The 144,179-nt window shown below is 45.3% G+C and overlaps 1 long non-coding RNA gene across 2 annotated transcripts; it reads right to left on the bottom strand.

The window, feature by feature from the left end:
• Window positions 1-41,024: 41,024 nt before the first annotated feature.
• Window positions 41,025-102,421, bottom strand: LOC142785112 (uncharacterized). 2 transcript variants are annotated; one of them, XR_012888855.1, is made up of 4 exons: window positions 101,870-102,421; window positions 94,457-94,658; window positions 62,129-62,169; window positions 41,025-46,839 (listed from the first exon to the last, which is right to left on the bottom strand). It is a non-coding gene; the product is annotated as an uncharacterized LOC142785112 (long non-coding RNA). The 2 variants fall into 2 exon arrangements; XR_012888854.1 differs by lacking the exons at window positions 41,025-46,839; window positions 62,129-62,169 and adding an exon at window positions 83,738-93,663.
• Between the last annotated feature and the right edge of the window lie 41,758 nt (window positions 102,422-144,179).

Here is a 144,179-nt window from a genome sequence, read left to right as displayed (position 1 = left end):
AAGGCAGAGGCTGAAGTGTACCGGCAGGGCGTTGAGGTGGTGCTTTACGTCGCTAACATGCAGTACAAGCACGTACGTACTTGCGAACAAATGTGTACATGCCGCGCCAGTAGTACCGCTGACGTAGACGGTTGTACGTTTTGAGAGCGCCGGCGTGAGCGCTTTGCGGGTCGTTGTGGAAAGCTGTACAGATTTCCGAGCGCATGTTGTTGGGTATCACTAACAGCCACCTCCGACCTTCAGACGTGTAATGCCGCCGATAGAGGAGGTCGTCTCGAATAGCGAAATGTGTGGCTTGACGGCGGATAGTTCTTGAGACCAAATTAGCTGACGGATCAGTCAGAAAGGCAAGGAGTTGGGAAATCCACACATATTTACGTTGTCCCGATGCCATGTCTGTGAAGTCGATTGGTGTTATGACAGCTGAAGAAGGTGACGAGGAGGTTGGGACGACCGGTAGCGGCAAGCGGGATAGCGCATAAGCGTCGGAGTGCTTGCGGCCGGATCGGTATACAACACGAATGTCTTATTCCTGTAGGCGAAGCGCCCAACGACCAAGGCGCCTCGGTGGGTCTTCGAGCTATGATAGCCAGCATAGAGCGTGGTGGTCCGTAACGACTTCGAAAGGGCGGCCATAAAGGTATGAGCGGAACTTCACCAAAGCCCAGACAATTGCGAGGAACTCTTTCTCCGTGACGGAATAATTACACTCGGCTTTCTTGAGGGTCCGACTCGCGTAAGCGACCACATATTTTTGGTATCCTGGTTTTTGTTGAGCCAATACCGCACCAAGACCGACAACACTGGCGTCGGTGTGAACCTCCGTAGGCGCATCGGGGTCAAAACGACGTAGTATTGAAGGTGATAATATTAACCGCCGAAGCGCGGTGAAGGATTCGTCGCACACTTTTGACCAAGCAGAATTGCCTTTGGAAGTTGTCAACAGGTTGGTAAGAGGCGCGATGATGGAAGAGAAGTTCGACGAAAGTATGAGCACAGGCCGATAAAACTTCGAAGTGTCTTGATGGAATTGGGCTTCGGATAGTCGGCCACGGCGCGGAGTTTCGCCGGATCAGGGAGAACACCCTCTTTGCAGACGACATGCCCCAGTATAGTGAGCTGACGTGCGGCAAAATGGCACTTCTTGATGTTAAGTTGAAGGCCAGCAGAGGTGAGACACGTCAGAATAGCACGAAGATGAACAAGGAAAGTCGAAAAGTGGCGAGAAAAAACGACGATGTCGTCTAGGTAGCAGATGCACGTGTTCCACTTGTAGCCGCGAAGGATGGTGTTCATCATCCGTTCGAAGGTAGCTGGGGCGTTGCAGAGTCCAAACGGCATGACGTTGAACTCATACAGCCCATCAAGTGTTACAAATGCAGTCGTTGATCGGTCAGGATCAGCCATTGGAACTTGCCAATATCCTGAGCGTAAGTCTAAAGAGGAGAAATATTCTGCTCCTTGCAAGCTATCGAGAGCATCGTCGATGCGTGGTTATGGGTACACATCCTTCCGAGTTATCGTAATGAGCCGGCGGCAGTCGACACAGAATCGGATAGACCCATCCTTTTTGCGCACAAGTACAACAGGGGATGACTAAGGGCTCTGCGATGGCGGGATGACACCACGCTTGAGCATATCGTCGACTTGTTCGTTGATAATACGGCGCTCTTCCGCTGCAACTCGATATGATCGTTGGCGTAAGGGAGCATGAGTACCGGTGTCAATGTGGTGCGTGATGTTCGCTGTGCAACCCAAAGATGGTTGAGCGCAATCGAACGCAGAACGGAACTCTCGAAGAAGGGACAAGAGCTCGCGTCTTTGTGTCGGCGATAGCTCAACGGCAACAGAGGGCTGGAATGAGTCTGGCGCGGGCAGTGTGGCCACAGGTGGCGTCATAGCATTGAGCTGGAGGTGAGGTGGGTGTTCGGCAAACTCCAGAGGGCGCAAGAGGTCAACGTCTTGTATGTTACCCAAACATTCTCCGCGAAGTAAGGTAACTGGCGACGATAGCGAGTTCATAACGAGCATGGCGGTAGCACCGGATTCCACGGTGAGTATGGCGAAGGGCAGGTGTAGTCTACGGCGGTGGGTAAATACGTCAGGCGGAGTGAACAAAACAGTTCCGGCAGGAGTGGCCGTACAGTTCAGGGCTACAAGGCTGGATGTTCTCGGTGCTATTTCTGTGTCTGCAACAACGACAAGTTTGTAAGCTTCAGAAAGAGAATCTACCAAACAAGAGGTTGGCAGCGGTATAAGGGCAACTTCTGCACGTGAGCAATCTATGATGGCCCGATGACGTGAAAGAAAGTCCCATCCAAGAATGACTTCGTGGGAGCATGATGCCAGCACAAAAAATTCAGTGGCATAAAGTTCACCTTGGATAATGACACGTGCAGTGCACACAGCTGTAGGTTCTATGCACTGCGAGTTGGCCGTGCGGAGCATCAGGCCCGAAAGAGGCGTCGTCACCTTTTTCAACTTGCGGCATAAGGTCTCACAGATTATGGAAACGGCGGTCCCCGCGCTTGTGCGGCGGTCCCCTCAACATTGACGTCAATAACGTTTTGCGGCGAGAAAGATGGAGGCCTCAAGCAGTTCTAATGGTATGCAGCTGTTGCCTCTGGAGCAGCAGCGATCAGTTTCCCTCTTCCGTAGCAGGTCGGCGACGCATAGGTGACAGGGAGCGTCGTCGGGGCGATGGTGACCGATGGTTTGCGTAAGGTCGATGACCGTCAGGGGTGTACCTTGATGGCGTCTTAGACGACGACGCGATTGACCTGCCCATCGTGTCAACTGGAGGGGGATCTCAGCGACAGTGGCGGGCGACGTGTCCAGCGATACCACAGGCGAAACAGATGGGCCTATTATCCGGCGTCCTCCAAGCGTCTGCGCGACTGTAAAATGGAACTGAAGACCTCGCGTAGGGATACGGCGCAGCGATTGGGGTTGTAGGCACGACATAGGGCGGCGTGGCAGGTTGAGCATACTGCATACGCTGTTGCGTAGGCCGAGCAGCGACGGCGGCGTACGTGAGAGGCGTAGTGACAGGTGGTTGCTGATGCATCGGTGGAAGGGCCTCAGCGACTTGGGTTCGAATGGCGTGTTGGAGGTCCGGTGCCAAAGCTTGCGCGGGCTCATGTGTCAGTGGCAGCAGTGACAGCTGGCGCGCTATCTCTTCGCGGATGAAGTCCTTGATTGTCGAAAGCAGCGGCTACTGATCGGTAGGATGGGCAGCTAGGTGCAAGCTTGCGAGCGTGTCTGGCGTCATGAGGGCTTGACGAGCAATTGCGCGCTGCCTAAGCAACTCATCGAAGCTCTGACCGAGAGAAACGAGCGCAGAAATTGTGGGGGGATTTCTCGCAAGCAACATCTGAAAGGCGCCGTCGTCAATGCCTTTCAAAATGTGCCTGATTTTTTTCTTCCTCAGGCATGGTAGAGTTGACGCGGTTGCATAGATGCAACACATCTTCAATATAGCCCATGTAGGTCTCGCCTGGTTGCTGCACACGGTGACGTAAACGGTGCTCGGCTTGAAGCTTGCGTGCCGCAGGTCGTCCAAAGACGTCCGTAATAGCAGTCTTGAATGCAGACCACGTAGCAATGTCAGCTGCGTGGTTGTTAAACCACAGTTGCGCTGTGTCCGCAAGGTAGAACGTGACGTAGCCCAGCTTACTTGGGTCGTCCCATTTGTTACTTGCGCCGACTTTGTCGTACCTTGCCAACCAATCTTCGACGTCCGACTCAGTGGAGCCCGCGAAGATAGGAGGGTCTCGTTGAGGATACACAGCGCCGCAAGTGACGTGGACGGTCGAAGGTCCCACCTGGAGAGGCGTCTTGGTGGCCATGTTCATGTCACGTAGAGGGGGAAGCTTACGGGAGCGAAGTTCCATGTTTGTACGGGAGTCCACAAACCTCCACCAGATGTGACGTAGTTTATTTACGTATAAACCTACTGGAAGGCCAAGGAACGCCAGAAGAGCGAGGAACGTCAACAGGCCGAAAATACAAAACAAGCGCAAGCTCGGGTCGCGCGTGTGCACCAACGCTGTGGCTTGCCATTTCTCGCTGCTTCGTCGTCGTTCGCATAGTTCCCTACAATCTATCTATCTATCTATCTATCTATCTGTCTATCTATCCATCTGTCTGTCTGTCTGTCTGTCTGTCTGTCTGTCTGTCTGTCTGTCTGTCTGTCTGTCTGTCTATTCGTCTACCTATCGGTCTGTCTGTCTCTGTGTGTGTGTTTCATGTTTCTGTGTCTGCCTGTCTCTCCCCCCCCCCTATCTCTCTCTCTCCGTGTGTGTGTGTGTGTGTGTGTGTCACGCGACCGCATAGAACGAGAGCCAACTTCCTCGTCCCTGCTGTTGCCTCGCACAACTTCGCGATTTATCGGAGTGCCTTGAGTGCCATTATGGGAAATTGCGCTGTGGTTCTCTAATGCATTGCTGGCATGTCCCCTTGTTCCCACTTCACGAAGGGCCCTAATGGTCATGCTACCTCTGCGTGGATAACTCGCCAGAAGAAGTCTCCGATGCTGACTTTCTCGGCGTGTTGTTCTCTAGAGAGCGAATTACGTCGGCTATCGAGCAGAAAAAGTAAATCGCCGTGCAGGGCTCGACAAATCCACCTTCACAGCTTTGGTAAGCCCGTCACGCCCCAGTGCTGCCTGTAGTATTCTTCGGGGAAACAAGAGCACAGAAAGAAGAAATAATCAACTGGCATACTTTCGTGTGTACTTAGCGGTCGTCTGTTGGTAAAGTTGCTAGGTAGCTCGATGATGTGGAATATGGCCACTACGCGCTTAGAAGATGGGATGGGGACGACGCCTAAGAGCTTAGTGTAGATAAAATAGATCACAGAATATCCATGAAGTTTATGATGTTGAGTCAGCGTAGCTCCAGAGGTACATGGGTGAACCGTGAGTTCTTCGTAAATGTTTTTCTCACATTTCTTTCTCATTGAACTCGCCAAAGTTTACCAGTGACCGCCAGGTTGAGCCTATACGCAGACAATATCTGCATATCGGCTTCTGGTGTTTCACGGCCACAGCTTCGTGCAAGACAACAACTTGCCGTGTCAGTCGCCTCCAAATAATTGCGTTCGCGAGCTGTACAGTTGGTGACTGCGAAGTGTCCGGCGCTTGCATTTACGTGTAAATCGATGCAACGTTACCTGATTACAAATGATGGCATTTTGATACCATATGTAACGCATCACTGATTCTTACGAGTCCTGATCGACCGAAACTTGTCCTGGTCGAATCATGTGCCGATGCTTAGATTCAAACTAAGGAACTTTGTACATCATCCTAATCAGCCTGACTACGTCCACTGCAGGACAAAGGCCTCTCCCATGTTCCGCCAGTCAACTCGGTCGTGTGCTTGCTGCGGCCAATTTATACCTGCAAACTTCTTAATCTCATCTGCCCTCCTAACCTTCTGCCTCCCCCTAACCTGCTTGCCTTCTCTGGCAATCTAGTTAGTCACCCTTAATGACCAGCGATTATCCTGTCTACGCGCAACATGCTCGGACCATGCCCATTTCCTCTTCTTGAATTCAACTATGATATCCTTAACCCCCGTTTGTTCCCTAATCCACTGTGCTCTCTTCTTGTCTCTTAAGGTTACACCTACCATTTTTCTTTGCAGTGCTCTCTGCGTCGTCCTCAATTTAAGCTGAACTCTTATTGTTAGTCTCCAGGTTTCTGCTCTATAGCTAAGTACCGGCAAGACGCCGCTGTTATATATTTTCGTCGCTTTGTACATATGCTTAGATATATAGTAGGCACGAAATGGGGACCATCAGAAAGGTTATTGCTCCAAGTGTATGATGCACTTTTCGTAAGCTACCTGCAATATAGCTTGCTCGTTGTGACCAGTATTCACCTACCCTGCCTGCGTACGTTGAAAAGCGTGCAAGCTCATGCAGGCATTGAGAACCTGTCTTGGACTGCCACGCAGTACTTCAACTATGGAAGTTAGTGTGGAAGCACGGATAACTGCAATAGGCAGCTATATTTCATGCGAACCTTCAAAGGTATATATATCCGACTGTTAACCCGTAACGGTCGTCACCTTTTATCGACGATCGATACCCATCGACCGGAAAGCACTTTTGCAGAAGCAATGTCGCGCCATGAGAACTTTACTCCCTCAGGCTTTGCTTCGGTGAAAGTTAGAGGCACCAGCATGAACGTTATCAATACCTGATGTGCGCTTATCTATTCCAGTAATGGAGAGGAAATCTCGTTTGCCCTTATGTGGCCTGAAACAACTTACGTTATCGTTTATATCTACAAAAAATGCCTCTTCCACACATGTCTTTACTGACGGGTCTGTGCGACCCACTGTTTCAACAGCGGCGTTCGTCATACTAAGTCTAAAGACCAGCGAATCCTTTCGTCTAGACCATCGAATAACATTAACGGCGGCAAAAATTGTGGCCATCCGTGATATAATTCGTTATAGATCGACGGAGCCTCCTTGCAGCTTGACTATTCTTTGTCATTCTAAACCAGCATAAGGCCATAAATTTGGTGGCCGAATGAAGGCCATATTATCTCCCCGCTGAGGAAGTGCTGAATTACACGATGTAGCCCTGGAAAGTGGCCATCGTATAAGCTATCAGTAGATTCCAAGACACTGTGGCCAACGAAGAAACAAGCAAGCCGATGCGGAGGCAAAAATGGCTCACGAAAACGCCGCTATGGTGACTATTCCGTGTTCACGACCGGATAATAACTCTGTTGTGTATACGTTCCTCTAAAAAACCTCCAGCAGCATATTGATTCTTACGAAGTTACCACCGGCGCCATCTTGACAAACTTGACCCAGAAATGCATGTTAGATTACCGCTGGTCCCCAAAAGGTGCAGTACAAGCTTATTGCACCGGTTGCCATTAGGTGTGGCGTTTACTCGTCGTTACCTGTACGTTATCGGCCGTGTACACAGCCCCAATCGTAAGGCCTGCAGCACCTCCAAGACAATTGAACAACTCTTGTGCGTTTACCCACAATATATTCCGCAAAGGAATTTGATGGCCACCATCTCTTTGAAATGTACCAAGCACCAAGTTTCAGGAAAATATCTGTTGGGACCACTATGTTTGATCAGGGCGATATTCTAAAAACGCTGACTAAGTTTTTGAGAGGTACAGAATTCGACAAAATATACTATAAATTTATCCAAAGTCTTGCTTCACTGCCATCCTCCTCATCATCGTCTTCTCTATCTACTTTCTTTTCCACCCCCACCCCTCTCTTAATGCTGAGTAGCAGGCCATGATTCAGGCTGACCTCTCTGCTTCTCTGTATCATTAAGCATTTCTTTCTCTTTCTATCTCTCTCACCGTAAATTTTCCCCAGTTGATCGTTATGTAAAGAGGGCGAGGAAGCACTGCAGCCATTTTCTTAGTCCTCCGCTCCACCGCCTTGTCTTCGTCGCTCATACTCGAAGCACACAGACTGTCGGTAAAACAGGAAGCGTGCGAAGAGCGAATGCAACACGAGAGCATGAATGGAAGTGGATGAATGGATGGATGAATGTATCAGGCTATGCCTTTTAGATCGGGTGGTTGCTCACGCCACCTAGCCATAAGGTTAACTACTATCACTGTGTGTTTAAAGATAGAATTTCACTCGCGCCTCAGCTGTAGCCACTAATCAGTTAGCCTCCTCCCGGTTATTTCTACTCATTGAAAGCCTATTTTGCCTTCATTATGCCTAAACCCTAATGCTCTGAAAAACTCCGTGCCATTATCTTCGACTATAGGGCGGAGCCCTTCACAGAACATTATCAAATGTGCAGCCGTTTCCTCCTCTTCTCCACACATACTACATACCTTGTCTGTGCCTTCGTATTTTCCTCGGCACGTCTTGGTCCGCAATACTCCAGTTCTAGTCTCGAATAGCAGACGAATACCCCGAGAATCATCGTAGATCTTTTCTATTCAAATTTCCTGCTTAAAAGTTTGGTAGGTCTCCAGTGATAATTTCGTAAGAATTTCCATTCACCACATATCTCTCTCGGTTTCCTTCACCTTCTTCGTAACCGATGTTTCCTTTTGGCTTGGTATTCTGCTGTTGTCTAAATACTTGCTTGACATTTTTTGAGTTCGTTTCTTTCATTTAGTATCGACATTCTTCATGTACGAGGAACTGAAAAATTTCCTAGCCCAATGCTCGTCTCCCGTTTTTCTCAATCGCTCCTCAAATTTCATCTTGCTCCTAGCTTCCGTGCACTCGAGCGATGTCCATCCCATGTCTCCTTATACCCCCTGATTCGGGGTATTCCCGTGTGCGCCTAAAGCAAGTCTACCTACGCCACGTTGTTTAATTTCCAATCTTGCTTGAACTTCTAATTTCATGCACGAGACCACATTGCCGAACGTCAAAGCCGGGACCATGACACCTTTTCAAATCCCTCTCACAACGTCATACCTATTGTAGTTCCACAGTGCCCTTTTTTTCATTACAGCTGCAATCCTGGTGCCCTTAGTCATTACGTATTTTTCGTGCTCTCTTAGATACTCAGCCCCATTATTTATCCATACGCCCGAGCATTTGCATTTATCCACTATTTCTAGCGTGGCTTTCTGTATCCTATGCTCACTGCCTTTGTTATCATTAAAAATCATGACTGCCAATTTTTACCTCCTGAATTTCAAACTTGACCTATCTCACTCATTACCACAGATGTTTATCAATACTGCAGATCTTCCTTGTTGTCGGCTAATAATACTATATCATCTGCATACATCAATGCTGGTAATGCCTGTTCAATATGTTTTCCTTTCTTGGCAAAATAAAGGCTTAAGCAGAGTTGACTCCCCTCTATTTGGCTTCCAGTCCCTGGAGATACAGCATGAATAACAAAGGTGACAAGGGACATCTCTTTCGAAGACTACGTTGTATCTCTATAGGTTCAGGTGTTCTGGTTTGGTCAGTGCATCTGCACTCTCTTCCTGCTCAGCCGGAGGTACCGCATCTGTCCCAAGCCGAGAAACGCCTTCCTTTACGACCGAGTCATCTTGACATTCTCTGATGCTTGGAAAACCTGTCATCTCCGACTGGCAACGGACGCCTCACTCAGCAGCTAGCTCAACCACGCCTTCCAAGTTTATCGTGCCTGGTTTCTCTTGAATCTTTTTTTTACTGTGACCTGACCACCAGCACGTTTCGCCAGGACACTGCAAATCTCAAGCCTCAATCGTTCCTTTTCCATTTCATCAGCTGCAGCTTCCTCTTTACGCCTGGCGCGCTCTCCCTCTGGCCTTCGCTAGCCCTCTTGCGTCTCTCACAATCATATTGGTGGTTTTGGGACGTTAAAGTCCACATATCAATCAATCGCTGGCCCTCTCATGTGCCATAAAAAGGCGAGTGTAATCGCCTGGTTTGCAAAGTATTGTATATATGTAAATAAATTATGTATTTGTGTCGTCAAGAAGCCTCGCAAGGGTTCTTCTTCCCCGGCGCCTGTGTCACGGCCTGTGCCCCGCTCCTTCATCACATCAGCCCCCCTTTCTCGGAGGGGCATTACATAAGGGAGGAGGTTTGTTTAGGTTAACAATAAGCAGGGAACGTAGTTTTTGACGTTGAAGACGATAATATTAGTCTTGAAAAACAGATGATGAAGCAATGCGAATAAAATCCTGGGGAAGGCCGTTCTGCTTTGTGGCTGCTCAAAAAATAAAAACGCAGTTCATAGAAAACATTGTAGTTTTCGATAACATAAAATATGACTCTGTAAGTACCAGCAACCTATACCATTTAATGCTGGACGTCACCTGCATACCTCGCTTTCTGTACCGTGTAGAAACGAAAAGAACGCCTATCTGAACTTACTGCGACACCATAGACGATTCTGTCTAGTACTTAAATCAATCACTCAATCAATTGACTAACCAATCAATCATTCAACCACTAGACCAATCAAAAATCAATTAATCAGGCGATCAATCAATTTTGCTAGTGGACTGCAGGAAACATAAGTAAAAGTATTTTACCAATTAAACTGAGCTAATTTAAACAGTCATAATGCTTTGATCAAAGTGATTGCGACATTCGCTAAATGAACATTAACCATGCCAACGTTACGGGATTCACTGAGAGACAGTAATTCAAAGGGATTCGCTTTGAGCATTATATGAACTGTACACATACGTTGTGTGATGAAAGAACCACATGAAAAGGTATATTCGTGCGCGTCACGAATTGTAGGCTATTATTCAATATCGCCGGAACTCAAATGCGTGGGAATAATTATCGCAGTGTGTTAGGTTTCTTATATTCATAATCTCCAGATCTCTATAACCTGGACCTCAGGTACTTGTTCGTAAGTTTTGCACATACGTTGAGGAATATGGGGGCAATAAAAACCCTTCAACGATCAATACACGGTGGCGAAGTAGCCTACTTTTACACATGTATGCAAGTACAAAGAAAAACAACAGATGTTGCATGAACATAGACAGAGCTAATCAAATGAATGCTGGCTCAGAAAGAAGTTTGGATAAATTTAGGGCAGTAGTAAGTATCGCGTACGTTCGTTGAATACCACACATGTCGATTCTGTCAAGTTTATAGCTTGTATAGTTGTATTCGTGCGACGTCATTGCGCTCAAACCATATGAATTGATTTGTAAACTACGTCATGCTGTTAGTTATTTTACTCTGCAGATGCTAAACACTGGTAGAAAGGGCTAATGAGAATGTTGCAAAATATAAGGTGGGCTCAGAACCCGACACTTAGTGGTGGCACACTAATACCGCTCAAGTGAAATAAATATTTAGCTTGAATGCATTATTGTTATGTTCAGTCATTGATGCTTGCCAAACATGGCCGTCATGGCATGCATATTTGGAAGCCTACTACAGTATATTAAAACGGCCTGCATGTCATCACCAGGAGACCTTGTAAGTTTTGTCAAGGCATATGTCGTTTATCTGCGGGATACATATGTCATGTCTGCACAATCTTACATATACCATTTTACACATTTTATATAAAACGACTAGCGCAGCACCAATATATATATATATATATATATATATATATATATATATATATATATATATATATATATATATATATATATATATATATATATATATATATATATATATATATATATATATATATATATATGTACGGTGAAAGGTCGTGTAGCTCACCGAGATAACTTGCATTAAAAAATGACACAATGTACTATGTTTCCGCTGGTGCCTACACAGATAGTTTATTTGGTAATGATGCTCCTAGTAATGATGCCTTGAAGTCGTAATCTGCTTGATTTACTAGCTTTAGCTAAAATCACTGAAGCTGCCGCGTACGTCCGAACCCAAATGAACTGAATATGTGAAAAGTATCACAATGCACTGTGGCTCTGGCGAGTACATCTTGCTGAAGCGACAATTAAAAGTATACTATAGCAATCCTCTTCAGAAAGAGCTTTTATTTTTTTTCGTGCTTTATATCGCTCTTCAAAACATCCACCGCTTGAAAACACGCACGATAAAGAATATTTCAAAGCAAAATAGAATCTCGCTTACCTAAAGAGACGACGCAGTGCCACTGGACGTGACATGTTTTATTCAGGCCCATGCGCAGAGTGCTGGAGAGTTGCGAGCAGACAGACCCTATTGCTTGAGCCGTTGTCTTGCAGTGGCCCTCCGTTAGAGCACGAAGCACTGAGAGCCATGGTGTTGCTCCTTCTAATAAAATATTAAACAACTCGGATGTTAAGCGTGGCAGCTTCATACAGAGAAACTCTACAGGTAGGGTAGCCTTTGGGACTCTAAATGGGTAGGTATACCGCGCGGAAAAACTCGAATTACGGAGAAACTGGAACTTCTAAACAAAGAAAGATACTGCGAGAATTTTTAGGGAACACGCGCACGGCGACTAATTCAGAGCTCTACAGTCAAACTTTCCTGCATGGATACGATAAAAAACAAAGTACCGAATGCAGGAGAGGAAACACGTATTTTGTAACTGGTTTGTTTGTTGAAAACAGAAGCAGTTTTTTTCGTTTGCGCTATTGCGTTTATTTTCTATTGCGTATGTGGTGGCGCGTGTATCTGTAAGGAGGAACTCCGCTTTTCAGTTCTCCTTTTCATTTTGAGCCATCAAGAAAACATAATGCTCTCGAATGAGATTTCCCGGAAGTATAGTGTAAGGACTGTACTTTCAAGTGTTCTTGTATGCAAGGGTGGCTATTGTATTGAAATACAAAAACTCTTGCATGAGGCCTCTTGTAATTGCTTGGTACAGCGTTTGCGAAGTGGTGAAGCGTCTGTCGGCTGTAGCGGTGTGAACGCTGGCAAATGTCTGCACTGTACAAAGGCTTTTTGGGAGGAAGACTGACTCTTGATGTGCACCAGGGCGTCCCGATGAAGTAGGCCTACGAGCCAAAAAATTCGCGCGAACAACTTGCAAATATTTCACGAAACGTCTACGTTGGCCAGAATTTTCTTTCGTGAGCCGATAGCCAGTGAATACGTAACTCATGCACATATAAATGAAGTTCAAAAGTGGTATAGTCATCAATAGTTTAAACCCGATTCACAATGTATAGTCCAGACTGAAAATTTTCAGCACAAATGACTGTTCCGGTGAACAGTCGTTCACCCCTCTCCTCACTCAAAAATACCACGCGTGAAAAATTGCTCAACGCGGCTTTCAGAGTGGCCACCCGACACGCCACAACCACCACGGAAGGGGGAGCAGTGTGGTGGAGGTGGCGAGGATGAATCAGCAATACAACACAACATAGACAGCCTGCTCGCACGCCACGACGTCGTAGCACATCTATAAAAAAACAACAAGCAGCGTGCCCGCCACAGCTCAAACAGCTGGACAGATACCAAGAAGCAGATTAGACCCGATTACAAATAAGAACCTTCCGAAGTTTAGTACACCTAAACAGAGTCAATTTCCGACAATACCTGAAATGAAGCTTTGGAAGCACGAGCCTGCAGATATGGTGCATATCTTACGAAAATGCAGACAGATAAGAGTAATGAACCCTGAGGACAACATAGGACCGATCTTCATCAATAAGTGATTACTAAACGTTCTGATTATCTTAAATTTACACCACAGACTGCGGGACATATATAGGAGAAACCATATATACGTCACCACACATTCCGCTCCGTGGTCTGAGCCCGGGCTGGCATCCTTGCTGGTGCTTCTTTCCAGATTTGTGTTCATCCATCCATCCGTCGATCGGGCTAATCTTATTCTGCCGTGACAATTTTATGAAGACGTGTAAATATGAAGCATATGAAGAGAAAGAACACTGTGAACAAGACAAGCGCCAACTGGCATGTGGTTTTATAGGAGCATGCATACACAATCGCATGATGGAGACACGCCCATCACGACGATCAGCTGTATAGTAAATGCTTTGGCATATTTCGTAGTTATGCTTCACGCGCAAGCCTATTCAGAAGTGCGAACAGGCACAACGTCCAGGTTGGATTGTAAATAACTCGCCCATTTCACCTTCCTAGGTGGCAGGTTGCTGAAATTATACATGATTGCACGCCCATTTAGCTTCCTCGTTTTTGCCATCGCACATGCACGCACATGTCACACTTCTCGGCATAGTTTCATACTTGGTTTGTGCGTGCGTGTCAGTAGTGTGGCACTGCGACACCGATAGTGAAAACGCGAATCAGCCTGGAGTGTAGGGGTATTTTTCATTGTGATAAAAGGCTGATGACTCGCAATGGAGAAGTTTATTTACTATCTTCTCTTTTATATCGACTTCGTTGGTCTCAGTTTAACGTTTTTGTCGCTGACATTACCGCTGGCGACAGCAGTACCTATGATATTTGAGCAGATGAACAGTGGCCGAACAAATCACGCAAGATGAGATTTCTGCTGGCATATTGGCTCCACCCTGCGTCTTTTAATCTAGACCCCCTGCTGACCGACTTTCAAGTATCCACCTTTCTACAAGTGCTCTGAATCTTCTGAATTGTACAGTCTTGTTCCTTTTGCTGTGGCTTCGGTCTTGGTCCGCGTGCGTCCATTTACTTCCATGCTGCCGGCATCCCCGGCTAGGCTGTGCCAACCAGTCCACTACAGTTATTAATTCGCCTGGAGCAATGTGACTCTGTGACGCACATACTAATGAAAATATCAAAAGGAAATAAGAGTGCTTGAGTGTATGCAAAGGTTGCGTCTGCTCTGCATGATCGGCTGCGAACTTCGGCCGAAAGCGCCGGTTTTCTATTTCTGGCGGGCACAAGGTGAGCAGTGCGCATAACGTCTTGCCACAGAAAAAAAGAAACACTAGCAGTAATAACGATGACGTCTGTCGAGTACAGAATCACCTGTAAGCAATAACTGCCCACGCACTCCCATGACGTTGGAGGTTGAGGGCGGAGTTCAGCTACCCTTTACTCTACGGCAAGGCCACCATATCATTTTCTATTTGGTTGTGCATTTGATGTGTATAGCTCGCACGGCTGTTTCATATACCTGTCAATAAATTTGTGCCTAGCACCGAGAACTCCGCTTGCGAGAAGAAAACCAAGTGGGGTCAAAGCAAAGTCACAATCTGTAAAGACGTGCGAAAAAATAAAGAGGGGAGGGGGCTTGTCCTGCATGGCGTTGCTGTTGCATGGATAAAGAAGGCCTTGCGCAGCTGCATTTTTTGTTTTATTGTTCTACTAAAGTTTTACAACATCAAGTTCTGCAAAGGTCGGCTAGTCATATGAATATTTACAGTTAAAAATTAAATGGCTTTGCTGCACGAAAAATACAAGAGATATTTTAAGCATTCGTTTTTTTCGTTTATTCAACAAAATAATAACGAGAACATATAGCAAGGAAAGCATAACAGACAGTGAGAGAAGTATTATAAGAAAGGTGGTGAGGTTAACTAGATCACGTTCATTTTCTACCATACACGTGAGAAGAGGGAATTTAGAGGGTAAAGAAAAGAAAGACAGCAGTAGAGAAAAAAAGTATAAAATTACGTTTTAAACGTGTATGAAGTAAATGGGACGAAAAGATAATTTGCCCTTGGCAGCGACCAAACCTGCGACCTTCGAATAATGCGTCCGATATTATATCATCGAAGCTACAGTGGTTAAAAAATGTACCAGGAAAGTAAATGCTCGCTTGTTCCACCTGCATTCCCATTGCAGTTCTCCTCTTTTGATATATTGTCCGCCCCAGTGGAACCGTGCTTACTGTGATCGACTGTAATTGTTAAGCTAGCGCGCTCGATACCGGCTGCAGTGTTCGCATTTTGCGAGGAGAATCACTAGAGACCCATGGAATCTGTGATATCAGTGTGCTTTGAAAAACACCGTATGATTAAAATTTACGAAGCCCTACGGCGTCTCTTATAATCATATAGTGGTTTTGAGACGTAAAACCTAACATATTCTTTCAAAGGTTGAGGTAATTTTCCGCTCGTCGATGTCATTTTTTTTCTCATTATCTCAATGACCTGTATTCGCTTTCCATTTCGCATTGCTCCCGACATGACTTCAAAGTGCATGCGTACTTTCCTGCGACTACCCATGGTGACTCCAAGCTTGAATCCGCTGCAGGGAGGTAGAGCGTCGGCAATTACATCATAGCGGTAACGTCACGTTCTTCGATGCATACTGGACGCACATTCCGGGAGCAGCCAATGGCGTCGACCCGTGATCCTGCGTTTTTTCTGGCGCGGCATGATAAGTAGCTATTGCAGAAGTAAATCACGCGGTGCAGGGACGTCCTGGGGGAGAGCGAGTACGAGTGTGCTCGGTGGTTGCTGTACTTGACGTAACGCTAGCTGCTGCACTCAGTGGCTGGCGGTGCGCAGTAGTGTGATTACTCGGCGAAAAGGTTTTCGGATTCTGTTTACACATTACACCCTTCTTATAGAGTTCGATCCACTGTTAAAATTATTCGAGGACGATCACTGATAAGCGTCGACTCGGACAATGTGGTTGTCTTCTTGGCTGATGACATACCCGCAGACACGGGAATTCTGACATCAATCGGATAGCAAGAGCTCTACGCTTACTGCAGCGACGAACTCAAGTGACTCCACTTGCCAAATGCTCCTCAACAGTTACATGCCGTCACAGCTTCACAAGTGAAAAATTGCTTGATTAGCTGCAAACGCCTAAAATGGGGCAATTTATAGGTGGTGTCTGTGAAAAGCAGCCTCCGGAAAAACATAGTGATGCAACTCACGTCAACGCGGACGATGTCGTAATAAGGGCAGACGACGACGATCCCCACAAACGGTTAAGGGACGTAGACGAGACTTATCCAATCAGTTCGGCCACGGGTGTGACATAAGAAGGAGGCATGAATTTGAAAACTACTTCGAATGAGCCCCTGCGATCTGTAGTGGTTCACACGTTTATACTCTTGTAATAAATTTCAACGTTGAAGTGGGGAGCCTTAATGGGTCTACAAATTATCCTAAGGACCTTTATTGCCAGTTAAAAGCGTGAACACATATCCTGCCATGTCATCCTATAGGGTCCCTTCAATAACCGTATATATTTCCTGCGCGCTGCATGACCTGCCTCTTTTCGATGGAGGTGGGAATGTTGTAGGCCTGGGTGCTCAGATTTGGGTGCACGTTAAAGAAACCCAGGTGGTCGAAATTTCCGGAGCCCTTCATGACGGTGTCTCTGATAATCATATGGTGGTTTTGGGACGTTAAACCCCCATATCAATAAATAAATAAATAAATAAATAAATGACCTGCCTCTTCCGGATCAGAATCACACGTATGCCAATGATCCTCTTTCGCTCCGCGACCACAATTCTGGTGGCGTAAATTAATGTATGAGTGACAATTCGGGTGCACACGGGGTTCAAACACACTTTCCATCGCAATATAGTTAGAACAGAGTCAGTTTTCTTGATTTGATTCCGCGAGATGCAAAATACAGCGGATAGTTGTTAGGCAATTCAATCGTGATGGCGGTTTCATAGTAATCTGAAGTGCCTGTGTTACAATCGTAGTATTCATGCGTATTATCAACCGAACGATTTCAACATAAACCAGTAATGTTTTTCGTTTTGTCTCCCGATGCACGCTTTTTTCAATATATAATTTTTTGTCACCATTGCAGTTTCTCCCTTTGTTTCATTTTTATTGAAGCCTTTGTTTTTCTATTAAAAGCAGATAGCCCGCTGATGTCATTTCCTTTCTACTATCCTTTTTTAGAGCCTTTCTCATGGCATTCCGGCAGAGAAGCATGCAGGGAATGATTACTATGGCGGCTACGTTACTTGAATAAAAACAATGGATTCAGTTGCATTGATCCTAAAATCTTTATGAAGTACGAAGCAGCAACTCATTTACCCTTCAGCATTACTCGCGTTCATGGGACAGCAAGCACTGTTGATCTGAGCCTGGAGCCTGCTAGCGGGAAATGAAAACTTCCTTTGTGATGCCGTGGCACCCTCACCACATTTTTTTTTCACCCTCGCTAATTTTCTCCTTTTACCGGCTATGCTATACTTTAGGCGGCTACGCTATGCTTTACCTCACCCTCCTTTCTTGCAACACAATTCTATTTTCTACCCTGTCCCTCCTTGCCTTCCTCGTCACCTTCACATATTACCACCTCACCCTCTCTACACTTTCTCTCGCCTTGGTGTATTCTATTATGACTGTGCTATGTTTTTACTCTCCCCTCGTCTTTCCCCACATCTTTATTCTGGCGTCATTTTCCCGCCCCTTCCTTCAAGGGCCGAATTCTGGTCTGCAGTATGTTATAAAATAAAATAAAATAAAATCAAATAAATAAATACAACGCGTGACTATGCTGGCTAGACTAAGCTTCACCTCCTCTCTTCATCATTTTTGTTTTCCTAACCAAAACACCCTTTTTCTTTGTCCTCAATTTGCTTTCCGGGCCCCTTGCGGTGCATATTATACATGCTACATCCTTGAGGCATCATAGTTATACATGGCTACAACATATCTAGTTTATTAAGTAATACCTATACATGGACCTTTAGGGAAAATGAATTATGATGAGGATGATGCTAGTGATGGTGATAGTTTTGCCTGCGTGATGCGATATATGCTATGCTGAAATTTACCCTCTCCCTTTCTCATTTTAGTCCTCTTCACCCTCACATCTACCGCACGATGACTGCATAGGACACGACGACAGCACACGATGACAGCATAGGACAGCGAATGCCTCTAAAGTGGTCCGCCATGAAAAGTTCAAGGTGAAATTCAAGGTGAAAGTCTGCTGCACACTTCGAGGAACACGTTCTACTATTGTACACAAGGATTATTGCCGCTCATAGCAAGCCATACTGTGAGAGCATCACATTAAATTACCTTCACGTTCTTAGCGTAATCAAATGTTTCTTTCTTCATAATAAAGTCGAAGGAGCGATTGTTTCCTCCCCGAATGCTTTCCAGAAGGTCAAGCTAACGGGGGTTTCTGCAGGGCTTTATAAGCCTCCCACGTTTTTCTAAATGTTAACCTTGAAAGTAGAACCTCGAAGTCCAAGTATACATTCTCGCTTGCTGTATACAGGAAAGCGCACCAAGCTGAGATCATAGATTGCCAGCCAAACAGAATCTCTTTTTCTTTAACTTTGTTCATAATGAAGACACCACTTTTCTTCTTTTCACAGGCCTGGTGAGCTGACGATGATAAGATTAGCTCATTGTCTTGTTGTCTCCAAGTAGATTCATGATCATTATAGCATCATCTCTCCTAGTGTTTGTTGTGCAAGAAAATGTTTTCTTTATAAGCACGAACAAAACAAGAGCTATTATGTTTTTATTGCGCTTGAGTAAAAGAAACAGCTGTTTGTCCTAAAAGTGCTGAAAGATCCCCGACCGCTCCACTCGACGTGAGAGCGGCATCAAACAAACCCTTCTTTTGTTTGGTCTCCAGAGACTGCTTCCTCAATTCTTTTCGTATTTCGGTGCTCAAACCTAGCCGGCACGAGGCTGCCACTCCGACAAGTCGAGTGCTAGCCTTCCTAATGCCATTCTGCTGTTTCTGGCGGCTATCCCCGAGGGCATCAAAACAGGATATCCTGCTTTTTTACTCTTACGTAAAAGAAACAATTCTACAGCTTCCCTTACAGGAAAACATGCAGCTTTATCTATACAGCTTTCGACAGCTTTCAATCTACCGCCACAGAAATATGAATGCTTTGCAAGATGAGAGCGAAGAAATCGCTTTTTCTGAATATCTATCTATCTATCTATCTATCTATCTATCTATCTATCTATCTATCTATCTATCTATCTATCTATCTATCTATCTATCTATCTATCTATCTATCTATCTATCTATCTATCTATCTATCTATCTATCCGCCTGCCTGCCTGCCTGCCTGCCTCACAATCTCACATCTTTTCATAATATATTCATAATATGCAAGTTCCGCCATACAGCGGACATTCTAAGGAGAGGTAGCTACTACATACAGGAGATGCTTGACCCACGCCTTAAGCAGCTTCGCCCCTAATAAACAGGCCCATTACCTAATGAGTGTTTAGGCTGAAGCTTTAAAATAAATATAGCATGACAGACATGGTAGAAGGTGCTGTAGGATTCTAGGAAGACTATGAATATTTTGTGTCTGGTCAATAATTTACTTAGTGAAATCCTGCAGGATATAAACAAGTCGTGTAACGGTGGACAGATCAGCCCTGAAGCAGTGTTGATAGGGGTGGCGTGTCCTATTTGTCTCGATGAATCCAGTAACAAACTTTCATACGATACGCTAGAAATTTTTGAAAGTAAATATGAGAAATATAGGCCTGTAATTCGACTGGAAAGAAGCATCACCAGATTTGTAAACTGGCGGTATTTATGCTATTTTTTATTCAGCTGGCAATGTATGGGGCAGTATCCATGGCCGTTTTTAATGGCTAGGAGACGAAAGAGGCTGCTCCACTTCCCTTGCGCACATGCCTGGGCAAGATGGATAGAGAAATGAGTGTACGCTTAAAATTGTATGAATCATGTCATGAGCTCTTCTTCGTATCAAGAGAGCTAGGGCCTCCTAGAGCTGCAGTACTGAACAGCAATTCCAAATATGTTTGCTTAAGGAAAGAGAAAATACTCGCACGAAGCCGAGCGTATACGGGAGATGTGGTACGACTAGTGAGCGTCGCGCATCTCATATAAGAGAAATTCTTGTAGAGGAGTTTTGCAGATGTCATTCGTTTTCGAAACGTGGGAAACGAATTACGAAAAAAAAAAGAGTGTATTCGTTCTGAGAGTGTTGCGCGAGGTAAAAGGTGCGCAAGATGGCCGTGGGCAAATGGTCTGGAATAGAGCGCTGAAGTTCCTGACTTGTGTTTCCAGGAATTGCATAGCTATCCAGCGTGGGATGCGCAAGTAGCACTGCCTGTCCTCGAATAGTTTTGCTCTTGATAAAAGGCGAAAGCAAACGTATTTCGCTTTCGCGAGTTATTTTAATTCTTCAACAAGGTAATATTGCCTTCAACGAACTGGGATACTGAAAAGAGGGTTTCCTACGATCTCTGTTGCAGTTTCGGGTCATGTTTATATAAGTGAGGGACGCGTAATAACCAATAATAAAATCACATTTTCGCTCTGAGCAATCACAGACACTCAAATTTAAAAAAAACAAAATAAAAGAAACCGTTGGAAACTCACTGTTAGTTTTGTGTTGAACGGTTTGTGCTTTAAGAAACAGTTCAAAATAAGATTTCATCGTCTTATTAAGGGGTGTCAGCATGTTTACTTCTGAAAACATTTTTTGCCAACTTTAGCCCTAAACATTCCAGGAAGCTATTACAACTAATCCTGCTTCGTCTATGTCATGATCTAGTGAGTTCGTTCGAGTGTACATGCAATTAGAAGCCGAAACTCTTAGCAATAGAGAAATGTAGAGGTCAGTATATTCGTATACATAGCGTCCTATTTTCCTAATTAACCCGATTTTCTTCCGCAGAGAACTTGATCACTCATTGTTGTTTATTTTCAGAGGCGAAGCTTCCTATGTCGTGGTTCGTTCCCCCTTCCATATGCATGTGTGTAGCCACCTTTAGTTTGACTTGTTCAATATATGGTGTTGGGAATATCACGACTAGATGGCGTTAGTGGTTTTCACCGCATATCTACGGAGTGAATGACGATGAGTGGGTCGAAGCGTTCGTTCGTCCGTCCATTCGTGCTTCAGTCCATCTATCTGTCCGTCCCTCCGGGCGTCCGTGCGTCTGTGTGTCTCTCCGTGCTTCCATCCGTCTGTTCGTGCGTCCGTACTTCTGTGCGTCCGTCCGTCTGACCTCTATCCTTACTTCTGTCCGTCCCTGTTTCCGTCTGTTCGTCCGTTTGGACGCACGGACGCATGGACACACAGACGAATGGATCGATGGATGGACGCTTCACCCCACTCATCATTTTTAACTCCGTGGATATGCTGTGATTTTTCGTGGCTTCCACTCGAAGCACCACTATGCAAATTAAAGTAATGTTAAAATGTAGCATTCATGCTTGCATTTTTTGGAGCTCTGTGTGTAAGGTGCAACTCATGCAAAGCGAAAAATAATAGCTATAGAGAGAAAGGGGGGTTAAATGCAAGGATGTTACGAACAAAGTGACTAAACTATATGTGCTTGGTGGAACGAGGAATTAGCCATAAACGGCTGCTTTGACGATCAACATGGCTAAAAAAGAAACGCTTCTTTTCTTAATTTCATTGCGCACGTTTATCCATCCGGACAGTGGTGCGTCACACCGTAATTTTTGTCAACATGGCCTCATCAAGTGCGAGGCCCACGGAATGACATTATGCTTTCCCATAGAAGAGTACAAATTACTTTTATTCATTAACCACTGTTTCTACAAATTAGAAAAATTTCACGAAGCAAATGGCACGTACAAATTGTCTAAACATCGCCGTTCAAGCACTGTCATTGATTAAATCTCGAGTGTCCTGAAGGATTTTCTTTTGATCAGGGTTGCATGATCTGGTGAATCACCCCAAAGTGATTTGCGTTAAGCTATGCTATTTGCGAACAAATAAACATGTTGAACTGGCAACCAAGTGGCGTTTTATGCAAATAATGATTGTGGGTCAGAAGGGTGACGTTGAAAAAGCAATACTTCTAGTAATACGAAACACAAACAAAAATACGGTGCAGTCAGACACCTCTTACTCGCCCCACGATTGCGCAAAACTTCCGACTGCCGTCCGCGTTCGTGGAACTCGTTTTATTATTTCGCCGTGGCCTCGATGTATGTTATTTAGTGGAGTCCCTGTCGTACACGAGTGAACTCCAGCCCTGCAAACTAATTTTGCGTGCACGCCTGGGGAGGGAGCTGGGCACTTTCGACGCCCAATTCTCGTTTTGCGTTCACAGTGGAAGCGACATGAAGGCAGACAGTCACCCGGCACGACCACGTCTCCCCCATTTTACGCAACGGCGATTAATAAGTGAGCCTGACTTTCTCCACGTAAAAGCGCTTCGTGTGTTTCCGACGTCGCCCCATGCAGGCTTGCCACCACTCCCCCTCGTGGGTTCTCGCGAAGCTCAGAGTAGGTTCCAGTGAGGCGGATGGAAAACGGCTCGCCGGACGATTTTTGAAAAATGCGACTGTCTGCATCCCGTTTCGTGTGAAGGGATGGAAATTGAAAGGGCGGGGACACAGTGGCGGCGAGGCACCAGCCACTCACTGACGAACAACTAACGCGCACTGCAATTGCACTGAAGCAGATGCCAGTGTATGTACTAGATCGGGGACGCGTTTGCAGGAAGCATTTACGGCACAGTCCCTAGTGCGTGTACATTGGTTCGCCGAGCGAAATGTGCAGCACTGAGAAATAGTTGCTGGGAAAGTTTTCGCAGAGTTTCCCGTCACAGTGAGGGAAAGGGCGCTCACACTCCGGAAAGATGTTTGGTTGCTCGCGCTGCGACAAACGTTCCACCTTTGACGAAGTTCGTTGCTTCTGTAATTGGAGTGGCTCCGTTCTTGATTGATATAGCGGCATCGACCAGTTTGTTACCGGCAGACGCTGAGCGCTGCAATGTTTGCCAGTGGGTGAAGTTTTTGCGTTGTTAGTCGATTGTACACGAACTAAACACTTCGAACAATGCTATGCTTACTAGGAAGTACGTTTAGGATTCGGTGAGTTTCTGCAAAGACTCCTTCATGTGGAGCCTAAAGTCACTCTCTTTTTCATTTTCGGTGTTTGTCATCAAAGTTTTTGGTGACACCTATACAAAATCTAAAGTGCCAAAAAAAAAAAAAAACTTCGCTAGAAAATCTTGATATACTTGTCAGAACTTGTACCTCTTGGAGCGGTAGAATGGATGATGTATTTGTAAAAAAGAAGGCCCTTATTTTCTCCGATTTTCTGGTGGTGTACACAGGTTCTTGTGAGTCTCATCTCTTACCCGACTGCATTTAATTTTCACTTTCTTAAGATCCTTTGTGACAAAGGCGTAACTCGTTTCTTGATGGAAAGAAAGCAATTTGTGTGCAGTGCAATAGATTACACCCGCGTGACCATCTGCATGCGGAAACGCCGACAACGCAACATGTTTAATAATGAATGATATCGCATAGGTTGCGCGACGTGCCTGGAGGTATCGTTAACTGTGGCGAAAGCTTGCTTGAGTGTGACAAAAAAAGAGAACTTGACGGAGTTTGATATAAAAAAAGTGGTCTGTTTCATTAACGTGCCGATTTAAAGCCTCAAAAGGACCAATTCAAACTCACAACGCCGCGAATCTATGCACGCATTATCACAGGATCTATTTTTAGCAACCGGAAATCACCTAAGTACGCGTTCTCCAAACGGCCTACTTCAAATCGTCTGTGTAGTCGTGCTGAGCGTTTCGTAATCGAAGTGATCGATTTGCCGGCAAACGAATGAGGGTCACTGGCATGTTCACGAGTGAAACGGAAAGAGAAATGTGAGAAATGTACTTGAAGGTTATACATTTTCTTGATGATTTTAATCTAGTAACGGGACCGAATAGTTGCGAAGCACGCGAGGCCATTGTTGTTTCAACGTCTGAGCGCTTTCGGAAAGACAAGGAAAGATGAATTATGAGTTGTCGCGAACAGACAAGTACGCAGAAAAGAACTGAGACGGACTAAGCGGTACTATTCATGAATGCAAAGCAACCAGCCAACCTACGTGATTTATCAAAAAGCACGAGTTACAAGCGCATTGCGAAAAGCTATCTTAATCCGCGTAAAATAAATGTTTTCGACAATTTTAACAACTAGTGTGTTCATGAGCTCATCGAAGCGGCTATAATTCGCTGACATAGTGAGTTTGATTACATTATAATTTAAAACGTTTATGCAAAGAGTCACAAGACAATCATAGGCAACAGGAAAGGCTCGTTAGTGCAGATTTCTCGGGAATAGGAATACTGATGAAATTAACCCGATGTCGAACGATCGAAAGTATCCAGAACACAACGAGGAAGTGTCTATTGTATGAATGAACTTTCATTTTCTTTAGAAATACGTAAATTGAGCAATAGTTTTGCATAAGAGCAGTGCAAATCAATTCCTAACTTTGTTCACATTGTGAACGCGGCTCAATATCCTGATGTTTTAGTTCGGAATGTGCTCAGAAGCCACGCCTTATTACGCACCAACAATGTGATGGTGGATGGCTGCCTCGCCTTTCTGAATGTGTGTGGCCCTTATGGCTTGCCGCGATTGCGGTTTCCGTTGTTGTTTTTTTTTGTCACCTATTTGTGGGGCTTCGCACTCGGCGCATCGAGGATTGTCCAAAATAACTGGATTGCAGCCGAAAATGGCCATATTGCCCGGTGTTTACTGCTATCGAACAATATACATATTGGCAGGATCTTGAGAGCAAGTACGAATTATCTATTTTTCTGACGTGAGTCTCGAATTACTGAGCTTTGATTGTATACGAGAACAAATCAATATTCTGCGGTCATAGCACGAGTTTTTTCTGGAACAATAGATGCCAAAGTTACATTTTATTTTTTATATGAGAAATTATTTGAACAAATTGCCAATCATGATGAGGACTGCAATGACAATTACATTACCGACGACAATGACAAGGAAGCCAAAGACAATAACAACAGCAGATATAGTGTCTTGAGAACTTCGCATTCGAACACGTGGCAAAAAATTAAAGCGACCTCCACGCCTGTTCAGTCTGAGTAAACGGCCGAGCTAGCAAGCAAGCACCACCACCTAGCGAACGCCCATTCCGTTCTATTGTCCTCTTTTTTCATCATCTTCTTCTATTTTATGATCTGTCTTTCATGTTGTTTTTTCATCCATGTCGTCCCCTCTCCTCCTCACATGACCCCTCCTCTTCCTCAGATACTCTTCCGACCACTTGCTATGCTACACTGTATATGACTATGATATGGTGTACCTTTTCTCTTCGTCTTTTTTCTTCTAACCATTGCATCAGTCTCCTCACTACCACTTTCATTTCCCACCCCTTGATATACTCTACCACGCATGAATAGCTATGCTATGAGCTAACTTGGCGCATAACTACTGCGTGTGTGGCGCAAAAATTATAATATACTGGATGTGAAGAGTATAGAGCTGAAGCTTGGTGGTACATAACACGAGTGGAACAGCGCACACGCAGATAGCAACGCAGTGTAAGCAACACCACACAAGCACTTGTGTGATGCTACTTACTCTCTTCTCGTCGAAGTGTGCGTTTGACCACCCACATATGTTATCCAATGTCATGCCATGCTTTACCATCTGTTCTCTTTTCTTTTCCCTTAATCCTCGCAGCGCTCCTCGGTACCATCACTTTCATTTCCCTACCCTTGCTGTTCTCTATTGTAGAATGCAATGCTATATGCTATTAGCTGCTTGGCCCATACCCACCAAGTTTTCCGTCTATGACCACGGTCTTTATGTGAGCGTAAGCCGCACTGCTGGTAAGAGCAAATGCCAGCTGCCGCATGGCAATATAATTCAAGTATGAGAGAAAAATATTTACAGTAGCACCATCTGCTACTTTCCATGCGCTATTCGTGAGTTTTCTGTAGAAGAACCTGAAGATTTTTCAGCATGACCAAATCGTTTTTCGGGAATACTCATTCCCAATTTCGAGAATAAACCTATTACAACCATGAAATAACAGACGTATGAAAAGTAAACTGTACTAAAAGAATCAGTTTGCAGGTGATTAGGTGTGTAAAAACATGTCTAAGGGTGCGAAAGCCTCTGTCTAGATTTAGTGGCTTTTTGCTTTCTCCCCACAGCATTATTCTTGTGCCTCTTGAAATGTCGCCATTATAGTAGAAATCAAATTGAATTGAAATTGAGAGGACTTTGTTACATGGTTTCTCAAAAATTTCCACGGAAAGATATATAAATGTATCAGCGAACTGAAAACTTTCTGAAGTGCCACTTTTTTAGCTATGACGACCCTGTCACAAGTCTCGTCTAACCCTTTTGAAATGCCTTCCTCTTCCGGTGGATATTCGAGCTACCCTTACTTATGCGACAGGTAATATTTCATGCCTTAAGGAAAAGACAAATAATTGCAGTTCAGTCTATGAAGAACGGGATAGCTGTATCAGGCTTTCCACACGGGCAGCTACCGATTCTCGCTCTCGTCGGCATGGAAACACTTGTTTATGACACAAGAGATCTAGACACTAGTGCGTGCATTGAAAATAAATTGCTGGGATGATTATTGGAGCATTATTTAAGATAAACACCTCTGATTGGAGGGATCTTGCATAGATGTCTCTTACTTCTGTCATCATTTTAGAACGTAAATCAAGGCTAGTTAGAAGTGCACATGCGCTAGCTTTGTTTTATGGTTCCAGCTTGTTAGAAGTCCTCTTTCGAGCTTAAATTCTACACTTCATAAAGCGCCAATGAAAATACTCGGGATCCCTGATCTGCATAGCTGATAATTGGGGTCTCTGCCCCAACACAATCTTTATTTCCTTGGTTCTTGTTGCTCTGAGACAAAGAAGAGGAAGGCAGGACAGCCGACCACATTGTACAATCCGGCATGTGATTCTGTACGGGGGGGGGGGGGGGGGAAGGGGGGATGAGATCGGAAAGTGGGCTGGGGGAACATTAGATTGGAAAATGACAAGGAGATAAAAAACACGACTTATCACTCCGTCTGAGAATTGGTAAAACACGAAAGGAAAACGTGTCTTCATAGATGATGTTGAATTTTTATTGTGTGTTGTTTCGCCAAAATGGCAAAGGAATGAATGCTAGCAACAAATTTTGCTGTAATGGGATGAGCAGTGAGCAACAGGAAACTTGCAGCTCACTCGTCAAGCAGAAAGGTCCCACGAAAAGGCAATGCAGAACACACCTTAGAGCTAATCATTTTTTTTTTCAATTGCTTGATGTGTAGTTCCGTCCCTGCTTTCGCTGTAGTTTATTATGTTCATTTGGTGTTTAAAACGTAGTTGATTAGGAACATAATTTACTTTCCCTACTTTTTTTTCTACTTAGGGCAGGTAATAACCGCAGAGCCGAACCACGAGACTGAAGTAACTAGAAGAATAAGAATGGGGTGGAGCACATTTGGCAAGCACTCTCAAATTATGACAGGTAGTTTGCCACTATCCCTCAAGAGGAAGGTATATAACAGCTGTATCTTGCCGGTACTTAGCTACGGAGCAGAAACCTGGAGACTTACAAAGAGGGTTCAGCTTAAATTGAGGACGACGCAGCGAGCAATGGAAAGAAAAATGGTAGGTGTAACCTTAAGAGACAAGAAGAGAGCAGAGTGGATTAGGGAACAAACGGGGGTTAAGGATATCATAGCTGAAATCAAGAAGAAGAAATGGACATGGGCAGGGCATGTAGCACGTAGACAGGATAACCGCTGGTCATTAAGGGTAACTGACTGGATTCCCAGAGAAGGGAAGCGGGTTAGGGGGAGACAGAAGGTTAGGTGGGCAGATGAGATTAAGAAGTTTGCGGGTATAAATTGGCAGCAGCAAGCACAGGACCGGGTTAACTGGCGGAACATGGGAGAGGCCTTTGTCCTGCAGTGGACGTAGTCAGGCTGATGATGATGATGATGATGACTTTTTTTTGGGCTGAGTTTCCTTCGAAATAAAATATCATGCTGATAGCTGATAGCGGTTGTTGACAGGCTGGTGATGTAGAATACCGACTGTGCACGCATCACTGCGTAACTTGCCTTCATTTGTTGGCGTTATGCGCGCGGATAAGAAGGCCACTGCTTCCGAATATGAAAGCCATGAACGCCGAAGCAAACTTAGACAGGCAGATACTTGCTTTCCACTCTGCGTTGTTGTGTTAAAATGGCGCCTGTAGCACACATTTGAGGAAAAACTTTGCACGAAGTTGCTGCTGCGCCGAGCTAGAAGCCGAAACAGTGCGAGAATGTTTCTTGAAGAACCACAAAAATTGCATGCATAATTTTTACTATCCTTGCTGAGCCCACGGACTTAGTCTGCGGAATATGATAGCGCTATCTGCAATCATGTACTCGTCTTGCCTGGCAAAGAGGTAAAGCACTCCGTCTCCAAACCACGGTGTCGAATATCATGCAGGTGCCTTGCGGTATGACTTCCAGGAAGCGTCAAGGCTATTGTTTTCGGTTGGCTTCTTCCAAGACATTCACTGAAGCTTACTTATGGTTAAGGAAAAGCATGTTAGCGTAGCGTTGTGATAACTTCTACTACAATAATGGGAGTCATCAAGGTGGTATGGCAGTTACGGCCAGTGTTGTACCGGTTAGCGAAATAAAGTAGCTATAGTACGATATTTGTTCCTAAACAAAAAAAGAACGCTTTAGCACCCTACGTTACCTGCAAAAAAAGGTATGCCACGTTACGGTTCCCTAAAAAATGTAACAGACGTTACCTCTGTCGTTATGACCCAATCATAAACTTTACTCAATTTGTCTTTGTTACAGGAACACAAGATTTGAATTTTTTATATCGCGAATTTATGTATCACATAAAACGTATAGCCCCTCCTGCCCAAAAAAGTATATGCAATCTGCTCCTTTAACGAGTATTACTTGCACATTTCTATTGTACCATGGCAGTGTTAAAGTGTCTTATAGAGACCAACATTCAATTTTTATGGTGGCATTCTTTTTAGCGAGACGGAAAGCTTTCCGGTCAGTCTGTCTAATCACGGAATTTCAAAGCGGAAAATGTCGCGAAACATTTGTAATCAGATGTTTTCCATCTGCAGTGAATATGGTGTCGTATATTCGAATGCTTCAGAGAGTGAGCACGTGGTGGTTCTCTGAGCATGTGTGCACTTCGCACGTATGCGCTATGGCTAGATTTGTTACACTGGAAGCCACGATGGCAGTGCTCATTTTCACCGTGCTACACCTTTATGCCGTAAGCAACATATAATTGAAAGGCAATGTGTAATAATATACATTCTTTTATTTTGAGGACTGCCCCGCCCCGGTAGTCTAGTGGCTAAGGTTCTCGGCTTCTGAACCGCCGGTCACGTGATCGAATCCCGGCTGCGGCGGCTGCATTTTCGATGGAGACGGAAATGCTGTAGGCCTGTGTGCTCAGATTTGGGTGCGCGTTAAAAACCGCAGGTGGTCGAAATTTCCGGAGCTCTCCACTACGGCGTCTCTCATAATCATATCGTGGAATTGGGACGTTAAACCCCACAAATCAATCAATAATATTGAGGACTGGCGCACATGACATCAGTCAACGTGACTACGTACAGCAAAGTGGTAGACTCGATATTTCATATTCCAGCTTCAATTCTTTTAGGCTGCGCCACGTAACGGTTTGTGTAACTTTTAAGCACGATTTTAAAAAATACAAATCCTACTCGTAATGCCAAAAGAAGGCTGAAATTTGTAACTATATTTTGTGGTCTTTTCATTTCTTCCAGCATCTAATCCCACTTTCAGACCAGTTGTTGGTCCCTTTAAAGCTGTTTATGTGGTATGACTTGGGACTGTGGCAAATCGTGAAGCCATTTTTCTCAATGTTACATCATATGCAATATCAGAATCAATCATCCGCGCTAGGTACATACAAAGCACCTCTGTACTCTCAATAAATTCACAGTGATGGGATTTTTTTCGGGTCCGAACAGGCCCTTCAGTGGAGATCATCGAAGTCGAAAGCAGTTGTCCTTTGCCTCTTAAGAAACTGCGCACCAGTAGGCAATCGCCGAGGCCTGCATTGGTAGCATTGGCGCTTTTTTTCGGGGGGGAGGGTGTCATTTTTCTGTTTGTGACACCAGATGTTCCTAGTGTAGAAAGGAAGAAGATTATGTGCCGCAGTGGGTCACGCCTTTAGCGAGAGGAGCCAGCTACGCGATCTGTGAGCGGTAACCGCGCAACGTGCAGCTCGCACTCGTGGTGAGTGAGGCGTGCGGAGCACGGTAGTGAGTTTTTGTACGCGCTGTAGAACACCGGTCTCTCGAGTTTGCTTTGTAAACAGCAGCGACTGAGCGCGGCACGTTTTAGTGATTTAACTGAGCGACTTTTTACTCATCAGCTTTTCCTCCCTTTGCAGGGAGGAAGTTGCTCACATGTTTTGACGGGATTTGAATGGCGTAGGCTGCCTTTCGCAGACGCTTCACCCCTGAAGAAGCCGAGTGTCAGGCCGGGGGACGCCTGTACCCATTTGGAAAACCGGTGGGGGACCGGCGGTAACGCGGGTTTGGACCCACGACCTCCCGTAGCCGAAGCGGACACTCAACCACGAGGCCACGGCTGCCGTAGGTCATGGGTTCGAACCCGCGTTACCGCCGGTCACCCACTGTTTTTTTTTTACTGTCATTGTTCGCCATTAGCAGCCGTCACAATACACTGTTCCGACCTGGCTCGCGGTGACTTTGTACGCTTTGTACGCTGAAGCTTTGTACATTGAAGAAACGCTTTGTACGCTTTCCCTAGTGTGAAAAACAACTTTCTCTGTGTTTGTAATGACGCACGGATAAGACCTGGTGAACTCTTAGTTTTAACCGACCCAAAGGTCATCCACGTGGAGACCACGTCAAGAACCACCTTTGCAGGCTAGGTTTGCGTTCGAAACTAGGTTTTTGCCCCGAAGGGCCGAAGGGCACATAATCTTCTTCCTCTCTACACAAGGTCTATTTCTGTCCTTTCATTTGGGCGACCAAAACTTAGGGCGCGTGCCTTATCGATGCCGGCGCGCATGTGCCGACCACCTACATAGAAAAGGTCCATTCTTACGGTGCGGTAAGAAAATGCTTTATGGCTTAGTCACAGGCAAAAATATTTATGCATAAACATTTCTCGTTCGCTTGAACCTGTATATTGACCGCAAGGTTTGTGAACGTTCATGTCAGCGTGTTCAAGAACAGCCTTGCTGTCTCAGGAGTTGAACAATTAAGAACGTAGCTGCCATTGCAGAGAGAAAGAAGCAAAACTTGTTTTAAAAATAAGTTAATAGGTCTTATGAACATTCTGGTGGCTATTTGGTAGCAACCATAATAACAACTTCCATATTAAGACATTTGTCGATAACAGTTTTTTTTTGCTCTACAAATTTCAACCGTGTTCCTTTATTCTTTGTTGTGCATATATTTCGCACAATAGATGTGTTCTGCGTAACGGTAAATATTTGCGTGTTACATCAATATGAACTTTCGAGAACGACTGGTGAGGAAATTAGTCCTTCCGTGTTGAATTCATTCCATATTTTTGCCTCATAACCTGTGCAGTTGAAAAAGGAAACTTCGTTACTTTTCGGGTTTCTGGGTGCTATATGCACAAAATATGACATTTTAATTAAATCTAAAGTATTATTTTTCGAACTCTAGTCTATCTTTCCTGGAATCACCCGTTTGTGAGAGTGATATATCCAGGGGGTGGCACATCGGGTCTGTTTTCCTCTCCAATGTCCCCCCCCCCAAAAAAAAAATTCTGCCTAAGCCTCTGCTTTATGATAACCGTGGTTGGGAGACTCACTGTGGTTATGTCAGTCGTGTAGCTGCCTGTAACTGTTGTCAGCTGTAGTGTTCGTGTGACAGCGCTATTAATGGACTTAGGTTGAAACAGGGGGTAGCGAGAAGCCAAGCCAATGGAAGTAGCAAAAAAATAGTAAAAACGTTTTGCGCCTCACTCACAATAATAATTTTAAAATTTTTATTTATTATATTGTCCACAATTTGCATGATTCCATTTATAGGCATGTTTCATTGGTAGTGCCCCTGTAGACCTGGTAAGTTTTCGGCTGTCTCTTGGATGAGCCAGCATTCCACAAAAAGCCGCTTATAAATTGGGCTCTAAGTCTACGGCGTCGAACTTGTCCAACTTTATGCGGTTGTCGTTCAGCACGCTGCGCTCAGCGAGTGTATTCCTTTGTCACTCGAACTTGCAAGCGTCGGTTTTATGTTGCCACAAGCTCACGAAAAGTGATTTGCATTCCCCACGTACGAAATGTGACGATCGGCGCGTGGTATGGAGTAAACCAGTTCATGCGCTTTTCTCTCGAGAAGCCTGTTTTTCAGCCACGGAGAGGCGCAGGAGCCAGCAATCCACCTGCTATAATGCATTTCTATGAGGAGCACATTTCTTCAGTTTGTCATGATGCATTCCGCGGCTTTCTTCAAGCTATGTGTGGCGATGGCCAAAAACTCCCCACACGATGTCGGGGCCTTTCAGGAATTTCCATCAGCAATTTATACTACAAAAGAAAATCCCACTTTCGCCTTCTTCGCCTGCAGGTAGATGGCTGCGTCAAAAGAATTCATCAGGTTGAGCTCTGGTAAAATGGCACCTACAATTAAGATGCAAAAGTAACGAGTAACGTGACAACACACGTTACCGAAAAATTGTAACGTCAGTGCGTTACAGTCCTAAAATTCTAACGGGTACTTCACTAAGTTGCCAAAAAAAGTAACACGTTACTGGTAACGGCGTTACTTGTAACACGTTACCGCCAACACTGGAACTTACTGCGCTTTGCTGTGTGATTAAAAAAGTGGTTAACAATTTTAAGTACTCAGTACTTTGTTATGAGAGAGCACAAAGCCGTCCCATGTGCCCCACACTTGATGAGGCTGCCCAGCGCTTTGCTGCTAACTCGATGATTGTGGATTAAGTCCCGGTCGTGGCGGATGCATTTAAATTGAGGCGAAATGCTTGCAGACCGCGAACGCTTACTTGAACGCACGTTAAACAAACCCAGGAGTGTGAAGCTTTTGGACCCTGCAGCATACCTCGTAGTCATGAGATCGTTTTTGCACGTGAAATTCCTCCACTCAAAATCATTACTAAATTAGTCTTGGAAATGATATTGTTCTAACATACCATTTTATGTTACGTATTGTTTATAGCAAAGAATAAACATAAAAAGTTATGTAAGTCCAGCAAACACATAACAGATGACTCAGCATTACTCATATACTGGGAAGCGGAGATAATTAATCGTAAATGCCGCTGCTATTCTTTACACCAAAAACTGAACTCATTTCGTGTGTTTTTGTTCTTAAGAATTCTTGATTAGGACACTGAATAAAAGATGGAAATGTTGCAAACCTTTTTATGGTTTTTAGGCTGTGTTTTCACGCCTGGTATATACTTCAGACAGTGTGTATCGTAATCCTCACCAGTGTTTTGTAATTAAGTAGAAGTCTTAGTTTGTTAAACAAGCACGTAAATAAAAGCTAAGAAGTAGCTAAGTGTGTATGTAAAAGTGTTTCAGATCCAGTAACGCGAAGCCGTGGGAGGGGAAAGGATGCATGCAGTGACTTGAGCGAGATTTCGTTGAGGAGGCAGTAGTGGTGGCAAGCCTCAAAACAAGCTTATAGGGAGGGGTGCTTCCTCTTCACTAATATCCTCGGAAAGAGAGAAAAAAAAATTTAGATGCAGGTAAAGGCGGGCTGGTTAACCAGACGCACGTCCTGTTTTCTACCCTGTACTGGGGAAACGCAGAAAGCGGGGAAAGAGATTGAAGAGAGAAAAGAAAGATACACACAAACACTAGCTCACTTGTGAGACCACATGCAGTCTCCAGACAGCAGCTCATATTTGAGGTCAGGTGCTTCAGTAACTGTTTAGGTAATTTCTACGCTATCGAAGCACACGTCTAAGAATGAAGAGGTGGTAAGAAATGAGTGCTAAGACAGGGAAATTAGCCGGTTGCTAGACCGGCTGGCTACCCTGTGCTTGAGCAAGGGGAATAAAAGGTTATAGAAAAGAGGTGTTACGAGGTGCTGAGAGTCGTTTGTGCAAGGAATGTTCTGGTGTTCAGTTCGTTCAAAATCAACAGGAGCGAGCAACGCTGGCCTCGTAGCGAGCGCACCTGCACAGGACGTGTTCGATGGTCTATTAGGCTTCTCTAGATTCGCATGCACAGGTGTCTGCCATACCGATGCGAAGCCAGTACGCCTTTGTGAATAAAACTCCCAACCAAAGGTAACACAGCAGTGCAGCATCAGCGCGGGAAAGTTGCGATTGTAGCTGTAGCATGAGCAAAAAATCAGTTATATGAACGTCCTCGAAGAACTGCGTATAATGCAGCTTACCCTTACGTGGTGCTTCGTTTTCCTGAAATGCCCGGTTTCATCTTCCCATGGTATGTAGAGAAAGATGTTTCTACTCCACTAACTTCGTCGGCTATTTACTAGGCTAACTTCTGCCTCCTTCATTTTTAGTGGACAGGTATTGAGCAGAGGTATATACGCATTGTGACGCGTACAACTTCTTAGGATGGACCGTGAATACATAACACACCATGACGACAGGAGACATCAAGAAGCCTACCTAAGGTGCTTCGCACCAAATAGCGACACTAAATACGGCTGTGTGAGAACTAGGAGGCTTTAATTAGGCGATTATTCATTGTCACGGGTAGAAAATACTTATTACGCGTGATGAAATTGAAACAGTGGGTAAAACAAACATGTAGCACACCGTGACATCATACTTGGTACTGCAGAGTCGCGATCTTTAGGCTACCGTATGTTCTCTCCACGTTATTTATTTTTGACACTGTCATCAGTCATCTGGGTCACCGCAGCACATGTGAATCCTTCTTCCGCTTCTCGCTGAAATTGAACGCTATATAGTAAATAAATGGTTACTGTCATATAAAAATCTCGTAAATCTACGACCTTTCCTATCCCACGGATAGTTAAGTCCTTAGCTTTTCTAGAGCATCTGAATGCATGAAGAAGACGTTATTTAGCAAGAAACTTGTGGGGGGCAACTACATGTTAAATGTCCGTTAACCAAAGGTTGACTGTGACGTGATGGCCCACTTCATGATCTTTTTCAGGGTTACTGGGCCTGAAATGGCAAACACGCCCTCCCCTTCTCGAAATAGTAATCGCTCATAATAGGTGCCTGCACCGGGTTACACTCCAACATCATATGATCATAGTTTGGCAGTGTTTGACACTACTTAGATTCTGGCTTAATCTCGTCTGAATATATCTTAGTGTATCTTACTCAACCTGACGCCTCCAGGAAAGAAGAAAGCTTCACGCTTGCCGCCTAGGCTACTAGCGGTGCTCACCAACACTACAAGGTTTAAATGTAGATATTTAATTCACAAATTTGATGAGAGAAAGACCGCATCAGATGTGTTATTCCAAGGTCGAAGGCCTAAGGTTTCGCCCAGGCGGACCGGAAATTATCTTTTGTCTCTTTCCTTTCGTCATATTTACCTTACAAATGATATTGATAACATCCCGTATAGTTGTCTTGGCGACATATCTGTTTTCTGATGAATATTGTATTTACCAAAGAAATAACGATCATTTAAGCTTCCACTACTTTTCTTCAACAAGTGCGGTTTAAAACTATTCAACCGAGAGCGTCCATATAATTGCTATCGTAATACAAGATTTAGCCTGAACAATTTGCCGCGTACAACCTTGACACAAAAACGAAAATTGTGTTTGTTGTATTTTTACGCAGTGGGCTTCTAATTACTCTTGTCGCTCTAAAACAGCTAAGGTTGTCGCTGTTCAAAAGCTTTTTTATAAACAAAAATATTAAAATGCAATTGAAAAAACAGTTTTGCCCTATGGAGGCATTGTAGACGTCCATATAATTCGGACCAGTTTAGCTAAGAGGAGGAGGAGGAGGAGTGAGAATTTATTAGAAGGCAGAGAGGTCGGCCTGAGCTAGTTCGCTCTAGCCTGCTACTCTACACAGGAGATAAGGGAAAGGGAAAAGAAAGAGGGATGAAGGGTGATGATGGGGAAAAGAAGAGGTGGTGCGTATGTACAGTAGTCACTTAGTATAGTACCCTACAGTCTAGTTTTTAGTCCAGTGCTTTTTATAAAGTCTAGAACAGCCTTTGTAGCAGTTTTTGACACTGTTTGGTCGTTCATTGCTGACAATAAGCGGCTTTCACTTAATGGTGTTCGTCCAATGCTTGCCAGCGTTGCAGTTAGCATTTCTCTTTGTGTCACGTATAATGCACAGTCACGAAATATGTGAGCTATCGTTTCGCGCACTTGGCAGCGTTCACAATTTGGGCTGTCCGCACGGCCGATTAGGTGGGTGTAGTGACGAGTGAAGGTGACGCCCAGGCGAATTCGGTGCAGTATGTTAGCATGTCTTCGGCTGATTTCATCTGGAAGACGAAAAGTCATACTGGGGTCTGTTTCCCGCAGGCGCTTGTTCCGGTGATCTGGCAGCAACCAGTAAGTGGCAGCGCATTCGCGCATGAGTGATCTCAACAATGTGTTGACGTCACCTCGCGAGTAGGGTACTTTGACGTACATAGGAGCGTTGTATATTGCCGCTCTTGCTTCGCTATCGGCTGTTTCGTTGCCAACCAAGCCGCAGTGTCCAGGAACCATACACACTAGCAGCTACAGTGGCCAATGAGTATATCTAGGATAGGGGGTGTTGAAGTGTGAAATAATTACGGTGGGCTCATAACTTCGACTTCAAATGAAAAGATCGTACACATACTGGCATCACAAAATATTTTACCACAAAGCCATACGCCTCGTATGACATTTATTTTAACAGTAACAAAGGTAAGCACAGGTTGACAGGTAAAATAGGCAATATATCAATTTAACAGTTGAAAATCAGGTACTCATTTTCTGTTCCACTAAAAAAATGCAAAAAGTAGCAACATGGATGCGAAAGAAAGATGATGCAAGTGCAATTCACCAAAAGAAATAAAGATTTGGAACTAAAAGATCTTTTTGTCGCTTTGTGATTCTCCCTGTTTTTCTACGTATTTCACGTGTACACGCATTGATGTCTTTTACACAATTATTGAGTACTCGGTTTCTAAGTATTTCTGCACAGAGCTCCACAGCATGTTACGTTTCTAACAGCATGCTCCATTCACTCTTAGCGTCATTTCATTCATAAATGTTCAGTCTGGCAGGAAACTTCCACGTTTTCTTTCCCCCATCGTTATCAGGCCGGATTTGATTTTACACATCCTGTCGACTGAAATCAAAGCACCAGTAAAAGCAACACGAAGGAGCCTTGCTATGTAAAGAAAAGAGAGAAGAAAAAGTAGAAAAAATATGAAAAATACAGAAACTAAGGTATAAACGGAGCTGTGCAAAAGCCGTCCTGTTCAATCCAATCCAACTCAAGTTCATGGGTCATACTAAGGACCGACGTTATCTATCCTTAGCTATTATGCGGGACATTCTGAAATCTCTGCGGGCAAAATGAAAGCATTTTTTTGTGTCACAGGAAATGAAGGTGTTCTTTTTTCTTAAAGCTCGAAAATCTAAACCTCTCAGCAGAAAGGTAGTTATTAAGCATTGCTCTTGCGATACATTATGGCAAGGCCACTTTTTTTCTTTTTTGTTGTATTCCGTCATGTGGCGCAGCATAATATTTTGACTTCCTTTGACCCATCTCCCTCACTGTATTCTCGGCTCCTGTTTATGTTATTGCCATTGGCCTTTCGAGTATTATTGCCATGCCTTTCGAGTATATATAGTGCACTCCTTATCTGGGCCCGATTTCGGGAGCTGAATTCATGAACTGTCCTTAAGGGGTAACTTAAAAAAACAAAAAGGAAGGGGTTTTGCGATGGTGGATTATAGATAATTACAAAGTGATAATCCAACAGCATTCACAATGGATGATGACCTGCTTTGAGTATCTTATTTCTTCTTTAATAAATGTTGTGAAATCAAAGAGAACAGGAAGGACAGGTGTATCCAGCAGCACGTAAATTGCAAAAAAAAATGATGTTATAAGAAACAAGTTGGGAACGTGAACTTTCTTCCAATAAGTATAATGCTCCCTTCGCTATCGAAACAACTTCTTTTTGATGTTTTCGGGCGTATCAGCGTCCCATATGGTATATTTGCAAGATTGCTTTTTTTCTGAATGCTTATAGGAAGCTAGGTGGAGTGATCTGTGGTACGTTTTTCAAGAAAAGTAATTTCATTGATGAAAAATTTTCTTGTCAGGGCGTCTTCTCTCTTTGTGCAGTTCCTTTCACTGAGGATCATGGAGAGAGAACATATGGCCGCATTCATCAAGATAACCTTATAATATTGCAACTTCTGTATTTGAAACGTATCAATATTTAAATGATTAACACAACTTCTGTATTTGGAAAGTATCGAAGTAATAAATGATTAACGTACCATTCACGAACTCTTCAGTAACTTTATTAAGTTTACTTTCATGAGACGGTGCTTACTGCTACTATATACAGCGTGGTAAAAATAAAGAAGTGGGGCATGGGCTTTATTCGTAAGTCACTTTATGATTATCCACTCTTATATTTCATAGATGACTCAATATTTACTTTTTCTTCTTCAAAATTTAACAATTTGTTTTCCCCATTACAATAACCGCCGGTTTAATGGCCAGTCCCCCATAGTAGGCACGAGCCAAGCGATGGGAACACGCAAGCAAGCAAGCAAGCCCTGATGGTGTAAACATCGTGTTCTTGGCCTACGACCACGGGTCCTCGTTCTAACATTTGGTGCCGTGAAACCTGGCAGTGGTCGTTCTGGGACTACGATGTCGTCAGCCCAGCGTATCGGATGGTGCGTGAGACTGTCAGGACCAGCGTCTGACAATATAATACGCTCCTGGCAGGCCTGCTGCGACACTCTGACACCTAGGCACGCGAGGTGAACAGGAAAGTCATCGTTTTGATGACTAGAGAAGCTGAGATCCGCCAGTTGGGCAAGCAGGTCCTCGACGTCACTGAATACAAGGTAGCTGACCAGGAACTCAATGATTCGCATTCTACCGTGAGAAGATCGTGTACGCAATCGCTGAGAGCACTATTTCCTGGCCGAGCGCGGACAGTCTCTCCACCTACGTGGCACGTGCTATCCACCTCTTGATTACGTCAGAAATACCAGCGACAACTACGAGCGACCTGGTATCTATAAAAAAAAAAAGTCAGGCCTGCGCGGAAGGTGCAGCACAGTCACAGCGATAGCTATAAGAGCAGCCTTTCAAAGCCTGTTCTGAACACTCATGGGGTAACTGCTGCAAGCACACTTGCTGGGTACCCACTACGACAACAATAATAATTATTTCTGGGTAGTAGACAAGCATTACCTGCGACATTTTTGTCATTCTTCTGAGAAGCGTTGTATTCGGTAAACACTTGCAAGGAATTTTGTGCCAATTGTTCATGTAGTGGCTAACAATAATAAAAAGTTATGCCTCAAGTGAGTATGCGCCATAGTTAATAGGTGATCAATAACAAGCTTTTGTAATGGGTTGGGGCATTGGACGACCAATTCGTTACGCTATTTGCATTGTGTGATGCCTTATTGTGCTTTTGCTGTTCTCAAACGTTTTATAGCTCATATTAACACGAATGCTTTGCCGACATCAAGCCTACCTAAAGTAAGTTTCCGAACAAGTCCCAAGGGCTGGCGTGGCCAGTGGTAGAATACTGAGGCTGGCACGCAGTGGACCCGAGTTCCAACCCCACTGTGGCCTTGTTACTAGGTTTTTCCGCCGTATTCTGTGATAGTGGTTACGCACACCAGCAGCGGTGGCGGCAGCGGACAACTACAGCGCTGCGCGTGGCCGGAGTTTTGATCTCACAACTGCTTTTGCTGCAAAACGCAGTTGCCTGGAACAACATTTTCAAAAGCAGCCGAAAAGACACGAGATAATCTGAAGGCTCATGTTGGACCATCAAAACTGTCTTTCTGTAGGTCAAGAAATATGTGAAAGCAGTTTGATTGAAGTTAAAGGAAATACCAGAGCGTTGGACGTGACGGCATGCGAGAGTGGGGTATCACCACCGCAAAATTCGATGCTTCTGACCACGTTTGTCAAAGGATCAAGCGACAGTGCTGTGCGCGCAAGATTCCCTGGAGCAACAGTGTTACACTGGTAGTTCTACTAGAGAAGAACAGCCAATTAAGCATTGAGGAGACATTCCCAACTGGGAGGAAGAACCGAGAGAACAGTATGAAGAAGAGATAGCCAATCCCGGAGGTCGAAATAGAAGCTGTGACATGAATGATAAGATTGAAGATGATGAGCGCATCGCTGTCAGGGAACCACTGAGGAAGCGGGCAAATGAAGAACCCGCTTACAGTTTGTCCACCAGCAACGATGGCTTGTTCGATCTCCTCCGTGGTGAAGCCGGCAGTCCTGCGTTTCCTGTGGTGCCCTCGTCATTGTTTGCCAAGGGTGAACGTCAAAACTTTGTTTTGCTCAGCTTCGAGGAATTGGACAATGTCGTGACAAAACAAGGAGATGATCGCCTAGAAACGCAAGTGAGAATCTTGCTTCTGCCTCTGAAAGTGAATCGGAGGGTCCTGGAAAAGGAGCAGCCGCAAAGCCACCACGCAAACCAACCGCATAAGCATATTCCTCCGGGGCAGTGGTAAACAAACTACCGGGTTTGGGCCACAGCAAGAAACATCGCTGCAGGAATCAAGGCACCTCATAGAGAATACTCCAAAATGCGGCAGTAAACGTACTACGGGAGCCCCGGAGTGTGCAGTACACCCACTACGCCAAACGGAGATGGAAACAACGGAGATGGGAGCGCTTTCTTACAGCGCAACACCAGAAAAAATACAGGACAGGGAAGGAGTAGAACAGAAAAAAAAGAAACTCCTTCCCTGTTTTGTATTTTTTCTGGTGTTGCGCTGTAAGAAAGTTCATGATGGGCCCTAACCAACTGGCCCAACTTACCGTCTTACTACATTATTTACGTGTTGGATCAGCAGGCTTTATCTCAGATTGGTGTCACAGACTGTGCAAGAACACCTGTCCGAATGATGCAACTGTATTAAGGACGAGATGAAATGGTTAGAGCCTGCTCCATGCATTTGGCAACTGATTACGAGGTGAACCACCCAGGACATAAGCTGTACACGTTGGGAGCGACAGCATGGATTGTGCCACACGTACCCTTCCCGTAGGAGGATGCTGAAGAACTGGGGCGTGGGCTTGGGGGGAGGCCCGACCGACTCAGAGAAAGAGAAGAGCGAAGTAGGAATGTGGTGCTATCGGCCTGATGGAGTAAACATCGTGCTCTTGAATTACGACCACGGGTCCTCGTTCTTAACACAGTGTATATGTATGAAATATAAATGTGAAGATACATGAAAATTATGTCTGTCTCCATTTCAATGCTGAAATGTGAACATGAAATTTAAATTTTTAGGAAAAATAATATTCATAGTGATGTGGAATGCCGTAATTCACAAGTGCGCAACCTGAGGTCCGATGAGCGTCCCTAACAGGCCGGTAATCAGTCCGGCAAATGATGTTAGGGTTGACAGACAAGTCCACTCAACGAAAAGTTATTTCTTCTATGCAATAACTCAATGATAGCACACGCTTGCACATATATTCAAGCACACGCACACACACATACGCGCCTATAATCAAGTGGCCAGGCGCACACACGCTCACTCACTCACTCACTCACTCACTCACTCATTCACTCACAACCCGAGCGTCTCGATTAGGCTGTGCAACACATACGATGGGTAAAAAAATATGAGCTTTAGCTTACACAGAAGGCTATTCATTCTTTATATAACGAATGATCTATCTCAAAAAAACAGACCAGACATGTGCGTGACCACGATCACCAGAAGTGCAATCCCCCGTGAAACCGTGTTTTCGAGAGCTCATCACTCTCTTACATTCTTTATACACATAAAAATTGCAGCAGGCAGGCTTTTGCTTTCACAACACGACCGGGCGCTGGTTTCACTGCGTCTGTCTAAACCGTAGGACAGTGAGGTTTCCAGCGATAAGCTTTCTGAGACTTGAAACGAAGACGTCTTTGCACTGCAGGTCACGTTGACAGGGTCGACGATTTCTCCGACGACCATTCGCGACAGGCACCGCAGATTCAGTGCGATTGTTGCGTAACGGGTTAAGAGCAATCTCGTCGTAGGCAAAGAAACAAAGTGCACCGCAGCTTGGTGCTGGGCTGCGGACAACAATACATTGCCCTGTGACTCAATTTGTATCTCCTTACATTTCCCGACACGGGCGCCCTCTCCTGTGTGTTTTACTGCTAATGTTCATCAAAGGCCATCGCACGGTGTTTGTGCTACAGATTATTCTTGTGTGAGCCTTATCATGCATGATATCGACAGGTGAGGAAGAAAGACCTCCCTGATTGATGTTCGCTTTCTGCGGAAACGTATTCCTCAAACACATAATGTCGTAACACAAAATGCAGCTTTGGTTTGTTTGAAAATTACGGATCATGAATATATAGCGCTTGAGAGTGCTTCAAACAAATAAATGGTATACATGAAGTGTTTTGTTTGGTAATTAGATGCTGAACAAAGTTTCTGCTTGTCGCACTCTGCTTTCCAGCTTCTGCAGCATTTTGAAGAACGTACACTACTTCACAGTGAATTCCTGCTTCTATGCTATCAGACATCTTGTTATTCTTGACTGCGGCCACCAACACTTATATTCCGCAGGTCAGTTTACAGATATTTATGCTGAAACTTTTTTTAAATTCAAGCACTAGCGTGCTGTCAGTATATATGTATAGCAGCACACATAGTTTGTTTCTCGTAGCAGCAACAGCATAAGCACACGCAGCTTGATTTTTACAAGTTTTGCGAGTAAGTGTAATGGCCCCTGGAACGCACAGGCCTATATACAGTTACACGGACAAGGTCTCACCAGCCCAGCACACACTAAAGAAATGTTATCGTATGCAAGCTACTCGCCTTTCGTTACCCCTCTTATCTAGAAATTGCTAGCATCCTAACGTTTTCTTTAATAGGTGAGTGAAGATGGTGATGTTTACTTGCTGGCATTCAATTTACAGCCTTGCTAAACAGAACTTCTGACATGTTGAAGTTTTTTCTACGCAAGAAGATGCAGCTTTGATTATTTTTTTTCGATGAAATGCCATAACCGTTTACAGAGGACATGGTAATAACGCTTTTTTCGTTGCTCGCCGCCTGTCGATACGATAACCGTGAAACTCAGGCTGGGAACTTGCAGTGTTTTAATGTTAGGAGCCATGTTCTTGTTTGTTTAGTGTGTAAAGCAGATAGTGGCTCTGTTGTCGGCATTTCAAGAGGCTCCTGAGAGTAAAGGCGCCTCATAACCGAAGGGTAACGTCTGGAGACGACGTTAACGTGTGGGAATTGCGAGCATGGTGCGCTAGTGATAACAGAGAAAGACAGAAGGCGTGAAGGGCAGTACGATGTTAAATACACAAATTCCGTGAGTTGAGAAAGCAATATGTTTAAACTTTATCTCTCCAGGCAAGTCATTGCTTTCCAACCTTCCACCCACTGGTTTTTCTTTTTCCTTGTAGCAGAAGCGACTAAAACTGTGTCGACTTCTATGTGTTACCCTTCCCCCTCCCCCCTGAAAAAAAGCCAAATGTGCAAAGAACGACATAGAAACAAGAATTCGCCATATGGATTGTGGATGAATGACGGCTGTGCAAATCGTAAAGAATACAAGATAAAAATTTGAAGGCTTTAAGGGTAAGGAAATTTAAAAACTCGTCAAACCTGAAAATGCCCTAGTGTTATCAAGCTCAATATTGCATGTGCCGCGTATGTGTTGCACTGTGAAATGGTTGGCAATGTATGTTTTGTGTTCACACTTCTAGGAGATGAGTGTTTAGTTCAATATGTTCAATTTGTGCCCTGAGTTCATCGAGATCACTGAGTGTTCACTGTGCTCTATACACCGTGCTATTGCACCAGCGCATCTTTATTTCATGTGCGAGCAAAAAGTAAAAAAAATGGCTCTGAATGTTGGAAGTGATAGGAGTGATGCCCAATGGGATCACCACGTACTGTTGTGACGACTTCAGAAATCGTGAAAATTTGTGATGTGTCATTGTGACTTCATCACACGACATTCATGCTTGAGCAAGAATAGGCCGATCACGGAGGCAGTGCAAAGCAAGATTAGGTGGAGAAAGCTTGCAATGTCTGTGATCTTAGAGGAAGTGTATCGCCACGTTAGGTTTCGAAAGCTGCCGGAGGGGCGATTTTGCATAAACAAATGAACTGAAAAAAAAAGAAAAAAGATTACTTGCGTGTTTGAGTCACCTTTGGTGAAATCGTATAAGAAATTAAGTAAAAATCTAGAAGTTGCTCTGGTCCCAAGCTGTTGCCATCAAGCTGTCCTAATGGTCAATTCTTAATCTAACCGTGGAGATATAAGCTTAAAAAGTTTTACGAAATACTTGACAGAATCAGTAATGCCACTCTTGCGTTCACTTATAGATAAAAGAGTATTATGGCCCTTGAAACGTACAGACCTGTATACAGTTACACGGGTGAGGCCTCGCTAGCACAGCTGTCACTAAAAAAAATCACTGAAAGCTAGCAGCTTACTCTCCGTTCCTTTTCTGATCTAGAATATTCGAGCACTCTGACGTTTCCTTTAATATATGGGTCGAGTCAAGTCAAGCATAAATACAAACACAGACATGTATAAGCACTCACGCGAAAAAGCAAGCTCCTCTACCTCATTTGAGGTATTTGAAAGCTCAACCATCTCACGCTGTTGAATGCGCGCCAGTATTCCAACAACTATACTGCAGGCATCTTGCACAACGCGTTCTCTACCGCACCAAGTGCTCAAGGGCACCAACCTGTAAGCCTATTCGAAATTTATCGCCAACGCCCGAGTAAGCCCCTCATTGACGGTACGGAAACACTTCGAAATGTTCCTAGCACGGAAAGAAAAGCATCAGGGTTACCGAATGGCTGACTTTAGTAAAATCAAAAGCTATGAAATAATGCGCCTTGCGTTATTCTTCAGAATACGCACTCCGACACTATTCTTCGTGGAGGCGAACGGACGTGGGCAAAGGCTGAGGCCTGCGCAATTGTACAGAGGGCATTGCTCGTAGCTAGTATGGAGCAAAGAAACACAAACGGGACATATGACGCGAGGCAAATGCGTTCTGGAACAGGCTGTAGATCAGTTGGGATGGGGCGGCATAAGCTAAAATAGCGGCGATTATAAAAATACACGAGTGACGCCGATGACGGCAATTACGATGGATTATGGTAACAAAGAGTCATTAAAATTAATGTATTCGATGTTTCTGCTTCGTTTTTATGCCTCCTATCGAATGTGTTGCGTTGTGTTTGTTTTTAAGATGACACGGTAGTGTCCCCGCAGAATTTTTGTTTTATTTCACTGACCGCAGCGAGATTGTTGAGGTAAAGATAAAAGCAATGGACATGCCACCGCAGTGAGCCATTATTGAGTGAGCCGGAACAATTATAAGTTCTGAACAATTATCGAGTTGCTCGTTGTAAGCTTTCCTGGCGTATTTAGAGCGGTTCAAATAATTCGTTCGCTACTTACACGAGAAAGTTCTCGCACTGAAGCCGATCGTTACGGTTACCACTTTATTACTTTGCCGGAAGTACTTACAGAGGCAACAGAAGGCCAAAAGCAAAAAGCCCTTATGAATGTAAATTTTCCAGAGCTGTATCCGCGGAATTTTCTGACACAATAAAATATTTCCCAAGGCGCGTTGTAGAAAGAGTTGTAGTAAAGACTTTGCGTTGTCTGGCTGCATTAGAATGTTTACTATAGGCACTAATACAACATCGGTGATAAAGGTGACCGTGTTGATAGTGTGAATATGAAAGTGGCGGTGATAGTGACTGTTGATTAAGCCTGTGTAAACGGAATGACGAAATATTATGATACCCCGCAGATTTTAGCGCATGCGTATACTCAAATAAAAAAAATTGCAGATCTCACGTGTCTTGGGAATCACCAACAAGCGAATCATGCGGACGGTATATCGCGATGTTGAAATTTTTATTGAGTAAAACATTACGAATGGACGCTACACAAATGTACAAATTCAGCATATGTCGCTCACCTGGGGAACCGATGTCATGTGAAGCACGGAGATGCAAGGTGGCCATGTTAAAATTTTTTATTGAGTGCAACATTACGAAGTGGCGTTAAAGGCTTGTACAAATGCACAAAGAGACATACTTTAAACAGCCGTATTTGTTTTATATGAACAGTTGTTTACAGTTGCGTAACGATGCCAACAGCAACAAAAATATTAGCAACATCAGAAGCTGTAAGCTTATATAAAGGGTGGGTGCTCGTGATGGTGGTAGCTCTTGACACAGCCACATCAATCGACTTCAGCAGCTGGCGCCTAACTGCCACTGACCTTAGCCTGACATGACAGCTGTATCACAGGAGTACATATTTAATGTTTATTCAATTATAGAAACATCACTGCAACCACAACTGACGTTTAAGCCACATTCGAGTCTATTAAAAGTCGTTCGGAGGCCCGGCGTGGCTCTGTGGTATAGAATGCTTAATTGCCCCGCGGACTGCTGGGTTGTGGTGCCTGCTGGGGCCTTGATATCAATTCTTTGCATTTGTCGGGTCAACGCTATCGATGTCAGCTTTTTCCGAATGTTCACGCGTTGAAATTTCCCATGTCTGTGTTGGCCGTTCCTGGGTAGATATAACCTGTCACTCACCTGTGGAACATACCGCATACCTGTGGCGCGTACCCACGCACGGTTATGTGTCACACGGCTGCCGGAAAGGGTTTGTCAATGTAAGGAGCAGCATTGCGACATTGATCACGTCATGACCAGCGAGTCTTGTTTGTCAAACCGTTTTACGCTCCTCACCTAAGGTGGTGATGACGAGAGTACGCTTACGTAGGCAGCTAGATGATAGATAGATAGATAGATAGATAGATAGATAGATAGATAGATAGATAGATAGATAGATAGATAGATAGATAGATAGATAGATAGATAGATAGATAGATAGATAGATAGATAGATAGATACTATATAATCAGTTGTTTACAGTTGTGTAAAATATCAACAGAAACATGGGTTTCAACAACACCACAATCGGTAAAATAATATGTAACGCATGCGCTCACAACGACGGTGGCCCCGGATAGTGATACGTAGGCCAACTTGAGCAGTTAACTGTACAATTGCGTTAACCTAACGTTACACCTGTATTCCTATGTTTGTAAAATCAGATAGCCATCGCTGCAACCACAATAGACGTTTAAGCGACATTGGGTCTATTTGAAAAGCAATTCCGAGATCTGGCCTTGTTCTGAGTAGAGAGACAGAGAGAAAACGTAAGGAGTAAAATACTTCAATGCCATGCAGGATGCTGGGGCTCAATTTCTGCTGTGACCGTGGCATGGTCAACGTTGTCAATGTCAGCTTTTTCCTGATGATTTTGCATTGAGAATACCAATGGTGGTTCTGTTCTGTTCTGTTTTAACTGTATTGCTGTGGAGAGGTTGAGGTGCCTATTGCCTCGGCTACTCCATATTACAAAGTTCTGCAGCGAAAAATGAAGTAATAATACAGAACGGTACCCAAAAATTAACAATACGGAAAAGAAAAAAAATATAATAGCACACTGAAACTAGTTCAAATATCATGCCAATACACAGTTTTCTTGGCGCAGTTCACACAGTCATAAACTATTTACACACACACCTTACTATTCTACTGTCAGTATATACATGACCACATTTTGTGTATACCCATCTCTGGCTGTCTGTCATAGGCGCTTGTCCAATCCGGTCTCCACTAAAAAGTCTGTCAGGAAAATTTGCCTTTTACTGGAGATGCATCTCAGGCCATGGTCCAAGTAGTTTCTTTATTGTGAGGGGCCGTCTGTCCAAACTTGCTAATTTGTTCTTTATTTTTTCTCTTTCATTCGCATATTTAACGCACTCCAAAATAATATGGCGAACATTTTCTTCTGCATGACCACAATGGCATTCCGGTGAGTTGGATCAATGTATCTTGTGCAGGAAGCTGTTTGTGTAAGCTACTTCCAATCGAAGTTGGTAGATTAATGTCTCTAGGTGTCGTAGGAGGTCTGTAGCTATGGAAAAATTTCTGTGTGTATCAACTTCATAAAGTACCGTTTCCTTTGATTTAGAGCTCTCAAACCACTTCATCATCGAACAATGGTTAGCTCCTTGTGTTATAAAATGTCTAATATGCGCCCCAGACATAGGGATTGCGCACTCCCGTCCTTCCTTCAATGCTTTCTTTGCGAAGCTATCAAACTTTTTTGGCACATACCTGCGGGCGGGTAATACCCACCCGCAGGTTTTGGCTAAAAAAGCTTTAAAAGTTAGCTAGACGAGACTCTGGTGCAGCTATCATTCAGCGAACATGGGAGTGATGGGTAATACAATATTTGCCTAGTCTTCATACTCGCTGATGGCGAATGGCACTTGTCGCTTCGTTTTTTGCTGTGTTTTCGTTTTGTTTCAAAGGTAAGAACGAATACTTTTAAACTTCACGACCCGATTTGAAACGGTAAGCCTAAAAGATCAAAGTGGTGAAGTGCAACCGCCAAGCATTTGCCGATTGTTGTTTTTTGACAAAACAGCTTGAAGCCACGCGAAGCCAAAAGGAATGTCAGGTACGAATACTACACAAATCCGTGTAGTATCCATTATTCCCATGCTCGATGAAGCAAGCTTGCGTAGACACTAGCACCAGAGTTTCGTCCAGTGTATACATGTATATAGGAAACTCTATATGGTATGTGCCCCACGTCTGGCGGAAAGGGTATGATGACGGAGTGACGGGACTGTTGCATTATTTATGTCATAACCAGCAAGTCATATCTGTTAAACTATCTTACCCTCCAATACTAATTTTATTTTATACCAAATTAGGGGGGGGGGGGTGATCACAACATCACTCAGACCTACGTAGATGGCTGAATAGATATATGGGTAGATACGTATACACACAGTAAAAATTTTTGCACCCAAAAGGGTGTAAATTGGGTGCTTTTACGAGAAAGCACTTTTTGCAACACCCTTTACCTCCCATAAATGGTCGATTTTAAAAAAAAGCACCCCTTTGTTTGGGTGCTTGCCTCGATAACACCCTAAAAGAGGCTCTAAGGGTGCTTTTGTGTCTGAGAAAGGTGTAGGTGCCGATTCATCCGATGGAATATGCAGCATAAGAAGAACACATAATTATAATATTTGGGATTTTACGTCTCAAAAACCTCGATATGATTATGAGGGTCGTCGTAGTGGAAAGCTGCAGAGATTTTCACCATTTGGTGTCCTTTAATGAGCGCTCATATCGCACAGTGCAAAGGCTTCTACCTTTTCGCCTCCGCCTTAATTCGACTGCCACGGCCGGCATCGAACCCGCGACCTTGAAATTGGCGGCCAAGCAGCGCAGCTACTGCACGAATATGTGGACCTTGCGTTAAATGACGGCCTAATTGACTTAGAATGTGTGAAGGTGCTCTCCGAATACAGCAGAATGTCAGCAGAAGCAAATCGCGTTTCATCTATAATGGCAATTATTTGCAATCCATGTTACGAAAGCTTCCCTTAGCGTTGGTTATAAGCTGCATGTTTGCTATGGATTATATACACACAAAAAATGTTCGCCCGAGTATGGGTGTGTGTGCGTGTAAGCGCGATTGTGTGTACACCCGTGCATGTGTGCGTGCGCGTGTATGTGCGAGTCCGTGCTTGTGTTAAGCGTGCCTGTGCACATGTGTACGCCCATGCATGCGTGCGTTTACGGTCGCGTGTGTGTGTGGCCGTATGTGTGTATACGTGTATGTGTGTGCGCCTGTGAATAAGTATGCGTGTGTATCAGCCCGTGCGCCCTCGAATTTCGTGTGTGTGTGTGTGTGTGTGTGTGTGTGTGTGTGCGGGGGGGGGGAGGCACTGCTTCTTATTGTTTAATGTCCCACACCTGTTCAGACTGGGAGTCTATATGGGAGGTGGCTTAAGGAATGGCGGTGGTCAACGCACTGTACCCGGACTATTCAGTACATGGAAAACAGCTGCACATTTTCGTACCTGATCGTTGCTTACGAACTTGTTGTGGTAGCTGATTAGGTCCGCTGGGGTGCTTCTACGCCCGAAAACGTGGGTTATGACCAATTTCCACGGAAAGCTCTCACTGCACTTATGCAAAACCATCGTTTATATTAACAACGTTTAACAAGAACGTGCCCTGCCTTTGCTACAGGTGCTTAGCTAGCTCATTGGGTAACCATATGAAAGTATGTGCTGATCATGTGGTCAGCAAAAAGTTTGTTATAAAAACCTCGGCACGTTTCGTGGTGTGTGACAAGCCTTCTAAACATCCGCGACTGTGGATTAATTTGTTCCAGCTTCGACTACGCATTCAGTGTTTACGACACCATACGCGGAAGTACCAGACACAGACAATGCAAAAAGAAATTCCTCTGGAAAAAGGTGTAGCGATGCTCTCCCGCTAATGCCACCGAGGACGAAATAATTATTGTTTCTGCGGCGCCGCTGCCAGTGCCTCCTCTTTCTCTCTTTCAACGTCGCTCTCTCTGTCTCATCGTCTTTCAAATGCGTTGCGTTGGTCTGGGGTCTTGGTCGCTGTGTGAGTTCTAGCGAACAGGCGCATATTCAATGGTGGTCATGCATGACACCGTGTTCGAAGTGACGCTCGGATTAAGGAATATTCATGGAGGGGCGGACACGGACAACGTGGGCCTGTTAATGGTTAGTGTACTGTTTTCGTAGGTAGTAATCTTACAGCGCTAGCTGGGCGCCTGCAGCAGCTCTGCCAAAGTAGGCTGCCAGCCATTTACAACAGCATGCGTTCGCGGGCCTGTTGCAGATGCCCGATTAAACGTGTGACTTAACGAGTTCACACTGCTATGCGCGATGTTGTGTAAGTGCCTGCATCGCTCATACAGTGAGTGATGTGATCACTTAACAAGGGCGGGATTAGTTGCTGATCGCACATTGTCTCTACACTGCACAAAGTGATTGATATTGTTTTAAGATGTGCTTTGGGCTACATCGTAATAACATTTCTATTATTACTCAAATGTGCAACGTGCTTCTGTAGGTGTAAGCGTAAAAAAAGAAAGAAAAATTAAAAATTATGTACAGAGGCGCACTGTACGAAATGGCTTTTTGTTTTGCTTAAAGACGGTATAGTTAGAGGTGCTGATATGCCGCGATGCTCCCAGCACGTGCGCCTCGGTCTTTTAAGCTATTTAGGACAAGTGCCACCAGCAACAGGGAAAGATCTAGCAGACTTCCAAAGGCGCGTTGTTGTGGCCATCGTCGTGCGTTGTTTTCCCTCGTTTCTGTTTGCTGTTTTCGTGCTTCGCTTTCATCTTCGATAATGTTCGGCGTTATAACAGAATCGAGAGAGTATACGTGATTGTCGGAGCTATGTGCGGTTGCTCTAGCATAAGCCATGGCTGCTGCAACGTAGTCGGCGTCCGCGCGCGTTGGTGTCGTTCGAGCGCTCTTACTTGCGTGATTGCGTTTAACTGAGTATTTAGGCACGGGTTACGTTTGTAAATCCCGTAGTCAATAATCCCTAATAGCGTGCCCCTGATTGCCATCAGAGGATGGGCTTGGTTGTCGAAATATGCCAGACGCTTTTTCTGAAAGCAAGCTTTGAAATTTTTTTTTTAAAGAAGTACTTTCATACGTGCAAGGCAGTGCCTATTGCGGGCCCGCAACTCTTTAAAAACTGGACGAGCTACCACATCTTTTATCAAATTACAAAGAATTAAGATGATTGAAATATAGATGACGAATTTCTGTGCTGGATTAGGTGCACAAAACACATGTTCGCAGCCCTACGTCTAGAAAGCAGGCAAATAGGAAGCACAGCGTCAAATTTGGATTAGATTCCATTGACGGAGCGTCTTGTGAGGGTAGAAAGAACGAGAAAATTGTTCATTTTTGATGCCCCTATAGAGGCAGTCAGAATTGCACTGATTGGTGACTTGTAACGATTCCTAAGATTGTTAGAGGCGTGAATAAAGTCAGTAAATCTTTTACTTTTTTTTTGCAGACCTCTTCGCTAGTGTCACGCCCAAGATCATTTGTTCTCATGTAAAAGAGAAAGCAGAGGTTGTTTCACTGTTTGTACATGAACAGGTAAGTTTCTTGTGCATTTTGATTAATGTTACATGTTCTGAACGTTGTACATTAGGAATTGTTTTTCACACTGGCTCACTACCCTAGGAGAAATTTGATTCTTAGGTGAGTTCAGGCTTTAGAAAGTGCCATATTTGAGCTGTAGTTTTACACTTCACCTCATTTCGGGAATTCGCTGTATGCTGGAAAACTCTTATCTTTATCATACGAAATTATTGGAATGTATGGGTGTCACACCTGTCCCGTTAATTAGGGAGGCGATCGCCGGGCTAATTCCAAGGGCCGAAGTATCGGCCCCCCGAACCGCACCACGAAAGCGTGGACAATTTAGAAGTGGTCCTTTTTGGCGCGCCAGCGGACGCCGGCTGTGGCCCAAAGAACAAGTCAGAGCCGAGAGTTGATAAACAAACAAATTATATTCTCAATAATGGCAGATCGAAAACAATACACAAAAATGCACACTCCACAATAGTTGCATACAATATGTCACCAATCAAACCAATCAATCAACGTACTACACAATACAATCAGCCACACTTGAAACAACGGACAAGGACAACAATACGCACTACAATGCAGTCGCATGCATTGAACAACCAAGACACTTAAAGACTAAAGAGATAGAAAACCTATTCAGTCCAAAGTTCTTGGAACCAAAGTCGAGATGATACTCTTCCGAGAATCACTCACTTAAAGTCCAGCGTTGTTGTCGTTCCGCGCCCTCGAAGTTTCTCTTCCAGGAAACCTCGCGTCTTCAATTGGCCACTCTCCAAGCTTCAACTTCTTCGCCGGAACACGTCGGCTTCACACCCGCAGCTGTTGCCTCGCGTCTTCGCTCGATAGCGGTAAACACACGCTCTTGCCTGTAGCTCGAGCCTTCACCAGCAGGTGGAAATCCTCTTCATCTCCGGCTTCGTCCCTACAGACCAAAACCTTCGCCGACTACACGGCGGAATCTCTACGCGCTCTGGCGCTCACTTCCGTCTCCTCCTGATTTCTCGTCTCGGCTGCTCGGTTAAATACCTTGCGCGCGACTTTCCAGATGTTTCTCGTCATTTCGTCGGCGCGATACGCAGCGAAGGCTGGGAAGAGGGCGAGACGGTTGGAAGTCCCTCCGCGTCGCATGACTCAACTCGGTGTGGCCCCGCCCCCTTCGTTCTAGAAAAATTGCGGGCTTGCTGGGCCGCCGATGTGGGGTGAGGAGGTTCGTCTGCGAAGCCATGCTTCTGCGGGGAGAGCGCGTGCCCGGGAGCCTTGGATGTTTGTTTTCTTTTTTTTTCTTTTTTGACCTCGCGGCGCCTCTTTCGCGCGTTATCGCAAGAATTTGACGTCGCGCCCTTTTTTAGCGCTCGTTCTGTGACACTGCCCCCCACTTTAAGAATATTATCTCATAATATTCAAAACCCCACAGACGAGCGCGAACAGTCACCACACACTCTCACAGACTGTAACACCATCAGTCGCTCATGACACTTCACATTCAAAATAGATCACTTAATACAATTGTACATTGTAATTCAATTACACAACACGTGAAAACACAACCACGAGCACATGAGTAAAACACTCCACCACACATTCCCAATAATGCAAATGTACAAAGATCTCTCATTACAACAATGGTACAATACTATACATCACATCACGGCACAACACTTCGACACTTGTGACACAGGATAACACAACATTAACACATCATATGTCACTCAGCACTGCCCAACACATTCTTATTCGACTTCAGCACTTATCCTGTGTATTTCGAGCTGCGCTTGCGTCCTTTCTTGCGGTGCTCGCTCGATTTTTTCTTGTTTTTCCTTGTTCCTTTTCGGCGAGCCTTTTCCAACGACGATATCTGAGGCGTCGTCTCAGCCATCGTTGTCTCTTCCGACACCGTTAACGCGTCATTACATTCGACGGGTCCTGTCTGTTTATTTACCCGCTTGATCATGCCTCTACATTTTGCCCGGCTGGCCAACTCCGACTCCTTTACACTGTCGGTCGGTTGAGGTCGTGCCGACGTAAGCCCGGTTGCTCGGCCCGTGAACTTATTCGACACGATCGTCTTCTCCTTCGCTGTCTCTTGCGCCGCGGCTTCGCCTCGGGCTCTAGTGAGATCCGTCACGGGGTGTTCCTTCACTGTATCTCGCGGCCGCTGTGTTGGCGAGGGCTCTTTCTTCGGGTCTTCTCCCAAACATTCTGGATCACTTGGCCCTGGCGCCCCGTCGATGTTTCCGATGACAATGTCATACAGGGGGGTCGTCATGCATAAAGCAGTAACCTTCCCGCTGAAGTACGGGGTTTCAACCTCAATTTCTGCTTCGGGAAGCATCCGGACCGTACGGTCAATTAGGCAAACCGGTTTCGTTCTGCCTGTCAACTCTCTTTCCCGTACCAAATTTCTCCTCACGATAACAGTGGAACTGCCGCTATCTCTTAACACCGTAATCTTTTTGCCCGCAACTTTTCCAGGCAGTGTTGGCATTCCTTTCGTAACACCGGTTGGCTGTTTTGACATTACAGCACCCACAATAGGAATTTTCTCCCCATTCTTCAACTCTACGAATCCATCAGTGACGGCATTATTATCAGATTTCGGTGCTGCTTGCACACAGGATACTTGGTGAGTTTGACTCACTCCGTTCCGACATGCATCTGCTTTGTGCCCAGTCTGACCACACTTGAAACATTTTACTGCCGTAGGGCTCGTAAAGATCGTTCGACAGTTTTTCGCACGATGACCCACTCGGTTGCACAGAAAACATCGCGGAATGCTCTCTGGTGCACGCTTCTTTTCTTCGGGAGCCAATTTCTTCGACTCATCGGGACAATCTTTCTTGACCTTGGCCAAATTAGTGCCACCTTGCGCTTCCAAGAATTGATCAGCCAATTCAAGCATTCCTTCAAGTGACTCAGCCTTCCTCTCTTTCAAGTACAGCGACAGGCTTGGGTGGCAACTAGTAAGAAATTGTTCTCTAATTAGGAGCTCCCTAAGTTCATCGTACTCCTGCGCTGTCCCTGAAAGTTCAATCCATCTGTCGAAATAATGGCAAAGTCGGGCGGCATACTGCGTAGCCGTCTCACCATCAGCTGGCTTTCCTGTCCTAAATCTGTCACGGAATCCTTCCACCGTAAATCTAAATCGCTTCAACAAAGCAGCTTTCACCTTTGCGTAGTTGGCTGCATCGGTCGGCGTCAGCCTACCGTACACACTGAGCGCTTCACCACTCAAGCAAGTACTCAAAGCAGTTGCCCATTGCTGTTCTGGCCAATTCTGGCTCCTCGCAATCGTCTCAAATCTGTGGAGGTACGCGTCTAGGTCGTCCTTCCTTTCATCAAACGCTACGAGCAGCTTGCTTGGGTTCAAGCGGAAGCCATGATCCTCCCGTTCACTGCTTTCAACTCTAGCTTGGACGGGAGTTTCACTTCGCTGTTGCAAACGGAGCCGCTCGAGTTCCATCTCGTGCTGCCGCTGCCGCTCCCTTTCCTCTCTTTCTTCTTTCAGCTGTCGCTCCTTTGCCTCTCTTTCTTCCTTCAGCTGTCGCTCCCTCGCTTCTCTTTCTTCTCTCGCTCTTTCGGCTGCCAACTTCTCTCTCTCCACCTCAGCTTCTTTTTCCGCTTTGGCTCTTTCGACCGCCAGCTTTTCCCTTTCCAGCTCCGCTGCCTCTTCCTCTTTGACCCTCTCTTTTTCTTCTTTTTCCCTCTGGGTGACCCACTTCCGTAGTTCGGCGCCGGAAAGACCCATCTTTTCACCAAGCGCAACTAACTTTTCGAGATCCATTGTGTCTCGCAAATAAAACCTTGCCACGTTTAAAAAGTATCTGTCTAAATCAGTCTATCGGAACACTTTCCTGCACTCGTTAACGAGAACACTGAGCAACACACCAAATCGTTCCGACAGCCTTATCAACAACTCGAGGCTCTTTCTCACTACTTTGGACACACTGTGCACCAAAAGGTCCTGTTTCGCGGACGCCAGATTAATTGTCACACCTGTCCCGTTAATTAGGGAGGCGATCGCCGGGCTAATTCCAAGGGCCGAAGTATCGGCCCCCCGAACCGCACCACGAAAGCGTGGACAATTTAGAAGTGGTCCTTTTTGGCGCGCCAGCGGACGCCGGCTGTGGCCCAAAGAACAAGTCAGAGCCGAGAGTTGATAAACAAACAAATTATATTCTCAATAATGGCAGATCGAAAACAATACACAAAAAATGCACACTCCACAATAGTTGCATACAATATGTCACCAATCAAACCAATCAATCAACGTACTACACAATACAATCAGCCACACTTGAAACAACGGACACGGACAACAATACGCACTACAATGCAGTCGCATGCATTGAACAACCAAGACACTTAAAGACTAAAGAGATAGAAAACCTATTCAGTCCAAAGTTCTTGGAACCAAAGTCGAGATGATACTCTTCCGAGAATCACTCACTCAAAGTCCAGCGTTGTTGTCGTTCCGCGCCCTCGAAGTTTCTCTTCCAGGAAACCTCGCGTCTTCAATTGGCCACTCTCCAAGCTTCAACTTCTTCGCCGGAACACGTCGGCTTCACACCCGCAGCTGTTGCCTCGCGTCTTCGCTCGATAGCGGTAAACACAAGCTCTTGCCTGTAGCTCGAGCCTTCACCAGCAGGTGGAAATCCTCTTCATCTCCGGCTTCGTCCCTACGGACCAAAACCTTCGCCGACTACACGGCGGAATCCCTACGCGCTCTGGCGCTCACTTCCGTCTCCTCCTGATTTCTCGTCTCGGCTGCTCGGTTAAATACCTTGCGCGCGACTTTCCAGATGTTTCTCGTCATTTCGTCGGCGCGATACGCAGCGAAGGCTGGGAAGAGGGCGAGACGGTTGGAAGTCCCTCCGCGTCGCATGACTCAACTCGGTGTGGCCCCGCCCCCTTCGTTCTAGAAAAATCGCGGGCTTGCTGGGCCGCTGATGTGGGGTGAGGAGGTTCGTCTGCGAAGCCATGCTTCTGCGGGGAGAGCGCGCGCCCGGGAGCCTTGGATGTTTGTTTTCTTTTTTTTTCTTTTTTGACCTCGCGGCGTCTCTTTCGCGCGTTATCCCAAGAGTTTGGCGTCGCGCCCTTTTTTAGCGCTCGTTCTGTGACAATGGGTTGCATGCTTCGAGTTCAGTGTAATGTCAATTACACGCCATTTCGAAGGATACACACTACACATTCTTTATATATGGTGCTGCCAGAACAGCACGAACATCCTTTTATGAGAAGTCATATTTGCTCTTATTACAGGATGAGAGGGTGCCGCTGACGTCCTGCGTAGTCTACCCCCCGGCCCCAGCCTAGAGCAAGCCTAATTCCTGAACCTCCACATGGATAACCGAAAAATCTTCCGTGTCAGTAATGACGAAGAAAGAGTGACAGCACTGATGAGTTAATTTTTTTAATTTTCAACATTGTCTACGGCCGCAAGGCCTTTAACAACCACCGTGATTGAGCGGCTTTTTCTCGGCGTGAGTTTGGAGTTTATCAAAGAAGTTGTTCAGGCAGTACGACGCTGAAAATTTTAGTGTCACAATGCCTGAACAACTTTTTCTAGTGTGGTCATGGTAGATGAACAAACATTGTTACTTGTGTAAGTTATTTTGCTTAAATATAGCTGGACCATTCCATGCCAAACGTCCCAGCCACTTTGGCGACCATCTGAATTGTAATTGGAAAAAAAAGTGCTGACTTACTGCGTTAAAAACAGTGAACTGCTAGAATATTTCAGCGAGAAAAAAAGTTTTGTTCACGTGGCTGGCCTATAACTTCCTGGCATAATGCCGTCTGTGTGCTGTTTGTGGAAAATATCGTTTTAAAACTACCGTTTATTTTTTCTAAAGCAAATTCGGTCTACCTGTTAAGTAAGTGTGCTTCTGTAAGGTATTTGAAGCTCAATAATAATAGTGCAACTTTTTTGCCACATTCGCTTCCAAGAATAAAGCCAAAATGTGTTATGTTTGCATTTTTTTATTGCAATATTGCACTTTGTATGAATATCTGAGCAGTGAATACTTACTCCACAGAAGGTATATTTTGAGGAAAAAATATCTTCAGACCTCTCAACCTGCTGAAATATACGAGAAAATATCACGAATTTCACAAAATTGTGATTTTTGTTCGTATTGAGATGCAATTTGCTCCATGTTGTGATACAATAAAAACTCATCATTATACCTAAATTGTAAGAAAATGAAATTTTTTCTGTAATAAAAATCTTATCGCAAAAAGAACAGGAAAGAGCACTGTCAACTGAATTTTATTGAAGGTGTTACGAGCGTTTTTATACTGAGCACAAGACCAGGGCTCATCTGCAACAACACATGTGTGACCATGACAATATAATTTTAACCGAGAAAAGAATACTCTTTTTCGGAAAAGATAAGTGAAGGTGTACTGATGCATTGATCCTTGGCCTTCCTGATGAAGAGTTCTAGAATCTCTCATTTTTCTGCTTGCTTTTTTTTTCAAAAACCGTGTTTTATGAAACCTAGGACTACACCTACATTCTTTACGGTGTCCGGCCATGAGACTACTATAGCCCTTTTTAACATTTAAAGCATGCTGTCTTGCTTGATCATTGAACCATTGCCCAGTTTGTCCTATGTTCACTTTTCCACATGTTACCGGTATCTTATACACATTAGATTGGCATTCAGTAAACCTATTCTAGTGACGAATGGTGCAAGATTGACTATTCCTGTTGCTGTAAGTACATGCACTTTTGAAAGCTTGCAAGGGGTGGAAAACAACAATGTCATATCTGCTGGCTCTTTTCCTAAAATTGTGAGGCACCTTATGTACGTAGTACCGTGTGACATGCAAAGGTGATTGGTCGTTCTCTTTTTCTTTTGGTCCTGTTTCCTTTAACTTTACTTTCTGCAGGAGGGTTTTGCAAACAAGTGTGATGATGCTGTTGGGGTATTGGCTGGTGCTATCAGCCCAGGAGTGCTAAGAATGTTCTGCCTTTTGATAGTGGGCATTCAAAATTAGTAGAAAGAGGAATTGATACCACATGTACTAAGGCCACCCTTCAGAAGTCATGTTAGCACAAGGGTGAGGTCAGGTTTAAAAACCAAATTAAAAGGCTAAAAGATGCTGGGTATCCCAACAGAATCATCACACCCGTTTTCAAAACCCTCCTGCAGAAAGTAAAGTTAGACAGGATCAACAAAAAACGATGACCAAAACCTTTGCATGTTATACCACATCATGTGTCTCACAATTAAAAAAATAGCCAGCAGATATGATATTAGCGTGTTGTTTTCCACCCCTTGCAAGCTTTCAAAAGTGTGTGTACTAAACAGCAACAGGAATAGTCAATCTTGCCCCATTCGTCACGAGAATAGGTTTACCTAATGCCAATTTAACGTCTGTAGAAGTATTTTTTATCAGGTAAACCAATGATCAGTGCATCACTACACCTACACTACTTATCCTTTCCGAGAGGGAGTATTCTTTTCACAGTTAAGATTATTTTGTAGTGCTCACACGTGTCGTCACGCATGAACACGGTTCTTGTACTCCGTATAAAAGCGCTCGTAGCACATTCATTAAATTCAGTTGACAGTCGGCGCTCTTTCCTGTCCTTTCTGTCTCTTCCTAAAGTTGTCGCGCTGTGACTAGCACACAACCACGATGAACCAACTTTCCCAAATTGAGCTCTTGTTACGTAACACGTAGACCAAGTTTCGTATGAAAAGAAGGAGCGGTGCTTTTAAAATAAAATTTTTCACATACAACACCTAGACGGCATTCCAGGAAGTTCAGAAGGCAGCCACGTGACCGAATATTTTTCCTCTCCTAAATATTCCAGAAGTTCACTATTTTCAATGCAGCACGAGTTTTTCGAATACATTTGAGATGTTTGCCAAAATGGCTGGGACATTTGTCATAAAGTGACCCAGCTGTGTCATTAGCCATAATTATGCATTACCTCTTTTGTTTTTTGTGTGTTTTGACTCAGTTTTGTGTTCGTTTTTAGCCTATTGTGTTTCTGATCATTGTATTGGTTTCTTAAGTATTCGCTAAAGTTATATGTGCGAAAACCCGTATATGTTTGCATGTACATCATATCTCATAACCAATTGTTATACATCCAGGAATACAAAGCTTAATTCACTGTGATTGTATACATTTGAAAACACTATTCATATATATTTTTGTGTGCATCACTTCTTAGGAACGATTGTGTACATGAAGGCGTATATAGTGAAATCATGGTGATTGTATATATTTGAAAGAATCATAAGTATATATTTGCCTGCATTTCATTCCTATTAACCGATTGTGTACATGAAGGAGTATTAAACTGGAAACCACTGGGATTGGAGATACTTGAAAGAATTATAGGGATATATTAGCGTATATTTCATTTGTAGTCTCTATGTACTTGAAGCAGTATACTAAACTGAAACCAGTGTAATTGTATGTTGCAAAGAATTGTCAACGAATTGAAACTGAATAAATATAATAAACATTTGAGGTGTTGCATGTGTAGTGTACGTATACGTGAACGTATATCTGGTGAAAAAGTAGTGCGGCAGAAGAAAAGTTTGTTTTATTTGCCAATTAATAAACACAATATGCAAGGGCCGCGAATAATTGATTGATATGTGGGGTTTAACGTCCCAAAACCACCATATGATTATGAGAGACGCCGTAGTGGAGGACTCCGGAAATTTCGACCACCTGGTGTTCTTTAACGTGCACCCTGCAAGGGCAGCGAGGCTTCATTTTCTGTAACGCGCATTATGCATATACTGTGAAGTATATATAGATTCAGCACAAGTTCATACACGATAGTACGCGTTTATATTTTTGCCCAGAGGCAATGAATGAAGCTCGACAGGTGGCGCACCATTGATAATGAGGACCACTTTCTTCAAGTAGTGTGTAATCAGTGCATGCTGATACCTATTAGTGCAGTCTAAACGAATACTGGCACCCCTGCCATGGGCACTCAACATCCTTGTGCACCCTTCTCGCACCCTCCTCAGAGGGTGCTAAAAAAGTGATGGACATCGAAGGCACCCTTCCTTAAGGGTGTTTTTTAACACCCTACAGTTTTTTACATGTACACCCTATTCTAAGGGTGCATGAAAAAGCACCCTTTTTGGAAGGTGCTGAATTAACACCATTAGGGTGTCGTCCATGGGACAAGCTCATTTACACCCTTCTGGGTGTAAAAATTTGTACTGTGTAGGCTAAAAAAGGTTTTAGTAAAAAAAGAAACTTAAGAACGCTTATTCCCGGGCCTATCGTTGAAAGGAATGAAGCATTTGCAATGCGAGAAGGAGACCTCATTCACCGGTGTGAATGGAAGCTTGCTAGTGATCGACTAAGTGGCTTTGAATAAGAAAAAAGGGAGGAAAGTTCCGCGTCGTAACTGTCTCTCGTGCTTAGGAGGACACCTCAACAACTCGAAACAGGGGATGGGGTACTGGGAAAGAAAATAGCGATCGAATTAGGATAACTAATATCTTTCTCGCGCTTTTCAAGAGCCGGTGTTGCTACAAGCCAGTCTTTTTCGCATGCTTTATGAAGTCTTTCTAAATTTGCCCATTTTATGCTCTTCATTGACCTCAAGCAACAAATATCGCGTTGTCTTTCAGCCACGCTGTCCCAGCTAGAAAACTTTATAGCACCTTTTTGTTTTTCGTTGAGATTCTATGTTCTCGAAGAAGATGAAAAAAAAGGAAACAGGAGATAGAAAGGAATAGTTCGGAGGTTCAGAACTACAACTAAAATTATTGGACATTCTGATGAAATCTGGGAGGAGCAACATATTTGAAAAATAGGAAAGGTACATACCTCAGCTTGACTTTCATATGCCACGATATTTACTTGCAGTTCTGCAATATACAGATTCGAAAGAGGTGTCACTGTAGAATAATAATGACAAAAAATTAATGGGTTATTGGGATTCGCCTTCAAAAGATAGCGTAAACACCTTCAAGATTCACCTTCAAGATGCGATAGCGTAAACGGGTCACGAGAGCATCGTCTTCTCCATTGCTCGCCTCACTTTGGTTCTCGGGGGACACCATGCCGCAAGAAAGGGAAGGTGTGGCGGGCTCAACATTGGCACTTTCAGACTGTTTGCAAGTAGAGTCGCAAAAGGCCCATTTAGCCATGAATCTTAAACAGATACTAAACAGCAAAATAATTCTTCCTATTAGTAAAGTACAATTTAACCTTAACGAAAACACCACTTTTAATGCGACACGATGCTTCGTAAAGGAGAAAACGCGCGAAAAAAAAAGGGGGTAGAGAGGCCATCTTCGAACCCCGCACGAAACACCATGTTGTCTTTGATTTTGAAGGCGTCATATTAGTCTTATGTAGCTTAGATTCAATAAAAATTAGCTATTTTCATCTCTGGGCGCCATAAACCTAGCATACGAAGAAGTTTCAGAAAATTTCATTCAGCAAGTATTCTCAAAATTACAAAAAATACATTTTTAACTTTTTGATGTCAGCACAAAATTCAAAAATCGATAACTGACCTTAATTTTCTTCGCTAATAATGACCTTATCATTGTAAAACATATCGCAATAAAGTTCTCTGAGGCCAGTTTGTCAATTTAAACCTACTCATTGTTTCGCTTTTGTGCTCCTTTAGTGCGAATTCATTAAGTATCTACGATGCTTCTGTGCCAACCACATGACTGCGCACTTTGTTGATGCTGTTGCTGTCAAAGACGAATAATTATTCCCATGCGCTTTGCAACTGGCGGGCTTTTAAACCAGCAACTTGTAGCGTGATTCACATGTCAGGATGCCCAGTGCTATTTTACGCTACCTACACGCAATATTACAAGCGTTGACGGACTATTGGTGCTACGCAACACTCATATATAGTTTTTTTCTCTAACTAATTCAAGCCCAAACACAGCCCTACATAATAAACAGCCCTGTGATAAACAGCTGCTTGCTACTCGGTCTCAGCTTAGATTTACATTCAAGCTGCATATTATTATTATTTCTTAATTTATTCAGAATCTTAGCTCACATCTGACGATTCTGACAGCAACGCTGCAGCTGACAGCATAATTTTTGCGAAGCGAGATTTTTGACTTCTTGCGTAATTATCCGTCACTTAGCGGGTCAAAACCACAATATAACTGAGGCATGTAGCATGGGACGGCATCGCTAACTTCGACATAAGGCGTTGTTTGATATGCATTGTCATGGCACGCGATACAAGAACCTTCAGCATTTCTCCTCTCTCGAGATGTGACTGCAATGAGCGTTATCGATTGCTTGATATGTGGTGCTTAACGTCCCAAAACCACCATATGATTATGAGAGACGCCGTAGTGAAGGGCTCCGGAAATTTCGACCACCTGGGGTTCTTTCACGTGCACTCAAATCTGAGCACACGGTCCTACAACATTTCCGCCTCCATCAGAAATGCAATGAGGGCTATCTAACCGTCAGTCTTCGTGCCAGCGGGGTAGCACCGTAACGAGTGAACCACCACGCTGGACGAAAGGAAAACAATATCGCCACCCAAGCACTCCGTACAAATATGGTTAACCAGCGACAGCTGTAACGTGCGGCCTGGCGTTTCGCAGCGGGTTCAACCTGAGGCTGCATTCATTATTTTAACAATTATTGGTTACATGTTCTTGCATTCAATTGGGCTTGACAGACGCTTAGCTTGGGTTTACCGCAGTGCTTATTTCACATTCTGCGCATTGTGCCTCGCATGCTCATGGTCATGAAGAAGTGTCATGAACGGTTAAATGTGTTTCGCAATGTTAATCACAGTGGTCCTTCTCGAACGACAAGTGGTCTAAGACGTTGCCACTGAAGCCGAAATGCCACTGGAGAAACTGCCGCCGAAAGCGGTACCTCCCACAATCATCAATAAAGATGTATTCTTTCTCTCCCGCAATCACCATGTTGACGCTGCGGTGGCCACAACGCCGATTGTGTGGCGCACATTGTTGGAAGTGTTTGACATCGCGAGCTAACTTAAGGCATAGTTTGCAGAATCCACCCGCCACCGGCACTTGCCTTCCTGTTCGCGATTTAGCGCCGCTTGAAACGCTGCCTAAGCTCGGTCCCCGGGCCCGTTTTTGCGTCTGAACTGCACCATTGGCCCGGCGAATACGAGCTCTCTCATGCTTCCACTGTCGTCGCTCTTCAAAGGTTGTTCGTGGCTTACCGATGTGGACGTTCACAGAAAAAAATTGGCCCCGTATCTGCATGTTAATCTGCAAATGTCGTCTAAAGACGATAATCTTGCGTGCGGAGAGAGTGAACTGAACATTTATTTGATGTTCTGCGCAAGAAAATCGGTTAATGGTATTCTGGATGCGCTGCGTTAGAGTGCCTCGAGCATGCAGCGAAGGTGAATGAGCGCATCAAGTCACGTCACGCATGAGACATGAGCGCTATCTGGCAGTTTCCTTGGAAAACAAAGCACGTGGCTTTGAGACGGGCGTGCGCACCCGTCTCAGAGGTGATAAGGTGTAGAACGCAAGGCGGCGGGTAGGTGCCACCACAGTGTCGTCTTAGCAAAGCGTTGGAAACACTCGCCTTTTTATGCAAGCGTTGCTTGGTGAGCGCAAAGTGATAAATGCTACGGTCCTTATAATTACTTATGTAGTCATTTTTTGGTAAAGGACGCACATACAGAATATATACGTGTTGTTATGACGTCTGAGATATGCGCAATAGTTGCTTCTTAATCGACAATCGCACAACTATGAACGCAAAGCTTGAGCAACATTGGTGGACGCTACGTATTAGGTCAGCCATTTGGAGTATCGTTTGTGCACTTTGGTGCCGTTTGAGGTACCGTTAAGGGCGGGACAGACAGACAGACAGAGCAAAAGTTTTGCGTCGAAGGTCCCCAAGAAAGACTATCGTCTTTAAAAACTGATGCGCCCGTACTCGGCGCCACGGCTGCGGCAGGATTGCCAACGGGAGTCGCAGAGTAGCCAATGACACACGTGCTTGGGCGACGCTGAGAAGAAAGTAATTGATTGCACGGCCAATGAAGACCACTAGTGACAGTAATGCCTATGGGTTTTTCATTTTTCTTAGCCACATACAGCAATTCACTGTCAAACACGTCGCTGAAACGTATACTGATAGATACACCAAGCGGGTATTCATATATAGGGTAACCCTGTAGCTGAGTGGTTTCTTGGCAGTGTAGCGTCAAGTCTGACATACACTATATTATTGCATCACCGCGGTGAACTTTGCACTGCAGTCTGCCTTGTATACCGTTTTCCTTATGGTGATGAGGCCGTCCTCGAAATCCCAGAGAGAAGCCGTCGAACCTCTGTGCTCAATCTGTTCTAGCTGAGAGACGGTGGCCAAGCAGCTTTCAACGACCGCTATTGGCTACGTAATAAATTTCAAATTGGTAATTTTGCACTCCCTTCGTTTATTATAGGAGTGTATATTAAGGGATTCATTGAGGCTGTCGGTAAGTTGTGCTTAATCGTAACAAATTACCATAATCAAGAACGCGCATGCACTCAATTCATTATCTTTAGAGGAGTGCTGTTTCAGATATCGCTAACTTTCTTCATGGTGCAAACCTTCTCAGGTGGATATTCGCCGCAGGAATCGGGCAAGCTCCACGAACAAGTACTGCAGAATGAATACCGAAACTAAAATGAACATGACAATGAGAAAGAAAGCAATAAAGACAGAAAGAGAAAGAAGGCAATTGAAAGACAGAGGGCAAGAAAAGTAAAGAAAATGACAAGACGGAAATGTAAAATGAAAGAGGAAGACATGGGCGTAGAAAGAGAGAAAGAAATAGAAACACGAGAAAAACAAATAAAATGACTATAAACAAAGACTAAAAGAAAAAAAAAACGGAGAAATAAAGAAAGACAAAAAAGCCACAGCTTTGCCCGAAAAGCGAAGCAATAATATCAAATTTAAAGGTCACGCGCAGAATGAAAAACAGATAGAAACATGCCCCGTGTTTCTCACGCACAAAGGACGCACAGAAGGTACTCACAGGTACGGATGCACGCGAATAAGCATCTTGTTTGTTACTTTGGTGTATCTGAAAAGCGCGTGATTTTCGCAAACGGAGACTGTAATTATTGTAGTGACCTTTGTGCACCCGGTAACTACAGCAGAATTGTTCCAGGTAAAGCCCGAGGCCAGCCAAGGCGTATGACATTCCCCTCCTCGCCGCCGCAAGATAAGGGCGCGTGAGGGAGCGTTGCTCCCCTTCTCTAATCCGGGCAAAGTACGCGTAGGAGATTAGAGCGGGCGTCGCCACGCGATGTGGCGACGCACGCTAATTGCGCGATCTTGCTGATAATGCTCAAAACACAATACCCCCCCCCCCCCCCCCCGAGAGGCTCGTGAGCAGCGGTAAGTGGTAGATATAAGTAGCTTGCCGTTCGAACGGTGAAGGATGTGCTCCGGGGTGGCTCAGTAGGTAACGCCTCCCTTTCACGACGCAGAGGTCCCACGTTTGATTCCACGCGCCCGATGTTTTTTTGTAGATTTTATTTCTTTCTTGCGTTTTCATATATAAAGATACGTATACATATACAGTGCATGATATCGACGCCGATGCTCATGTAGACGCCGATGCCGGCGGCAAAATCCAGCCGAGAGTCTTTATACAACTGTTATGGCTATAAAGAATAGTGAGCAAGAAGCGCAGAGGGAGTGAGGAGAAGAAAAAAATTGTAAGCAAAGCAATTAAAGATAACAAATATTGCGAAAAAATAAATGAAAACCTAAAAAGACATGCATGAAACTGATAGAGTAAGAAAGGTAATTAAAAAGTAAAGATAAACAAGAAACGCTACCGAGTTACGCTATTCTTCAAGTCTTAGCACTACTCGTGCGAAGCTGCCATGATGTTTTCCTACAGCTGCATCTACTGTGCTCCCGGTTCCAACACATCATTTTATCATCATCATCATCATCCTGACTACGTCCACTGCAGGACAAAGGCCTCTCTTATGCTCCGCCAGTTAACTCGGTCCTGTGCTTGCTGCTGCCAATTTATACCCGCAAACTTCTTAATCTTATCTGCCCACCTAACCTTTGTCTCCCCCTAACCCGCCTCCCTTCTCTGGGAATCCAGTTAGTTACCCTTAATGACCAGCGGTTACGCTGTCTACGCACTACGTGCTCGGCCCATGTCCATTTCCTCTTCAGCATTTCAACTATGGTATCCTGAACCCCGTTTGTTCCCTAATCCACTCTGCTCTCTTCTTGTCTCGTAAGGTTACACCTACCATTTTTTTTTCCATTTCTCATTGCGTCGTCCTCAATTTAAGCTGAACCCTTTTTGAAAATTTCCAGGTTTCTGCTGCGTAGCTAAGTACTGGCAAGATACAGCTGTTATATACCAACACATAAACCGTCACCCAATTATTATCGATTTCTCATTTCCTCCTCCAACTTCATCCTGTTCATCTCTCTACTATGAGATGCTATTGAGAACAGCACCCGCTATACGCGTTGATTTTTTCTAAGAAAGTATGCAATTGATGAAATGTTGAGAGCCGCAGGCTGCCTTTGTGCCCACTCAATAAGCAAAAACCACACATTGTGAAGAATCTGTCTTTCCTTAGATGGCGCACAATTTATGTACACGCAATCAGGATACTCGAAGTTGCGAATGAAAAAAGCAAGTTAAAGGCTCATGACTGCAATATACTTAGATTTTATAAAAAAGAGCATAAATAAAATACCACTCAATGAAAGCACATCTTTGTGAAGGTACTTTGACATTGAAAAGTGTTCGAAATTCGTTGCAATGGTTCTCTACAGGCCCCAGCTATGTTTGCTCCGAGAAAGTAGAAAGGAAGGTGGCTCTGTGACAAGAGCTGTCAGGAAGAGCTGTATAGTTTCGCGTGCAAAATAAATGTTTTAAGAAAGGAAGAACATCGAAATTGAGTGTTACACGGCAGAACTAGAAAGCATGAGACGGGTTTAGATGGACCCATTCATTGGTGACAATGGACATGCTTTCCCGGCCTGCCTCGAATGAGGAACCAAGAAAATTGGACAAGAGTATTTGTATGGACACTCACACGTACGAGAAAAAGAGTCAAGACTGAAAAAGCATTGGTCTGCTGGAGGCCTGCGAGTACGCTGACATCAGTAGGAATGGTGACATGCTTCCCTGCGGCATTTAATTTCCTCGACACAACTTTGGCTTCTACAGCCGTCTACACTTCGAGTTGTCTTTCATTGTCTTCCAATGTCCTATAACAGAGCAGATAAGCTTATCTGGGCAGTGCGATGAGAAACTCGGGCATTCGCTTCGTATTGCTCAAAGTACTTGGGAGCAATAATCTACAGAAAATGTTGTACGAGTCCGTCTGAAAGTTCCATGCATTTATTGCATGTCACTTATAGCAACGCAAAATATTTGTATGACTTTCTCACAAATATAATTATAACGCAACAATGGCCAACAAAATGCAAGCAACTGGTGATAGTTAAACTCAATTGACTTTCAATGCTTCATTTTTCTAAATCGTGTGTACAATGGCCAACTGCCTTCAATCGACTATAGCAACGGCTTTCTAACCGTGTACCATGATAGCGGACAGTGAGTGTCGGCGACAAAGCTAGGTTATAAGGTCAATATATTGCATGTTTACGTCGCCGACAGCCATAAACGGTTTGTGCTTCTAGGAGTTTCATATCGTTGGTGCAAGCTTCGATTGCACCTTTCTAAAAATATCCAGGGACTTTGGTTTTCCGTAAATTCCCTGGATATTTTTTGGCAAGTATCGTTTATCTTTTCACCGAGCCGCCGCGCCCCGCAAGCTCCTCTCGCCCCTCGTGCCATCAATCGAGAAAGGTCACAAACATCGCGCGTGTTATCAGTGTGACATGCCATTATTGATTGGAAAGTGTGCGCGAGCCGAGTTATTGGCCGTGAAATCGAGCAGAGTCGCTGCCTAGCGGCAACTGGTCGAAACGGTTAAGTGTGGATTGCTCCTTGCGTCGTCTGCTAGCCACGTCGTGTTTCTATGTGCGTGTACGTCATGCACGTTTTCAAAGTGTGGTTTGTCCGCTCATGTCAGCATGAGTGTAATTGTTTCTGCGTATGCATGAAATGACGTACAAAAGCATTTGGTCTCGCTCGGCTGCAAATGTATTGTGATAAGATCGGTGAGTGCAACTTTCTAGAGTGCTATTTATTGTCGTCGTACCCTCCATTCACCAGAATAATTTCATAGTGGGGGCCGCTTTCTGTTTCAAGCACATGGCAAAATGCTCTTGAGATCCTCCAAAACATGAGAACTAATAAATGCTGTGTCAATGCAACGTTTTATGGCGCCTTAATTCTTAAAAAAAAAAACAGGCTCCAGGTCATGTACTGTCGGCCATGTAAGTGTGGAACTACGGCACTGTAGTTTACCGATCATGCGATAAGACCGAGTTGTGTTTATCTGGCCGTGATATCACTGCATATAAATATTTTTATCACATAAACTGTTACACTTCGGTACTTTCACTGTACTTGAAACAGAGTTACCATGTGCAACTGTGTGCTTAGATTTAAAAACGCTTTAAATAGCTCGGACGCTAAAAATTTATTCAGACGGCATGCCTTATATATATTGTCATAAAAGTTCACTGAAAATTTCATCCTTTCTATACTGTTTTAAGCATTTTTTGTGGCATTGTTAGTGACTGACGGAAGGCAGTGGTAGATTTTTGTCAAAAAAAAAAACACGCTTGTCCCATTAACCAGGCCTTTGTTGTAGCACAGTAATCTCTCGATGAAATCTCTCTGCTGAACTTTTTTTCTATTCTTCTTTTCTATTTTTTATATTTTTTATATTCTTACGGGTGCAAGAACATGTGCAATCACGTGGTAAACGCAGTGTAGCGCATAGCACCGTCAGCCACTGAGCTTTCCTGACTAGACTTATCGACTTTCCCTCATTTCATGTTAAACAGAATGAGAGAAAAAAATGATATGCGTACAAGGTGTGAATGGGGGCACTGAACGAATCGCACAGATATGCGGGCTTTCTACGATCTTTCTTTCTCTCTTTTTGTAGTATGCAGACGACAAAGATGTAGATAAGTAGTTCAGTCAGGCTACAGCAGTGCGTAGCAGGCGGAACACAAGCTAACCACGAAAAAACAACCCAACGAAGGCGTGATTTAGTGCGAAAGCGTGAAGATAGTCACCCAGGGCGAGCATCTCTATGAAAGGCAGAATGCGCTTTACTCGCGGGTAATGTTAACGTTGCATGGGCGTCGTTCACCGATTCAAAAGAGAACAGTGTAAATATTAGCAGTAAAGTGTAGTCAACGCATTTTATCCGCCGACAATCGGCTCAGACCGCACGCAACAAAGCGTCACTGCGTGTATTTGTATACGCACCACCGGCCACCTATCCACACTTTCGCGGGACGGTGGTGCCACCTATAGCCCGATCTCGCCGCCAATAACGGGCTGGAATGCGCTTTACTCGCGGGTAATGTTAACGTTGCATGGGCGTCGTTCACCGATTCAAAAGAGAACAGTGTAAATATTAGCAGTAAAGTGTAGTCAACGCATTTTATCCGCCGACAATCGGCTCAGACCGCACGCAACAAAGCGTCACTGCGTGTATTTGTATACGCACCACCGGCCACCTATCCACACTTTCGCGGGACGGTGGTGCCATCTATAGCCCGATCTCGCCGCCAATAACGGGCTGGCGCCTGCATAATGGTCGTTCCGGGAAGAATATAGATAAGGTTTGGACACTTGAGAGAGGAAGGTTGGACATTTTGAATAGGATATAGAGGAAAGTGTCTGTACTTTATACTGGGGGACTTCACGGAAAATTCTATTGCTGCACCACCTACTTTGGCGCGCCGTGGTGTCGTGGCTACCGTAAGTGGCCTCGGTGAATAACAACTGCGCATTTAGTGAACGTGGCGCTACTGGATGCAATCTCTAGAGTCTTAAAATCAACCCCAAGGAGCACGTCATAATATGTGGCGCAGCAATGCACTTTTGCGCCACATCGCCACACGCTGCACATCTCGCAAACTTTTGCCGTTGACATTGCCATCGGGTGCCGGAACATGTGATTATCATACTGAGGGTGTGGCTTAAAGCCGGCCACCCACTACAAAGGCACGCGTGTTACTGCGCCTATTGCTTTAACGCCACGCAGTAGGTGCATAGCAAGTTGGAGAACATATTTACTCGTGGTTGAAAGCATGTTACCTATTACAGAGTGCAGACAAAACAATTATTGCTTATAAATAAGTTGCTAGTGATGGGACCTCCTAGACCAAAAGGCAATTGGCTCTTGCGCCATCCGGGCTCGGTTCCCCTGTGCCTGTTGCTGCACTGGGTCAGAGCTGCATAGAGTCGCCTCCCAGTCGACTATTTACAATTTTGATTCGCCAATATACTGGAATTGTGTCGACACTCTGACACTATGTGAAATAAAGTGACCGTCCGGGGACAGAATTTACACTTTGGATTAAGCTTCACTGACACAAGCTCCTTTCTACTTCTTTGTTTGCATTTTAGTGATCTACCATTTCAGCGTCTTGGGTAACATCACACAATAAAAAATAGGCACAAAGTGCTTGAAGTACGCCCTATATAGGTACAGCATATCTCTATTGCGTTCAACCTATAAAGGCCTCCAGTAATCCTCTATTCTATGGGGTATATACAAGGGTATTGCGAAGCCATCGCTAGCACGTGACTTGCGCCACGTTGGCGGTGTCGTATTTTGCAAAGAAATAATACAAAAGCCTCTTCTGGGCATCGCTCTCGAATAAATGCAGGGAGAGCGCTTGAACTTATCCTCAAGCTGTTCGCTGAAGTATACCTTTGAGTGATTGCCGCTTTATTTTCACAGAAAGCTAAGATAAACATTGAAATTGCCATTTGAATTGAAGCTCTAGTTCCTTACTTTCTGGTTATTGCCTTGTTTACCAGCACAGACGCTGGCTGCGGTGATGAGAAGTCACGTACATACGTCGCGCTGGCAAACTCCAAACGATATGGCTCGCAGCCTCTTTCTCACTACTTTCGTATCATCTTGATTTTGGAATGCCGTTTACACCAGAGCCATAGACGTTCGGTGGCCTTTGCATCGTGACTTTCTGGCAAAATCATGGTTGGAAAATAATCACGGCATATCCACGAAGTGAATGATGATGAGTGGGCGAAGCAGGGAGATCGTTTGGTGTTGCAGTAAATTACGCGTGACGTTCACCTCTCCCGCATATAAGTGAGTAAAAAAGCAGTCTATAGTTAAATGCATGCAATGTATATTGGTCATGACTTCATGAATTTTGTTTCGCCTTCATTGTTAGTGCTTTGTGGTATGGGATCTGGCGTGATGTTTGCAAAGACGAGGTCTGGGCACATTCCCCTTGTGGTTCTTGGTTGTTTCCGGTCATACCAAATGCATTGTAGAGCCAGTCGTGGTTCATGGTCATCACTGTGATTGTTTTGGCGTATGATGGGTACCTTTTATCTGCTGTGCAGTGCATGCCAATGAGTGAGAAAGCAGTGTACAGGCATATGGAATGTTATTGGTCATAACATTGTGAATTCAGTTTTGCCCTAATTATTAGTGCTTTGTGTTATTGGATATAGTCTAACATTGGTAGAGACGAGATGTGGGAACATTCTGTTGTTAGTTGTTGGTTGTTTCTAGTCATACGAAGTGCATTGTAGAGCCATTCACTGCCCGTGGTCATCAAAGTTTTTATTATTCATTCTCAGATTTTTATTGTAATACTCTGGAGCAGCAGGAAGAAGATTTTTTTACCTTTTTTCAATTTATGAAAAATTATGCCCACACAACTTTTTCTTTTCTTCTCTGTGTGACCGAAAAAGACTCCACAGGTACTCCATTTGTCTCAAAGCATACCCGCTTTCATAGTAACTGCGATCAATGAAAATCATCTGGGTTAGTAAATCACATAGCACTAACCTTTCCTATTTTTAGAGTTTAGAGGCAATAATTTTTCTTTGGATCTTGAATGAAGAAATTGTGGTCGGTCCTGTCTGTCTGTCCGTCCGTCCGTCCGTCCGTCCGTCCGTCCGTCCGTCTGTCTGTCTGTCTGTCTGTCTGTCTGTCTGTCTGTTTGGTCGCTGCGTTTATACTTGTGAACATTGTCTACCGAATGCCAAGCATTACGCATATAAGAGGTGCAACATTAATACGGAGGCATTAGAAGGTGCGTTCCTTCACTATAATATATATATTTACGCAACAGTAACGACCATAGTTTTACTGTTATTCACGGTGCTTGGGATGTAAAACAGCGCAAAAAATATGGATCAGGACACAGGGAGGGGGAAACATTGAAAGGGAGGGGGAAAGGTGTGTAAGTAAGCCGTCTCTGGCCCTTGGTGAAAAGGAGGTTAGGTACCTGGGCACAGCGCTGCCATGTTAAAGTGATTATTAGTTTGTTATGGGCGGTTGCGCATGTTTTTGGCATGTATGAAGGTGTATTTTTTGCTTTTTTTGTGGTTGTTACACACGTGTTGCCGTTCACTATGATTAGGCATGGTTCGTAGCTTGTTTGCTTTGCTGCGCAGACGTCTTTGGCTTACCACGGGACCGGGTCCACTGCATGATATATGTGCGTCTGTCTTCCAATAAAGTTTAGTTGTGAGCTCAGTGTGGTGTGGTCTCTTCCTCTGACCTGCTCGATATTTTTTGTGCTGTTATTACATCCAAAGCATGAAACACCAACTAGCCCAACTTTCGCGATTAATTTTCGCGGTGCCCTGAAAAAGGCGGTGAACGATAAAGACGGCCGTCAGAAAACCATCGTCATTGGACGACATTTGGAGAGAGGCACGCAGATACGCAGCCAATGTATTATATAAGAGTTCCTCCAGACCAATTTCGTTTGGTGATCATTAATCGAACATACATTATATTGTGAACAAAATCCCCCTGTTTAAACTCGCAACCTTTGTCAGCTGGGTCCTGGTTATTGGCACCACTCTCGGGCATGTAGTCTGCACTGCACTCTGTAGGCATTTCACATATGCCACATTTCAGCCGTCCGTGATGAAAAATATCCCCTCGGGCACAAAATATGGGCTCAGCAACCTCGATTCATTGTGCTTTAAAGCTCTGGAAAACAACAATCCATTACTAGTTTCCAGATAGCTTTAACCATAGTTTGAGGCCGCACATCCCTGTGACAGCGTCTAAGCCGTCTGAGAATCCATATATCAAGGGCCGCCGGGAATATGCGCCTGCATTCCAGTTCACTTCCCCCGTTATTAACGATGTGGCAACACAGCATAAAAAAGAGAAAAAATAGAAAGTCAATCCTCTGGCATAACTTACCAGACACGGCTATTCAGGAACCATATCGGTAGTCAACATTCTCAGAACCCTTCCCTAGGGCATACCACGTAAGACCCCTGATATTTATCGGTTCGTATCGAAGTACGATCTTCTTGTACCAGGACAAGCACAGTTGCCTTAGTTAAAGGGTTAGGCCCTGCAAAATATGCGCACTTTCATATCAGAGAAAACAAAGATAACATAGCGAACAAATCTAGGTGGTTATGCAATAATCTATTTGCTTGTGCCCTGTGTATGGTCTTCAAATAACGATTGCTTCAGCCTCTCGCTCCCCTAGTTTAATAAGAAGCTTGCGGGCAGAGCGGAACGCAGGAGGTTGCTAAGTTTACGAGTCTCATTTTCTAAAGCCTGTTTCATAAGACCCACTTTCACAAGTGCAGCTCAGCGGCGTAGAAACAAAACTCGAAGCAATTTTTTAATGAGCTTCAATGCGCTTTTGCTGTGTCATCGCAACGTCAACAGTTCTCTTGACAACCTGAAACCTGATTCTGGTATTAAGAATATCATCCAGTGCCACGTAACCTGTCTATGTATTTTTTTTTCATGATACTTCGTGATTTCGGTGAAACGTGCCACACTTTATTGTTTGAATTTATCGACTTATTGTTGAAAGAGCAGAGCCCCTTTGATTCTATCTCATGTAAAGAGGGAAACTTAAATCCAGTATAATACAAGTCAAGTCGTGACGTTCCTCTACGCGAAAAGTGACGCCTGAGCTTGTTAGATTCGAACGTTGGAAACAATTTGTTCAGACACCAACATATAAATTTTCAGTTCAGTTACGACTGAACATTCATTTTCATGCTTTTATTTGAACACGTGGATCATCTGTAGCCAGTAATTTGAGGGTGTGGGTGAGGAACGGAGAACGAAGGTTTTGGTGCTTGTTCTCAGTCGCAGTTCTTACACTTTCACTAGGCGAGTGCAGAGTAAGAGACGTGGGTTCCAGCACGTGCAGTGAACCGTCCCCTAACCAAGCGAAAGCTTGGATGTATCCTTCAGATAATATGTGCTAACTACTTAGCTAATTACGACGCCTGTCATCACAGGAAAAAAAATTAAAAATGTTGAATGCACAGACAGGAGGAACTTTTGGTGGCACGGGTATTCACTCTTCATTTCTACTAATCATTTCATGATTTCAATTATGTATAATTTCATTGTATTTTACGAGAGAGGCAGCCTTCGGCATCTAAAGTGGTTGACGGGAAAGTCTGTACTAGCCCGGGAAAAAAGTTATTTTGTTTGGTACTAAGGCTACCATAGGCAATGGGAAGCGCTATGTCGTATAATTAAGAGTGCTGTATGCGCCCATTTGTTATAGGGAACTGCGTCAATAAAAACCCCAAGGCAAAACTCAGCGTACAACATAACAAATGCTAAACCTGCCACATGCCTACACGTCATCAATTCACTGTCTTCTCGATAATATTTGTTTAAAACTACAGCAAAGAGAAAGAAATTTTCTCGTGTTAGTAAATTACTATGTCATAGTACGTAATTGTGTATGCCAACCACTCCAAAAGTAACAACAGTAAAGTAAAAACTATGGGCTATTTTCCCGAAGGGAACCCGGATAGGGTGCGATGCAGCAGTGGTGCCCGCGGCACTGACCCGTTTGAAACGGGCGTGGACAGGTGTGCTGGAAGCGCAGTTTGGAGAGAAAATACAGTGTAGCGTTTACTCGAGTAAACGTTTGTTTCAAATGCAAATACACGAGAGGCGCGTTCGGTTTCGTGTAGGTTTCATCGCAGATAAGCACTGCGGGCGCTGCGGTGAGTGAGCTGCAAGTGAAGAAGAGGGCGACGTCAGCGCGCACCTGCGAGAGAATAGTGGGAAGCGTGACGTCGACGCGCAGCTGCGGCGTGACCTACTTGGTACCACTCCAACAGCTGCCGCGAGGGGAGCGCGTTGCTGCGCGTTCGTACGTACGCACGCTCGTATGGCGTTACACTCGTGAGTAAAAAAGCTGCTTCGCATATAAAACACATGGTTAATCCCTCTTTTTAGGAAGCGGCGTGAAACGACAGTGAAACGTCTCCTCGCAGATGTAGTTGGGCATTCATTGTGAATTGTGCACATGAATGCTGCAGTCACACGAAAAATGAAAAGAACGGCAAGCAGCTCGAAATTCGCAACGCAAACTTCAAGCAGAAATCACGCACGAAAAGAGGATACACATGACCAATGGGGACGAACAATTGTCACAGCCCCGCACTTTAACGCCCGTTGCTCACACAGGAAGAAAGACCTACCAAAGGCACGCACTATACACTTGGACGAGCGCGAACAACGGTCACGCGTCTTGCTTCGTGTGTGAGCAGCGCGCTCCTTTCGTAAACGTGGTCGTGGCAGCGAGCGAAGTGACGTTTGCGCTCTCTTTAACTACTGTAACCTAAAAGCAAACTTGTGGTGGAAGCACAAGATTCAGAGAGCTTCCAAACGCCGAGATAAGCGCGCGTATGAGCAGGCAACTACGCTAGATAACATCTATACTCACTTATACTCACTTTGACCACGCCATGTGAAGCTGCACGCGAGCACTTCGACACGCGGGGTGGCGCGGCACAATGAACTATTGGCCGCGAGAATTGGGCGGAGTCGCTGCCTATAGCGGCAACCGGCTGAAGCGCGCAAGTGTGGATTGCTCCCAGCGTCTTCTGCTAGCCACGCCACGTTTGTATGTACGCGTACGTCATCCACGTTCTCAAAGGGTGGTTTGTCCGGTTATCTCTATCAGCGCAAGTGTAATGACTTGTACGTATGCCTGAAACGACGTACGAAAGCATTTTTCTCGCTCCGCTGCTAATGTATTGTAGTAAGAACACCGAGTGGAACTTTAAGAAGTGCTGTTTGCTGTTGGCAAACACTGCGTTCACCAGAGTAATTTCAGAGTGGGTGCCTTTTCTGCGTCAAGCACATCGTTAAATGCTCCTGGCATCCTGCCTAACATGAGGACTATTAAATGGTGTGTGACTGCAGCATTAAGCGAACCGGTCGTAAACAGAAAAAAGAAGCCCTAGGTTATGCACTTGCATGCTGTTGGTAGGTGTGGAACTACGACACTGTTATTTATGGATTATGCGAGCAGCCTTGGTTGTGTTTATCTGGATGTGGCACCACTACATGGAAATTTTACTGTCACATAACCTTCGAAACTTCATGTACTTAAACAACTTAAAAGAAAGTGGCCGGATGAAACCGTGTGCTTAGATTTGGAAACGCTTTAAACAGCCGAGACGTTGAAAACCGGACGGTATGGTTTACTTTTTAAGTATAACTTCACTGCAAATCTCATCGTTGTTACGTTATCTTAAGCATATATATTGTATTGGTATTGAGAAACAAGAAGCAGTGGTCATTGTTGTTTAAAAAAATATTGATTGATTGATATGTGGGGTTTAACGTCCCAACACCACCATATGATTATGAGAGACGCCATAGTGGAAGGCTCTGGAAATTTCGACCATCTGGGGTTCTTTAACGTGCACCCAAATCTGAGCACACGGGCCTACAACATTTCCGCCTCCATCGGAAATGCAGCCGCCGCAGCCGGGATTTGAAACCGCGGCCTGCAGGTTGGCAGCCGAGTACCTTAGCCACTAGACCACCGCGGCAGGGATTAAAAAAATACCTGTCCGATAAAATTTTCAGACCTTTGTTGTATCACTGTCATGAACGTAATCCAACAATGAAAGCTTTCTTTTCAACTCCTACAAAGTTTTTACATGGTTACAAAATTTTTACGTGGTAAGCGCAATGTAGCACCAACCGCTGTCAGCCACTATGTTTTCCCGACGAGACTTATCGGCTCTCCCATATTTCATGGTAAACAAAATGAGAAAAAAATATGCATGTGCGTATAAGTGTGAACGGTGTATATACTGAACTCATCGCAAATATATGCGGGCTTTCTACAATTTTTCTCTGTTTTTTTGTATGCAAATGAGGAAGACGTAAATAAGTAGTTCAGTCACACTACAGCACTGCATAGTAGGCGGAACACAAACTAAACAGGTACAAATAACACCGCAAAAGCATGTTCTAGTGCGAAAGTGGGCAGCGAGTCACTCAAGGCGAGCATGCCATTCACAGGCGGAATGCGCTTTAGTCGCTGACAATGGTAACGTTGCAAAGACTTCATGCCCCTATTCAGTAGAAAGGAGCGTAGATATTACCAGTAAACTGCAGCAAACGCATTTCATTCGCCAACAATCGGCTCAGGCCACACGCAACGAAGCGCCGCTTGGTGTATTTGTATAAGCGCCACCAACCGCCTATCCACACTTCCGCGTAGACGTGGCGGCCACCTATAGCCCTATCTCGCCGCGAATAGTGCGCACGCCCGCAACATGCGCTCGTTGTGCCATCTCGCTACTGATGACGAAAACGCGCTGAAATGCCGAGCTCTGAGGGTACATGGTGTATATAAACGGCTTGCCGTTATCACGGCGGAGAAAGGTAGCTTGGTGGCTCAGTGGTTATATCGCCGCGCGTTGAGGAGCGTGAGGTCACAGCAACGATGCCCCACGGCGGAACTTCTCCTACTCGTTTTGTTCTTCGCAATCTGTTCGCAAATTTTTACAACGACATGTTCGTGATGGAGACTAATCACGGTTTCGCGGTTGACACCGGCACTAAACACATTCGTGTTAAAAAATGTGGATGCTGGTGCCATTCTAGAATTCTAGCACCAAATAGGGTGAAGAATACATTTTAACGCCATCTACGAAGTCCTACGTAGAGCTTAATCAGCAAAAATTATTTTACTAACTTTTGTTACAGGAAATTCGACCGCCCGAGAACACGGTATGGTCATAAGAAACGTTGTACTGGAGGGTTCCGGAAACGGAGACCGACTGGTGTTCATTAACACGCATTGACAGCGCACAGGACATGGTCTAGCATCCAACGAAATGTGACCGCGGCAGCTGTGATCGAACACTGGACCTTCGGGCCATCAGTCGAGCCCTCTGCTTCATCACGATGGACAAACAGTGAAAATGAAGTATATACTCTTGTGAATCAGCCCTACACATACAAAAAAATTCTTTAGCCAATGTCATCAAAAAAACGAAAAAATGCAGTTTAAAACTCGCCACGTCACACTCACACATTTTGTGGCGAAATTAAGCGCAGGGAAGTTTTGGCCTTGATTTTCTCCTTTGCAGTTTAGCAATGGTGAAACTATTGACATTAGGCTCCCGGAACACAATGCGTGATTCTATAAACTGATTAATTATTTTCCTATTGTGCCTTTTTAAATGCCGCGTTTTTTTAACCGAGGACACCGCGATACATACCACAGCTAGCACTAAGCCATTCCTTACAGAAAATGGTTGCTTGCTTTCAAGACGAAACACTAGGAATAGAGACAGCAGTTTATGAACGCGCTTATGGGCAACGCATCATCACGTAATTGCTAACGGCCGGCTACACTGAACGCCTTGCATTGCTCCAAATAATGATTTCGACCTAAGCAAATCAGTGCCATTCTCCTCGCCCGAAGAAATGCATAAGACAGATAAAATAAAAGCCACGTCAATCGATTACAGATCGATTGAGACATAGCTGCCTCGTATAGCAGCCACCCCCGCCGAACATTGCCGTCGATTCCTTTCTGCTCTCTCATCGATGATAGGAGGAATGCTCGGCGCAAGAGTAGCACGGCCTCTCCAGGGCTACGTTGATGCACCTCTTCTTTTTCACTAGCTTACGGTAGTGACGAGAAACTTATTTATTTCTCATTGGAATGGCCTGCCGCGTTTTTTGCGATGCATGTCCTAGCGAGGAGAAGTAACGCCACATCTTGTGCGACTGTCCGGTAAAGATAATGTCCCGATACAGTCACTGGTGTTCGTTTTAGTACACCTGGACAATAGACCGATGTCCATTCAAACTCCTATTACTTGTCGACAGAGGACTTAGCAGGTGAAGGGGACGAAGGCACAACTGAGGCTCTTAAGGAAAAATATTCCTGCCTTTTCACGAAGTGAATAATGAAGAGTGGGCGAAGCTATGAGTATAGCATCGGTGAGTAATCGTACGTTACCAGAGCGTTGGCCCATACAATGTATTTTGAGTGACATAAAGTTTATATAAAATAGTAAATATAAGTTCGCCTTCTGGTCGTATGTGGTTCAAAGAAGATTTCGAAAATGGCTGAAATGGAGGATATGCCTTGAAAGTGAATCGAAGTGCCCGCCATCTTACCGGTGGCAACATGCCATTTTGATGTCTACTTAGCTGGAATATATGGCGCTCCACGTGTGCCATTGTGTTTCCGATTTTCTTGAAGAGCATCAACAACTAGGCAGATTGCAGTACTGGTACTGATCAGTACTCTTCGAGGTAGGTTACTTTTCTCAGGAACAGCAATCTCTTACCTTATAATTATGTCTGCATTGAAGTTTATTGTAAAATTGTTTTTTAGTGTGTGTGGGTCTCCCGTATTTGTTCAGACTAAAGCAATGGTTCTATACCGTGACCACAATGGAAGAGAAGGCCAGGTTTTTAGGATCACTGTCCCTAAAACGAACCCTTGACAACTGGCTGTGGCAAATGCCCGAGTGACTGACCGTGACTGAGTCCGTGTGTGGGCTGTCTTATGCTGGGTCTTTCATCTCCATCTTTCGATCTCATCACGCTCTTCGCAAGTGTACAATAGTAAGCCGGTTGTCCCGAACTGGTTAATCACCCTGGTTTTCCTTCTCTACAATTTCTTCTCTTCTCTTGCTGCTGGAGGCTGATGATTGTAGGTAAAATATCATGAATGTGTACAAACTGTAGTTGCTGATTTAGTTTTCTGTCGCCTTCCGATTATTCGCTGAAAGCTAACCATACTTCGACTTTCTGTCACCGAATGAAAAGAAGAATGCATATCTACACATGGCGCTTCTCTTTACCGGTTTTATTCTTCAGGAGTAAGACCGGAAAAAATAGGCCTTGTTTTTTTCTCCTTTTGACAGACTCATGATAGCATCCGAACTGGCGAGGAGTAAAGAAAAAAAGTATCGCTTCATATTTAACTGGTCCATACATTTTCTGACAAGAAAGGATCAGATTTTTTTGAAGCCTTTAAAAAGAGTCTATTGCGTAGAAACACATCGATTGCAGTCTGCCTTTGAACTCGGTCGATGTCGTTTTGTCCCGTCGCAATGCGAGATCAATGTCAGCTTTATGCCGAAACTACGTGCCTAGCTCTCCTCTACCGTCCAGTGTGAAGACAAAAAAAAAAGACCGCATTTTTGCAGTGTCCTTGGATTTAGGAATAAGGAAGAACAGACGCTCGGACAGGCTGTGTACCAGATGGTAGCTCGCATGCTTTGTGAGGAAATTTGGTGAACTGCAGCCTTAGCGGACGCTCCACTAACCAATGTTCGGCCGAACACTGGCAAAATGAAGGGGCATACACATTAACACACACACACACACACACGCACACGCACAAAAAAAAAGATTAAGAGGTAGCGTGCTTCTGAGTGATGTCTTATTTTTCGTCATTTCATCGATGTGCACAGCACTCGCTGCGCTGCTGCCTTCCAACGTAGACAATATTGATCCCAGAAGATGGGGCACGTGCTGTCTGCGCATTGTCGAAAGACGCGCCTATTTCGACTGTCGCAGCGTTTGATTTACGCAAAAGCACAAGTATTCGCTGCCGCCCATAATACTCGCATCAAGCTTTCGAGCAAGTTCAACGAAATTATCATAAAAAACTTGTATTATAAAGCGCATTGTCATTGATGTTTTTGTCACCGCGATAAGCATAACGAAAAATGCCTCTTAAATATCTTTTATAGGCCAGAAATTTTTTGTGTGTGTGAAATGAGGAAATAGGAGAGATTGGTGCCATTCCGGTGGTACTGGCTACGACTTCTCACTTAAAGGAAAAAATATGTTGTAAGAAAAATAATACGGGACTTCTTGCAATACAGTACACCATATGATGTAAAAGTGCAGCACAGCCGAACATCACTTGACAGTTCAGAATACGCCTAATAGTTTCAGATGGACTCACGTGTTGCATCACAAGTTTCAAAATGAAAGTTTTCACTGAGACAAATGATGACAAATAAAACCAAACGCACTATGTCAGCATTACTGCTTTCCGCTAGCATGTAATGGAACGAGACATCGTGTACAGGAGGTCAATATTTCCGTCAAATATTTGGTTCATCAAGAAACTTCTTGAAAAACATAAACGCTCTTTTATGAAGACCCTTAGTTGGCCATTGACCTAGTATTTTCTTTTTTGTGAAAGGCCTCCTATCTGAAAGTAGCAAGTTTGCTCGTAATACTTTTCTTTGTGACTCGTATTTCTCGCACTCAAAGAGCAGGTGATGTAAATCTTTGTCAGGGTGGCCGGAGGAACACCCTGTACTAAACGCACGTTTTATCGTGTGCAGGAAGTACCGTGTAGATGGTGTACCAAGCCGCATAGGCGGTAGACTAAAATTCCCAATTTCCTACTTCCTCTCCAATTTTATGGAATGCATAGTTTCAAACAAGGGCCTCTTAAATATAAATCTGAACTGTTAGACTTTTCATCCAACCATTTGTTCAACTTCATACTTACTCCTATTAAAATGCACTTGTGATAATTGTTATATTATGTTCAGTTTGGACACCGATGAACCTTTTGTACTACGCTCTGAAAATGTTATTTTTTTCTATATGCGGCAGAGGACTGAGCTAAGGATACGGTTCTTACCGTAATTTCTTTTAAAGCACTTAAATACCCACTTTGCTAAAGGTCCGCATTGCATATATAGTTTCGAGCATACACATTGGATATGCGCAACTATTTATTTCTGTGCCAAAAGTAGACGGAGAAAAAGAACAAAAATACCATGAACTAACTAATAATGGCCTTCATCTTTGAGTCGTCTTATAAGAAGACGTAAGAAACCATGCGCTCGCTTAAGTCTTCGTCAATTTTTTCCTCCTTACTTCCCTCCCTTCTTTCCTCTCTCTCTCCTCCCAGATTCCATTCATTCATATTTTTCCTCCTGAAAAAGTAGGCAGTGCAGGCGTTGCGTACCCCCCAAGTGGCACTTGCCAACTTGCTATTTCCTGTGTCTTGGTGTTTTGAGCTTTTCGACCTGGGTTTACTGCATTGTCTGGAAAGTTGGTTTTTTAGGTTCCTTTCATTGCGAAAGTAAAACTGGTCACGCGTAATACTTTCGCAAATGTTATCGCATAGTTCATGCACTTATACATCTCCTCAAGAAGTGAATGCAGTCTATACAATACACTGCACTTCCATATTATGTCAGTATTTTAGTACTACGAGGCCTTAAAGGTGAACCGAAGCCTTGAATAGACACTGTGAAGCATCTAAGCACAGTGTGATTTCTGCTGAATTTGTAAAGTGTTGCGAGAGTTGTAAAAAGTCGGCGCGAGTAACAGTTTTTGGCAGAAAATACATACTTTGGCCCGAGGGCTTCTCGAGTTGCTGAGCGAACGATAAGTTCATCCTCGGTATGCCAAGTGATGTTCAACAGCAGCAGTGCTGAAGTTCAGCCTTCGGCGATCAGCTCCCGCGACGGAACGTCATGTGTTTTTCATGGAAGCCACGATTCATGATGCGAGAGATGCTTGTTCACGTAGCGCTACACAGTTTGTTGTTATTCCAGATATCATAATCCAGCTGCAGAACATACATTTCACTTTACTTACTTGAACGTTCATCACACCTACTGATTGACATGTGGGGTTTAACGTTGAAAAACCACAATATGCTTATGAGAGATGCCGTAGTGGAGTCTCCAGAAGTTTCAACCACCTGAGTTCTTTAACATGCACCCAAACCTGAGCACACAGGCCTACACCGTTTTCACCTCCATCGAAAATGCAGCCGCCGCAACCGGTATTCGATTCCGCGACCTGCGGGTCAGCAGGCGAGTACCTTAGTCACTCGACTACCGCGGCGGAGCAAACTTTCGTCCCATTAGGAGCACTCACGTGGTTTTCTTCAGTGATTGCCGGGAACCCAGCGTCAGAGTACAGCAAAGCTCCGCGAAAAGGAACCGAGAACGACGTATAACTTTCACGCCCACACTTTCAGTGCGCCCGCGTGGGCGCAGCAAGACAACCTGTTTTTTCACGTATTGTTAAGCTCCTGTAGCAAAAACCGCAGAAAAAATTACGCCATCGTTGACAGTGATGTCAGTACTTCCCACCCAAAAGTGACGTTTTATCAAATTATGAAATATTTTCTCTTTCCCCTTAACAACCCCATCAAAACTCCTCGATCCCAACACAGGATCATTGCACCGAAGCACCAAAGAATGATACAGGACACGTAACGTTTTCTCTTAATCCTCAATGCGTTTGTGAGGACCCATTAAACGTTTCTTTTAAATGCGAAGCATTTCTTTGTGAACTACGGCGCCTTTGAGCGTATCTATCTATCTATCTATCTATCTATCTATCTATCTATCTATCTATCTATCTATCTATCTGTCTATCTATCTATCTATCTATCTATCTATCTATCTATTCATTTGTCTAATTGTCTAATTGTCTAATTGTCTAACTATCTAATTGTCTAATTGTCTAACAATCTAATTATCTAATTATCTATTTATCTATCTATTTATCTCTTTATCTATCTATTTATCTATTTATTTATCTATCTATTTATCTATTTATCTATCTATCTATCTATCTACCTATCTATCTATCTATCTATCTATCTACGACGTTTAGCTGTCCTGGCCGTTTCGTTAATAATATCGATACCAAATTGATATGGCATAACATGACTGTATGACGAGCATAATAAATTAGTCATGACATGACTATAATAACATGTATGTCATAAATGTCATAATTTACATTTCATCGCCTTACTACTCTTGCGGTGGTTTCGTTCAGATGACATGCTGCGAAAGTGGTTTATTATGACACGACTGCATGGCGAACACAAATGACCGACCCTAACCTGGAAATTGTGATATGCGTGTCATGTAGGTCATGAGTCATGACTACACGCCACGCTCATGGTGCGCTCGCGGTCATTTGGCTGCGTTCACATATACCAAATTTGTATTACGGGACGTGAATGCAAGACGAAGGTATATGACTGGAGCAAACATGATAGTAATGAGATGCGTGTCATGTTAGAACATGACTGCATGCCACGCTCATGATGCGCTCGCGGCCGTTTCGCTAGCTTCACATATAGCTAATTTGGTGTTGTGACGCGAATCAATGACGAAGGTATGTGACTGGTGCAAACGTGATAATCAAGACATTATTGGTGCCATGTAAAAACTTGACTACGTGCTACGCTCATAGTGCGCTCGCCGTCATTTCGCTAGCTTCACATTTACCGAATTTGGTATTACCTGACGTCAATAGATGACGAAGGTATATGACTGGTGCATGCAAGATAATCATGATATACATGTGATGTAAGAACATGACAACACACCGCGCTCATGATCAGCTCGTAGCTGTTTTGCTAGCTTCATATATAGTGAATTTGGTATTACGTGACGTGTATGAATGACGAAAGTGAATTATACGGCCAAACATGATAATCACGACATGCGTGTCATGTAAAAACATGACTACAAGCCACACTCAGGATGCGCTCACGGCCGTTTCGCTACCTTCACATACACCAAATTTGGTATTCCGGAATGTGAATGGATGACGAAGGTAAATGACACGTTCAAACATGATAGTCATGACAAGGAAGTCATGTATGGCACTATTTACGTCCGCCTTGTAACGTTGTGCTATTTTCAAGTGACATATAGAGCGTCCCCATTCGTGCTTCGCATACCATCGATTCCCACTGTACGTGGGATCCGCCAATTTTTCTTTTGCATTCAGCATTTCGCCTAGCTTTGCCTGCAAGATGACGTTCCTGAAAAGTTTGGGAAAGGATGATGACGTGAGTGAATCGAACACCATGCATGCTGGACACTGAAAGAATTGACAAATTCGTCATGCCGCTTTCACGTTAAAAAGTAACACATCTGGCATGTGCAAAGGCAAGGCGCTTTTTCACGCTCTCTACTTGTGGTTAATCTTTTTGAGGTGGTACTTAGGCATCTAAGTTTTTTTCAACAATAGCCTTACATTGCCTGCATGTTCTCACTTGATTGTATTGTTCCTCTCCACTGAATGCTTTCTAGACATCACGTAGTTTTGCACAACATCTGACATTAGTGCACATTTGGCGAATGGAAATAGTATCATTTGTGACGCAAGTCGCGTGGGTTTGTCTACTCCTTCTTTTTCATTCATGTTTCATTCACGGGGCCATACGACTCGCTCAAAGCTGTCGCTGTCTTTTATTAAATGAGATTGGGAAGATGTTTCAGCATATACATGGCTCCAGCTACTCCCCTCCCCTTATTGATTGATATGTGGGGTTTAACGTCCCAAAACCACCATATGATTGTGAGAGACGCCGTAGCGGAGGGCTCCGGAAATTTCGACCACATGGGGTTCTTTAACGTGCACCCAAATCTGAGCACACGGGCCTACGATATTTCCGCTTCCATCGGAAATGCAGCCGCCGCAGCCGGGATTCGAACCCGCGACCTGCGGGTCAGCAGCCGGGTACCTTAGCCACTAGACCACCGCAGCGGGGCTACTCCCCTCTCCTAATGTAATAATATGCGTCACAAACTTATGAATAACAGTAGAGTATTCTAGAATTCACGCACAAAAATTTCTTTTCACGAGAAGTGTGTTCTCTTGTTATGAACCATGTTCACGCGTCAACAACAAGGTTCACACACGAGGCACAAAGAAAATTCGGCCCATTGCAGAAGAGTTATTCTCACTGCAGTGCTTTTACAATGCGATCACACAACATTCACCGCTTACTTGCCTACGCTTCAAATACATCTGTTTTGAAACATGGAAGGCTACGCGAAACGCGTGACTCATTTCGCAACTCCACAAAACGCTTCGTGTGCTGGCAACCAGTAAAACACCAGTAGATAAAAACGAATTTGGCTACTCCTGAGAGGATAAACGCGGCAGTTTCGCTTGGTGCTGTCCTGACGATTCTTGATTGTGGCGTCGGATCACGTTGCTTTGCGATGGGGAAAGCACGTTGGCCACGAACCACCTAATTATCGTCGGTACAATTGAATTCATCAGCAGCCTGACTACGTCCACTGCCTCACAAAGGCCTCTCCCATCTTCCGCCAGATAAATCGGTCATGTGCTTGCTGCTGCCAATTTATACCCGCAAACTTCTTAATATCATCTGCCCACCTGACCTTCTGTCTCCCCCTAACCCGCTTGCCTTCTCTGGGAATCTAGGTAGTTACCCTTAATGACCCGCAGCTATCCTGTCTAGACGCAACATGCCCGGCCCATGTCCATTTCCTCTACTTGATTTCAACTTTGATTTTCTTAACCCCTGTTTGTTCCCCAATCCACTCTGATCGCTTCTAAATCAATTAACTGGTGAAGAAGCGGAAACAGTTGTGCTCTGAGAGCGAACGTCAAGCCTCTTCGGCAAATCGCATCAGATTTACGCCGAAGAACCTGTACAGTGAGTCCAAGACTTAAGAAGGCAACTGCTCATGTGTAGCGAGCCTCTCAGAAAGATGCGGGCACTCTTTGGCTGCGTTGTTGCACTGCTACAGGCAAGATGTGAACAGTTTTCGAGGTAAATCTGCGCTCCAACTTATACTTCTATTCAGTTCCGCTGTCCGCCAAAAGCTGAATACGCATGTCGTTCACTTGAATACAGAACGCCGCTATGCCTAGGCCAATGTATCGTGAGATAGGTAAGTCGTAGTTTTAGTTGTAAGAAAAAGGGCATCTGTCTTTAAGTTCACCGATCCGTGTTATTAGGTTTTTAATAAACAAGGGCGTGTGCTTGGAAACACTCAATTGTTCGTGTTGGCAATACTTGGTATTCAAAGCAGATATATGCACGCACGCTGCACGCGTGCAGACTTACGTACAGAGTGCTTGAAGCCCACCCCACCCCAAATAATGCCAATTGTACGACCATGGTGAAAGTATTGTTACGGAGGTGATGAGTTAATTTACAATAAAAAGCCAGCACTCCACCGACACTGCCGAATAGCCACCGCTCCAGACCGTCCTGCTTCCTCTTTTTTTTGCGCTCTTTCAGCCCGCGTTACATTTTCCTCCGGGCAAGACGAAACTCACCGAGCGAGTAGAAGTGATCGGTTATTGGGCTTCAAACAAGCAATATGCACAATTTGCGTCTTACGCGAGCGCCGGTTCGGAGCTGTCACGTTCAAAACAGCGTAAGTGATGTCACTCAAGCACTGAGCAATGACGAATGGTCCTGAGTACTTGGAAAGAAGCCTCTGGCAAAGTCCCTTTCTTCGAACAGGCGTCCACATCCAGACAAAATCACCCGTAGCCAAAGTCACAGGCAGGTGTTTTGCGTCGTAACAGTCTTTCGCGCGAGCGTGGGCAGAAAACGTTCACAACCGAACAAGTCGACGAGCTTCTTCGGTGCGAAACAAAGTCTGCGCGACACTTGCGTTTTCGTTCATCGAGAAAGAAAGTATGGTGTCAAAGAAACTGGGGATGACGAGCATAGAGAAGAAAGAAAGGCGTATAACCCGTGACCTCGTGTTTCACGGTAATAAAGGCAAATGTATCAAAAGGTAAAACGGCATCCGAATACATCCACTTACAATGAAAGCATGTTGGTGATGGTACGATTGGTGCGCTCAGTGAGGCCGTTGGTCTGAGGGTGTCATGGCGTGGAATGCAGATACTGGCACCCGCAAAGCCGTAGCAACTCTTCGACAACGTCAGCGGTAAACTGCCGGCCGCGATTACTTATCACCACATGAGGGGCCCCGTGACGGAGTACAATCTACTGCAGAAGAAACCATGACACATCAGATGATGTGGTTGAAGCAACCGCCATCGTTTCAGTAAACCGCGTCACGTATTATACGCACACAATAATCCAGTGGCGGCTGGTGGTGGAAGACTTAAGGAAGGGGCCCAGGCAATCTATGCCGACTTTTTCGAATGGTGGTGTCGGTGGCTTAACCGGTTGCAGTGGGACGACCAATGGCGTAGTAGGCTGTTTGTGGCGTTCGTAGACATCACAACTCGCGACGTAGTGCTTGGTGGTGTTCCAGAGTTGAAGCCAGTAAAAAGTTGTCGGATACAACGAAGCATCTGGACAGCTCCAAGGTGACCAGACGTGATGTCGTCGGCATGGCTTGGAATACCGCAAGACGCAGGCATTGTGGTCCGACGAGGAGTAGTGTGGCACCATGGCTGGAGTAATTCTTGCTATATATTAGGGCGTCATGAATCACTAATCATTAGTTTCAGGGAAGGGTCAAGCTTTTACTCGTGACGAAAGACGTCCAAATTTGGGAAGTTGGAGGAGATTGGCACCAGGTAGTTATCGAAGTCATCGTCATCAGTATCCACAATCGAAGATGGAAAACTAGAAAAGCAGTCCGCATCTGCGTGACATCGACCGCTCTTGTAGGTCACGCAAAAATTATATTCTTGAAGCCGCGAGACCCAACGAGCAAACGGCCAGCTGGGCCGTGTAGTCCGACAAGCCAACAAACAGAATGATGGTCTGTGACGATCTTTAATTGCCGGCCGTACAAACAAGGTCTAAACTTTTGGACCGGGAAAATAACCACAAGACATTCCAGTTCTGTGATTGTATCATTCCTCTCAGCCTTAGTCAAAGTACAACTTGTATACGCCACGACGTGCTGGTGGCCGTCATGATACTGAACTAGCACGGTACCAACACTGATACTACTAGAATCTGTATGTAGTTCCATGAGTGCCTCCGGGTCGAAATGGCGCAAGGGGGGTTCGGAAGTAAGCAAATACTTCATATGCTCAAACGCAGCCTCACACTGAACGGTCCATCGGAATGGGGCGTTTTTTCGGAGCAAGCCTGTCAATGGAAGAGCAATCTGTGTGAAGTCTTTGATAAACTGGCGAAAATAAGAACACAGGCCCATGAAGCTATGAATATCTTTCACAGTCGTTGATTGCTTGAAGTTGTGGACAGCATCGGTCTTGTGCGGGTCTGGTCGTATACCGTCTATGTCGACTAGATATCCGAGCACAAGGGCTTGATGATCACCAAAAAACACCTTGCATTTAAAATGAGATCAGCTTGTTTGACGCAATCTAGAACAACGCTAAACCAATGGTTGTGCTCGTGGAATGCCTTGCCCAATATAATTACGTCGTCGAAGTAACACATACTTATCTCCCATTTGAGACTGAGTGGAATGCAGTCCATGAATCGCTCGAAGGTAGCTGGGGCATTACATAAGCCAAACGGCATAACGTTAAATTCAAATAACCAATCAGGCATGACAAAAGCAGTCTTGTTGCTATCAGATTGGTAGTGGTATTGGTATGCATTGGTATCTGCCAGTATCCAGACCTTATGTCGACGGACGAAAAGTATGCGGCCGAGTGCAGACAATCAACAGCATCATGGATGCGTGGTATCGGATACACGTCTGTCTTTGTGACGGCATTGAGATGGCAGAAGTCAACACAAAATCGCCAAGAGTTGTCTTTCTTACCAATATTACAGGAGCTGCCCAGAGACTGCTTGACTCCTGAATAACGCCTTCTGCAGAATGTCGTTAACCTGGTCGGCAATCACTTTCCTTTCTGATGGGGATACACGATAGAGTTTCTGGCGTATCGGTGCAGCATCTCCCGTGCTGTTGCGGTGGTGCATACGGGATCCCGGCAACATGAAAAAACGCTTGTCTTGAGCGAAATCAGACTCCCTCTATAGCGTGTAAGTACCTCCTTGAGGTCAGCTTGCTCGGAAGAAGGCAACGACTTGTTGATCATGTGTTTAATCTCGGTTGACTAGGTGGGTGCAGTTTGAATATTGGCTGGAGACTCTGAGACCATTATGAAATGCGGCCCGCTCCTCAAACGTTCTCAGTTTAAATCCAGCTGGTAGAACAACGGGCTCTGAAGCTGTGTTGAGCGCTCACAAAGAAGCATGTCTGTCTATGGCTGTAAGCACAGACCAAGGGACTAGCACATGCTTCTTGATGGCGTTTGTATGAACAGGCTCGACAAGTTCAGTGCAGGGTCCTGGGCGGACGCGAGAAGACCATACAGGAACAAACACTGCTGTCCGACCAGGCATCATAAGATCTTCAGACAATGAAAGCGCGTTGATGGGTAAAGTTGGCAAATCGTCAACTGTGGCAGTGGGCAAGAACTTTATAGAAGAATTTCTCCAGTTCCACAGTCAAGCGTAGCGCCACATTCACTAAGGAGGTCTATCCCTAAAATGACGTCATGAGTTGCGCGTGCCAGTACAGTGAATTCAACTCGAAAATTTTGTCCACCAATCGTGAGTACAAGTGTGCAAATACCAACAGAGCATAACGCTTCACCCCCAACTCCACAAAATGTTTTTTACGATCCCACGCGAAGATAACTTTGTGACCCAAGAAGCGATGCGGGAAACGAAGACTCATAACCGAAATAGCAGCACAAGTGTCTACAAGAGCAAGAGTATCTACACAGTCTATACACACACGAACTTTGTTCATCAACATCACAGCACAAGGAGGAATTGGCGAAACTGACCGTCCTGCGATCACACCTCTATCGGTCGCACCAGCCAGTTTCCCAGCTGATGCAGGGAAGGCGACCGATGACGCGGAGATGGCGACTGGCGGAAGCCTGTCGGAGGCAGCGTCAGGCTTCGCTCGGATGCGAGGGACTTGCTGCGCGATTCGTTAGGCCATCGCTGTCGGGGATGGGGGTCGGCCGGTTGAGAGGTCCAGGTTTCGTGCATACGAGCCAGGTACGTCGAAAAACTTGGCGGCACAGGCGGTCGGCTGAAACAAAAGCACGAAAGCCCTGGGAGACCGCATGTGTAACAAACGGTGACTTTTCGGCCAATATTAGCAGGAGCAGAGGTCGCAGAAGCACGTGGAGACGGGTCGTGCTCTGCAGGAACATTTTGTGACGGTAGATAGTAGTCTTCTCGCAGACGTCTAACTGACGACGGTCGGAAGTCCGCAGCGGCATGTCGAGATGATGACATCCGGTGGTGACCGTGACCCGTTAGTGAATACGGAAACCGCCGGGTGAAATGAGCAGGTCCTGTGCGTGGTCGTTTTTGAACGTGGGGCTCTCGCATTCAATAAGGAAGTAGTTCGGCGCACGCGGCAAATGAGCATTGGTGGTGAGCGACACCTGCTTGAAGCCGTGCGAGCTCTTCTGGAGCTACCCGACGTGCGTCTTCACAGGCAGCGACGCCTATACTCGCAACAGTGGAAACATTGTCCAGGTGCCCGAACTTGGGTAAGATTCTCCGGGCCTTCAAAGCCTCGAATGCGCGACACTGCTGCCTAAAAGCAGAAGAAGTGTTTAAGTTTTCTTTCGTTACGAGAAAATTGTACACGTTCTCGGCGATGCCTTGTAAGAAACGACCAACTTTATTTTCATCAGACATATTTGCGTCGACAATCCCCCAAAGCTTCAATACCTCTTCAATGTAGGTTGTGCACGTTTCGCCGGGCAACTGAGCCCTACATGAGAGTGTTTGCTCAGCTTTCTTTTTTATAAACCTCGTGTCCCCAAAGCAGGCCTTCAGTTCCTCAACAAATATATCCCAAGTGGTGAGCACATGTTCATGGTTCTCAAATCAAAGCAGAGCGGTCCCGGCAAGGAAGAATACGACGTTCACGAGCTTCGCCAGCGCGCCCCATTCGTAGTGGCGGCTCACTCCGTCGTAGTGTTTAGCCAAGCGTCCACGTTTTCATCAGTTTTACCTGAGAATATCCGTGGTTCAGGCACCCAGTAGTTAGGTTGTCGAAGTTGATGGCCACCTTGGCCCATGTCGTTGGCACTGGTGCATGCAGCAGCGTAGCGCGTCAACGGGCTTGCTGTGTCGTCGGTCCTGCTGATGTTGTCCGGGGGTAGGCCAGCTAAGCGTCTGCTTCTTCGAAGGTCTTCTGTGGAGTCCAGGATGGCAAATTACCCAGCACTGCTCCACTAAACCTGTTACGGAGGTGATGAGTTTGTTTACTGAAAAGCTGGTGCTCCACCGACACTGTCGAATAGCCACCACGCGATGATGATGATGTTGATGATGATGTTGATGATGATGATGCCTCCACTATGGCTCTTGGCCACTCAAGAGAATCGCCCAGGAATTAAGGATATGAAATTTAAGGCCTTTCAAATGACACGTAATTCTAACAGAAGGAGGATAAAGTACATGTAAATACAGAAAGAGTGCAATAATTCCTTTCCGGCATTTCGACCAGACAGGATAATATATATCTTGAATTAAAAAGGTAGTAATTTCGAACACGTTTAAAATAATGTTTACAATTTGCTTAATACGATAGTAAAAATACAAATAGAAATTCAGAGGCACTTTCTTTTTTGTTTCATGAAGGTAATTGGAAACGGCATCAAAGGCATTTCTGTGGCTGTAGCCCAGAGTCAAAGCACCAAAGGAGAGTATATTGTCAATGGTGAAGGGCAGTCCAAGGTTAGCAAATGGGATGACAAGGAGACGTTTTCTTAATAGTCTGTAACGGTAACATGACAAAACAATAATGCTCTATTGATTCCAGATCCGTACAAAAGCTGCATAGGGGAGATGTTTCCAGACCAGCCCTGTGTGACTATAGATTTAAAGGTGGCACACGATATCGTTATCTTGTTAGCATGACTTCCAGTTGTCTCTTATGACACCAGTCGGATAGACCATCCTGCTTACTTTTCTTTTGCGCTCTTTCAGCCCGCGTCACGGTGATAATAAATATAAGAAACTCATAACTACCCGAAGTGACGAGATGGCGGCTGACGAGGCCGTGTCGTGATCCCGGCCTTAATACAGACGGTAACGTGGTGGAGTGGTATCAGCTGCCTTGTCCAGCTAGGTCAAGCGCCAGACCGTTCTGTCATGCGCGTGGCTCGTACAGCAAGAGCCACCCGGCTTTCTCCGTTTTATTTGCGGCCGGCTGGCCACGAATGGCATGGTGCTACAAAAGGAAAATAATTTTTTTTTAATTTAAGTTTCTCGAATTTACAGCAATTGATTATTCAGTGCAATGATGATAAATTAATCACTCGGAAACAAGCCTCTCTCCACATAGGCTGCACTGCGCTGTCTCGGAAAGAAACTCGTTAAACTTAGGAGCGCCGGTCAGTCTAACGCTCCAAAAACTGGAAGAATCGCCTTTTGCAGTTCCTCTTAAATTTCTTGTGAGCTGACAAAACTTAAACTGTCACCGCGGTACATTTACTGAGAACGCAGTACCATCTGTAGACACCGCAGGGCAAACACAGGCATAAACATTGTACACTGCTTGATAATAAATATATTTTAGGGTTTCAATAGTACTATTTACGCTGAAGAAACGTACGTCAGTGACAAAAACGTAGCGAGCGATTTTTTTTCCAGTAAGGTACACTAGCCCTTTATGTATACACGTGCATGCGTGTGCGCACGTGCACATAAACAGGTAGGACGGAGAGAAGAATTCAAACAGGTTTATCTGAGGATGGGTCGCAGTACCACTTGAGCAATAAAAAAGCATACGAGAAAAACTACACTCTTACACATGACACAGCAAGTTTCGAAAAGCTATCGCTTATATTAACGAAACTATATTGTGTGCTTAAAGTTGCCCGAATACTGACAAAAATGCACACACGCCAAATAATGGCACACACCGGGGAGAATGCATTCATCGAAAGGAATGAACTACAACAACCCATCATAGTTTCTATCACCTTTTGTCAAATTAGTAAGTTTCGTATCTACGCCGTCCTCCGTCTCGCGTCGTCTGCATCCTTCGAGAAGTTATAGAACGATACGATGCCATCTTTATACCTAGATGCCACGCATTGTGGCACACAGCAATTGTATTCGGACATCGCTTTTTTTTCGGGATCGTCCATGCAGCACGGCGAAAATAAAGGAACTATTCGGCCGCTTCTGAATCCACGCAATGTGGTAGCATATCTTCTTTCAAGGTTTACCATGCTAGGGCTGTTTTCAGGCGTGGTGGCTAAGTGGCGAGTGCTCAGTTGAAATTGTGAGTACAGGGAAGCCAGGCAAGGCTTCCCTATACTCACAAGTACAGGGAAGTGGTGCCATCAAATTTCGAGGCTATAACCTTGTTGTCGGTTTCCTTTGAATTCAAGGACACCCCACTTAATTGGTAGGACACAGAAAACGTTCAGACTATATTTTGATCCCATCCATGATGTACCTACGTGCTCATTACCCTGATCGAAACCCGTCGCTAGCGGTTAAAGTACTGACAGCCCCATGGAATTGACAGCAAAAGTTGTAGTGACGCCTGTAGTGACGTGAGTGACCTGCGAACCTCTGCAACGTACGTGCCGAGGAAAGCATTGGTTGCTACATTATTCGAAGCAGCTTCAGCTAGCCATGGTAACTGTCGAGGCGTTTGTTTTGCGGCTATTAGTGTGGCTTGTGCTTGCGAGAGCAGACGATACTCAGCACGACATGCGTCGAATCTTTGTGTGGTTACGTGACCAAGCCACCTACCCTGCTCCGTTACTGCCCAAGTTGACGCCCGGTAACCAAAACGAAAGTGATCCACTTAATAACGTAGTATGAAAGTATTTAGTGAGAATACACGAGTCTTGGTGCACCCCGCCATGGTGGTCTAGTGGCTAAGGTACTCGGCTGGTGACCAACAGGTCGCGGGATCGAATCCTGGCGGTGGCGGCGGCTGCTTTTATATGGAGCCAAAAATGCTGCAGGCCCGTGTGCTCAGAGTTGGATACACGTTAAAAAACCTCAGGGGGTCAAAATTTGTGAAGCCCTCCACTACGGCTTCTCTCATAATCATATGGTGGTCTTGAGACGTTAACCTATAAATAAATAAATAAATAAATAAATAAATAAATAAATAGATCGAATCTTGGTGCGAGTATCAAACTTCTTAAAGCTACAAGAAACGCTTGCAGCCAATGACATGCAAGCCACAAATATGACGGCACCACCCTTTAAGCAATGCTGAATCCGATTTCCTAGCCTGCGCTAAGAATTGAAGAAAGTAAAAATAGCAAAGAAAGTATACAGTTCCTAATAATGACGTAGGAAAAACTGCTCTATTTCCAAGGGTGGTTGCTCTGTCCGGTAGCCTTTAGTTACCGCAGCATACTAGTGCAGTAGTGCTCTATGTAGCTTTCTGTGACAGTGATGAGAGGTATAAAATTCTGAAAATAGCGAACAAGGAAAATTGGCTTCTCTCGAAGTTCTTTGATTGAATGCAGGAGGTCCAGATTTTTGTTGTTAAACCATGCTGTAAAACCCAAGAGAGCATCACATAGTTTGTTTTTGATAGCACGGACATAATATTCGGTATTACCGCTGATCGCAATCGAGAATGAGTACGCAATGATGAACGGAACGCTTAGGCGTACACGACACGGCATGTTTTTTTTTGTTCAAATTACTAGCTACAGGCATTTTAGACAAAGAAGTGTTACAAGAACTTGGTAACGTGAATGGTTCAGTTGTTTAAAAATTATCGCAACATCTTGTTTCTCACGAGATAATCAAAATAAAACAGGTAGACAAGACATGTACATTCCTTCATCAGAGAAGCTGCAGAAATTGGTTGTAGATCATCGAGTGCTCCAGCTTGAATCGATGATAGTAGAGACAGTGATTGATTAGCTTATCCAAAGTACTGCCTGCGCAGTACTTTGGATAAGTTTTCAGCGAAGCCCTCGAAAACCATGTGTTGGCTGTCCAGCAGGGCAAGAGCTCGTAGGATGTTCCTCGAACGTTGTATCCCTGTCAGCCTAGCCCTGGCTTCAGCCACAACTATTGGACAAATAAAGTTCCTTAAAATCAACTCCAAAGTACTGTGTAATGACTGAATCATCCGCGCAAATGGTATTCCTGCAAGACTGACCATTAACTTGGTTTAGATAACAGCGCTAACTTTCCAAGTATGGTCCTAAAGGAGCTCATCCTACATTGAGAAATCACGAAGGCCAAACTTGAGAACGTGACATCGTGGCATCTGTTGCATTGGTTTGTACTTGGACGTACTAAATACTGCTATATCTTATCTGATCTAACCAACAATATCTCACGGCGTTCAATACCGCTTCCTGCAGCGACTCACAACGTGATAAAACTCATATAACGATCCAGATAAGGAAAGTACGAACGCTAAACCTACGATGTCTTGTTATCAACATATGTTCTCGTTTACCACGCCAAACTGAGTGCAGTTTCTTGTTCGGTGAACGCTCAGTAATGATGATCCGGCTGTCTATAACGGGCCAGATAAAGCGTTTTTTTTTGTGATTAATCAAGAAAGAAGGTCCCTGATAAAACGGCAGGAACTATTTCTGCTGTATGTTGTATGATTGTTAGCGTTATAACTATGAACGTTACGTACACCGTCTGCCCCTATTATTTATCTATATAATCTACAGTCGCGAAGAATAATGGTGCTCAGTTTTGTCTCTGGTAGGATGCTGCGCTCCGAGAGTAGACTGTTTCTGTTCTTCTATTAAGTCAATACTTCCAAAATAGTGGAGAAGGCAGTTGAAGAATTTTGTTTTTTTTTTCGTTCTTCTCATGAGAATGTATTTCTTCAACGACAGCATTTGTCTTTCGTAATGACGTCGTGGAACTGAGAACGAACGCCTCCACGATGAAGAAATTTAGAAATAGATATGAAGTATTTGTGCATTTATGATAAAAACTATGTCAAAAGAACAATTTGGGACGTGTTCTAGTCACGCGGATTACAACATGCATTTCATATGGGTCCCGACTACGCGGGTCACAACTACCTTCTAGAGAATGAAGGACTTCGCGGTGAGCTTGTGTGCTAAAGCGGAGAAGGCTGTTGTGAACACTCTCGAACACATGTTTTCTAACACACTCGCCACGAATGAATGAAGAACAGTAAACGTCACTTCTGAAAGCGGCCAAAGAAAATTCGCCGAAGGGGCGCAGCATGGTAAGATGTGTTCGAGGACGCGCACTGATATTTGCCCCTTGGTGGCTGGTCCCACTTCGATAGGTACAAAACACAAACAAAACACCCGTTTATATTTAGGCACGAATTGAATGACAGATGAAAAAAAAAAACAGACCTGGGGACTGTCATCCGCACAACAATGCATGTTGTACCAACCATGTCCGCAACGGATATCTGCCATTTCCACACCGGACAATGATGTGAACATCGGAAAGCTATTTTCACATCCGGCAACTAAGTTCACACTATTACTTGCATACGCTTACAGAGGAGCTCCGTTCGACCGAAGTAATGAATCTCATAAAATTATATTTATGTGACGACATTTTTTATGAGCGTTGCAACGATAACCAAGTGCTCTCTCTCAATTTAGGCCTACCGCAGTACTAGTGCAAATGTTACTAATTGTATATAAATCTAGAAATGACCACTTTATTCAGCAAAAGTGTTATTAGGGCTTCGGACAAATTTTTCATTTGAGACATCTCTACCTCGCTTCCTCAACCCCACGTTATAATTGTCTATTCAACGTAAAACAAATGGAAAACGCATCAATGTTGCTATTACGACACCAATAGATTTGCCTGAAGAATGCTTAGTTCATTCTAAAGAAGCTTAATTTTAGGAGTGGTAGCAAACAAAGTTTTTACGTTACACCTAGTATTTTAAGGAAAATTCGGGAAGAAAGGTGATGAATTTAGAAGTCTTAATTCTACATCGAAAACAGCTCGACCAATTTATGCTTTATCTCAAAGTTCACATCTCTGGCTGATAAATTCCATGGAAAAATTAACAGGTTAGCCAATTTCATCTGAGTTTTTAAAATGATTTGTGACAATATTGATACCAGCAAACCAATGATATTCGACAGATCGCTGTCGAATATGTTCACATCTCGAAGTGTTTGATAGTGGTGTACAATTGTCTTTTCTAGCATAGAATTTATAAATGCGTTCTAGCTTACTTTCAATTTGTTTCATTATGGTTTTTGAAACGTTATCGCGAAGTAGCTTTTCGTAATAATGTGGTGAATTTTACCAAGTGCTGAAGTTTAACAAGGCTTGAACAAAAGATATGTACTGCCTACCTTTGCTGACGTTTAAACTTTGATTTGAAATGTCAGTTTGGTGCAGTGTTTGTGAAGAACATAAGCTTCAGTGATACCTTGTATTTAGGTAGCATAACCCCTAGTCAGCGCTTTACTTTGTCCTTGCCAATATACAGCACATGTAAATACCGTGGTTTCGTTGTGCTGCACACAACTTACATCTAGACGACAAAGTAGGAGGACACGACAAAGGAGGTGTCACTAGTTTAGGTCCATGTGGCAGCCTTTCTTGTGTAACTCGGGGTACTGAGATTGGTCTGCATTGACTTTCCTATGACCTGGTGTTGTCAGTGATTTATATTTACTGCTAAAGTGCTGCAGCTATTAACGTAGTGAGTATTCTTAGTTGTGAGGCTAATACAACCTTTATTCGTGTTGAAAGTACTTCACTGTGCTGTATAGACCCGTACGCTCGCAGACAGCAATCCCTGCCGTAAACCAATCAAGGAACTGAGGTCTTTGTAAAGACTACACACACACACACACACACACACACACACACACACACACGCACACGCACACGCACACACACACACACACACACACAGTTTCGCACGCACAGTTTCGCACGCACAGTTTCGCACCCACATTTTCGCACGCACATCTTCGCACACGTGCAAGGACATGAACATGCACAAACTAAGCGCAAAAGTGGACCAACCTTGTTATTCTTGAGAAGTAACTCGTCTAGACGAATGTGCAACGGCCAAGCTAGCCGCTTTTACGTCAGAGTGGGCGAAGGGTGGGGAAAAATAAGCGTGAAAGTTGATTGTACATATCTTCATCTCAGTATTACCATCACAACAATGCAGTTGGTGATACATCCTCTCATTCTTCGTCTATAACTATCATTACCATCGTCGTCGGGCTTTCATCGTCCCTCTTCGCTGTTGGGTCTTCGTTCCAAATAAACATAAGCCCAACCAAGACCTCATAATTGAGACTAAGAAGACATACACACATGAAAAACAGAGAGGAGAGAAAAAAACAATCAAATAGAGGATTGAAGAAGAAGAGGATTGCCAACACTGAGCACAGCAGCAGCCAGGACTATAAGGGTCTCCATCAGCTTCGCTCTCTATTTAGCGTATCACCTCCAATGCAAGATTAGACTATTTTACGTAGTGGTTTGATTACCGCCATATTGGGCTTTCATTATTTAACAACTAAGCAGACAGTGTTACGACCAAGAGAGGCTTGCGCAAAAAGGCGCTTAGGTTGCTGCATTCGATGTTTTGAGGCTTTATTCCGATGGTTCGTTGTCCCATTCACGTCGTGATGTACAAAAATAAGAAGACATGGGCATCCGTCCGTACATACATGCTTCCGTCCGCACCTCCACCAACCGCCGGTCCTTCGGACACACGGATGGACAAAAGGATGAACAGACGCGTTGGCCCACTCATCATCATTCACTCCGTGGATATGCTGTGATTTTTTTTTCATAGGTGTGAGACAATAGGAATATTGGCAGCGTTTGAGCTGGTTATTCTGAAATCATAAACTGCAGCTGAAGTAACAGTGAACGACCAGAAGAAATATTGTAACGGGTGTACGAAGACGACGAACAGGATAGGGAAGAAAACATGGACAGACCCTGCAAGTTGGGCACCATGTTTTCTGCCACCGAATTTATTCTGTGCCTAACGATCAAACGTTTTCTCTCCGTAAGATCTTTGGTGGAAGGTGCTGGATACTCTTTTCCCGCACGACGAAGCGAACGTTGCGCCTTTCATGGCGACCGAAGTGAACAGTGCCGACCATTCACCGGCTACCGTGCCTTTTCCAATCAGCACGTCAACCCTTATTTTAGAGACCCTAATAGAGACTCAGCCACCAAGGGGCCCGGGTCGGTTGAGCGGTTTCACAACAGCTCAGCATTCGGACCTCAAATCTCCGTCAAAACTGTGAGTAATAAACTAAATTTCCTCGCATGGTTTTATGAGGCTTCGGAGCACTTCGAGGAGCACGGTTTAGCCACCCAAATCAGTTACAACTTGAGAAATTAACGACTCATACTTCGGGTAGGCCTAACAACAGCAGCCACTGGCTCCACTTCGATCAAATCAGGAATTCCGCAAGAAAAGCTACTACGCACCTGGAAAACCACCCTCGATGCTTCTTGGCACGTTGCGGAGCCTCGCCGCTACCGTCTTATATTGAATCTGCGGGAAAAAACGGTTTTTCTTCACCGAAAGTCAACTGTGAGTAACACGTGTATCCGCCCTATGGGGGCTGCCATGTTACCAGGGGACTTTAGCACCTGCCCTCTCGTGCTCAAAGAATGAATGAAAAGGCAAAAGATCACAACAAATATTGGTAACATTAATAAATCACGCAGAAGGAGGATTTCGCGCTCTGAGCTCAATCTTACCAGTTTCTGACCGGCGAAAACAAACACACAAGCAATATTTCCCACCTTATGACCATATGGGGGCCGCCATCTTGTGTGGGACCAAGCCACTTTGAGGACAACGAGTCTTATCTCGGCTTTTACACACCCCAGGACGACAAATCAGGTCTCAATTGAGTCGTTAAAATCCGGAGATAGCCGTAGAAAAAACCGCGAGCGCCCAATTCAACTGAGAGCGTCAAAAGAGACTTATTCAGAAGACATACTCAGTGTTGCCGGACTGCTATCACTGCTTGAGCTGGGTTTGGCGAAACAGCTTCCACAGCGAATTAAGCCCACCGGAACTGCTCCTCCACCTCTTAGTCAATAAGCACAGATTATTCCAACTGCGGGAGCGGGAGCGGCCGCGTCAGCAGCACGGGTAAGTGAGCTCTGCACATATCTACCTATAACATATCTACTAATAACTTTAGCAATTTTGGTCCTAGGAGGGTCAGAGTGGTGTCTATTTGTTCGTGAAGATACAAGGAGTTGAACCGCTACAAATACTGCTATTACAAACGAAAATTTCAAATTTTAGGAACAGAAAACTGTGTGAATCTGTGAAAACAACAGTCGGACCACGTGCCCGGTGCCGCGCAGTTCTCAACCGGAAAAGAAAATACGTGTTGATGGAACTACAATAAGAGGCCTGAGGTGTGGCCTCACCGGTAACCACCGCCGGGAACGCACTCCCTCACCAGAGAAGGATTGGCCACCCTGGTGCAGTATCCGGCCGCCACCTCCCACATGGATACGCCAAATAACTCACGGCCCTCAGTCCTCAGCATCTGCGAAGCAACTGACTACGGCGGCGGTCAGATCTGCAACGCAGCAGAGGGTGCTAAGAATCTCTGGACTACAGGCCGCCATTGGAACCTGAACTTAAGGTTCGAACGTAAGGTTCTAAAGATAAGGTTCTAACGTTTAACGCTAGAACCTTATCTAGTGAGGGAAGTCTAGCTGTACTATTCGAGAGCTAGAGGGTGTTAAATGGGATATAATAGGGCTAAGTGAGGTTGGAAGGACAGATGAGGCCTACACGGTGCTAGAGAATGGGCACGTCCTTTGCTATCGGGGCTTGGCAGACAGAAGAGAACTGGGAGTGGGGTTCCTAATTCACAGAAACATAGCTGGCAACATAGAGGAATATTATAGCATTAATGAAAGGGTGGTAGGTATTGTAATTAAACTGAATAAAAGATACAAGATGAAGGTAGTACAGGCTTACGCGCCTACATCCAGCCATGATGACACTTCAGTTGAAAGCTTCTATGAAGACGTGGAATCGGCAATGAGTAAGGTGAAAACACAGTATACTATAGTGATGGGCGACTTTAATGCAAAGGTAGGGAAGAAGCAGGTTGGAGACCAGGCAGTAGGAGATTATGGCATCGGCACTAGAAACGCCAGAGGAGAGCTACTAGTAGAATTCGCAAAACGTAATAATTTGCGGATTTTGAATACCTTCTACCGAAAACGAGAACACCGCAAGTGGACAAGGAGGAGCCCTAGTGGCGAAAATAAGAACGAAATAGACTTTATAATGACCGCACACCCAGGAATCGTGCAGGATGTGGAAGTGGTTGGCAAGGTACGATGCAGTGACCATAGAAAGGGACGGTCTTTAATTCGCCTAGACTTGAAGAAGGAACGACAGAAACTGATACGCAAGAAGCCAATAAATGAGCTAGCACTGAGAGGGAAAGTAGAGGAATTCAGAGTGTCGCTGCAGAACAGGTACTTGGCTCTTAGTGAGGAAACCAACCTTAGCGTAGATACAATGAATGATAATCTGACAAGTATCATTACGGAGTGTGCAGTGGAAGTTGGAGGCAGGGTAGTTAGACAGGACACTGGCAAGTTTTTTCAGGAAACGAAGAACCTAATTAAGAAGCGTCAAACTATGAAAGTGTCAAGTACAACAGACGAAATAGAACTGGCAGAGCTTTCGAAGTTGAATAATAGACGTAAAGTATGCGACGTAAGAAGGTATAACATGGAGAGAATTGAACACGCTCTGAAAAACGGAGGAAGCTTCAAAGCAGTGAAGAGGAAACTTGGGATACGCGAAAGTAGGATGTATGCACTAAAGGACAAAGAAGGCAAAATAACTACCAATGTGGATAGGAAAGTTAAAATAGCGGAGGAGTTTTACAGAGATCTGTACAGTAGCCGAGACAACCACGACCATAATACTATAAGAACTAGCAGTAACCCAGACGACACCCCACCAGTAATTATAGAAGAAGTCAGAAAAGCTTTGGAGAGCATGCAAAGAGGCAAAGCTGCTGGTGAGGATCAGGTAACATCAGATCTGCTGAAAGATGGAGGACAGATTGTGTTAGAAAAACTAGCCACCCTCTTTACGAGGTGTCTCCTGACGGGAACGGTACCAGAGTCTTGGAAGAACGCTAACATCATCTTAATACATAAGAAAGGAGATGACAAGGACTTGAAGAATCACAGGCCGATTAGCTTGCTCTCTGTAGTGTACAAGCTATATACAAAGGTAATTGCTAACAGAGTAAAGAAAACATTAGAATTCAATCAACTAAAGGAACAAGCAGATTTCGAACAGGCTACTCAACAAATGACCACATTCATACTATCAATCAGGTTATAGAGAAATGCTCAGAGTATAACCAACCACTATACATAGCCTTCATAGATTACGAGCAGGCGTTTGATTCAATAGAAATATCAGCCGTCATGCAGACACTGCGGAATCAGGGCGTAGATGAAGTATATATAAACATTCTGGAAGAAATCTACAGAGGAGCAACTGCTACCATAGTGCTTCATAAAGAAAGCGACAGAATACCAATCAAGAAGGGTGTAAGGCAGGGGACACAATCTCCCCAATGCTATTTACCGCGTGCTTACAAGAGGTTTTCAGAAGCCTAGAATGGCAACAGTTAGGGATAAGAGTTAATGGAGAATACCTTAGTAACCTGCGCTTCACCGATGACATTGCATTGCTGAGTAACTCAGGGGACGAATTGCAACTCATGATTACGGAGTTACACAGGGAGAGCAAAAAGGCGGGTCTTAAAATATATCTGCAGAAAACGAACGTAATGTACAACAACCTCGGAAAGGAACAGCGCTTCGAGATAGGTAATAGTGCACTTGAAGTTGTAAAAGACTATGTCTACTTAGGGCAGGTAATAACCGCAGAGCCTAACCACGAGATTGAAGTAACTAGAAGAATAAGAATGGGGTGGAGCACATTCGGCAAGCACTCTCAAATTATGACAGGTAGATTGCCACTATCCCTTAAGAGGAAGGTATATAACAGCTGTATCTTGCCGGTACTTAGCTACGGAGCAGAAAGCTGGAGACTCACAAAGAGGGTTCAGCTTAAATTGAGGACGACGCAGCGAGCAATGGAAAGAAAAATGGTAGGTGTAACCTTGAGAGACAAGAAGAGAGCGGAGTGGATTAGGGGACAAACGGGGGTTAAGGATATCAGAGTTGAAATAAAGAAGAGGAAATGATTGATTTGTGGGGTTTTACGTCCCAAAACCAGCATTTGATTATGAGAGACGCCGTAGTGGAGGGCTCCGGAAATTTTGACCACCTGGGGTTCTTTAACGTGCACCCAAATCTGAGTTCACGGGCCTACAACAGAAGAGGAAATGAACATGGGCCGGGCATGTAGCGCGTTGGCAGGATAACCGCTGGTCATTAAGGGTAACTAACTGGATTACCAGAGAAGGAAAGTGGGTTAGGGGGAGGCAGAAGGTTAGGTGGGCAGATGAACTTAAGAAGTTTGCGGGTATAAATTGGCAGCAGCAAGCACAGGACCGGGTTAACTGGCGGAACATGGGAGAGGCCTTTGTCCGGCAGTGGACGTAGCCAGGCTGATGATGATGATGATGAATACCGGCATCGATGAGGTTGACGTGGAAGTATGGCTGGAGTCATACGAGTAAGTGGACGTACGTACGTATGCAATGGGACCCGACGCTCATGCTGGCCAACGTCATTTTCTATATCTGTGGCACCGCAAAAGTCGGGTACAATGCACATGAGGAAGAGCTGACCAGCTGGAATTTATGCAAGCAAAAGCTTCGGCAGCTATTCGGTAGGCCTGTGAAAGGCCAGTGCGCCACCCAAAACGAGTTCCCGCATCGGGCTCAGACATGCACGGAATCTTACCTCACGTACATTCAAGACGTGCTCGCTTTGTGCCGCAAGGTTGACTAGCACATGTCCGAAGCCGATAAGGTTGGTCATGTCATTGGGCACAGTAAAAGATGCCTTTCGCCTTCTTGAGTTCGAGAATTCATTTATGCTACAGGATATCATTTTTTGAATGCCGGTGCTTTGCAGAAGCCCAGAGCCACCGTGTTCTCCACCGATTTGCCTTCTTTCAAAACCGGCTGCAACATCAACTTGCGAAGACCCTCGCCTGCCTTCTACGGAACACCAAGTGCTCGAAATTTCCGGAGTCCACCACTACGGCGTCTCTTATTATTGTATGGTGGTTTTGGGACGTTAAACCCCACATATCCATCAATCAATCATTATACGGAAAGTCTTTGTGATGTCGTCCGTGTTGTCCGCTGGAATAATCGAAGCCGTGGCTCCACTCGCGTTAACCTCCTCTAACTCCGACAGCTGTCACACCACCGTCTTCCTCATCCAGATCGCCCTGAAACAGGAATTGGTCAACGTTGGCTTGAACATCAACTGCTTCATTCATCGTCCGGACTACACCCCACGAAATCCACCGGTCACTGTCATGCCGAACCGACGTTCTTTTATTTTTTAAATGCGAAGCATTTCTTAGCAAACTCTGCGACTTTGGGCGTATCTATCTATCTATCTATCTATCTATCTATCTATCTATCTATCTATCTTTCTATCTATCTATCTATCTATCTTTTTATCTATCTATCTTTTTATCTATCTATTTACCTATCTATCTATCCATATATCTTGCCGCCTACGGCTTCTAGCTCTCCTGGCCGTTTAGGTAATGGAATAAATACCACACTTGGTGTGGCATAACATGACTGTATGAATAATATATTTGATTAGTCACAAAATGAAAATCATGACATGTATGTCATGATTTACATTTCATGGTCCTGCAGCCATTGCGGTGGTTTCGTTCACATGACATGTTGCAAAACTGGTATGGTACGGCACGATTGCATGGCGAACACAAGCGACAGACCCTATCATGTAAATCATCACATGCGTGTCACGTAACAACATGGCTACAGGATACGCTCATGATGCGCTCGCGGCTGTTTCGCTAGCGTCACATATATCAAATTTGGTATAACAGTACGTTAATGGATGATAAAGGAATGTGACGGGTGCAAAAATGATAATCATGAGATGCGTGTCATGTCACAACATGACTACATGCCACGTTTATGATGCGCTGGCGGTGGTTTCGCTAGCTTTACTTATACCAAATTTAGTATAATGGGACGTGAATAATGAAGAAGGTATGATACTGGTGCAAACAGGATAAACATGAGATGCGTGTCATGTAACAACATGACTACATGCTACGCTCATGACGCGCTCGTGGCCGTTTCTCTAGCTTCACATATACGAAACTTGGTATTACGTGACGCGAACGGACGACATAGGTAAACGACACATCCAAATATGATAATCACGACATGCGTGTCATGTAACAACATGATTACATGCCAAACTGATGATGCGCTCACGGCTCTCTCGCTAGCTTCACATATGCCAAATTTGGTATTACGTGACGCCAATGAATGACGAAGGTATGTGACTGGTGCAAAAATGATAATCATGAGATGCGTGTCATGTGAGAACATGACTACATGCTACAGTCAATGCATCAATACTTTCGGACATGACGTAAGAACATGACAACATGTAAGAACATGACAACATACCATGAAAATAGCTTGCTCGCGGTCGTTTCGCTAGGTCCAAATATACTAAATTTGGTATCACGTTACGTGAATAGATGACGAAGGTAAATGACACATCCAAACATAATAGTTATAATACGGAAGTCATGTAAGGCATCACTTACCTCCACCTTGTAACGTTGTGCTGATTTTAAAGTGGCATAATAACATTTCTCATTCGTGCTTCGCACATCATCGATTCCAACGTGGGATCTGCCAATTTTTTTGCCAGTTTTTGTGTTTATAATAGATCACGACCATGATTTGGCACGCCGACATGCCGATACCAAGAAACCAATGAAGAGAAGAGATGAACAAAATTACTGTACGCAACACAATAGCCGGCATACAAAAATGTCTTGTTGAAAGTAAAGATTAGCACAAAACATCTGCTAATATACGCTGCCTGTTATTATACACTGCGTGTGACAAAATATTTAGGGGCGAAGTGTGTCAGTCGTCCCCGATGTATGTAGTACGTAGCTACCTTCTTCCTGAATTCACCACTAAGTGATAGTAGTTTGTGGAGTAAACCATTTCACATGTTATAAAACAGACGGCGTCCGTGTAGTTTCATAATGAACAAGTGAAAAGATATGTTACACTTACTAATATAAGGGGCACTTGCATTTTAGAGGTGAAGCTCCCCATGCCCTGGGTCGTGCATCCGCGATGTAGTAGTAGTAGTACAAGGAGGAGGTAGTCACCTATTGTTTAGTCCTTGGAATGTCGGCTGGATGGCGGCACTTCTCTATGTATTGCCACGTTTCATTTCCCAAGTTTTTGTTATCGTCCCAAAACAACACACGATTCTCAGCGCAAACCGCGCCTGCAGTTTTCGAGAAGGTTCCGGACTGTAGTAGATCATTTCGATAAGAACACGCCCACTGTGCAAACGGTACAGATTCTTCTGGAACCTACGCCACCGCCAGCGATAACGCTAGAACATTCGACGGCAAGAGTATAAATGCCGACGCGCTTCGCCGCTTGTCAGTTGTTGATCGAAGGCCGATGCTCCGTTCGCCGCTATCAGTCCGAGACGGCTATCTGTGCGAGACTGCTGCTGTAATTGGACTTTCCTTTTACCGGGCACAGTTTCGCCCAAATAAACAGTTAAATCCCAACACGAAGTCCGGTCTTCGGCCACGTCACGACTCCGTGACATCTGGTGGAGGTGCTGCTTCGTTCATGTACCGGACGCCCCCGTCAAGCCGTGAACCCAGCCCACGTCGCGGAGAAGATACCGACGCCAATCAGGAGCAGCGAACAAGCCGCCGACAACAAGGGCTACCACCGGAGTACGGGCTTCTACAAGACAAGGCGCGGAAGACCAAGGCCATGACCGCGACTGCAGCGACAATGACAACCGCAGCGTCCCAGCTCACAATGGTCGTGCATCAACCCAGGGAACCACCAATTTTCCATGGGTCATCGTTCGAAGACCCGGAGTCCTGGCTAGAAACATACGACCGTGTGGCCGCCCTCAACCACTGGGACCATGACGAAAAGCTGCGTCGTGTGTTCTTCTATTTGGAAGACACCGCAAGGACCTGGCTCGAAAACCGGGAGTCCACGCTCCGAACGTGGGATGCTTTCTGCGGCGCATTCCTGCAAACAATCGCGAGCGTCGCTCGCAAAGAGAGGGCCGCTGCTTTATTAGAGACCCAGGTTCAGCTACGAAATGAAAATGTCGCCATTTTCACAGAAGAAATGACCCAACTACTCCGTCACGCTGACCCAGACATGCCTGAGGAGAAAAAAGTTCGTTTCCTCATGCGAGGGGTCAAACAGGAGCTCTTCGCGGGACTGATGAGAAACCCACCGAAAACCGTCCAAGAATTTGTAGCCGAAGCGACCACTATCGAAAATACTCTGGACATGCGCACCAGACAGTATAATCGTCGCCTGACTGCAGACTGCGCTGCTGCTCAAGCCAGTAACTCCGGAGAACTGTGTGAAATGATCCGAGCGATCGTGCGGGAAGAGCTGCGCAAGCTGTTGCCTTCGGCGCAGCCTCAAGTGGATTCAATCACCGACATTGTGCGAGAAGAAGTTCGGCAATCGCTTCAAATTCCCCACGCACCGCTGCCCGAGCCGGAAGCTATGAGCTACGCCGCTGCACTGCGCCACAATGCTCCTCCCCGTCCACGCCAAAACGCCGCCCCATCGCACTTCCGTCGACAGACGCCACCGCCGCCACCACCCCTACCGACGTCATACCATTCGCCAGCGGCCAAGCGCAGTGCACCGAGAAAGACTGACGTCTGGCGCACCCCTGACAGTCGCCCGCTCTGCTACCATTGCGGCGAGGCCGGACACACATACCGCCGTTGCCAGTACCGACAGATGGGACTGCGTGGCTTCGTCGTCAATGCACCGCGTCCACAGCCAGGAGAACGACCACGTGACATCGCCGACTACCTGACAGGAACTTGGTGGACACCACGAAGCCCTTCGCGTTCGCCGTCGCCCAGCCGCCGCACGTCACCACACCACCGGCAGTACTCTGGCCCTACGCTGGGCCGGTCTCCTAGCCCGTATCCGGGAAACTAAGGGCAGCAACCGGTGGAGGTGCGGTTGCTGTGCGACGAACTACCGAAGATCCTCCGACGACGACGACGCCGCGACGGAGCTTTCCGAACACAATGCCAACCAGGCAAAGCCCTGACGGCGAAAGCTCACTTACCGAAGGTGGCCTGACGACGCAACACGGAAGCAGCGGAAGAAGCCGACACAGCCGTGACCCGACGCCACGCCCTAACTGTAATGCGAGACGGCGAACTAGCGACCTCGACGTTCTTATCGACGGCCACAGTGTAACCACTCTCGTCGATACTGGAGCCGACTATTCTGTCATCAGCGGGTCGTTCGCCGCGAAGCTAAAGAAAGTTAGGACAGCTTGGAAAGGCCCTGAAATCCGCACAGCCGGAGGTCATCTCGTAACGCCTGCAGCAATCTGCACAGCGAGAGTCACCATAAACGGCCGTATTTATCCTACAGACTTCGTAGTCCTACAGCGTTGCTCGAGAGATGTCATCCTTGGCATGGACTTCTTATGCCTCCATGGTGCTGTCATCAACCTAAAAACAAAGTCGATAACGTTATCCACAGAAGAAGCGCTACCGCCGCGCACGCCGTCAGGACACCATGCCTTGAATGTGCTGGAAGAACAAGTCACCATTCCGCCTCGCTCAAGCGTCATTATTTCAGTCGGCGCTTTAAATCACCTGACTTGGAAGGCGTCGTTGAAGGCAGTCAGCATCTGTTGGTCACCCGAAATATTTGCGTCGCAAGAGGAATTGCAGAGCTGCGGGGAGGCAAAGCAATGGTTATGCTCACAAATTTCAGCAATGAGTACAAACATGTGAACAAAGGAACAACGGTCGCATACATCGAAGAAATTGTCGAAGCCACCAGTGCTTTCGCCCTCGCCGATTCTGCGGTACCTGCTCAGAGGAACCAAGCCATAGCTTTCGACGTCAATCCCAGACTTCCGAACGATAAGCAAGAACAGCTCAAGGCCCTGCTCCTGCAATACGAAGATTGCTTTTCGTCGTCATCGAAAATTCGGCAGACCCCAATAACAAAACATCGCATCATAACCGAAGAAAATGCCAGAGCACTCCGTCAGAGTCCGTACAGGGTTTCGACGCGAGAGCGTGAGGCCATGAAGAGACAAGTTGGCAAAATGCTGCGGGATGACATTATCCAGCCGTCCAAGAGTCCATGAGCATCCCCCGTGGTGTTAGTGAAGAAAAAGGTTGGGACCCTACGTTTCTGCGTCGATTATCGCCGCCTGAACAAAATCACAAGAAAGGACGTGTATCCTCTCCCACGAATAGACGACGCACTTGATCGGCTCCATAACGCCAAGTACTTTTCGTCAATGGACCTCAAGACTGGCTATTGGCAAATCAAAGTCGACCGAAGAGACCGAGAGAAGACGGCGTTTATAACACCGGATGGCCTCTTCGAGTTTAACGTGATGCCCTTCGGCCTTTGCTCAGCGCCTGCAACTTTTCAAAGCGTTATGGATACAGTACTGGCAGGATTGAAGTGGCAGACTTGCCTTGTGTACTTGGACGACGTCGTCGTGTTTTCCTCGAGTTTCGACGAGCATCTTCGGCGCCTTGAAGCTGTACTTCAAGCCATCAAGACTTCCGGACTCACACTGAAGCCAGAAAAGTGCAGATTTGCGTATGAGGAGCTCTTGTTTCTGGGGCACGTTATCAGCAAGTCTGGAGTTCGTCCCGATCCACGGAAAACAGCTGCCATCGCCGACTTCCCGCCACCCACTGACAAGAAAGCCGTGCGCCGATTTCTGGGCCTGTTCGCCTATTATAGGCGGTTCGTGAAAAACTTCGCCCGCATCGCCGATCCTCTCACTAACCTTACCAAGGCCGACGTGGAGTTCAAGTGGGAAACGCCACAGAAACACGCTTTCCAGGAGCTTAAACACCGCCTCCAGACGCCTCCGTTACTTGCCCATTTCGACGAATTCGCCGAGACAGAAATACATACTGACGCAAGCAGCGTAGGTCTTGGCACCGTTCTTGTGCAGAGGGCTGTCGGACTTGAAAGGGTTATTAGTTACGCCAGCCGATCGCTATCCAAAGCAGAAGCAAATTATTCCACAACAGAAAAGGAATGCATCGCCATCATCTGGGCTACGTCGAAATTTCGCCCCTACCTCTACGGCAGGCCCTTCAAAGTTGTGAGCGACCACCACGCCTTGTGTTGGCTAGCCACCTTGAAGGACCCTTCAGGTCACCTCGCACGATGGATTCTGAGACTTCAAGAATATGACATTACTGTCATTTACAAGTCCGGCAAAAAACACTCCGACGCCGACTGTCTCTCTCGTGTGCCTGTCGACCAACCGCTACCCGACGACCCGGTTGACGACTACTTCTTGGGAACGCTAACTACCGACGACTTCGCTGAACGACAGCGGGCCGACCCGGAACTTAAGGCCCTATTAGAATACCTCGAAGGCAGGACCGCCGAAGTCCCGAAAGTATTCAAGCGCGCGCTTGCGGCGTTCTTTCTACGAAACAGTCTTCTACAAAAGAAAAGCTTTTCACCGCTTCAAGCTAAGTACCTCCTTGTGGTGCCTTCAGCTCTGCGACCAGAACTCCTGCAGGCCCTGCACGACGATCTGACGGCAGGGCACCTCGGTGTTTCTCGCACGCTCGCGAGGATACAAGAAAGGTACTACTGGCCACGTCTTACCACCGACGTCACTCGCTATGTGAGGACATGCCGGGACTGTCAGCGACGCAAGACACTGCCGACAAGGCCAGCGGGACTTCTGCAGCCAATTGATCCACCTTGCCGACCTTTCCAGCTGATTGGTATGGACCTACTGGGGCCGTTCCCGACGTCGGCTTTTGGAAACAAGTGGATCGTGGTAGCTACCGACTACCTCACCCGCTACGCCGAGACAAAAGCCCTGCCAAAAGGCAGTGCATCCGAGGTAGCTAAGTTCTTCGTCGAAAATATCGTCCTACGTCACGGCGCCCCGGAGGTCGTTATCACCGACAGAGAAACGGCATTCACTGCCGACTTAACTCTAGCGATCTTGGCATACAGCCAAACAAACCACCACTGGACGACAGCGTACCACGCACAGACCAACGGCCTCACCGAGCGGCTTAACAAGACGATCGCCGACATGCTGTCAATGTACGTCGATGTCCAACACAAGACGTGGAACGTCATTCTTCTGTATGTGACCTTCGCATAGAACACGGCGGTGCAGGAGACAACGCAGATATCTCCATACAAATTGGTCTACGGAAGGAGCCCGGCAACGACGCTCGATGCCATGTTACCCAACGTCACCGACGAAGAAAACCTCAATGTGAGCGAGTACCTTCAACGTGCCGAAGAAGTCCGACAACTTGCGCGTCTCCATATCAAGAATCAACAGACGACCGATAGCCACCGTTACAACCTTCGACGACGCTTCGTGGAATACCAGCCCGGTGAACGTGTTTGGATGTGGACGCCGATACGCCGACGTGGACTAAGTGAAAAGCTTCTGCGACGGTACTTCGAACCGTACAGGGTGGTTCGACGTCTCGGCCCACTTGATTACGAGGTTGTCCCCGACGGCATCACGAACTGTCAACGACGCCGATCGCGACCTAAAGTCATCCATGTCGCGCGCCTCAAGCCGTTTCATGCACGTTAACAAACTGAAACTGTTTTTTGTATTATATTTGTATCGTAATTTATTCATTGTACTTTCTTTCATTATTATTGTACTTTCATCTTTAGTTAAAGCATCGGGACGATGCCTTTTTTCAGAGGGGGGCAATGCCACGTTCCATTTCCCAAGTTTTTGTTATCGTCCCGAAACACCACACGATTCTCAGCGCAAACCGCGCCTGCAGTTTTCAAGAAGGTTTCGGACTGTAGTAGATCATTTCGATAAGATCACGCCCACTGTGCAAACGGTACAGATTGTCCTGGAACCTACGCCACTGCCAGCGATAACGCTAGAACATTCCACGGCAAGAGTATAAATGCCGACGCGCTTCGCCGCTTGTCAGTTGTTGATCGAAGGCCGACGCTCCGTTCGCCGCTATCAGTCCGAGACTGCTATCTGTGCGAGACTGCTGCTGTAATCGGACTTTCCTTTTACCGGGCACAGGTTCGCCCAAGTAAACAGTTAAATCCCAACACGAAGTCTCCTGTCTTCGGCCACGTTACGACTCCGTGACAGTATAATATATGATGAAAAGATGAGAGATGGCGGAAGTTGGAGTGTTCAATACATGGATGGACGGACAGACTCATGGACGGACAGGAAAACAGATGCACGGAGGAACGCACGAACGCACAAATGGATGGAGGGATGAACACACAGATGGACGCACAGGTGGGTGCACGAATGAACGGATGGACGGACGGACACATGGACGGACGCATGGACGAACGCGTGGACGGACGCACGGTCGCACAGCCTGTCACACGGCTGGATGCACGGACGGACGCACGCACGGACAGACGGAAGCAAGAACTAATGGACGAACGAAAGCGTGGATGACCTGATGGACGCTTCGCTCCTCTCATCATTCAGTCCATGGCTATGCTGTGATTTTCTCCACTTGATCTTACATATTAATCAGAATCCGATTAAAAGCAGTAACCCAGTGTTTATTCAAAAAGCGTGCTCATTAGTGTGCCTATTCGGTGTATCTAAAGAGGAAAGATATTTTAAATATTCAAACAATAATCTTTTAAGCTTTTGCTGGATTAAATGGTGGGCTGTGCTAATTTCCATAAAATTTTGAAAAATATATGAGGTTCGCGCCGCCTAGACCGTCACGCAATGTGCATTTTCAAATGCCCTGTTCTTCCAACTTTATTCACATCTCTGTGCTTCCAATGTTTGCCAGCGCTTCGATAGGAACAGTTTCTTGTTTCATAGCTTCATTGTTCCAACGCAGTCGATTCTGCGAGGTAGTGCCTAAACATTTCAATATTGGTATTATATTGTAACGAACAAATACAGTGCCGGAAGCTGAAACAGCTATTTATTAATGGCGAACTTGTGCCCGTCAACTTAAATACACAAAGGTTGTGAGCTCACTGGTCAAAACCTCGTCAACTTCTCTTGCGTCTCGCCTTGAGCTGTCCTCGAAAAACCGCCAGCGTTCCTTGTACAGCGCGTGATGTGGTGACACCTGCAGCCAGCGTTGCATGGCGCGTTTATAGCTTGGCGCGTACCGCCAGCGTTCCTTGTCCAGCGCGTGATGTGGTGACACGTACAGCCAGCGCTGCATGGCGCGTTTATAGCTTGGCGCGTTTGGCTTGTCCGTTGGTGTGGCAGAATTCAAAGTAACAGGAAGCGGCGCAGGATTCGGCAGGTGCCTAACAACATGCGGCATTAGTCCCCCTCCTGAAACGCATCGTCCCGATGCGTACGCTGACGTCGAACAGTTTTGTAAAGGAGTATTTATCTGAGGTTTGAGCACATTTATCAGTTGTCTCGTTCGGTGCCTTTCGTAGTACTGTTTCATTCGTACTACATGTACGACTTCTGGGCGATTCCTGCGTCGGGTTGAGCACACTTGCCCTTCAGGAATTACTTCGTAGTTTAGCGTGCCTAACTGGCGAAGTACTTTGTAAGGGCCGAAATAGCGCCACATCAGTTTTTCCGATAGGCCAGGTGCGCGTATAGGCGTCCACACCCACACTTTGTCTCCGGGGTTGTACTGTACGTCTCTCCGCTTGAGATTATAGCGACTTGCATCGGAGCCTTGTTGCAAAATGATACGATGTCTTGCCAATTGCCGTGCCTCTTCTGCCCTTTCTATGTAGTCGCTGATGTGTGGGTCACTCTCATTCGAATCGTTGACAGGTAACATCGCGTCTAAGGTCGTTGTGACCGTCCGACCATACAAATGTTGAAATGGCGTGAAGTGTGTCGTTTCTTGTACTGCGGTATTATACGCAAATGTTGCATAAGGCAAAATACTGTCCCATGTCTGTTGCTCAAAGTCCACATACATAGAGATCATGTCGGCGAGAGTTCTATTGAGCCTTTCGGTTAATCCGTTTGTTTGCGGATGGTATGCTGTAGTCATTCTATGATCGGTGTGGGTGAGCTTCATAACAGACTGCATCAAACGGGCTGTAAATGCTGTTCCTTTGTCTGTAATGACAACCTGTTGTGCGCCATGTCGTAGTACAATCTGAGTGACGAAAAACTGGGCTACTTCGTTCGCCGTTCCTTCCGCGAGAGGTGATGTCTCAGCATATCGAGTCATGTAGTCTGTTGCTACAACAATCCAGCGCTTTCCCGATGAAAAGAGAGGAAATGGACCAAGCAAATCCATTCCCACTTGCTGAAATGGCCCTTCTAGTGGCTCTATTGGTTGCAACAGACCCGCTGGTTTCGATGGTGGTATTTTACATCTCTGGCAATCGCGGCATGACTTAACATAATGGTGCACCGAATCCCTTAATTTCAGCCAATAATACTTCCGGCGAAATCTGGCCAAAGTGCGGCTGCTACCTATATGGCCAGCCGATGGGTCGTCATGACACGCTTCTAAGATTTCTGCTCGCAGTGATGATGGTACAAGAAGCAGAAACGTCTCACCGGTGTTTACGAAGCTGCGCTTGTATAGGACGTCGTTCCGGAGGACATAGGATGTCAAACCGCGGACGAAAACTCGTGGTACCTCAATTTGGTGACCCTCCAAGTATTGGATAGGCGGGCGTAGTTCCGGGTCCTCTCGCTGAAGACGAGCCATCTCCGACACATTCAGAACTCCAAGAAATGGGATGTCTTGTTCTTGGTCAGATGATGGAGACTCAACAGGTGCGCCAGACAGGCAATCCGCGTCATTGTGCTAGAGACCAGACTTGTAGACCACAGTGATGTCGTGTTCCTGCAGACGCAGGCTCCATCTAGCAAGCCTTCCTGAAGGGTCCTTGATGTTTGCCAGCCAACACAATGAATGATGATCACTGATTGCTCGAAACGGTCTGCCGTAGAGGTATGGGCGAAACTTGCTGATGGCCCATATAACTGCAAGACACTCTTTCTCTGTCGCTGAGTAATTAGACTCAGCATTTGATAGAGTGCGGCTCACGTAAGCAATGACCTTTTCTTCTCCATTCTGCCACTGAACGAGGATGGCACCGAGGCCAACGTTACTCGCGTCGGTATGTATGTCTGTATCGGCCTCTTCGTCAAAATGGGCAAGTATTGAAGGAGACTGCAAACGGCGTCGCAATTCTGAGAAAGCCGCTTCTTGTTCGTCCCGCCAAGAGAATGGTACACTTTCTTTTGTTAGCCGTGTCAAAGGCTCAGCGACCTTAGCAAAGTTTTCAACAAAGCGTCTGTAGTAGGCACATAGTCCCAGGAATCGTCTGACGGCCTTTTTGTCTTGCGGTTTCGGAAAATTTTCAACTGCTGCAATCTTTTCCGGGTCGGGCCGGACGCCTTCCGCACTAACTATGTGCCCGAGGAACCGAAGCTGACGAAATACAAAGTGACACTTTTGCGGTTTGATGGTCAGTGCTGCCACCCGAATAGCATCCAGTACTATTCTCAGTCGGTGGATGTGCTGCTCGAAGGTGGAAGAAAAAAACCACTACATCGTCGAGGTAGACGAGACACGATTGCCACTTGAGTCCGGAGAGCGCAGTGTCCATCATCCTCTGGAAGGTAGCGGGAGCAGAGCACAAACCGAAAGGGAGCACTTTGAACTCTTATAGTCCGTCTGGGGTCACAAACGCCGTCTTCTCGCGATCTCGTTCATCCACCTCGATCTGCCAATATCCACTTTTTAAGTCCAATGATGAAAAGAAGTGAGAATTGCGTAACTTATCCAAGGCATCATCGATCCGTGGAAGTGGGTAAACATCACGCTTTGTGACTTGGTTCAGCTTTCTGTAGTCAACGCAAAACCGCAGAGTGTTGTCCTTCTTTTCGACTAGCACTACCGGTGATGCCCTCGGACTGTTGGATAGCTGGATTACATCATCGTTGAGCATTTCCTGCACTTGGTTCTTGATGGCTTCCCTTTCTTTTGGCGCTACTCGGTATGGGCGCTGATGCACAGGTCTCACGTGTTCTTCGACCACGATACGGTGCTTTGCGACGGGAGTACGCCCGACTTTCGACGAGGCGGAGAAGCACTCGGCGAACTCTCTGATGAGGTCAGCAATCTGTTGCTTCTGAGATGACGAGAGCTCTCTGTCAATGTCTACTGACTGAAGTACGTTATCCACTGTCTCTGAAGCTTTATCAAGAGTGCAAACATCTGAGACTTGCACGTACTCATGCAGCGAAGCTACGGATGTTCCCTTCGCAACTTGCTGCAGCTCATTTCGAAAGTTAGTTAATAGAACATACGCACATCCATCACGAAGGCTGATCAGGCCTCTTGCCACGCATAATCCTTTTTCTAGTAGCAGTTCGATGTTTCCGTCAGCTAATCTGTCACAGTCACGAAGAACTTCACTCTTCACAAGAACGGTCACACTGGAACGTGGCGGCACGGTTACATCTTCGTCCACAATGCGGAGAGGTAGAACGATTGGTTTCTCCGCATTGCAGAACGCGATGGCATTCTCCGCAGAAAACGAAACCTGGGACTCTTGCAAATCAATGACTGCATTGTTTGTTTGCAAAAAGTCCATGCCTATAATCAGTTCCCGGAAGCACTCAGGAAGCACAATAAAGCTGCCGACATACACAAATCCTCTTATTCCTATCCTTGCGGTGCATAACCTCACGGGACTAACTAAATGCCCTCCAGCGGTACGTATCTGAGGTCCGGTCCACTCAGTCATCACCTTCTTAAGCTTCTTTGTGAGAGCATTACTGACAACGGAATAGTCTGCACCAGTGTCCATTAGCGCAACGGCCTCGACGTCGTCGATCGTGACTAATATCTCGGAGGTAACGTCACTACTACTGCATATGACCGTCGTTGCGTAACTGCTACCGTCCTGTCGGGCTAACAATAGAGGGTCTTCAGTTGTCAGTGTATCAGCGGCCTCACCTCCAGAGGTCACTGGCTCTAGTTTTCCCGCCGCGGGCTAGGTGAACGTGATCTTCGGAGATTTGATGACGGACGAGGACTCGGCGACCGATAGCGCATCGGTGCTGTCGAACGCGACTCCCGTTGTTGCGTGTCTTGAGGTGAATAGCGTGAAGACAAGTATTCTTCGATTTCGTAGGGCCGTTCACCATTCCGTGGGCATGGTGCATTGACTGGAAAACCACGCAGTCCCGCTCGACGATACTGGCACGCCCGGTAAAGGTGACCTGCTTCTCCGGAGTGGTAGCAAAGGGGCCGCCGGTCTACAGTGCGCCATACATCGCTCTTACGTAGTCTTGCCTCCGGGATTGGTAGCGGCGTACTCGGAGAAAACGTCGGAGGCATCACAGCAGTCGCAGCCGTCCGATTCATGCGTCCGAGGTCCTGTCGTACAGCTTGCGCGTACGACAACTGAGGCGGAGGCTCCGGTTGTGCGCGCTGTAGTACCTGAGGTTGTGGTTGTAGAACCGCTTGCCGCACTTCTTCGCGCACAACGTCGGCAAGTGAAGACATCGCTGGATGAGCTTGAGTCATGTGTATTTTCTGCAGTTCTTCCCTTACGACAGTCCTCACCATTTCACGCAAGAGATCAATGTTACTTGTGAGGGTTGTCGACGCCGCGCTAACGGATGAGACGCTTATGTCCCTGTTGTATTGGCGCGCGCGCTGCTGCAGGGTCTTTTCTATCATGGTCGCCTCTGATCTGAACTCAGCGACCCGCAGGGCGCGGGTTCGAATCGCGGCTGCGGCGGCTGCATTTCCGATGGAGGCGGAAATGTTGTAGGCCCGTGTGCTCAGATTTGGGTGCACGTTAAAGAACCCCAGGTGGTCAAAATTTCCAGAGTCCTCCACTACGGCGTCTCTCATAATCATATAGTGGTTTTGGGACGTTAAACCCCACATATCAATCAATCAATCAATCCATCTGAACTCAGCAAGAGAGCGCGGTGGATTACGCACCAGGCCTACAAAAAGCTCCTCCTTCACTCCACGCATCAGGTGCCGCAACTTCTTTTCCTCAGCCATGTTCTGGTAGGCCCGGCGGAACAGTGGAGACATGTCTTCAGTGTACATGGCGACGCTCTCGTTGTTCCGTTGGTTTCGCGTCTGAAGAGCGGCCTCTGCCTTTTCTTTGCGGTCCGTGTTTGGGTACGTAGCAAGAAACTCTCTTCGAAAGTCCTCCCACGATAATAAGAACGCTTCGTGGTTTTCGAACCACGTACGTGCAGAATCTTGCAGTGCCACGTAGACGTAGCGAAGTTTCCGGTCTTCGTTTCAACCGTTCAGTCTGGCAACGCGTTCGAAACCGTCAAGCCAGTCCTCGGAATCCTCGAAAATATCACCGTGAAATACCTCTGGTATGTGGGGCGGGTCCATGACGATATGCGATGGAAATGAAGTCGCTTGGGTGGCCATTGCAGGGGCTCCGGAACTTACGTCCTCCGCTGGTCTCGAAGAATCGAAGAGGGCACCAAAATTGGACTGCTCACCTCGTAGGCGACGACTCGTTCGTTGGTGTACGGGAGTCAACAGCGCTGGCTCCAACCTTCGGGGTTCTAGGCTATGTTCCCTATGCTGAGGATGGGCTTGGAATCATACCCCGCACCTCCTCCAGTTTGTCACGAACAAATACAGTGCTGGAAGCTGAAACAGCTATTTATTAATGGCGAACTTGTGCCCATCAACTAAAATACACAAAGGTTGTGAGCTCACTGGTCAAAACCTCGTCAACTTCTCTTGCGTCTCGCCTTGAGCTGTCCTCGAAAAACCGCCAGCGTTCCTTGTCTAGCGCGTGATGTGGTGACACCTGCAGCCAGCGTTGCATGGCGCGTTTATAGCTTGGCGCGTGCCGCCAGCGTTCCTTGTCCAGCGCGTGATGTGGTGACACGTGCAGCCAGCGCTGCATGGCGCGTTTATAGCTTGGCGCGTTTGGCTTGTCCGTTGGTGTGGCAGAATTCAAAGTAACAGGAAGCGGCGCAGGACTTCGGCAGGTGCCTAACAACATGCGGCATTAGTCCCCCTCCTGAAACGCATCGTCCCGATGCGTACGCTGACGTCAAACAGTTTTGTGAAGGAGTATTTATCTGATGTTTGAGCACATTTATCAGTTGTCTCGTTCAGTGCCTTTCGTAGTACGGTTTCATTCGTACTACATGTACGACTTCTGGGCGATTCCTGCGTCGGGTTGAGCACACTTGCCCTTCAGGAATTACTTCGTAGTTTAGCGTGCCTAACTGGCGAAGTACTTTGTAAGGGCCGAAATAGCGCCACATCAGTTTTTCCGATAGGCCAGGTGCGCGTATGGGCGTCCACACCCACACTTTGTCTCCGGGGTTGTACTGTACGTCTCTCCGCTTCAGATTATGGCGACTTGCATCGGAGCCTTGTTGCAAAATGATACGATGTCTTGCCAATTGCCGTGCCTCTTCTGCCCTTTCTATGTAGTCGCTGATGTGTAGGTCACTCTCATTCGAATCGTTGACAGGTAACATCGCGTCTAAGGTCGTTGTGACCGTCCGACCATAAACAATTTGAAATGGCGTGAAGTGTGTCGTTTCTTGTACTGCGGTATTATACGCAAATGTTGCATAAGGCAAAATACTGTCCCATGTCTGTTGCTCAACGTCCACATACATCGAGATCATGTCGGCGAGAGTTCTATTGAGCCTTTCGGTTAATGCGTTTGTTTGCGGATGGTATGCTGTAGTCCTTCCTATGATCGGTGTGGGTGAGCTTCATAACAGACTGCATAAAACGGGCAGTAAATGCTGTTCCTTTGTCTGTAATGACAACTTGTGGTGCGCCATGTCGTAGTACAATCTGAGTGACGAAAAACTGGGCTACTTCGTTCGCCGTTCCTTTCGCGAGAGGTGATGTCTCAGCATATCGAGTCATGTAGTCTGTTGCTAAAACAATCCAGCGCTTTCCCGATGAAGAGAGAGGAAATGGACAAAGCAAATCCATTCCCACTTGCTGAAATGGCCCTTTTGGTGGCTCTATTGGTTGCAACAGACCCGCTGGTTTCGATGGTGGTATTTTACGTCTCTGGCAATCGCGTCATGACTTAACATAATGGTGCACCTAATCTCTTAATTTCGGCCAATAATACTTCCGGCGAATTCTGGCCAAAGTGCGGCTACTACCCATATGGCCAGCCGATGGGTCGTCATGACACGCTTCTAAGATTTCTGCTCGCAGTGATGATGGTACAAGAAGCAGAAACGTCTCACCGGTGTTTACGAAGCTGCGCTTGTATAGGACGTCGTTCCGGAGGACATAGGATGTCAAACCGCGGACGAAAACTCGTGGTACCTCAATTTGGTGACCCTTCAAGTATTGAATAAGCGGGCGTAGTTCCGGGTCCTCTCGCTGAAGACGAGCCATCTGCGACACATTCAGAACTCCAAGAAATTGGATGTATTGTTCTTGGTCAGATGATGGAGACTCAACAGGTGCGTGAGACAGGCAATCCGCGTCATTGTGCTAGAGACCAGACTTGTAGACCACAGTGATGTCGTGTTCCTGCAGACGCAGGCTTCATCTAGCAAGCCTTCCTGAAGGGTCCTTGATGTTTGCCAGCCAACACAATGAATGATGATCACTGATTGCTCGAAACGGTCTGCCGTAGAGGTATGGGCGAAACTTGCTGATGGCCCATATAACTGCGAGACACTCTTTCTCTGTCGCTGAGTAATTAGACTCAGCATTTGATAGAGTGCGGCTCGCGTAAGCAATGACCTTTTCTTCTCCATTCTGCCACTGAACGAGGATGGCACCGAGGCCAACGTTACTCGCTTCGGTATGTATGTCTGTATCGGCCTCTTCGTCAAAATGGGCAAGTAATGGAGGAGACTGCAAGCGGCGTCGCAACTCTGAGAAAGCCGCTTCTTGTTCGTCCCGCCAAGAGAATGGTACACTTTCTTTTGTTAGCCGTGTCAAAGGCTCAGCGACCTTAGCAAAGTTTTCAACAAAGCGTCTGTAGTAGGCACATAGTCCCAGGAATCGTCTGACGGCCTTTTTGTCTTGCGGTTTCAGAAAATTTTCAACTGCTGCAATCTTTTCCGGGTCGGGGCGGACACCTTCCGCACTAACTATGTGCCCGAGGAACCGAAGCTGACGAAATACAAAGTGACACTTTTGCGGTTTGATGGTCAGTGCTGCCACCCGAATGGCATCCAGTACTATTCTCAGTCGGTGGATGTGCTGCTCGAAGGTGGAAGAAAAAAACCACTACATCGTCGAGGTAGACGAGACACGATTGCCACTTGAGTCCGGAGAGCGCAGTGTCCATCATCCTCTGCAAGGTAGCGGGAGCAGAGCACAAACCGAAAGGGAGCACTTTGAACTCTTATAGTCCGTCTGGGGTCACAAACGCCGTCTTCTCGCGATCTCGATCATCCACCTCGATCTGCCAATATCCACTTTTTAAGTCCAATGATGAAAAGAAGTGAGAATTGCGTAACTTATCCAAGGCATCATCGATCCGTGGAAGTGGGTAAACATCACGCTTTGTGACTTGGTTCAGCTTTCTGTAGTCAACGCAAAACCGCAGAGTGTTGTCCTTCTTGTCGACTAGCACTACCGGTGATGCCCTCGGACTGTTGGATAGCTGGATTACATCATCGTTGAGCATTTCCTGCACTTGGTTCTTGATGGCTTCCCTTTCTTTTGGCGCTACTCGGTATGGGCGCTGATGCACAGGTCTCACGTGTTCGACCACGATACGATGCTTTGCGACGGGAGTACGCCCGACTTTCGACGAGGCGGAGAAGCACTCGGCGAACTCTCTGATGAGGTCAGCAATCTGTTGCTTCTGAGATGACGAGAGCTCTCTGTCAATGTCTACTGACTGAAGTACGTTATCCACTGTCTCTGAAGCTTTATCAAGAGTGCAAACATCTGAGACTTGCACGTACTCATGCAGCGAAGCTACGGATGTTCCCTTCGCAACTTGCTGCAGCTCATTTCGAAAGTTAGTTAATAGAACATACGCACATCCATCACGAAGGCTGATCAGGCCTCTTGCCACGCATAGTCCTTTTTCTAGTAGCAGTTTCATGTTTCCGTCAGCTAATCTGTCACAGTCACGAAGAACTTCACTCTTCACAAGAACGGTCACACTGGAACGTGGCGGCACGGTTACATCTTCGTCCACAATGCGGAGAGGTAGAACGATTGGTTTCTCCGCATTGCAGAACGCGATGGCATTCTCCGCAGAAAACGAAACCTGGGACTCTTGCAAATCAATGACGGCATTGTTTGTTTGCAAAAAGTCCATGCCTATAATCAGTTCCCGGAAGCACTCAGGAAGCACAATAAAGCTGCCGACATACACAAATCCTCTTATTCCTATCCTTGCGGTGCATAACCTCACGGGACTAACTAATTGCCCTCCAGCGGTACGTATCTGAGGTCCGGTCCACTCAGTCATCACCTTCTTAAGCTTCTTTGTGAGAGCATTACTGACAACGGAATAGTCTGCACCAGTGTCTATTAGCGCAACGGCCTCGACGTCGTCGATCGTGACTAATATCTCGGAGGTAACGTCACTACTACTGCACATGACCGTCGTTGCGTAACTGCTACCGTCCTGTCGGGCTAACAATAGAGGGTCTTCAGTTGTCAGTGTATCAGCGGCCTCACCTCCAGAGGTCGCTGGCTCTAGTTTTCCCACATGCAGGGTGGTAGGAACAGGCTGAAGTGGGAAGAGATAGAAGAACAGCTAAGGGAAGGGAGGCCGATGGTATACGGTTTTGTAGAAACACATCTCAGGGACATGGAACAACCTCCGAACAATCCGGACTACGCGTGGGAGTATTGTAATAGAACAGAAGGCAGCAGAAAGGGGGGTGGTATTGGGGCATTCATTCATAAAAGTACAGACTGGCAAAGGGTCAAGCAGGAGTGCAAGGAACATTTATGGCTAAAAGGAAAAGTGGCAGGTCAAATGACACTCCTCGGTTTCGTGTACTTGTGGACGGGAGCAAAGGCCAGAGAGGAAAACCAGGCAATGGTAGAGTGTATATCAAAGGACATTCAGGAGTTAGGAAGAGAGTGCGAGATAATTATACTAGGAGACATGAATGCGCACATAGAAGATATAGATGGGTATACCGACCCGACAGGCAAAATGATCATGGATATGTGTGAAAGGCTTGATTTGATCATTTGCAACAGTACCGAGAAGTGTGAAGGGCAAATAACATGGGAGGTAGGAAGGCTTCAGTCGACGATAGATTATGCACTGATGTCACATAGGATGTATGATAAGCTCAGGGAAATGCACATAGATGAAGGTGGCTCCAGAAGTCTGGGTAGTGATCACAAACGTATCAAGCTAAGTTTTGGAAGAGCAGTGAAAGTGGGAAGGAGACAAGATGAGCAACTACAGGAAAATTTTTATCCAGAAAGGCAAATTGAAATAGCCACTAAACAAATTGAGAAAGTAATCACGGAGGATAATAAGACAGTATGGACATACACGAATCTAATTAGACTCTTTGAGATAGAGCTTGCTAAGACGCGTGACAAGTCACTCCGGAAAAGAAGACACAAACCCAAAAGTTGGTGGGATGAGGAAGTTAAGAGAGCCATAGCAAAACGCCAGGAAGCCTCTAGGGAACACAGACATGCTAAGCAGCGGGGTGAACCGACAGATGATGTGGAAAGAAAATGGGCAACCTTTCTAAGCTGTAGAAGGCATGCATCCCTTCTGATCAATGAAAAGATTAGAAGGAAGGGAGCTCAGTGGCTGGCAGAAGTACATAAAAAAGATAGAAAGGCAGCTGCGAAATTTTGGAACCATCTAAACTCCCTAAGAAATGAGACGAGCCTAGAGCAGAACTTTATAACTACAGCCCAAGGTTCTAGGCTAGAAGGGGACGAAGCTATTGAATATATAAGAACAAGGGTGACAGAAAAATTTCAACAAAGAAGTACTTTATGCACCACAATAGACAAAGACGAATCAAGTGGTGCAATGGCTCCATTTTCACAACAAGAGTGGGAAAGGGCTGAGAAAAGAGTTCCTAGTAGTACATCAACTGGCCCAGATGGCATTCCAATTAGGCTGATAAAAACATTAGGTCCGAAGTCTAAGCAGGCTTTGAGAGAGGCAGTGAGTACAATAATAATCGATGGTGAAGTTCCCGATGGATGGAAACTTAGCAGGATGAGCATGATCTCTAAAGGAAAGGGGGACAAAGCTGACATAAACAACTACCGTCCTATAACAGTGACATCAGTGGTCTACAGGCTGGCGATGCAGATTATAAAGGAAAGACTGCAGGCGTGGATAGAGGATGAGGGGGTGTTGGGGGAACTGCAGAATGGGTTTCGGAAACACAGGAGGTTGGAAGACAATCTGTTCTCACTGACGCAGTGCATCGAAATAGCAGAAAAAGAACACAGGCCCCTGTGGCTAGCATTTTTGGATATCAAGGGAGCGTACGATAGCGTAGTTCAAGAGGAATTGTGGGGAATACTGGACACACTAGGCGTGGAACATGTAGTCACTAATCTTTTAAAGGGTGTCTATAAAGGTAACAAGGTAGTTATAAAGTGGGAAAAACAGGTATCCAAGCCTGCAGAGGTAAAACGGGGGCTTAGGCAGGGGTGCCCCCTGTCACCCTTATTATTCATGATGTACCTACAAGGATTAGAGGCAAAATTAGAGGGAAGTGGACTGGGCTTCAACCTCTCTTTAGTCAAACAAGGAAAACTTATTGATCAGGCACTACCAGCATTAATGTACGCAGATGATATAGTGCTAATGGCCAACAACAAGGAAGATTTGCAGAGATTGATGGACATCTGCGGTAATGAGGGAGATAGGTTAGATTTTAGATTCAGTAGGGAAAAATCAGCAGTCATGATTTTCAATGACAACGAAGGTAGTGAGCTTAGAATACAGGAGGTCACGCTAGAGATAACAGATAAATACAAATATCTGGGCGTATGGATAAGCAATGGGACCGAGTATCTGAGGGAACACGAAATATACGTGACGACTAAAGGTAACAGGAATGCAGCAGTCATGAAAAATAGGGCACTGTGGAATTACAATAGGTATGATGTTGTGAGAGGAATATGGAAAGGGGTCATGGTTCCTGGGCTGACGTTCAGCAATGCGGTCTTGTGCATGAGATCAGAAGTTCAAGCAAGATTAGAAATTAAGCAACGTGGAATAGGTAGGCTTGCTTTAGGAGCTCACGGGAATACACCAAATCAGGGAGTACAAGGTGATATGGGATGGACATCATTTGAAGGCAGGGAAGCTAGCAGCAAGATAAAATTTGAGAAGCGATTGAGAGAAATGGGGGAAGAGCGTTGGGCTAGGAAGGTTTTCAGCTACTTGTACATGAAGAATGTCGATACAAAATGGAGGAAGCGAACCAGGAAGTTGACTGGTAAATACTTAGAAAACAGCAGGTGGCCAAACCAAAAAGAACTATCGGTTAAGAAAAAAGTGAAGGAAACGGAGACTGACATGTGGAGAATGGGCATGATTAAGAAGTCCGCACTAGAGATCTATCGAACTTTTAAGCAGGAAATTGCCAAGGAAAGGATCTCTGATAATACTCGGGGTAGTTCTCTACTGTTTGAGGCCAGGACGGGAGTACTGCGAACCAAGACATATCGGGCCAAATACGAAGGGGTCGACACAGTATGCAGTGCGTGTGGAGAGGAAGAAGAAACTGCCGAACACTTGATAATTTTCTGTAAAGGGCTTCACCCTATAGTTCAGGATGATGGCGCAGAGTTTTTCAAAGCACTGGGATTTAGGGACAGCGAGGGCAAAATAGACTTTAAGCGGGTAGACTTAACTAGAAGAAGGTTATCTGATTGGTGGCTAAAGTCAAGGCACGAGTGAAAATTAAACCCTTCACTGCGAAGTACGAATCCTCAACTTCATTATTTAAAGGGAAAAAAATGATAAATGTAATGGTTAGTTCACTAAGTATTACGGCTAGGTGGCGTTAGCCGCCGCCCGATCTAAAGGGTACAGCCACATCCATCCATCCATCCATCCATCCGCCGCGGGCTAGGTGAACGTGATCTTCGGAGATTTGATGACGGACGAGGACTCGGCGACCGATAGCGCATCGGTGCTGTCGAACGCGACTCCCGTTGTTGCGTGTCTTGAGGTGAATAGCGTGAAGACAAGTATTCTTCGATTTCGTAGGGCCGTTCACCATCCCGTGGGCATGGTGCATTGACTGGAAAACCACGCAGTCCCGCTCGACGATACTGGCACGCCCGGTAACGGTGACCTGCTTCTCCGGAGTGGTAGCAAAGGGGCCGCCGGTCTACAGTGCGCCATACATCGCTCTTACGTAGTCTTGCCTCCGGGATTGGTAGCGGCGTACTCGGAGAAAACTTCGGAGGCATCACAGCAGTCGCAGCCGTCCGATTCGTGCGTCCGAGGTCCTGTCGTACAGCTTGCGCGTACGACAACTGAGGCGGAGGCTCCGGTTGTGCGCGCTGTAGTACCTGAGGTTGTGGTTGTAGAACCGCTTGCCACACTTCTTCGCGCACAACGTCGGCAAGTGAAGACATGGCTGGATGAGCTTGAGTCATGTGTATTTTCTGCAGTTCTTCCCTTACGACAGCCCTCACCATTTCACGCAAGAGATCAATGTTACTTGTGAGGGTTGTCGACGCCGCGCAAACGGATGAGACGCTTACGTCCCTGTTGTATCTGCGCGCGCGCTGCTGCAGGGTCTCTTCTATCATGGTCGCCTCTGATCTGAACTCAGCAAGAGAGCGCGGTGGATTACGCACCAGGCCTGCAAAAAGCTCCTCCTTCACTCCACGCATCAGGTGCCGCAACTTCTTTTCCTCAGCCATGTTCTGGTCAGCCCGGCGGAACAGTCGAGACATGTCTTCAATGTACATGGCGACGCTCTCGTTGTTCCGTTGGTTTCGCGTCTGAAGAGCGGCCTCTGCCTTTTCTTTGCGGTCCGTGTTTGGGTACGTAGCAAGAAACTCTCTTCGAAAGTCGTCCCACGATAATAAGGACGCTTCGCGGTTTTCGAACCACGTACGTGCAGAATCTTGCAGTGCCACGTAGGCGTAGCGAAGTTTCCGGTCTTCGTTTCAACCGTTCAGTCTGGCAACGCGTTCGAAACCGTCAAGCCAGTCCTCGGAATCCTCGAAAATATCACCGTGAAATACCTCTGGTATGTGGGGCGGGTCCATGACGATATGCGATGGAAATGAAGTCGCTTGGGTGGCCATTGCAGGGGCTCCGGAACTTACGTCCTCCGCTGGTCTCGAAGAATTGAAGAGGGCACCAAAATTGGGCTTCTCACCTCGTAGGCGACGACTCGTTCGTTTGTGTACGAGAGTCAACAGCGCTGGCTCCAACCTTCGGGGTTCTAGGCTATGTTCCCTATGCTGAGATGGGCTTGGAATCATACCCCGCACCTCCACCAGTTTGTAACGAACAAATACAGTGCCGGATGCTGAAACAGCTATTTATTAATGGCGAACTTGTGCCCGTCAACTAAAATACACAAAGGTTGTGAGCTCACTGGTCAAAACCTCGTCAACTTCTCTTGCGTCTCGCCTTGAGCTGTCCTCGAAAAACCGCCAGCGTTCCTTGTCCAGCGCGTGATGTGGTGACACCTGCAGCCAGCGTTGCATGGCGCTTTTATAGCTTGGCGCTTACTGCCAGCGTTCCTTGTCCAGCGCGTGATGTGGTGACACGTGCAGCCAGCGTTGCATGGCGCGTTTATAGCTTGGCGCGTTTGGCTTGTCCGTTGGTGTGGCAGAATTCAAAGTAACAGGAAGCGGCGCAGGACTTCGGCAGGTGCCTAACAACATGCGGCAATATTCATGTACGTCTCCTGGTCAAAATTTCTGAATACCGGCATTCCAGTGATCGATCGATTCACCAGAGTGGGCATATTTCTGACTCGTGTCAGGAATCAAGCACATCGCTTGGAGTAAAATGATGGCTCGCATTGAAAACTATCTACCATCGTTTGAACGAATGCAGAAAGCTGTTTTGTTTTATAAAGCACAAAACTAAGTAGCGCAAAGAAGGTATAAGCCAGCTTCGACATGGCGGCACCATGTCAGACGGAGGTACGGAGCTAGACGGCCACCGTTTTTCTTTTTCAGTATTCTGCTTCTTTCTCCCTGTCTTTTTCTCTGTTTTCTGCGTTTGTTCTGTTTTTTACCTATTTTTGCTTCTACCTTTCTTTCTGTTTTTATATCTTTGACTTTCTCTTTTGTTCTCAATCCTGCTCTTTCGCCTCCTGCTTTTCGTTCTCTTTACCGTCAAGTTTCTCTTTCTCTTCCTTACTCTACTTTCTCAATACAATAGCAGTGTATAATACACATGCTCTGCTATGTTCTCCATGTTGGGGTACCTAGATAAGAGAGTAGTTGCGACGCTCTTCATCGGATTGTGGGTATGCGGGTTCGGATCCAACTTCGCCATGGAGTGCTTTTCGCGAAGAATATTTCTTCTGTTTCTGTTAGCTTGTATCGATTTATTTTTCTTCCTCCCCTCCCAATCTGTACTCGTTATCTCGCGGATAAAAGTTAATGCATCCAATGCCTGACCGACCGGCGCACGTCTTCTGGGAGTAAATCCCAAAGATGAAGAAAAGAATGATAAAGAACAAGAGGGCCATAACCATACGCGTGTCGTTAAATAATGATGACGATTTCTCTTAATCCATCAAAAACTAATGATTGCTCTACTTAACCAGCTCCACAGTTAAAACGGACAGCATTAAGTTGATTAAGACAGACATCGGCTTATTTTATACGTCAGTTCATTATCCTGTTTGCTTCAGTTTTGCACCGCTTCGTGTACCTCACCCTGTTATATACAAAGAGTGTTCAGCATAAACAAGACGAAGAAAATTCCACACGACGAGCTTTTATAACCAGCAACAAAGAGTACGTTTGCACACGATGCGAAAATGGTGACGTGTTTTGCGCCGGAACCCCAACATTTTGCTAATTTATTGACAGTTACCTGCTCTGTCATCTGTCAATAAAATGTATTTTTCTTTCGTCGAAGGTGACCCTTCGCCGCTGTGCTTACGCTGCATGTGCATAAATTCAAAATGAGGGGTAATCAAATCATTCAGCATCATGATTCATTGGGAATCGGGATGGTAAAATCACCTTGGCATATGTGCAAGAAACTGACGTTATTATGCCCAATTTTTTTACTGTCTCCTTCGTAACGCGTGCCGAATCCTCACCATGCAGGCAAAAGCCTTCTTTTTTTACACACAATAAACGAGAACAATAAAATCAACGTAATTAGCGCTCGTGGTCTGAAAGCGCAGCAGCAGATGAAGAGGATTAAGAAGACTAGAAGGAGGACGAAGAAGAGAGCGCATGGTTGTTCATGAAGGTGAACATTTTTGTTCCCTCGTCACACATACATGCTCATTAAAAACAGCTTCGCTGTTACAAAAGGGATGATACCTGTTTAAACACGCTTGTACATAACTTTTTTATAATGCCATTCGTGGCAGTGTATCATTGATGTATTGCTTTGCCACGCGCGCTTCCTCTCAGTGTTTATCGTGCTCATAGTTTTACCTTTTATTTTTTGCTTTAGGTGTGCCCGACATATGCTGCTTGGAGCAATAACTATTTGGTTGCTAGTCAGCATCATTGTACGTTCTCTTGGTGGCTCTTTCATTCAGAATGCAGCAAAATGAGTGAAAGTAATTAGCAATGGTGTCTCATTCCAACAAGCATCCATATTTCCCACCGACAGAGTTTACAGTGGCTTAGGCTGAAGGTTTAAGCTGATGAATAAACATGAGGACATCACAAGGAGGATGAGTTAAATATAGAGATTTCGTAATGGCTGTTTATTAATTCCTTTGGGCTCTATAGTAAAAGTTCATATTCTGTGTCAAAAATTTATGATACTCAGTCAGCCATGCTGCATGCGCCCACAAGCCCTGGCATTAAAACGAAGGCCGACTCAAATATAGGTTGAACTTTTGAAAACTTACAAGCCATAAAAAGAACAACCTAATAAAAATATTTCGTTATTACTCCCACTGCTTAGAATTACTAATCTGTCTGAAAAACAACAGCGACGAGGCTTTTAAAGGACACCGGATATCTCAGTCAAGGAAATGGCTCTAGCTAAATACAAACTCCAGTGCGTGCTTCTCAGGACTTTGTTTTGAAATATTATTATGCTGCTGGTCGCTAAAGTTAAAACAATCGAGCTGGTCGTTTGGGCCGTTTAGAACTCGGCAGATGAGCAAAGTTTGAAGAGCAGACAAAAGGGAAGTTCCGTTTATTGTTGAGTGTAGGATTCAATGAAAATAACAAAAAAAACAAATCAATGCAGGTGAAAAGTTGTGTGCATAAAACAAGCAGCCTGTTGTGTTGTTGAAGAATACAGAAATGATGTGTCGAGGAGACTGGTTTCCATACGAAAGAACACTATTAAGGTGCAAAGTGGCGCACCTAACAGCGGCAGTGGCAATGGCAGCAACAACGAAAAATGCCCAGTGCGTCTCAAACTGGAATGTGTCTTGCAGCGCTCCCGTGTGAGCGCACATGAGTTCATTGTTGATCAGGCTGCTGCATTTTTTGAAGATATGAAAAGTCCTTGAACAGAGAGTTGTCGCTTTAGCAAACCTATCGACGGTTAGCCTTGTTTTTTTTTCTAAGGCAACAACAAAGACATGTTTCTATGTCAAAAAGTTGCCTCCAGCGAATAGAGCTTTGCAAAAGTAATCGTGGTATACATCTTTTCACTGGAGGAAAAAAACACCGCCATGATGGGCTGCGCGCGGGAGTACAAAGGCCAAGGGCGCTGCCTTGTCAGTGCATATTTGAGGGGTCAAGCCAATTCGCGCAGCGCAAAGAGGACTGTGGCGCCGCCCAGGGAGGCGTTCTTGAAAAGGTCTATACGTCGAATGGCTTTTTTCTTAAGCGAGCATTGCCTCCCAAGTTGACTACCACAAAAGCTTTTTTAGAATCCTCAAAATACGAGCGGAATTGCACCGATTAGTCGCACCCTCAAATGTTTTTTCTCTCCTTTCATGCGCGTGAGAGCTCTGAAAGCTACGCCCTGTGGTGGATGACAAAAGTGCATGAATATGAGTTCTTTCTGCAGTGCGCATCATGATCTTGAACTATTTTTTTATTTACACGAAAGCTTTTTATGCTGGGGTCCACCAACACTTTAGTGACGTATTTCCCTCGCGGATATGACGCTCGTAAATTCAATGCCACCGAATTAGAAGGAATACTGTAGGGACATTTCCCCACACCTGGCATCGAGCGTCCGGCTCTTTAACCCGCGACAAGCGCCCAGTGCTGTACTGACTGAGCTATTGTGGTAGACGCGAGGCTCCGTTTATTCGCACCTTGTATCTCTCACATATAATATCCCACTCAGGGTTCTCAGTTGGCGATCGGGGTGGTACTGCTGTTTATGAGCGGAGGCGAGAAGTAATGCGGCATGATACGTACTATTGACGCTTTTAAATCTCATGGCGTCTGAGACTGTGCGCTGGCTCGCCACCTCGGAGGCTATGGTTAGAGCTTCTATAGCAGCAAACAATACTAGCCACACCAGCATCGGAAAGTCACCGCAGACGCAAAAACGTTATTTGCATCTCGCTTCACTTAGCGCGTGACCGCTCATTCTCGAAGTATTGCAGCTTCCACATGTTGTGTAGGGTATAGGGTAAAAAGAGACAGGAGACGAAACGAGACGTTTGAACCTTGCCGGCCCCTGTAGCTAACACAAAGCGATTTTTCTTCGTTTCTCTTTTCCTGCGATAAGTGCTGGTCCTTGTCTAAATCTTCTTGTGCAAATGTCGATGATTGCTCGCAGCATTCGCAGAGAAAAAAAAAATACGCGGCTGGTGTCAGTGTGTTCGTGACAAGTCAAAAAGGAGCAAAATTGTTCCCGACCGAATTTTTGGATCCATGCATAAAGGTACCTCTGTGTCAGTACAGCAATGTATGCATTTAGTTTGTTATTTTGAAGTACGAGCTAAATAACAACAAAAGTTTAGTACGTTTTTGGTGCCCGGAGGTATAGCAGAATATTTTTAATAATTTTGACGTGTGAGAGGCGCAACACACGACAGGAAGGCATCCAATTGCTTTAGGGAGTGTCTTATTAAGTTATTCATCAACTTATACTCATTATATATATATATATATATATATATGTATATATATATATATATATATATATATATATTTATATATATATATATATATATATATATATATATATATATATATATATATATATGTATATATATATATATATATATATATATATATATATATATATATATATATATATATATATATATATATATATATATATATATATATATATATATATATATATATATATATATATATATATATATATATATTGGCCCCGCCGCGGTGGTTTAGTGGCTAAGGTACTCGGCTGCCGACCCGCACGTCGCGGTTTCGAATCCCGGCTGCGGCGGCTGCATTTCCGATGGAGGCGGAAATGTTGTAGGCCTGTGTGCTTAAATTTAGGTGCACGTTAAAAAACCCCAGGCGGTCAAAATTTCCGGAGCCCTCCACTACGGCGTCTCTCATAATCATATGGTGGTTTTGGGACGTTAAACCTCGCATACCTATCAATCACTCATTATATATCATTTATTTGTTAAAGAAGATTTGAAAATACGAGATAATATCTTTTAGAGATTCCTGGGAGGAAAGCTATATAAAAAGCACTGATTGCCGTTTAGGAGATGACTCCCTCTATTCGTGCTGCATCGAGGTTTTACAGTGTTCCTACGGATGCTCTGTAGGGACGCATGAAAAATGGCGGAATCTTCAAGTCAGGTCGCTCCGAACACCCTTCGGCACTGAGTTTTAACAATGTTTCTCTAATACTCTAAATAAAAAAAAGCACTGAAAAATCTGAGTCTAGCACAGTTTTAAATTCTTTGCCTGACAAACACAGCGGAAGAATTTAAAAGGCATAAAACGCCTGAGAAGCTCTGCATCAAAACAGCAAAAATACGTGCAGAAGATAGGTAAAAACGTGTATAGCCTCCATTTGCTCAATGATTCGATGAGGGGCAAGCGTTCAACGGAAGACAACACTAGTACAACGAAGAACTTACCGTGTTTTATCTGCAAGGAATTTCGGAGCCACACAACACCACGTTCTGCCTAGATTCAATGCGTAGAGTCCAAGTACTCGGCTCTTTATAACTACGTAAGGGCCCACAGTGTAAATTTCAATTTTTATACTCAAAAACTGTAGCAATGATTTTTTTTCAGATTGTCTCATTTTGCCCAACGGGGCGTCTCCTTTCTCCTCCCAGGTGAAAGAAAAATGAGACACCTGGGGCATTTACTGGGAAATCTGGGGCATATCCTTTGTAGCACATACCATGTGCCCAAAGAAAAGTTTATGCATCGATGTTTAATAGCAAGGAGCGAAATAAAAATAGGTATCCACTGTTTTCAAAGCTTTGTCGCGCATTTATCTCATCATATTCTACCTAAGTGGATGAACACATTCGGCAAGCACTGTGAAATCATTACTGGTAGATTCTCATTATCCCTCAACAAGAAGGCACATAACAGATGCGTCATACCGGTACTTACCTAGAGAGCAGAAATTCGGAGGCTTACAAAGACGGTCCAGCTTGAATTAAGGAGGACGCAGCGAGCGATAGAAACAAGAACTAATAATGCAACCTTAGGAGACAAGATGAGAGCAGAGGGGATCAGGGAAGAAACCTGGCTTGAAGCTACCATAGTTGAAATCAAGAAGAAGAAATGGACATGGACCGGGCATGTAACGCGTAAGCAAGATAACAGCTGGTCATTAATGATAAGTGACTGGATTTCTAGAGAAGACAAGTGGGTTAGGAAGAGACAAAAAGTGAAGTTGGCAGATGAGATTAGAAGTTTGCGGATATAAAATGGCAGCAGAAAGCACAGGACTGTGTTGACTGGCAGATCATGTGAGAGGCCTTTGACCTGCAGTGGACGCAGTCAAGCTGATGATGATAATAATGAGCCTACCTAGGTTGTTCTCCGCTGATAATAAAACTGTTGCAGTAGGCGCTGCAGCAATTCAACAATGTCGACGGGCGAATGTCATGCTTGGAGAAGCAAAACAGGCCAGACAGAGGCCAGACAGACTTCGAATACTCGCGCACATTCACGGCTCAAGCTACGAACTTCTGCCTCGCGTGTTGCTGAAGCGCAGTGTCTTTGTGTGTGCACAGGCACAGAAAATATGAAGCACGATGTACGCTCCCTGCTACTATAGGGCGCGCACATGTTGTCATGTGTCTCCTTATTTGACGACGCTTTCAAAAAAGTGAATTTTAATTACCCGTGTTTTGTTATGTGCTTACTGATGCCTTCTTTGCACCAATTCACGATGCGCTGTGCCCTGGTATAGGTTAACAACTTCAGCTAGAACAGCGATAATGATGACGTGTGTTAGTCATCGCGATAGAGGTGCGCTCATAGGCGTAAACGAGGGTACATCCATGTCAAGAAATGCTACAGCTTACAAGCCCACATAGGCGTTGTACACACTTTTATAATCACAACTCATTAAGCACCACTTCTGTGAAGAAAGTTTTAAATGTCGATTCATATGACAGATGGATCGGTCATGTTTTTTTCCTTCGAACGCGCGCATTCATTTCAGTGCGATGTAAGCACGCACGCATGGCATGTGGCGGTATCTCGCGGCGGCCAACAAAACTATGCCGCTTACGGTGCGGAAATAAGGTAAAGGCTGTTGAGTAGCTTTTACATGGGGCAGTAATTTGGCTACATGGTCTCACTTGTAGAGAGAAGGAATTATTTATAGGGGACTAAGAATTCATTGCGACACACAGGTCGCATGCTGGGCTATAACCGTCGGCACATGTGTTCTCAGGTACCACGAATGCCCATCGGCAGCGTTTTCATGCTTTACTCAAAGAGTTTAGCGGGGTCTCCTCAAGAAGTTTTAACATTTTGAGGTTTCTATCTTCTCCTGAAATACTTCGTTGATTGCATTTCTCAAAACGATATTTGACGCGATGGTAACTCAGTTTACTTATAACGTAGATAACAGGAGAAAGCAAGTATGTAGGTGAGTAGTTGGGACGTTAAACCCCATATATCGATCAATAAACAATCAGATCCCATCTATTTGGTGCGCTATACAATATACAGTCAAGGTTTTTATAGCATTCCTTCTTGTCTTAGATTCTTAATGCAGGTTTAATCTGAGGCTGCAGGCTGCACTAAATCTTCCGCTGCCCAAGATTCAAGAACAGTACATTACCTTGTTATTTTAACTTGTTTCATCGTGCTATTTTGTAGCTTTTTTCTCTTTTTTTACCTGCTCATTTTCTGTTTTGGGTAACGCTTGCTATTCATCATTCTTTTGCTGTAGAAGTTATAGATGTGGAGTAGCTCCCTTCAGGAAGGTAGTTGCAACGGAACACAACCCGACTATCCGAAACATTTTTATACGGAACTGAAGACAAATACACCTTTTTCCCCCCCGTTCAACTTGAGCCTGATATGTTGTACTGCACAGTAATAGAGCTCTTTTAGATATAGCGGATGGCGGCTGCAGGACACTCAAGAGAGTTTGAATAAACAATGTAATACCATTAAGTAAGGCTGTTGAATTACTACAAACACAAGTTAATTTCGTAATGTATTGTTCAGAACACGCCTTGTACGTCGATAAGGTTCAAGCACTGCGCTTCGCAGAGTTCGTTGAACACTTCTTTATGAAAGCAAATACAAGTATTACACGAAACTTCGCAAGGAGAAGACTGACTGTGTATTTTAACAGGAAATAGCTAAAACGACATAGCTACTTTTGGTACACGTCGCTCTAGCTATCCATATTTCTGGAAAAACTCAGCCTTTATATTTACTGCATGGTTCACTCAGGCACCAGATAGTATTCGTAAGCTCGCAATGTCTCAAATGAAACTGCTTTAAATAGGCCAAAGGACGATGGATTAGCAGCTGTACTCCAGCGTACATTTAAAAATCTCTCTTATGACAGACAGGCAAAAATTTCTAATTGCTCCATTCATTGCAAGAATCTTTCCGGAAATAAACGAGCAAGTAGACTAACACGCAAACCAAGAAAAAAAACAAATAAAGAAGCAAGCAAGCAGGTAGGCAGACAAGTACTGGTGTGCTACAGTTAGGCTAGTGATGTTGCTCCTACGTGAATTTTTTTTTACTACGAACTTTGTGAAAATTTGACGTCTATTTCTCGAATGATGTAGGGAACACTATGACAAAAGCTGTACAAAAGATGCTTCAGAACATGGCAGCAGTAAGAATACGCATGCAGGGCTGTCAATAAAGAAGCAATTAATGTTGCACTCATACATCTATAGGAAAGAAAGTAGCCGATCGAGGCTTGTCAGGGCAAAGCTTGTTCGTGATCACTGCTGCTTCCAGCTTACGAGGTGGCAGGAAATGAAAGGCCCGTACGAGGAAGAAAACCCCACCTAAGTACGCGAAGGCAACTCGGGCTTGAAAAACTGTTTCGTACTTGCGCGGGTGTTGAGCCCCACTCGTTTTGATCTGTGTACGTCTGTATACCTCTCGCGAATACAAGATCAGGAAGAAAAAAAAAGTAGCCGACGCGCACTGTCGTCTACACGAGGACAAGAAACGCGTTTTCGCAAACAAGAAAAGAACGTGGTAGTAAGAGAACTTGGTCTGGGCGTAATGAAACGTGCAGTGAGTGGCATTAAGCAAATAATTCCCCTTCTACAAGCACGTCCTTTTACGGAAGTAAAGCGCCTGTTCGGAAATGAACGCAAGTGGTGCGCACCGGAAAAAGTGGCAGCATCAAGGAAACCTAGACCGAAAAAGTATTGAAAGTGGCAAACGCGGTAGGATTACTCTTTTTTTTCTTACCATTCGTATGCTTAAGTGTAAAACGTGAGAGTTGTGAAGCAGAAACGGCGGTACTGATGCATAATGGTGAGTGATAACTCTTGCCCTTGCCAAGTGTACAACACTTATGCAGTAAATATGGCCACCTACAATAAGGCATCGAAATGTATGATGCACAAATTTCTTATGCTTCTTCGTGCTCGTATATTTTGGTCAGTTAGCGGAAATGCAGGTGTGTATAGAGAAGACACTCGTACAAAACCTGTGCAGTGGTGCCCAGTTCTAAATGATAGCTTTGCTCTGTTACACCGCCATGCATGCTGCGGTAGAAATAAACAATTTTCAAGAAAGTAAAACCAGAGTCGTTCAATACATTTACTGGTAATGAAGCTTCGGCGTAACACTATCGGAGAGCTTTGTGTGCTGAAAGCGGCGGCCGCGGGGCGGCGCTGCCTCCTCACCGGGGACACCGTGGCATGCCCTCGCGCGTTTTTCATCGTATGTTTCGTGTTGTGCGTGTTGTGCCTGAAGATAAAAAAAAGATGCCGCGTACATACCTGGGTGTCGATCCAGTTACGAGAGAACTGACAGAAAAGTGTACGTCCTGGCTGTCCAGAAAGCAAACGGTGGGTCCACAACAAGAAACTGGTGGTTTCACATTTGATCCCTCGTAATTGCGTGTGTGCGAAAAGCGCTTCAGTGAGAGTGGGATATTTCGCTTGAACCAGTAGCTAATCGGACGAGCTGTTGTGAAGACACTACGCGATGTTCCGAAACTTTTGCTGGACGCTACGCCGAGGACGGCCTCCCGGTTTATTTGTGTAGTGCAAAAAGGTCTAGAGCTCGACCGCCTACCAAGCGTTGCCGGGAATCGTCCGCTCAGCTGGGAACTGTCGAGGCTGTGTCGACACAGTGCACGCCCTTTTGACACGGCTGCCATGAATAATGACGCAGCTAATGAAGATGAGCATGCTGGCTGCCTGTTCCTCGTTGGATGCAAGTAGTAATAGAACTCAATGAGTGTAATGATCGCCATTTTCTTTTATACAGGCGCTGAGATAACCGAAAATATTGGAGTAAAATGCCCAGGTACTCGGCTGCTGGCCCGCAGGTTGTGGAATCGAATCCCGGCTGCGGCTGCTGCATTTTCAGTGGAAGCGAAAACGTGGTAGGCCCGTGTGCTCAGGTTGCGGTGCATGTTAAATAACCCAGGTGGTCGAAATTTCTGGAGTCCTCCACAACGGCGTCTCTCATAATCATATGGTGGTTTCGCGACCTCAAACCCCACATATATATCAACATATCATAGGCAAAATACCACATTGACGCAGCTACAAGCAGCTCCTCATAGCTTGAAAAATTCAATGCACACAGAGAATTCAGCTGCTTCGGACACTGACTTCAGCGCTACTAATCAATGCTTGATGAGGCATGAAAGGATGCACAAAAATTACACTCCACAAAAACCTCTCCACGGTGCTAAAGCGTGAAAAGTTAATTTTGGAAAATAATGGATCATCAGCGCGACAAAATCATTTTTGGCGTCACATATTGACGTCGCCGGTGTGGGACAAAGTCGGCTTATTTTTGCGTTTGCTGATGCATCTAAGACTTTCGTCTTTACAATAAAAACAATAAAGAAAGACAGGCGAACCACGGCATGAGTAAGCTATGCAGAAAAGTAAAGAACTGCGAACTACGCTGCATCAACAGCCAGTATTTAAACACGCTACAGCACCGTAGTGATAAATCAACACAAAACAAAACCTGAAAACCACGAGAAAGCCACATCAAGTATTGCTTGATCTTCGTGAACTGCTAAATTAAAGCGCTGATTCTTTCAAACTGAGTGCTGGTTCGATAAATACGACTATGTTTTAAGATATATATTCGTGCAGAAACACTGAATGAATATATAGCCTGAGAGACTGGATATGTCTTATCAAGAACTACCACCACTGCACTTCCGAGACACGTTAAGATTCGTCACAGTTCTTAAAGAACTCTAGATGATCCAGATTTTTCCACAAGATGCTTCAGGAAAAGAAAGAAGCATGTTTTTAAAGTGGTAGCATACCTACAAGTGGGAGCAACACGCGTTGGCTAGGTTGGCAACGAATTGCTAGCTTTAAGGCCACATTCGACGCTCAATTTCATTGTAGCAGAGCTTCCCCAAATTTCCTTGAACATTTAATACATCTTTAGAGTGATGTTACCTTCAAGTAAATTTATGAATTTTTCGCATTTCCAACGCGTGCCTTGAAATTGCAGCGCCAGGGCCGCTACGATGCCCCGGCGCGGACGAAAGCACCCCTAGCAGTCGCTCCTGTCTCTATAACAAACTATCGCCGAAGTTTTATGACCAGCAAAAGTATTGAAGGACTCTGGTAAAACTAAATAAGTTGAATGATAGGTTCACTTAACTTGTTCTCGGAAAGAACGACTCCGTTAGTTAGCAGTGATTTGATTTATTCACATGTCATGGTTTAGTCAAGGACGTCGACACACCTGCACGCTTCAACTACGGTCCAGGACAATGGAGCCAACGTGTTGCACTACAAGACTACAGACACACTACACTCCGTGCTATCGACGCGCTAGGCTTTGCTAGGTGCAACTGCACCTAGCAAAGCCTAGCGCGTCGATAGCACCGAGTGACCTTGGTTGCACCTATAGGTGCAACCGAGCACCAGAGACCTTGTTTGCACCTAGGTGCAACCAAGGCCTCTGGTGGTGGCGGGACAAAAGACGCCCCTTATGTCATGGCCTCTGCGATTAGCTCCGACATCGTGCCGTTGAACAGGGTATTGCCGCTCCTTTCCGCGCCTAATGTTCTTCGCCCCAATACATTGTGTCTGTTCCTTTTCATGCAAGCATATATTGCATTGTTAAAAACCGTTACTTTCAATGCACATATTCGAGAGAGAAAGAGAGAGAGAGAGAATAGAATATTTAATAAATAAGTCGCTATAGTTGATGCACCTTCTAGTCCGGAAGACCATTGGCTCTTGCCGCCGTCCGGGCTCCTTTGACCAGAGCCCGTTGCCGCACTGAGTCAGAGCCGGACAGGGTCATCTCCCACTCGACTATTGTAAGATTTTATTGACCTATATAGTGGGAATATTTACGCACCCTCAGACCATATCAAATAAAGTGGATCTGTTGGAATTCTGGAGAGAGCTGGTCGTCCCATTGAAAAAGAACGAACTCCATAACGAGTCTAATCAGTTTAGAGCATTTGACTGGCTTCCTTCAAGCTCATTTAAGAATATAAACGCCCGTCAGGATGCGTGTCACGTCATTCTGCGTTCACGCTCCGCTGTATTGATTCCCGCTGGCTATTGGAGTGAGAGAGCATTTTCTTCTTGGGAATCAAGATGTACCCATTATTTATCTCGTGAGGGGCCGTCATTAAGCCACATGGCAGCGTGCCTCTCTCGGAGCGTTGTCTGGGGAGCAGTGGTCGTACAGGTCTTGACTGATATGTGGGGTTTAACGTCCCAAAATCAACATATGATTATGAGAGACAGGTCTTACACTACACGACCAACATGAAGAAGTAGATGCTACTACATCGCTTTCGTCGCTATGTCGGGGAGATGAAAGGCTTCGACCGCTCTACAGAATAGACACACAGAGGAAAAGAAAACTACAAGGTAGGAACGAGAGAAATGGCCCCCACCTTGCTAATGCGTTGGTGTCTTTTGTATCGGCGTCTGATGCAGTGCCGGCTGAGGGTAGCGCGTACATCTGCCAACCCAACTCACGGGGCTCACGTCCCTGGAGGTTTCAGCAATGGAAGAGCGCGGGGGGGAGTTCACCGTGTTGTCACAGGATGCTTGTTTCTTCGTTCCTTTCTCTTGAGTGCCTGTTACTAAGCGGGGCCTGGGAAACAAAAAGAAGCAAGTAGGTAAACAGACGAAGGCACCACTCATTTAGTGCACACAAATGAGCACTGATACTTCCCAGCCAAGCAGCTCAGTGGACTATGCTTTTGATTGTTAGCACGTTTCGTAATTGAATGAATGCCGAGAAACCGTGAGACACCTCAAATCAAAGTGTGTATGCAAGCCGTCGTGGTTTCTCCAAAGCCACCACATTAACAAGTAAGAGAGAGTGAGGAATAATTTATATGAATGGAGTGTCAAAGAATACAATTTAGCTGGTAATCGGAGGCTTTTAACGCCGTCTTAAACGACGTTGTCTGCGAGCCCGTTTGCAGCAGGTTGTAAGAGATTTAGCAGATTCACTTTTTTGTGTTTCTTTTTCCTTCGGTGGTGGCACAGTGTCCGCGAACCGTAAAAGGGCTCTGGAATTGTCTACAAACTCTCGATTTGAACAGATAGAGTAAAACTGCAGTGCCATATATCTGGAGCAGTCTGCCTATAGAGAAGCCTGTTAAAAATAATATCACAATATCTAGGCTTTAACATAAATACATGTGAGCAAGTGGCGTAACATCAATGTGTATTTTGCATGACGCGGAAAAGCCTGAAAAGTTTTCATGTTAAATTATTTTCAAAGCTCAGACCATTCCATTAGTCTGAAAGGTTAGTCAAAAAGTCAGCCTAAAGATTTTGATGCGAGTCAGAGTAGTCAGAATTAGGTACGATGAAGGGCGAT

Source organism: Rhipicephalus microplus, unplaced genomic scaffold, assembly GCF_043290135.1.
Source record: "Rhipicephalus microplus isolate Deutch F79 unplaced genomic scaffold, USDA_Rmic scaffold_18, whole genome shotgun sequence".
Classification (NCBI taxonomy): Eukaryota; Metazoa; Arthropoda; class Arachnida; order Ixodida; family Ixodidae; genus Rhipicephalus; species Rhipicephalus microplus.
The sequence above is the reverse complement of the archived record's forward strand: the minus strand, read 5'-3'. Positions and strand labels throughout refer to the sequence as shown.